Genomic DNA, 127,216 nt, shown 5'->3' with positions numbered 1-127,216 from the left:
CATATCCACATAGGAGCCATGAAACATCAATTGTATAATTTCAGGGATCCTACATATGAGTTAATACTCTTATTATTCCATTGAAAAGTGACACTGCAGGGCACTTGGGTGGCTCAGTCAGTTAATTAAGCGTCCTACTTTTGATCTTGACTCGGGTCGTGATCTCAGGGTCTGTGAGATCAAGTCCTGAGTTGGGGTCTGTGCTGACAGCACGGACACTGCTTGGGATTCTCTCTCCCTCTCTCTCTCTCCCTCCCCTGCTTGCACCTGTGCTCTCTCTCTCAAAATAAATAAACTTAAAAAAAAAATGTTTAAGGGGAGCCTGGGTGGCTCAGTCAGTTAAGCATCCGACTTGGCTCAGGTCGTGATCTCATGATTTGTGAGTTCAAGCCCCACATCTGGTGAGCTCTAGCCCCACTTCAGGCTCCACACTGCAGAGCCTGGTTGGGGTTCTTTCTCTCTCCCTCTCTCTCACTCTTTCTCTCTGCCCCTCATGGAATTCTCTATCCCTCCCTATCTCTCTGCCCCTTGCTCACTCGTGCTCTCTTTCTCTCAAAAAAAGAAAAAATTGTGTTTTAAAAAAAGAAAAGTGACATCGCACAATATAAAGATGAACAGTAAAACTCATGTTAATATTTAAAATATTTATTTATTTAGAAAATTAAATAGCAACTAAGAAAACCCATGACAAGTTGAGAGATGGACAAAGAAAAGAAAAGCCTTTATATTTTACCGCTTTTAACAGCACATTTCTCTGCTTTTTGAACAGGGGACCCCCCATTTTCATTTTGCATGGGGCCCTGCAAATTGTATAGCTGACCCAGTTCCCACCTCTGTCCCCTCTGAAGTCGAACTCAGAGGAAACCTACTACTATGGTCTGAATGTTTGTGTCTCCCTCAAATTCGTATGTTGAAACCCTAACACCCAACAGTGATGGCATCAGGAGGTGAGGGGTTTTTGGGGGTGATTAGGTCATGTTGGTGGAGCCCCATGAGTGGGATTTGTGCTTTATGAGAGAGACCCAAGGGAGATCCCTAGCCCCTTCCACGGTGTGAAGACACAGCGAGAAGGAGCTGGCCATGACCCAGGAAGAGGGCCCCCAACAGAACGTGACCACGCTGATGCCATCTTTATCTTTGGGTTCCCAGCCTCCAGAACTTGTGAGAAATGTACTCCTGTTGCTTATCAGTGGCTCAGTCTGTGGTATTTTGTTAGAGCACCCCAAATGGACTAAGACACCCATTCATGTTTCCTCCCCGAGATATTCTGTGCCATATCACTCTTAATCTGAACTCATCCCTCTCCCTCCACGGGCAACACGTGGGGGAAAGTTTTCCCTCTTTCTCCCCAACATTACTATTTGCCCTCACACAGTGTGGGCTTCTTGAGGACAGCAAGCACAGTGCCTGATTTCAAGGAGGTGCTCAATACAGGTTTGCTGATTTAATTTATAAATGAGGGGCGTATGGATAGCAGCACAAACAGGGCCTGAAGGAATCACCTGACTCAGGCTTCATTTGGTAAGGAGTTACTGTCCCCATTTTTCATACGAGACCGAGAGAGCTGTGTGACCGTGGACATGTATGCTTTTTGAGCCTTATTGTTCCTATTAGTACAAAGGAGGAACTATTCTTTCCCTAAAACTGCTGTGACGTGGGGCGCCTGGTGGCTCAGTCGGTTAAGAGTTCGACTCTTGGTTTTGGCTCAGGTCATGTTCTCACAGTTCGAGATCCAGCCTCGTGTTGTGCTTTGCGCTCACAGCTTGGAGACTGCTTGGGATTCATTCTCTCTCCCTCTCGCTCTCTGCCCCTCCCCCACTGTCTCTCTGTCAAAATAAATAATATAAACTTAAAAAAAAAGATGTTGTGACTGAAAAGAAGAAACATTCAGGGAAGTACAAACTACTCGCTAATGTTTCCCCTTCAGAATAACAACCAACAGGCTAGAACCTTCCTAGAATAACAACCAACAGGCTAGAACATTCCTAGGGTGTTGCTCTTTAGAGCCTGAAGCAAGCACTGTGTAAACTCACTGTGGGGACTTGGCGAGCAGCCTTCTTTCCGTGGGCCTCAGTTTCTTCTATCAAAGGAGGAGATGGAATGAAATCGTGGGGGGCGCACAGACCCAGGGACATAATGAGATCCAGAAGACAACGTTTAAGTGAGACAAGCTTGCTGAGGTGAAGAAAAGCCTCACAGCTCTCCTGGTCTACACCCCCCCCCCCCCAGCCCCAGCCCCACCCCCACTTTGAAAGAGATAGGGATAGGGAAGTATTTCTCTCTTTGAGGGTCAAAGGCCCAGGTGCCAGGGAGGTACAGGGGAGCAGGATAGAGTGGTAGGACAGCCGTGAAGCAACAGCCTGTGGCACATCCAGAACAAGAAGCCCTTTCAACACCCTCTGATGGTCCCAGCTTCAGAATTTGGGCCTATTATTGCTAGACTGTTAGATTTTTCAAAAGAAGGAAGAAATTGAGATACTGCTTAATTTTAAAACACTAGCTTAAAAAAAAATTGCCGCATGGCCACACCCAGCATCAGCCCTAGTTTGTGGACTCTGGGATAGGTGTGTGGTAAGGAGCCTCCCAGACTGACTAGGAGTCTGTGGGGAACAATGGAGCAAGACCCTAAGAACAAGCCAGTCTCCAGGAGGAAATAAAAGCAGCCATCGACTTCAAAGCCCCTGAGACTGCCAGACCCCCCTCCTCCGACAGACAATGAACAGGAAGGAAACTGAGACCGGGACAGTAAAAAGCAGCCAGACAAGCTTGTTGGGGCCTGCAGGTGGGGCCTTCAAGATGGGAAGGTCCTGACTGCCAGCAGCCGGATGCCAGCAGGTCACCTTCTGTGAGGTGCTCCTGAAGCTTCCAGGTGTGCAGAGACCTGAGCTGAAGGGCCAAGAATTAGGGTAGCAGCCGCCGTCTGGGGACCCTGAGGCTAGGGGGTGGGAGAGGGGGCTGGGCCATCTTCTATTTAAAAATGTTTTTGATCACACAAGTATCACTCTCCTCCAAAGCGTGATTAAAATATTATTAAGATCCTGGGGCGCCTGGGTGGCTCAGTTGGCTGAGCGTCCGCCTTCGGCTCAGGTCATGATCTCACAGTCTGTGAGTTTGAGCCCCGCATCGGTCTCTGTGCTGATGGCTCAGAGCCTGGAGCCTGCTTCGGATTCTGTGTCTCCCTCTCTCTCTGCCCCTTCCCTGCTCATGCTCTGTCTCCCTCTGTCTCAAAAATAAATAAAAACATTAAGAAAAAACAAAACAAAACAAAACAAAACAAAACATCCTGAACGCCACCCTCCTACCAGAACCAGGCAGCCATGTGATATCAACGTAGTGACATTCTTCATGTGGTGGGGGGCACATAGACAGTGGGGGTCAAGGAAAACCAGATCAGAGGCTCCAGGTAGCAGTGCTGGAGGAGGTAAGAAGGGGCCAGATTCTGATCATATTTCGAAGTTAAGGCTACTAGGAGGCCCTGCTAAGGGACCCGATGTGGGATGTGAAAGAGGGACATCAGGAAGACCTCCAAGATTTTCGTTCTGAGCCCCTGAAGACCGAAAGTGCTCATTTACTCATACAAAGATCTGAATCTTCTCACCAGGGATGTTTCTGATGTATTGCCCTCCCCCCACCCTAGCTCCACCTCCTGCCGGCTGGGTTAAGGCTGGCTTCTGAGTGACACCGCCTCAGACTTCTCTTGGCCTCGCTTCTTTACAGTTGCTGCTCTCAGCCAGTTAATCCCAATTCCTTATTGGCAAAACGGGGATAATAACAGCACCTCCTTTACAGAGTTATATGAAGATCAAATGATACGATGTCTGGTGAGTACAGGGCACTGAATGGGTGTGAGGCAAAATTCCCATATCGTCATTAAGTTGTAATCATATGTATACATAGTTTTGTGACCTGCTCCTGTGCCCCAGGTTACCTTGTTAGCATTTCTCACGAGATGCCTTAAAAATATCTTTCAGGGGTGCCTGGGTGGCTCAGTTGGTTAAGAGTCCGAATTTGGCTCAGGTCATGATCTCACAGTTTGTGAGTTTGAGCCCTGCATCCGGCTCTCTGCTGTTAGTGCGGGGCTTACTTGGGATCCTCTGTCCCTCTCTCTCTGCCCCTCCTCACTCACACTCTCCCTCTCTCTTTCCCTATCAAAAATAAATAAATATTTAAAAAAGACATCTTTCAAAAATATTTGTATTGGCTACATGATATGTTATCATACAGATAAATATTTATTTAACCAGTTTTTTATTGTTGGATATTTTAGATTATGACTGACAGCTATTGGTAACTTTTGCACTGCTTCTGTTTTTTCTCTGTGTATTATAAACAACACTGAGGTAAAAATCCTAAAAACAGGGGCACCTGGGTGGCTCAGTCAGTGAAGCATCTGACTCTTGATCTCAGCTCAGGTCTTGATCTCAGGGTTGTGAGTTCAAGCCCCACACTGGGTGGGAAGCCTACTTAAAAATTTTTTCTAAAAACATACTTTGTTTATACTTCTCCAATTGTATCTTGAGGATATATTCCTAGAGGTGAAATTGCTGTGATAAAGAGTATGAACAGTTTTATGGCTTCTGAAATAGATAATAAATTAACCTCCAGGAAGAGTCTACCAAAACACATTCCTGTCAATACAACGTTAAAAAGTGACTGCTTCCCTGGCCCTTCCCCAAAACTGAGTCACCATTAATCAAACAAAACAAGGAAAGAAGAATATATTAGATTTTCCCCCAAATTGATTATGAAATGGAATACATTGTTTTAGTTCACATCTCTCTGCTCTCCAATGAGAGTGGAATTTAAAAATGTGATTATCAGTCATTTGTATTTTTTTAAGTTTAAAAAAATTTTTTTTAATGTTTATTTTTATTTTTCAGAGAGACAGAGCACGAGCCAGGGAGGGGCAGACAGAGAGAGGGAGACACAGAATCTGAGCTGCTCAGAGCCCAATGCGGGGCTGGAACCCATGAACTGTGAGATTATGACCTGAGCTGAAGTCAGACATTCAACCAACGGAGCCACCTAAGTGCCTCTGTCATTTGTATTTTTTCTGCAAACTGTCCTTTATCCCTCTTTCTGTTGGCATACTCGAATTTTGCTAAAGGAAGAGCTAGCTGTGTATTAAAACTAACAAGAATTCGTCTATTGAATTTGTTGCAAATATTCTTCCTGCTGTCTTTAAATTTTATACTGGGTTTTTATAACTTACAGGACATATACAGTCAGACCTCTTTTCCCTTCCTGAGAGATACGCTTCCAAAACGTTTTGGCATACCTGCTCAAATGCACCTGGGTTCCCAGCTTGATGGCCAACCTCTGCCCTAGCTTGATTCATGACCATCAGCAGGTGACATCTCTCAGGTCATAGCTTCCCTGACTGTCAATGGGGGATAGACGTGGTTAGACCTCTGAGCTCCCTTCCAGCTCTGGCATTCTATGATTCTAGGTTTAGAGCTAGAAATTTGGTTGTGAGCTCAGAGCTCATTGCAAGAAACCTTTACTGCTTATTACGACACTCTCTGTCTTAGCTTGGGCTGCTCTAACACCATTACCATAGGCTTGGTGACTCAGACAGCAGACATTTATTTTTCACAGTTCTGGAGGCTGGAAGTCTGAGGCCAAGGTACCAGCATGGTTGGGTTCTTGAGGAGGGTCCTCTTCCTGGTTTTTAGACAGCCGTTTTCTTTTTATATCCTCACCTGGCAGAAAGAGAAAGCTCTGGTTCTTTCATCCTCTTATAAGAGCACCAGTTCCACCATGGGGCTCTATCTCTATGACATCATTCATAGACCCAGTTACTTCCCCAAGGCCCCACATCCAAAAGGCATCACGTTGGGGACTGGGACTTTAACATATCAATGGGGCGGTGGGGGGGGGGGCAGGGGAAGCAGATACAAACATTCAGCCTACAGCAGTGTCTTAATTGGTCTTCCATTTTTGATCCTTTCAGGTTCCAATCTTTTTTTTTTAATTAATTAATTTAATTTACATCCAAGTTAGTTAGCTTATAGTGCAACAATGATTTCGGGAGTAGATTCCTTAATGCTCCTTACCCATTTAGCCCATCCCCCCTTCCACAACCCCTCCAGTAGCCCTCTGTTCATTCTCCATATTTAAGAGTCTCTTGTGTTTTGTTCCCCTCCCTGTTTTTATATTATTTTTGCTTCCCTTCCCTTATTTCATCTGTTTTGTATCTTAAAGCCCTCATGTGAGTGAACTCATATGATATTTGTCTTTCTCTGACTGACTAATTTCGCTTAGCATGATGCCCTCTAGTTCCATCCACGTAGTTGCAAATGGCAAGATCTCATTCTTTTTGATTGCCGAGTAATACTCCACTGTGTATATACCACATCTTCTTTATCCATTCATCCATCGATGGACATTTGGGCTCTTTCCATACTTTGGCTATTGTTTATAGTGCTGCTATAAACATGGGGGTGCATGTGCCCCTTCGAAACAGCAAGCCTGTAGCCCTTGGATAAATACCTAGTAGTGCAATTGCTGGGTAGTAGGGTAGTTCTATTTTTAATTTTTTGAGGAACCTCCTTACTGTTTTCCAGACTGGCTGCACCAGTTTGCATTCTCACCAGCAGTGCAAAAGAGATCCTCTCTCTCTGCATCCTCGTCACCATCTGTTGTTGCCTGAGTTGTTCATGTTAGCCATTCTGACAGGTGTGAGGTGGTATCTCATTGTGGTTTTGATTTGTATTTCCCTGATGATGAGTGATATTGAGCATTTTTTCATGTTTCGGTTGGCCATCTGGATGTCTTCTTTGGAGAAGTGTCTATTCATGTCTTTTGCCCATTTCTTCACTGGACTATTTGTCTTATGGGTGTTGATTTTGATAAGTTATTTATAGATTTTGGATACTAACCATTTATCTGATATGTCGTTTGCAGATATCTTCTCCTATTCTGTTGGTTGCCTTTTAGTTTTGCTGATTATTTCCTTTGCTGTGCAGAAGCTTTTTTATTTTGGAGAGGTCCCAATAGTTCATTTTTGCTTTTGTTTCCCTTGCCTCTGGAGACGTGTTGAGTAAGAAGTTGCTGTAGCCAAGGTCAAAGAGGTTTTTGCCTGCTTTCTCCTCGAGGATTTTGATGGCTTCCTGTCTTACATTTAGGTCTTTCATCCATTTTGGGTTTATTTTTGTGTGTGGTGTAAGAAAGTGGTCCAGGTTCATTCTTCTGCATGTCACTGTCCAATTTTCCCAGCAACACTTGCTGAAGAGACTGTCTTTATTCCATTGGATATTCTTTCCTGCTTTGTCAAAGATTAGTTGGCCATACATTTGTGGGTCCATTTCTGGGTTCCTTGTTCTGTTTCATTGATCTGAGTGTCTGTTTTTATGTTCAGTCTCCAATCTTAAATGGGCACTGGTGACGTCAACCTTCCCAGAAGACAGTTGTGAACGCTACTCAAGGTCTATAGACTGGACCCCCACCTCCTTGGCAGTCATTGATCTCTCCCCTGCTCTCCAGCCTTGTTGCCTACTGCTCTCTGTCAAAACAAATATTTGTGGTGCTCCAAATATTTTTTGCTCATACCACTGCCTTTGCTGGGAATGCTCCCACAGTATAAATTTTACATGGAAAAATATTACCTAACTTTTAAACCCTGGTTAAGCACCACCTCCTCCTTCAAGTCTTAGCAACCATTTCCCGGCCCAAAGGAAATTTTCTCTCTTTTGAGTCACAGTATTTTTCACGTGCCACATGCGTTATGATTGTTGATATTAGGTCTTATTTCCTGAACAGAAGTACACAAACTTCTGAGGCAATATGGCAAGCCACTAAATTAGTGAGTGCAAATTGGCAGTCTATATGATATTTTTAGAATTGGGAAATGTCACGTAAGTTCCCAATTCCATTTCTCTTGAAAAATCAGAAGATTTGAATTACAGTCCTACAAGGCAGGGTTCAGGAAACTATGGCCCAAGGGCCAAATCTGGCCTGTTGCTTGTTTTTGTAAATAAAGTTTTATTGGAACACAGCCACACCCATTTGTTTATATATTCCCTGCGGCTATTTTTGTGCCACAATGGCAGAGGTAGGTAGTTGCCACAGAGATTATATGGCTCACAAAGCCTATTTACTATTGGATCTTTTACACAAAAGGTTTGCTGAGCCCTACTGTAAAGCACCAAATGTGGGCCACCATAGAGGCTCCCTTTAAATGGAGCACGCCATCTCCAGTTCCTGCCAGGAAACCCCCCCACCCACTCGTAGATCAAACGTGGCCAGTTGCAAGTATTTCTCTTACCCTCCAAGGCCTTTGAATCATTTGCATTTTTCATTCTTATTAATCCTCTAAATCACACCCTCACACACCATGAAAGCCATTATGCCACCATATAAGCAAGGCAATCTGTAAAACGTACCTAATAACATTATACTGCCAATATGAAATTTGATGATCAAGACTAAGAATAATCTTCAGTAACTGGAGAGGAAGTAACTACTGATGAAGTAAGTTCTTGCAGTTCAAACCTTAGGGTCTAAAGTCAGATTTGCCTGGGTTGAGATTCCAGCTGTAACACAGGTAAACTGAGTGACCCCAGTATGCAAGACTTCCCTTTACTTTTCTCACCTAAAAATGCAGATAATGGGGTACATGGCTGGGTCCTAGAACTTACTTTAAATATACACATACAGGGGCACCTGGGTGGCTTAGTTGGTTAAGCATTCAATTTCAGCTCAGGTCATGATCTTACAGTTGGTGAGTTCAAGCCCCGCGTCAGGCTCTGTGCTGACAGCTCAGAGCCTGGAGCCTACTTCAGATTCTGTGTCTCCCTCTCTCTCTCTGCCCCTCCCCAACTTGTGCTCTGTCTCTCTCTCTCTCTCTCTCTCTCTCTCTCTCTCTCTCAAAAATAAATACACATTAAAAAAAAATACATACATACATAAGAATCCTGTCTTAAAAAAAAAAAAAAGGGATGGGCGCCTGGCTGGCTCAGTCTGTAGAGCATGTGACTGTTGATATCAGGGTTGTGAGTTCAAGCCCCATGTTGGGCATAGAGCTTACTTAAAAAAAAAAAAATTAAAAACATGCAGATAACAATAGTAACTACCCCTGGATTGAAGAAAGGATGAATTAAATTCCTTCAACTAGTACTTACAAATACCGACTGTCTGGCACTGTGCTGGGCTCTTGGGATACAAGAGTGAACAGAAAGGATAGTCTCCCCTCACTAAGAGCTTACCCTCTAGAAGGTGACATGGGTCAGGCAGCAGATACCAGAGCTCGTGATACCTCCCACCTCTGCATTTAGCCACAGCTGTGTTGGGAAGTGCTGACTGGCCTCTGGCTGCCAGACCTTTCCCCAAAGCAGCCAGGCAGCCAGAATTAGCTTGGCCCTTAGGTATACCCAACCTGGAAGTCAGGGAATTAATGCCCCAAATGCAGCCCTCAGCCAATGAGGAATGGGAGCCAGTGGATAAAGGTTTCCACCTCCCACGTTCGTGTTTCAGCAGAACAACTCTGTGAGGTGTTCTACAAGCTTCCCAGAGGTGCCTCCCCCACAGTAGTAAGGCTAACACTCTTAGCTGCTTTTGCACCTTCCTGTCTCTTCCCACATCCCGTGCTCGCTTCAGCAGCATATACACTCAACCTGCACCCTCACCCCCACTCTGGCAATGTCTTCCAAATAACCAATCCACAGTCAAATCCTTGTCTCACTCTGCTTTAAGGGAAACTCAAAGTAGAATGGACATTAAAAAAGAAGAAGAAAGAAAAAATACAAGAAGGTAGTGAGAGCCACGCAGAGAATTAAAATAGACATGAACAAAGTAAGTAATCAGAGGCATGGAAAGCCTCAGCTAAGACCTGGGGACAAGAAGAATTCAGCCATGCATGGTCTAGGGGAAAGAATAATCTGGAATGGAGGGAACAGCTGGTGAGAGGCCTGAAGCAGGAGTGTGGCTGGCATGATAAAGAAGAGAAAGGACAGTGAACTAGGAATTTAGCGGGTGAGGAAATGAGTGGAGAGGAGGCCAGATGGTGAGGGACATCATAATCCAGGAACATCATTCTAAATGCCATGGAGAAGAGGTCATGGGAAGGTTTTAAGCAAAGGAGTGACGTGGATTGATCTGCAGTTTTGGAGAGAGTAGGTTGGTGGGGAGGGAGTAAAAATGGGACGCCCAGCCATGACGGTGGCTCGGACTAGTGTAGTAATGATGGGGATAGAGAGAAATAGAAGATTTGGGATACGTTTTACAAAGAACAATGGCAAACACAAATAGGGTCTACTGTTTGTCCCACGTTCTTCTAGCAACCCTCTATATATTAACTAAACGTTCACAAAATCCTAGGAAGATGGGTGTTGTTCTTAGTCCCATTTTATAGATAGGAAAACTGAGGCACAGAAAGATTGAGTGATTTGCCTAAGGTCACCCGGGCAGGAGATCTGAACTGAGACCATCTGGCTCCACAGGCATACTCTGCCTCACTAGTGCCTACTGAGGGATCGGATGTGGGGAAGAGGAAGCCTGAAGGGAAGCAGGCCCCCAGAGCTGCAGACGTTCTGTTAGAACTGCCGGTCCCCCCAGCCCCCAGGCCTCCACTGCTGGTGAAGAAGGGGCCACTGACATCGCTGGGCTCCAGGCAAGAGCCCATCCGTACCTGTCCCTACCACTCACAGCCTCACCACTGCCATCACAATCTGCCTCACGACCATGTTGGGGATTTGAGTCCTCTTCAGCCCAGGCCTTTCCTCCCTCCCCCAGACTCAGATCCTCCTGCCAGTGCCCCCTCATTTTCTCCCCATCGCCCACAGGGACCCCACCCAGCCATGGGCAAAGCCCCCCATATCATCAGACTCCTTAGTGTCCCCTTCACCTTCTGGCTGTCATTCCTGGGCTGGACATTCAAATCACTTCCAGTGCTTGGAAACACACCAGAGTCCAGGCACCCCACCAGACTAATTAAATTAAAATCTCTGACGGTGGGGTGCAGGCAGTAGTATGGTATCCTGGTTCCCCAGTTACTTATTTGTTATTATTACTTCTATTATTTTATAAAAAAAATTTAATGTTTATTTGTTTTTGAAAGAGAAAGACAGAGCACAAGCAGGGAAGGGGAAGGGAGAGGGAGACACAGAATCCGAAATAGGCTCCAGGCTCTGATCTGTCAGCAGAGCCGGACATGGGGCTGAACCCACAAACCGTGAGATCATGACCTGAGTCAAAGTCAGACGCTTAACCGACTGAGCCACCCAGGCGCCCCTCCAGTTTTTTAGTTTGAATGTTTATTTATTTTTGAGACAAAGAGGGCTGCTGGGGCAGAGAGGGAGGGACAGAGGATCTGAAGCTGGCTCTGCACTGTCAGTGCGGAGCCCAATGCGGGGCTCGAACCAAGGAACTGTGAGATCATGACCTGAGCCAAAGTTGGGTGCTTCACTGACTGAACATCCCAGGCGCCCTTCCCCAGCTGTTTCTAATTTGTGCCTCCAGAACCAGGACCCAGACCCCGGTTCTGCCAAGCGCTCAGCTTCCCCAGCCGCTGTCTCTCTCAAGTGGTGGTGCTGCCATTCCTGCCTCTGCTCCATGGGCCTGGAGGTGGGGGGCTCCTCCTTGCTCCCCTTTGTCACTGCCAGACCTTTCTCCACCGTCGTTCCTGTAAAACCTTCTGGCTTTGAACCTCCTGTCATGGGAGCGCAGCTCTTGTCACCTCTCCCATTCAGTCACCTCCTGGCCAGCAGGTCACCACCTCATTGCTTGACGATTTTAGCTCCTGGCTCCCCGTCATGCTCTCTGACCAGGTCCTGTTTTAAGTCTTGCTGTTTTCAATTCCCAACAGACACATGTACTTTCCAACACTCTCATTCCATGGCCTTCTGTCTTCCAATCACCTTGCCTTGGCCACCCCATGCTAGGGTCTGGCTCCATCTATAACCTCAGCTTCTAGTTCACTCCCTCTAGGACTCAGCCCCCAGTGATCCTTGAAGGCCAGGATCCTGACCCCTCTCCACTGACTCATGTCCTCTCTTCCCACATTGTCCACCTTCGGCCCCAAGCTCAATCTGTCAAACCACTCCATTGGATCTACCCTTAACCCCATTGCCTTTCTTATGATTCGTAACATCCGCTTGGCTAAACTTCAACCCCGGTTAAACCCACCTGTCTGTTCTGTGCCGGCTCCAGTGCAGCTGAGCGTGACTGGACAAGAAAACAGCCATGCTCGTGGTCTTCAGTGAAGCCACCATCATTAAGCACAAGTGAGCGCTCCATTCTGCCAGGTTAGCCCACTGTACTATCGGCTGGTGGTTCTCAAAGTGGTTCCTAGACAGACAGCGTCAGAAATGCAGTTGTCAGGCCCCACCCCCCACCTACTGAATCAGAAACCTGGGGAGGGAGGGGGGCATGGCAGCAGTCTGCATTAGCAATTGTCCAGCCTGATGTGCGTGCTCAGATTTAAGAGCCAATGCTCTAGTCTGTCTCCTCTCCCACCCTCCTCTTGTGCCTGCAAAGGCGTGATATGTTCTCTCCCACCTCACGTGCAGTTTGCTTCCTTACTCAGTAAGAACCGGAAGAAATCAGAGGAACTTCCACAACATACCTGTGCCCCTCTTACTGCACGCAGGTCCTCACACCCTGCCTGCTCTCTCTTAGGAAGGATGTACTGGCTGTCGGGGCTCCTGAGGCCATGGCCCAATGACTGCCCTGGTTCAAGCCACCATCAAATCTTGGCTGGATTTTGGCAAAACTTTCTTAATGAGTCTCCTTATATCAGTCCTTGCCCCACCACTTTGTCCTCCATACAGCAGCCAGAATCTTCTCATCGAAATGCAATTCACATCTCTCCTTTGTCCCAAACCCTTCAGTGGCTCCCCATCTCTCTCAGAGTAGAGGCCAAGCTCTACCTATACCTACAGGGCTCTACATGATCTGCCCACCCCTCTGTTTCCCCCTTTGACCTCATCTCCTGCCATGATGCCCCCTCCCTCCACCTGCTACCACCACACTGGACTCCCTGTTTTCCTCAGATATTCTGCATATCCTCCCACCTCAGGGCCTTTGTACTTGCTGTTCTTTTTGCTACCAGATATCTGGTCAGCTTTCCATATCCTTCAAGTCAATACCCAATGTCACCCTCTCAGGGAGCCTTTCTTGGCCATCTATTATAGTTTTAATTCCCAGTTACTGACACTTCCATCTCTCTCCAGTGCTTTATTTTTTCTTCTAATATTTAGCACTAATAGAGTATATATTTGACTTTTCAATCTTGTTTACTCTGTCTCTGAGGACAGGACATTTTACTCTTTTGTGCCCAGCTGAATGTTTGGCATAGAAAGAGACTAACACCACCAGTCTTTTTGACTATTTGCTTCCTGTTTTCTCTTTACCTAAAATTTGGCTCTTTTCTGAGAATGTTCTCCCATTATAGCTTCCTTAGGTTGGGTTTGTTTTCTGTTCCATTCCCCTTGTACCAAGGGGCCTGAAGGGGAAGTGGTGGGTGACCTCCTGCGCCTCATTGCCACACCCAAACCATTCTCTCTCCTTCCTCCATAAATCCCCACTGCTTAGAAATTCATATCCTCAGACTAGGCCATCTGGTCACAATGTCCTGTGGCCCCAGGGCATTTCCCCTCATTCCTTGAGAACTTGAGGCCTTGTCTCACTGTCACTATCCCTACCACTGCCTCATCATAATTGTTGCTGATTTTTATTATCCTAAGTCATTTTCCAAGACCCAGGACTCTCAGGTCCTGAGGTCTTCTTCAATGATGTTGCCCTCCATACTAACTCAGCCCAGACACAGACTTTGTTATTACTAATAGCTTTAACCCATCCATTTCAGGCATTACATGCTGTAACCATCCACCAATCTTTCCAACTCACCCCTCTGGCCCCTCAAGTCCAACAACCATTCCACCTCACTATACCCTCCATCCATTGATCTCCACCTTTTCACTGTCCCAAGCACCTGCTATCAGGCCCATCCTTGCTTCTGCCCACAGCAGATTCCACAGCTTACCAGTAAACTTTTAAGCTTAACTTAAAAGTTAACTCCTCAGCTACCTTTTCTCATTTTACGACTTCTACATGGCAAAATTCCAGCCTTCTGGAGAATGTAACAGTCATTTGCTCTACTCCTAGGCAACTAGGTGCTGCAATAAAAAACACAGAACCATGCTGGAGACCTCACTTTATTTTTTTATTTTTACTTTTATTTTTTTGAGGGGAAGAGGCAAAGGGAGAAGAAGAGAGAATCTTAAGCAGGCTCCACGCACAGCGCAGGGCCCAACCTGGGGCTTGATCTTATGGCCGCGAGATCATGACCTGAGCCCAAATCAAGAGTCAGATGTTTAATTGATTGAGTCACCCAGGTGCCCCTGAAGGCCTCATTTTGAATTATTAATAATAGCTACATGCATTTTGTTCCCTATGGGAAGGTACCATTATAAGTGCTCTCCGCAAAAGAAGTCATTTGATCCTCATGAGGATTATTATCATCATCTGCATTTTCAGGATGAGAAAACCGAGGCACGGAGAGGTCCAGGGACTGGCCCAGGATCACACAGCTAAGTGGGAGCATTCTAATGGAACGCTGGGCAGTTCAGCTCCAGACTCCACATCAGAACCTCTACGCCAGCGCTCAGGGCTGCTAACGCCCAGCAGGTACAGCACATTTCCCCGTAGGCCTGGCCTTCTCAGGCCAGACAGGGCATCAGATCGACCTCAGACAAACCAGGAGGGCTTGTTAAACACAGATGGCTGGCCCCATTCCCCGGGGTTCTGAATCCCTGATAAGAAGGGGTGGGCCTGGTCATTTGCATTTCTAACAGTGCCCAGGTCAGGCTGCTGTGCTGGTGTGAAGGCCCCGGTGAGGACCCTGGCCACCGTTTCACACCTTTGCTCAACCTCCAACACCTTGTCCCCATCTTCACTCTTGACTGATACCCTGGCCTCCAACCTCCCTGAGAAGACAGAAGACTTCAGAAGAGGATTTGCACAAGTCCCCCATCATTCTTCCTCACCTTCCTGCTGCCTTCCCTCCTGTTGTCACAGACCAACTGTCTCTCTGCCAGGTTGCCCCCATCAGTATAGAAACATGCTACAACATTCCCTTAGGCAAAAATGACTTCAAATCTCCCTCTTTGCTACCTCACTGCTTTCAACAAACATTCAACAGAACTTCTCTAAACAGTTTTTCACCAGCATCTCTTCTCATTTTTTAATACTTTATTGTGATAAAATATATATAACAGAGAAATTGCCCCTTTTAAACATTTATGTATGTATGTATGTATGTGTGTATGTATGTATGTATGTATGTATGTATATATGTATGTATGTATTTTTGAGAAAGAGAGAGAGAGTGTGTGTGCAAATCCCACACAGCAGGTGGAGCCTGACTCAGGGCTCAATCTCATGAACCGTGAGATCATGACCTGAGCTGAAATCAAGAGTCGGCCACTTAAATTAGTTGGACAAAGCCACCCAGAATATGCCCTTTAAAAGACTGTTAGTGTATGATCCAGGGGTGTTAATCACATCCACACTGCTGGGCAACCATCATCACTGTTTCCAATTTTTTTCCTATGTATAGGAAATCCCAAAGTCACAAGAAAGCTACTGGAGCTAATGAACAGATTCAGAAAAGGTCCAGCCTCCTGTTGTCTCTTGAATCTTCCCCAACCACGTTTTACCTCTATTTCTCCTCCTAAATGGCTCTTTCCAAAATTTCCTCTGAGCTCCATTTTGCTAAAGCCAACAGTCAACACTTGGTCCTCATCCTACCTTTCCTGCTGTATCATGACATGGTTGATCATTTCTTCCTTTTTGCAACAGTGTCTTCACTTGGTGCTGTGGACTGAATATTTGTATTCATGTGTTGAAACCTAATCCCCAATGTGATGGTATTTGGAGGTGGGGCCTTTGGAATGTGATTAGGTCATGAGCATGGGGCCCTCATGAACTTTAGACTGTTGCCCTTCTGAAAGAGACCGCAGGGAGCTCCTTGTCCCTTCTACCATGTGAGGACACAGCAGAAAGATGTCTGTCTATGAACCAAGAAGTGGGCTCTCACCAGATACCAAGTCTTCTGGCACCTTGATCTTGGAGTTTCCAGCTTCCAGAACTATGAGATATGCATTTCTATTGTTTATGACACAATCAATGTATGATACTTGGCCATAGTTGTCCAAATGGACTAAGACACTTGGCTTCCCACACCACAGTCCCTTGGTTCTCTCCTGCCTCTGTGGGAGACAGGCAATATGGCCACAAGCCAAAGAATGCCACCAGCCACAGAGGCTAGAAGAGGCAAAGAGCAGGTCCTCCCAGAGCCTTCAGAGAGAACATGGTTCTGTTGACACTTAGCATTCAGACTTCTGAGTTCCAGAACTGTGAGAGAACCAATTTCTGTTCTTTTGAGTCACCAAGATTGTGGTAATTTGTACAGCAGCCCTAGGAAACTAATAGGACATCTAACAGACAACTCCAAACTGATGTGTCCAGAACAAGGTCTTCGGTTACTTCCTTCCCTGAGCCCTTACCCTCTGAACCTGCTCCTCCCACTGCCATTTCAGGAAAGGACAATTCCCAGCCTCATAGTTGCTCAGGCCAAACTCCTTACTTTCTGTCACACCCCATGTCCAAATCATCAGCAAACCCTGTTGCTGTTGGCTCTACCTTCAAAGATAGCACCAATCAGGTCACTTCTGACCTCCTTCCTTGCAACCACCTGGGGCAAAGCCAAGATCATCTCTTGCTCAGGTTTTTGCAACCATCTTCCGTCTCCCTGATTTTGTCCTTGCTCCTTACAATCTATTCTCAAAACAGTAGCTGGAGTGATGCTGTAAAAATCTAAGTTGGACTTTGCCACTCCTTTGCTCAGAACTGTCCAAATGTCCTCCAGCTCACTCAACATAAAAGCCAAGTCCTTACAAGGTCTTACAAGGGCCTACATGATCTGGGTTCCTGTAACCTCTCTGTCACTCCCCCCCGCTACTCTCCCCCTACCTCATCACTCAGCTCCTTGGACAAACCATTTGCTTGCCACTTCAGGAACTTTTCACCGAGAATGCTGGGAGTCTAGGAGGGAAGCTGATAGAATTTCCAGGGTACATTTTGTGCCGTTAGAGATTTGAAGACATGAATTTAAGGTGAGACCAAATTGGGGTGCCTGGGTGACTCAGTAGATTAAGCGTCTGACTTCAGCCTAGGTCATGATCTCATGCTTTGTGAGTTCGAGCCCCGCATCAGGCTCTGCCCTGGTGGTGTGGAGCCTGCCTGGGATTCTCTCTATTTATCCCTCTCTCTCTGCCCCTTCCTCACTTGCACTTCCTCTCTCTCAAAATAAATAAATAAATACACTTTAAAAAATATTAAAAAAAATAAAGTGAGACCAATTAAAAAAATAATAATAATAAAGTGAGGCCAATTGGTACAGTTTGTTCTCTTCAACATTCAATTGGCAATAAGTGAATGGAGAAAGAAGAAGTTTGGGTGTGGCCAGATCAAAGTTTTTCTAGGGAAGAATAATAGGAAGAGAAGATAAGGACATTAAGGTCGTTTGTGTAAGGGAGTGATTATAATGTTGGACCATGAAATCTACACTGGATAGGAAGGAATTACATTAGATAATGCAGAGGAAACACTTACTAGGGGTCCTGGCACATTGTAAGGGCTCAGTAAGCAAGAGCTAGTTTTTTGTTTTTTGTTTTTTTTTTTTAAAGTAGGCTTCATAACCAGCATGAAGCCCAACACAGGGCTTGAACCCTGAGCTCAAGACCCGAGATCAAAAGTCAGACACTTAATTGACTGAGCCACTCAGGCATCCCAGCAAGAGCTAGTATTAGCACAAGCATTCATCCTAAGTATACTAAAACCTGAAAAATACCTGGCAAAATTAACTACAGTACTATACTCTGCCCAAGTACTTGTGATTAAGCCTCAATCCCACAAATAAGAGATGGCTTTGAAGATAGAACAATAAAATCCAAGACAAAGATAATAATTAACAAATATATATGTATTTTAGGTATAAACAAATAAAACGCATATTTTTGAGTTCACCACTGCCAGAGCGAAAAGTCGTAATTGCTTTCAACACTAAGAATTTATAAGAAGCAGCATGCCAAAAGCACATCCAAACAAACACATCCTTCACTTTAAATACATAAAGCCTTGCTTACCCTGAAACGGTTCAGCCTGATGCTATGGTGGTTTTCTCTTTGATGTATGCCTCATCTTACAAATCGTTACTGACTTGCTTTCAGCGAGACATTAATGCTGACACAGAGAGTGCTTTTCATCTGTTACCCATATCTGCCAAGTGCAAGCTGTGGTTGACTAATTGGAAACACACAACTAAATGGAATAATGTTATCAATGTGCTCTGGGTGCCCAAGGCCACAGCCCATTTTCCTTCAAGTTTCACTATTATTCAAAAATTTGGCTAAGAATACATTTTATTTCTATGTTCACAATAGACAGAGATGTTAATAAGTAGAATGTCAAAGTCACATATATTTTAAAGGTTAAAGCATATCAGCAAAATTCAGGAGCTGGGCCACAGAGCAAAAAAATCAACAGATGGTAGTTGTGGTAGGAGGCTCCATCTGCCAAACCAAGGTCCTGCTAATTTAGGATTAAGATGAACTCTCTTTGTCAACACTGTGATAGAGGGAATGGTCTCAACCTTTTTTTTTTTAAGATTTTATTTTTAAATAATCTCTACACCCAATGTGGGGCTCGAACTTACTACCCCGAGATCAAGAGTCTCATGCTCTACTAACTGAGCCAGCCAGGTGCCTCTGATCCCAAGATTTTTGAGCTAAGCACGCAGGTGGATGGGGTTGCCAGTTACTAAAATAAGGGAGTTGGGCCAGAAACAATAGTTATGTGTTCAAGTCTTTGATTTTATACTTCTAAATGTAGGAGCCTCAACTTTATTATCTGCAGAATGGGTGTGATAACTCAATTTTTCTCAATTCTATCATTCATTTCATTTTTTAATGTTCATTTATTTATTTAGAAAGAGAGAGTGTGTGTGGGCATGAACACAGGGATGGGTGGTAGGGAGGGGCACAGAAAGAGGGAGAGAGAGAATCGCAAGCAGGCTCCACACTGTCAGCACAGAGCCAGATGCAGGGCTGGATCCCACAAACCATGAGATCATGACCTGAGCGGAGATCAAGAGTGGCTCGCTCAACTGACTGAGCCACCCAGGCATCCCTGTCCCCCAAATAAAAGCTTTAAATAAAGTAAGTGGAAACAAGAAGTTGTATACAAGGCATTAAGGAGTGACTGGACCCTGGGGTCAAGATGGGGTGGGGAGGAGGGGCAGCTGCAGCCTGCCAATGTCCCACTGCTCAGGCCAATGTCCCACTCCCAGACCAATGTTCCACTGCCCAGGCCAATGTGCTGCTAGGATTTCATGTAGCCTTCCACAGAATCAAAACCTGGCAGAGCACAGCTAGAAAAAGGAGAGGGAAAACATCTCTTCCCTCCTCCGTGGGGTTATTTATCTATAATTTGGTGTAACTAGGTTCAAGGATGGCATTTCTCTGGAGCTGGTTCCTACCCCACTCCCTTTCTTTTGTGGATCGCTAGGAAACCTACTTGAGAACACTGCCAGATTTGGCTCGCCCAATCAGCACTCTGCTGGAGGACCTGGGACCTGCATTTATTTGTTTACATGTCCATCATTTATATAACACCTTTGTTAAAAATGTTGCAGGTGGCTCTCCATCACTGTGTGAAAGCCAGTGTCAGGTCAGTGGTCCATGATGTCATACGTGATCTGCTGCACCGTTATTTCCCTGACCCTCTGCTCCTGTCACAGTGGCTTCTTGGCCATCATACCGTGAACACTGCTGTCTCAGGTCTTTGTATTTATTGTTCCCTCCTCCTTAACTGTTCCCCTCCCCCCTCACAACACCCTTAGATATTCGCATATCATCTTCTAAAAGGTCATTACTCAAGTGTCACCTTTGCAATAACACCTTTTCTGAACACCTTGCCAATATCGCAACCCACCCCCAACCAGCTTCCTATTTCCTCCTCCACTTTACTTTCTCTCCATAGTAGATAGGGACAACCAGCATACTATTTTACCTATTTACCTGATTTATTGCCTATCTCTCTATTAGAACATAAATTCCATAAAGGCAGCAATCTTTATTATGTTTGTTGCTTTACCTGCTGTGCCTACAACAGAGCCTGGAACATACAGGTGCTTAGTAAGTATTTATTTAAATAACTAATCTTTCCATGTTTAGCATCTCCCTCTTCTTCAAGGTGGGACTACTGGGCCAAAGGGATGAATTTTTTTCTTTATAGTTCTTCACCTCAGTTGTTGTGTGTATCAATGGTGTGTTTCTTTTTATCATTGAGTAGTATTCCATGGTATGGGTATATCATGATTTGTTCAACCATTCACTCATTGAAGGACATCTGGGCTGTTTCCATTTGGGGGCTATTATGAATGAAGTTGCCATAAATAATTGTGTATGTGTTTTTGTGTGAACACAAGTCTTCATTTCTCTGGGACAAATGCCTATGAGCACAATTGCTGGCTTGTATGGTAGTTGTATATTTACTTTTTTTTTTTTTTTTTAAGAAAGAGAACATGAGCAGGGGACAGGGGCAGAGACAGAGAGGGAGAGAGAATCTTCAGCAGGCTCCACACACTCAGCACAGAGCCTGACATCGGGCTTGATCCCACCACCATGGGATCATGACCTGAGTCAAAATCAAGAGTTGGATGCTTAACCCACTGAGCCACCCAGGCACTCCTAGACAAGATACTTCTAAAGCATCCAACATACTACTTGTCACAGTGTTATGCACAGTTCCAGACTCAAGCTGTCTGGGTTTTTGTGTTGGCTCCAGCACCTATCAGCAGTTCCTTGTGACTTCGTTTTGTATCATTTCTTCATCTTTAAGAATGAGTCCAAAGATAGTACAGTCAGCAATATATAGTGTTGTGAGGATTGAGGGAGACAGCCATAAAAAGTACCCAACAAAGTATTTGTCTGGCTCAGAGTAAACTTCAGCAAAATGCTCTAGATTGTTTTCTGCTGTGATCTCATGGTTTTGAGATTGAGCCCTGAAATGGGCTCTGCGTTGGGTGTGGAGCCTGCTTGAGAGTTTCTGTCTCCCTCTGCCCCACCACTGTGAGTGTGTGTTTGCTCTCTTTCTCTCTCTCAGAACAAAACAAAAAAAAGTATTGGATGCTTAACCGACTGAGCCCCCCAGGAGCCCCATATATTTACTTTTCAAAAGACACTGCCAAGCTGTTTTCTAGAGGGACTGCCATTTTACGTTTCTACCAACAATGTAAGGGTGATCCAGTGTTTCCGCATCTTTGCCAGAATTTGGTTATCAACACTATTTTTAATTTTAGCCATTTTGATGCCTAGTGATACTGTAGGTTTAATTTGTACCTTCTCTAATAGCTAATGATCTTGAACATCTTGTTTTTGTATGTTTAGTTGCCATTTCTTTATCTTTGCTGAAATGTCTCTTAATGTCCTCTGCCCATGGTCTAATTGGATTGCTTGCTTTTTGGTATTGAGTTTTAAGAGTTTCTTCAATATAGTCAGAGTACTAGTCCTTTGTCGTAATTGTGCTTTGCAATACTGTCTCCCACTCTATAGGTTGTTTTCCCATCCTCTTAATGGGGTATTTCACAGAGTAAAAGTTTTTAGTGTTTAGTTTTCAATTTTTCCTTATATAGGTCAGTTTGGAGTCAAGTCTAAGGATTCTCTGACCAGCCATATCCTAAAGATTTTCTCCTAAGCTTTTCTCTAAAAGTTTTAAAGTTTAAAGTTTTACACTTAAATCTGTGATCAGGTTTGTGTTAATTTTTGTATAATGTAGAGTCTGCATTTTAACAAGCTCCTCATTGAGAACTGCTGGGGAGAAATTTGTAGGATTTCAATAGTGATGTGAAGGTAAATGTTGCACAACAGGCTCCAGATGGGGAGGAGAAATTTCTGTGGTACAAATACAGCCTTCATAGCTGACTTCAAGCTACCAGTACTATGCCACTGAACACAGAGTCAGGAAGAGCTGCTCAGAAGCACACTAATATGTAGTATTTCCAAACTTACAACAGATACAGGTAATAATAAAATGTAGTAGGAAGTATTTATTACCTTTGTTTTGTTTTGTTTGTTTTAGTGTAATTTATTTAATTTTATATCAAGACTTTGGAAAGTTCTAAGAGTTTATCCTACTTGTAAGCTAACAAATTGTCAGTTTCATGGATGCCAGCAAAATACATGAGACTCCCAGGTCAGAAACAAAGGCCTTTATTACTCACAGCAGCTGCAGTAATCAGTAATCAGCATTATCTTGCACTAGTTCCCTGAGCCCCGATTCCCATGGGGGGATGCAAAGTGGGCCAGCTGCTGCTTATGCTTGCTGTGGGTTGAACATGGGAGAGGAAGCCTGAGCTTAGGGACTTGAATCTTTTATGATAACTTATCATCTTTTGTAATGCTCAGAGGTAAACATCATTTTTATTATTCTGAATGATAAGCAAACCTGCCCTTTCTTCTGGAGGTAAATACTAAACAACTCTGAAAAGACCACCCGGAATGAAGAGTCAATGCCTCCACTTGCGATACCAGCTAAAATGAGAGAGAACCATGAAGAATTGGCTCCCAATGGTTTACATAATTTAATTTTAATAATGGCTGGGTTTACCAGCTCACAAAATTCCTGAAAATTTAACAATAGGCCCTCAGAAGCCAGTACTATATTTGGCCCCAGCACACAAATGTGTTTTGAGGAAGAAAAAAGGAAAGGGAAGAAAGGACAGATTCCCTCTGGGTTGATTTTACCAGCTAGGAGCCCAGAAGGCTGGACATGAGGCCCCATCACTGGAGGAAGCTGTTTTCATATTTTGTTTCGTTTTGTTTTCCAGAATGGTTATGATTATCATGGAAATTATAATAATGGTAATTAAAGTAAAAATAACAACTATTCTTTATTGGCTGTTAAGTTTAGGTCATACATTTTGGGGTTTTATCTCATTTAATCTTCATGATGGCCCTATGGAGTAAGAATGGTCACTTATTGTCATTTACTAAACAAAAAAAACAAAACTCCCAGGGGTGAAGGAAAAATACTGGGCTGGGACTGACCTTTTCTGGCAAACTCTAGTTCTGAGGAGTTGCAAATTCACAGTCCTAAAAGCAGCTTTTCCACTCAGAACTCACTTCAACTGGCATTATTTGCATTGCCCCTGCCTTCTCGCTGCCCTTCATAGAAGCAGCGCTCTGGGGTGTAATGGTGGCAGGGCCAAGAGTGCAGATTTCTGGTGTTTATTTGCCAGTGAGGTCCGGTGTAACCTTGGGCAGACTGATTCGTCTCTGCACCTCTGTTTCCTGATCTGTCAAATGGGCTATTGATACTGTTCTGCCAATCTTGCACAATTATCCTGAAAATCAAAGATGCATCCAAATTGGCTGGGCTTGGAGCTTAGGCTTCATGACTTTGTACCAGCCATAAAATCTCTGGTCCCCTAAATTTCTTATTTATATTGTGAGGGGGGCACATGTGGCTGCTATGAGGCTGTCAGATTCTAAGTCTATAAATGAGATAATAGTTCCAGGAGGGCCTGGAAAAGCCAGAAAGCAGCTCTCAAATGTGAGGTAGTGGTTTTATTTTCCACTGCCCCACTGCTTTTATTTTTAAGTTCATTTATTTATTATGAGGAGGGGTAGGAGCAGAGAGAGAGGCAGGGAGAGTACCCCAATCCCAAGTAGGCTCCATGTCGCCACGGGCTCAATCTCATGACCATGAGATCACGACCTGAGACCACGACCTGAGATCGTGACCATGAGATCACAAAGAGTTGGATGCTTAACTGACCAAGCCACCTGGGTGCCCCATGTCTTACCTGTTTTCAGCTTCCTGTGGTTGTGCAGCCTCTGAGCTCAGAGAGGGTCATGTGAGCATTTGTGATTTGAATCTTCAGACTGCCAGTGATGTAGTTCATGTGGGGCTGGCCTCCTTAGGGGCAGATGAAAGCTTACCCCAGATGTTAGGGAGGAGGCATCTGGGAGGAGCATGGATGGGGGAGGTGAGGGGGGTGGGAGTGGGGAGTGTGTGGGGGCTCAGGCATGAGCTGCCTCTGGGCCCCTCAACTCAGGGTCTGCTCAGAGCTCTGCCAAGCGGTCAGGCCTGGGTGCTGGGCCCAGAGTTGCCAAGGGAATAGCTGGAGGAGGGCATTTAAGCCCAAGGACCAGCAAATGCAGGGCCTAGATGGGGGAATAAATTTGGCAGGTTCAAGTGGTAGCAAACCAGCCTGGCTGGAGAGACAAAGGGGAAGAGGTCATAACCTGCTCTAGGCAGCCACACTTACAAGAAGCCAAGGAGCCTCCAGGGGGCCAGGTGAGGGATGTTCTCCAGTTCTTTTCACCACCCAGCTCTCAGGCATGGTCTGGGAGGCATTGGCCTTGGGAGGGATCCTCCTATCTTCCAAGGTCCCAGATACTCTCAAAGGAGTGGATCAGTCCCCCATAATGGGGCCAATAGCCAGCAACATCCAGCTCTGGCTGTGCTCCGAGAGCTCTTCCTCCTCTCCAGTTGTCTGCAGGATGGGGCTGGGCCAGAGGGAAGGTGGCTGGCAGGACTCAAGATGCAGCCTTTAGGACTTGGCTCTTGATGCCTACCCATTAGAGCCAATGCTGCGTTACCTAGGTCCCTTGGCCTCTATTTGTCAGTTCCAGAAACCCATTCACCTTGGGAGAAAGGCTTCTGGCAGCACAACTGGTATATCATAAAATCGCAGAATATTGAAACTGGAAGGGAACTCGGAGGTCACTGAGTAGAGCCGGAGAAATGGCTGTAAGTTACAACAGACTCCCAAGTGTCTTCCCAGGCTTAGGCAGTGGGGCTCAACCAAGCCGCACAATCTGTAAACCCATCTGGGGAGTTCACAAGAATTCCCAATTCCCAGGGCTGCACTCCAGATTGATTGTAACAGAATCTCTCTGGGAAGAGGATTCACATTTTTAACGCCCCACCCGGGTGATTCCAATGTGCAACCAAGGTTGGGGACCAGGGCTCTGGTCACTTGATGCCTTCTGGTGCTGCAGTCATCATAAGTGGGGTCTCTGTGGTCAGACAGACTTGGATTTGAGCTCCTGCTCTGCAACTTGTTCCACTGAGTGACCACAACCAACTTTCTGTGCCTCTATTTCCTCATCTGTAAAAAGTGCATCATAGTAACACACCTATCTGATGTGCTGTTCTCAAGGCCAAATGTATTAATCCATGAAAAGCACATGGCACAGTGCTTCATTCCTTGTAAAAGGCCAACAAATGTGTTCATTGTCATTACTTTCCCAAAGTCAAGCATTCCATTAGAAAACTCTTCTTTAGGTTAACTTCAAATGTTATTCTTATGGCTGCAAGAGTGATCTCAAGCAAGTTCTCAAACCCAAGTTTGCTTCTATCACCCGCCCACTTAAAATCATTCTGTGGTTTTCCGTTATTCTCGGGGTCAAGACAGAAGTCTTCAGTTTGACCCACCAGTCTTCAAGATCTGGGCTCTTCTAGTCATCTCCTCCTCTTACACCTTTCCCCCGCCCCGTGGCCTGAGGGAGGGGACTTTTTTGATTGCCTCCAGCTGCCAGGCTTTGTCACACCAAGTGCCTTTGCATGTGATCCTCTGCCCTGGAATGCCTTCTCCTCTTGGCTGCCCACGGCTAATTCACCCTGTAGCTCTCATCTCTGTCTTCTTTCTACCAGTTCAAGTTCTCCCTGACCTCTCTTATCAAAACAAATCCTCACTGCCATTCTCATGGGACCATGTCACAACTGACATTTCACATTTATTTGGTGGTCATTTGTCCAACATCTATCATCTGTGCTAGACTCTAAGCTCCAAGAAGACAGAGACCATATCTGTGTTTTGCTCATCCTAGTATTCCCAATGCCTAACTCAGTGCTTGGCACATAGCTGAGGGTCAATAATTATATGTTGAATAAATAAACTGGCCAAAAACAGTCACAAGATGAAGTGCAATAGTTGTTTAAGTCTGCCTTCTAGAGCTTCTCAAAGCACCCTTGACCCCAGGCCCCTTTGCAGAGGTGGGCAGACACTGTCAGGACTCCTGTTCCCCTCTCCTCTCTATTCCTCATAGAAGGTGGCTATTCCAGACACTCCACACCCTGCCCTGGGCAAGTTCTGGTTGTACGGTGCCTGAATGGGACAACAACTAGGGGATGGGGAGCCTTTCAAGAGTGATTCGCCCATACAGTTCTACCAAGTGATGAGGCAGTGAGAAGTGGTTCCAGATTTAATGCCCTCCTTAGCCTTTCACCTCCAGGGCCCTTGGTCTCCATGTAATTAAGCTCATACATTAAATGAGTTTTATTTGATAGGAGAGCCCCAAGTGGAATATGGACTTTTTATACAAGGGGGCCATTTTGGATAACTGTCAGCCTCAACTTGAAGATCAAAGACCACATGGGATAGGGCATGAATAGGTAAAATAGCCTTGCTAATTTACAAGGGCATCAGTGAAAATAAATCCCAGAGATAATTCTTCCTTCTTGTTTTTAATCAGGGCCAATCTGAGGGAAAAAATTATGAAGTAGATGAAGAATGGCTTTAAAAAAGCGATTTGGCCAGAGCCATCTTTGTGTTTTTTCTGAGAAATTTTTTTCTAAGCTCTGTCTCTGAAGCCAGGAGAGTGGGAGGGGCCAGGCCAGAAATTTCTCCAAGGTTCTTAGGAACCAGGGAGCATAGCATTGCCCTCAGGCACTGTGGTTGAAGAGTTAGACCTTCCAACTCATCCTCAGAGCTTTATATTCTTTGTCCATCTGGGCCTAAGGACAGCTGTGGGAGTGGCACCAAGAAAGGGGATAATGAAAAACGAACACCCCCCATTAAAGAGCAGAATTGGAGCCTTCCTGTTTTAGTTTTTCCCTCAGCCAGGGGTCAGGGATTGGCAAAACTGGCTGTGCCATAGGGCCAGCTAACCGGCCTGTTAACAGGCCAGACAACTCCTCCCCTCCCTGGGCTCTGCAGGCCCCACCAAGGAAACTGAAAGGAGGCTGGAGGAGGTGCAGCTGTTCTCAGCCCCTCCCATGCCCCCACCTGCCCTGGTGGGTTCTGACTCCCCAGGTCTGACTCCCTGCCTGACCAGGGGACCACTGGTGCCTTGACCTGGCAAGTCCTCAGGAGATGTCTGCTGAATCCATCATAGACTCGATCCTGCTTTGTAGGAGGGCAGTGTCTGGGGCCCAGCCCCCTCACCACTCACCAGATCAGGGCACTTCTCATTCCCTGGCTCTCCTTCTCCCAGGGGACACACAGGTGGCAGGGAGGGCCCACACATGAGTCTGCTGGCAGCCAGTATCGCTGAAAGCACACCCTCTGGATTCAGATGCCCTTGTAGTCCTGGCCTTGCATTTACCAGCTAGGCGACCTTGGCACTGACCTAACCTTTCTAAGGGCTCAAAATTCTCCATCTGTAAAGTGGGGATGATGATCCTCATAGCTGCTCACTGGGGTGTTGAGAAGCTGAAAAAATACAATACATGGAAAAAGCCAGCCTAAGGCTAATGTGAGAGAAAGTGACTTGTCTTCCAGCTCAGGAAACCTAGTACCAGCAGTTGGTTGAAACTCTTCAGTGGAAGAAGACTGAATATGGAAGTTCAGCCTTTCAGAACATGCTGGCCTGATTCATCCAGCTGTTTTAATTTATGTTTCATGAACTCTTCTCCTAGCTCTGCTTCAGAGACAGAAACATAGATGTTCAGTGCCAAAATGGATTCTGAGACCATCTGATCCAACCCTTCCTTGTACAGATGGTAAAACTGAGGCCACCAGATGGGAAATGACTTGGCCAAAGCCACTCAAGAAATCAAGGTGGAGCTAGGACTGGAACCCAGATTTCTTGTTTCCCAGACAACTGCTGTATTCCTGCACTATCCCTGCTATCTCTGCAATTTTGAGTGTATGTGAAATCCTTTAACTGAAAGTGTTAGGAAGGCACGCGGCTCTTGTGTTTTATTCCTTTTCTTTTCCCCAGTGGAAGGTCATGGCTGCATAATACCAATGGCCAGAATCTCTCTTTTTTCCCTTTGGCTCTGAATCTAGAAAACAGCCTAGAGAAAGACGAGAGACGCTCTTCAAGCCTCTAAGCCTCAGGACTGGAGGTTTGTGTGGTAGACATTCTCCCCCTAGTGGAATGAGCGAAGATGACAGGCCGGAAGTGGAAGAAAAGAGTTTCCCCTTCCAGGGCCTGGCTGCCAGGCGTCTGATGCTGCCAGGGTCTGTGGCCTCCCTCACCTCACTGTAATCACAGCACCGTCAGATCCCAGCTTTACTTAAAATTCTGATATTTTGTTCATTGTAGAGTTTTTTTTTTTGCATAAATTTTGATTTATTAAAATATTACCTTAAAATACTATTCGTATTTGTTACTGAGGTTTTTGGCACCCCCTTAAATTTTGTGTCTGAGGTAAGTGTCTCATTTGCTACCCGCCCCTAGCCATAGTCCTAATTCGGATGTCAGCCCTGGGAGACCCCACAGACACATGACATGCAACCACCCTCACTTGTCAGAGGAGCCGTGAGGTCCAGCCAGGGCCAAGGCTGGCTCGTCAGGGCGGCGTGGGCCTGGTGCTCTTTGCACCATGATAATCGGAGCTGCAGATCGTCCAGGCTTTCTCCAAAGGAGATGGTGACAAAGACTCTTTCTTGGCCCAAACACCACTCACACTACTCGGAGCCTTCTTCTTGACTAGGCCTGTCAAGTTCAGCCTATAAAGACTTGAACGAACATTAACACAGTTTCTAATAGCTCAGGGTCAGGTCCCTAGGATGACCCTAAGCCTCCCTTAAAGTGGCTGATTGAGAAAACTCTAGGAAGCCAAAGGAATGTGCTATTTATTCCAGCCAACATGTGAAGATGGCACCCTGTGTCTCCCAGTCTCTGTGGGAGGGTAGGAACCCAATTTCAATAAACATCACTTAGCAGACCCAGGTGGGTGTCACATGGACCAGCTCCCTTCCTCTATTTTGTAGTTTTCCACTTCCCTGACCCCACAGAGCCCCCCATCCCTATTCCCTCCATCCCCCTTTAAAACACTTAGTCACCTCTGTACAAATGCAAGTTGGGTTCAGTTCACGTGGGACACTTTTCCCTATTGTAAGATTATATTACTGATTAAAATCTGTCTTTACCACTTTAACTAGGGTCAGCTTTCTTTATCTTTAACAGTGGATGCCTTTCAAAATGTGCCTATTATGAGAAAAGAACTGGGGTTCAAGGGCAATTTTATTGCATTAAGATGCACCGGGTTCTGGGTCTTCATCAATGCCTACAAACGTGAAGGCGTAAAGACAGGTCCTGTTTGCTGAGGCAGGAGGAGGGGCTGCTACCCCAGCGTGCCTGGGAAGGCCACCTACTTGGAACGCCTTCCTCACTTGGGCCTCCATCCTGCCTCATCTGCCTAAGGACTTCAAGCGGCCCCCCACAGAGGCAGCCACCTCAGAAGTGGGAGTAGATAAGCCAGCCCTCACCCTCACCATCAGCAGGCTGCCAGCAACTCTCTCAACCGTGTCACCTGCTCCTGTCCCACATGCCACAAACCTGGTGCTCCTATCACACCATCTCCAGCAGCCCCTGGACCACATCTAAGGAAGGTCTCTGCCTCTATCTGCCCCAACCCCCACAAAGAATGCTAAGATCCCCCCTCACCGTCCCCCCTCCCCATCTCCATGGCCCTCCCTGGGGATTTCCCTGGCAGGGTGCCAATGGGACATGGGTTAGGTCAGGCCCAGAAGGGGCAACCACAGGGCTTTGGGATCCTGCCCATCTTGCTCAGGCTGGATTTATTACTTAGACTATAAAGGGTTAAGTCAACTGCCTTCAAATGACTAAATCCCTGGGGGAAGGAAGAGGAAGTGGCTAAAGATGCTCCTAAAAAGTTTTTTTTTTTTTTTTTTAATAAAGGAAAGGAAAAAAGAACTCTTCACAGACAAAGATAACCTTCCACCTTCCTTCCTACGGGGGTGATGGGCAGGACCACAACCCATACACTAATCCACTCGGGCCCCAAATCCCTTCCTGGGTTTCTTAAACCCATCCCAATCCCCTACTTTTTGTGGCCCAGAGAGAATGGAGTTATTTTAAGTAATCCTCATTTTATTTAAGGAGGAGCCATCCATTTCCAGGACCACCCCAGGCAGCCCTGCTGGTCCCACCTTTCCAGCTAGAGGTCAGTCAGAGCAACCTGCCAGCTCCATCAGAAACTTCTCTTCAGCAATTGACCTGTGGGGCTCTCTCAGCACCAGCCACTTCATATTGTAGCTTTTTCTGTCCCTCAGATCCCTGTACTTTGGAAACCCCTGAGGAGGGGGCAAGATTCACTTACACGTTACTCCTTCCTCCCATCTTCTTAGGCACACTTGCATATCCTGGTGTATCCGCCTGATTGAGAAGTGAGCCTGTAGGTGATTTGTAACTAACAATAAAGTGCTTAAGTGTGAGACTGGCTTACTCATGCATTGAGCAGATTCAAGGTTATCCCCATATTAATGTCAGCTCACTCTTGCATTTCCATGAGATTTCCTGAGCAGAGTGAACTCTTTGCCATGGCCTGTGAGATTCTGTATCATATCCAGCCTCACACCTCATGCCTCCTGTCTCCTTTCTCACTTCACTCATCTCTCTGGCCTTCAGTCAGTCCCTGAGATATTTTCAACTCTTTCCTGATGCAAGGTCCTTGCACCACAGCTCCTTCTTCCAGGAGGCCCCTTCCCCCAGACCTTTGTCTTGCTCTGTCTTCTGCTTCTGGACTCAGCTTAAAAATAACTTCTTCCTGGGGTGCCTGGGTGGCTCAGTCAGTTAAGCATCTGACTTTTGGTTTTGGCTCAGGTCATGGTCTCACGGTTCGTGAGATTAAGCCCCGCGTTGGGCTCTGCACTAACAGTGTGGAGACTGCTTGGGATTCTCTCTCTCTTCTTATTCTTCTCTCTCTCTCTCTCAAACTAAATAAGTAAACTTGAAAACAAATAACTTCTTCCTGGTGCTGACTGGGAGGGCACTTAAGAGAGCCTTGGGGAGTGGAAGAGGGGGAAATATTCTCTTCGTGACCTACATGGAAGTTACAAGCTGTGTGCATGTGTAAAAACTCATTGAGCTGTCCACTTAAGATTTATAGACCTTATGTAAGTAAATCTAAAAAAGTAAAATCTAAAAACAGTTTCAACTTCTTCCTTGTCTCATTACTATAGTAGTAATTCCTGTTACTCTTGACCATGGCATGTGTGTCTCCATCCTGGAACAATAATTATATTCTTTGATTGTTTATTTGTAAGTTGTATCTCCTACTAGAATGTAAGCCTCACAACGACAGAGCCTCTGTCTATTTTGTTCACAGAGGCACCTTCCAGAGCATATCATAGTGCCTGTCACACAGTGGACACTAAAAAAATTTAGTGAATGGAGAGGTGGGAGGATGAATAAAAAAGCTTGGATTTAATGATGGAAGAAACAATGGGCAGAGGAGGAATGTCCGAGGCTGGGAGGTCCCACTCCCACTCAGAAGAGAGTTGAGGGGTCTTATTCTGGAAGTCCACGATCTGGTTACCTCCCTGGAGACCCAACACCTGCCTGTCTATACCTCATTGGGGTTGTCCTGGTCGGCATAGATGAGGAAGCCTGTGAAGAGGCTATCGGTCCAGTAAGGGTCGTAGAAAAGCCCATTCTGCTCTGAGTAGAAGATCTGCAGCCAGACCTCATCACCCTGCTTCAGAGCCAGGATGGTGGAGCCCGAGGCCACATCATGGTTGCCCGTGTTGGCATCGAAGGTCCGGATGCGGTACTGGCCATTGTGCACCAGGCCGATGGCCAGGTGCTTGTTGGCCAGGGTGATATCATAGGTGAAGTAGTAGATCCCCGGCACGCCACAGACGAACTTGCCACTGGATGCGTTGTAGTGGCCGCCCTCGTTCATCAGGATCTTGTCAAACTTGATGGGCAGCCTCTCCCTTGGGTAGCTCTTGGTCACTGCCACTGAGAAGGCAGACTTGGCGTGGCCACTGCCGCAGCTGCAGGGGCCTGGGAGGCCCGGCTCCCCCTTCCTGCCCTTAGGCCCCTTCTTTCCTGGTGTGCCGTGCTTCCCCGGGGCACCACTGACCCCCTTGGGGCCGCGAGGACCGGCCCGCCCAATGGCCCCGGCTTTGCCCTTTGGTCCTGGCTTTCCCCGGTTACCTGTCCGGCCAGGTGGACCTGGAAGACAGAGCAGCTGGTGTTATGGAGGGGCCTTCACAGAACTAGGCAGAGGCTGTGGGCCTTGGCTTTCCATCCTTGGAGCAGGAGCCTTTGGGTAATGGAAAGAGCAAGAAGGCTTTGGAGTCACATAGAAATGGATGCAAATCCTGCTGGTATAACCTGGGGCACTTCTCCCAGTCTTATCTGGAAAATGGGAATGGTGATACTTACCCTCCAGAACCACTGGATCAGGGCAAAAAAGAATAACTTATAACAGTTCACCCCTTTCCTTCTCCCTGCCTTCTAGGGAAGAGTCTGGTTTGCCTGCCAGACCAGTCCTTCAATGGGCTGTGCTGGTAATGGGTTGACAAAAGAATTGGAAGAAGCCTCTTGACTTCAACATATCAATCTTAGTAAGAGCCCTGCCTAGTACACAAGGTCCCTGTCCATAGTGCAAGAGTTTAAGTGCAGCACTGTTTATAATAGCAAAACTAGGGACAACTAAATGCCTGTCCAAAGAGAAATGATTCATGGGGCACCTGGTGGCTCAGTTGGTTGAGCATCCAACTTCGGTTCAGGTCATGATCTCACAGTTCGTGAGTTTGAGCCCCACATCAGGTTCTCTGCTGTCAGCACAGAGCTTGCTTCAGATCTTCAGTCCCTGTCTCTCTGCCCTTCCCCGGCTTGTAAGTGCTCTCTCTCTTCCCCCAAAATAAATAAACATTCAAAGAGAAATGATTCCAAAATTATGGTCTACCCATAATGTGCAATTCTATACAGGAGTTTTAAAAAAGTGAGGTGATTTATGTGTACTATTTGAAAACTTCTCTAAAGTACACTGTTGAGAGGAAAAAGCAGGTGACTGAAACTTTTTTGTTGAAAGGAAACCACAACACGAACTAGTTCTACAACCATTTAAGTGCATAGGAGAGTTGCTGGCCCATAGTAAACACTCACAGAATATAGTTGGCATATCCTGAAGAACATTCCCCAAGTAATGTTTCCCTGTAGAATGACCCTTGGTTTTTTATACCCAGATTTCATAACAGGTGCATTTCTCTCAATACAGTATTTTTGGCTAATGATTATACAGGAAACATGTCTATTTATGTCCCCCAAATTCAATACATCATTTTAAACAAAAGTGGGTAAAGATTTGAGTCATATCTAAATACAATTGTATAATTGGTACAATTGGTAGACTGGCAGAATTGGGTGTAGGTGTTTGAAAAGTTTGCTGAATGTTAATCGAGGGCCTGCTTCTGAAGTTTGCTGGTGCCAGAAGTCATTCTAGTATTATTGTACGTAGGTGACTGTTTGTAACCACCAAATGAACTGGGTGATCAAAAAGCAATGCTGTAGGCATTTTTCATTCTAAAAAGGTACTTTGCTTCTTATATGCATATATGTAGGCATTTTACTGTGTCTTAAACTTTTGAGTTAACATGTAATGCATTTAAATTCTTCCTATTTTTTTTTATTTTTATTTTTTTTTAATTTTTTTTTCGACGTTTATTTATTTTTGGGACAGAGAGAGACAGAGCATGAACGGGGGAGGGGCAGAGAGAGAGGGAGACACAGAATCGGAAACAGGCTCCAGGCTCTGAGCCATCAGCCCAGAGCCCGATGCGGGGCTCGAACTCACGGACCGCGAGATCGTGACCTGGCTGAAGTCGGACGCTTAACCAACTGCGCCACCCAGGCGCCCCTAAATTCTTCCTATTTTAAGTAATTGGGAAATAGATTCCCAAAGAGCATTTTCTCACTGAAATTTCTCATTTAATTTTCAGGAGCAGATTGCTTATGTTAAGGGCCTGGCAATGAATGCCTGGTATTACTATGCACATATATAAATTATGTAGAAAAAGGCCAGGAAGGATATACATCTATCCAATTAATAGTAATTACCTCTGGAAAGTGAGAAGAAGATGAGAAGGGTAGGAATTAAGGAGCTCTCTTGCTTTATTTGTATTGTTTGAATATATTACAATAAGAATTTATTTGTGTATTACTTGTAATTTAAAAAATTTTACATGGGGAAAAAGTCAGATTATAAAACTGTCCCATGAAAAAATAAAAATAAGCAAAACTTATTGCTTTAATAGAGGGAGAAAGGTGAGGAGGAATAAAGACTGAGTCATTTTGGAGATTTTGGGGTAAGACAAACAGATAAGAAAGCTTATCAGGAAGTTCTACAGTGTGTTATGTGGTGTACCTCCTTCTTGATACCCTTTCAAGAAACTTCAAGAAAAGCTGGTTTTAGTTTTTAAGACCTTTTTGGAGATGGATTTCTATGTGTATGTCAGGGAGAGGTGGTTTGATGATATCCTGTACTTGTCCCAGAGTGGCCCAGCTTTGCAGGTCAGGACTCTCTGTCTCTTAACACCACCTTCCTTGGTGTGTTGCCTTAATTCTCAGCAGAGACTCTCTGCATGGGCAGGAGAGATGGCCAAGCCTATATCCTCATGGCTCTTGATCAAGGAGAAAAAGTCAATAGCAGAGATACCCTCTCACCTCTGGGACCTGTAAGATGAATGTCAGGGAAAACTCAGTCTGGCCCTGCTTGGAGCACTAGTCCAGACTGAAGCTACCACTGGGGTATCCCATGGAATGGGATACCATGACATGAGTGCTTGACACACTGTGATACCTCCCCAAGTCAAAGCCATTACCATTATTTATATAGTTATTCTGTGGGGAAGGAGGTGCTTTGGAGGAGTTAATTTAGTATGGTAGGAGAAGGTCTAGATTTGGAGTCAGGTACCAGCCTATTACATGATCTCAGCAATCAATTAGGGGGAGATGACCATTTATTGTACATCTACTTGAGGCTGATGCCTCACACATCATATTTTATCATCATCAGACCCCTGTGGGGTAGGTGCTGTTATCATCTCTATTTTAGAGATGAAGCAGCTGAGGAATGAAGAAAGGTTAACTAATTCACCAAAACAGGTCCCCAAGTTTGTTTCCAGAGTTCAGGTCTCGCAGCCATGACGTGCTGTTCTCAACTTAATCACCCTTGACCCTCAGTTTCCTCATCTGTAACGTGGGGATAGTAAGAATACCTCCTTCATAGCATGGTATGGACAATCAGTGGAGCAGCATACTCAAAAGTGCTTTGTCAACATTAAAATGCCATACAAATAAAAGTTATTATGATTCCCCTACTGCTTAAAACATACATTTAGGGATGTTGCTGACATTAAAAGTTCTGAGACAAAGAATGTCAAGGCTGAAAGGGCCTGTAGAGACTGTCCAGTCTGCTGGCTGCCTGGCATCTCCTCCTTCATGACTTCGTGTGATCCCAGCAAGGCTGTCAACCACAATGACCAACTCACCACCCACTCACACACACCAGGGGTGGGCACATGACCCAGTCCTGGAAGATCGTAGTACCTCATCTCCATGGCCAAAAGGATTGGTGGTCCGGGATACCTATATGATTTAGAAGGATTAGTCATGCTGAGATTTGCTCTGTGGATCAAACCATGAAGAGTTAGACTCGAGCCCATTGGCAGCCATTTCAAAACTTCCAGCCTTTGTGAAAACAAAACCCACACACACAGATAAGCAGAGCCTTGACAACAGCTTTGAGCTCCCAGACCCAGCCATTGCTGAAGCTTGGCTCCTGAACTTCCTGGTTGCATGAGCCAATAAATTCCATTCAAGGCTATGAATTGAGTTCTGTCACTTGCAGCCAAAGGTGTTCTGAATCATATATCAGGAGACTTGCTTAAAGCAACTCAGCAAGTCAATGGTGCAGCTGGCGAAGGAACACAAGATCTGATACCTACTGTTCCTTTCAGGAGAATACACTGCTCTGTTTTTTAAAAAGACATTAATTTGGTTTATAATGAAATGGGATTCATACCGGTTTTCATAACTAAACTCCCTCTGTGCCAGAGGATGTCAACCCCAGGCAGGAATAGGAGAGACAGGCACTGGGCCTCTTACCTTCCTCTCCGCTGTCCCCCCGGTCCCCATCCTGGCCATCCTGGCCATCTTTTCCAGGAAAGCCCATTCTTCCCACCATTCCTGAGGGCCCTGGGGCTCCCGGGGGGCCAGGCGGGCCTTGGGGGCCAGGCAGGCTGCAGACAAGTTGAGGGGAGCCCTTTTGGAAGTCCCTGCGGGCGAAGGCACCAAGCAGCGGGTCAGCTGCACAAGGGAGGGCACAGGCCAAGAATACCCAAGGGATCATGGTGGTCACCTGTGGAAGGCAAAAGAGCTGTGAGCTGATTGGTGGTCAGTCAGAAAGGAAACCAGAGGAGGAGGGGAGGCGGCCGGAAGAGACTCTCTCCTCCATCATATACAAGTGGCTGGACAGTGTTCTCATGTCTTGAGGACATATTTGGATGAACCGAGTCACGGACACTTTGGAGAAGTCTTGGGGGTGAGGCACTCATCATCGCACTGCTGTCCTTCAGTGTAGCTGAAACAGAGGTAGGACCTAATGGCCCAGTCAGGCCGATTGGGAGGAGCAGTGGGCGGAAAGAAACAAGCTAGGATTTCATTCGAATCCGTGGCACAAGTAGAAATACTTTGAATTGTAGGTGATGATTTGCAACTATGCTGCTTCTCCAGGGGGACTCAGGGTAGCACATGGCCGGGTAAGCACTGAGGCTCTGGTTCTGAGTCAAGGTGCCCCAGACTCGAGCAGCACAGCAGGTCATGGTAGCAGCCTCTCTTCTAAGTGCTTCCTGTGCACCAGGCATGGGCTAAGTGCTTTCTGTACGTTACTTACCTCAGAGCATCCTTGCCAGAGAGACACAGGTGAGGCAGTGGATGCCCAGAAATTTTAACAACAAGCCTGACTCCTGCAATTAGCAGGTGACAGGGCTGGGGTTTGAGCCAGACGGGCTAGATTCACAGTGTGTGCCCCTCTGCTGCAGGCTATAATGCATACTTTTTTTTTTTTTTTTTAAGAATTAAATGAAGGGACACCTGGGTGGCTCAGTCAGTTAAACGTCCAACTTTGACTCAGGTCATGATCTCGTGGTTTGTGAGTTCGAGCTCCACCTCGGGCTCTGTGCTGACAGCTCAGAGCCTGGAGCCTGCTTCGGATTCTGTGTCTCCCTCTTTCTCTACCCCTCCCCAGCCTGTGCTCTGTCTGTCTCTCTCTCAAAAATAAACATTAAAAAAATTTAAAAAAGAAGTAAGTGAAATAATACACTTACATTGTTTGTGAAGTCAAATAATATTATAAGTCACACACAGCATAAAACTGTGATCTCCAGTCCTACCTATCCTTAACCTCACACCCTACCTCAAATCCTTTCAGCTATTTCTTCTTGTGTATATGGTTTTTTATTTATCAAAAAAGTTTTTATTTTTATTTAAAGACTATTTTAAATTTTTAAATGTTTATTTATTTTGAGAGAGCGAGCAAGCGAGCACAAGCAGGGGAGAGGCAGAGAGAGGAGGGAGAGAGAGAGATTCCAAGCAGGCTCTGTGCTGCCAGCCCCCAATGTGGGGCTCGAAATCACGAACCTGAGCCAAAATTAAGAATCGGTTGCTTAAGTGACTGAGCCATCCAGGCACCCCCCGCAAAAGTTTTTAATTAAGTAGGCAGCACGCCCAACATGGGGCTTGAACTCACAACCCTGAGATCAAGAATTGCATGCTCTATCGACTGAGCCAGTCAGGTGCCCCTTATCAATTTTAGACATTATCTTTTGAATTTCATTTCTGACAGATGAAGAATATGCCCCCTTCCAACACCCTAGCCCCTATTTCTTCTCCCACATGTAGTTAAAATATAATTTGTGATAAAGTCAAAATTTACACTCTGGATTATTATGAGTATTGTTTATTGCTAAGCTAAGCACTATACTATAATTATATGTCCTTTCTTGTACATTTTTTCCTTACTGGAGATATTAACTTAATTTTTTCTTTGGCTTAGTTCCCTAAGTCACTATTTTCCACACTACCAAATATATCAGATAATTTGTTCCATTTATTTTCCTGATGATAGAAGTCCCGGAGCCCCCCATCCTCCTGTTTGGATCCCCACACATGCTAACCAGTTGCCATCCTAGCTTCTTCTTTATGATCATTGTGGCGATCGTCTTTGCCTCTCTCCTGGGTTATATCTCCTGTTTTAGGAATCCTAGGTCTTTCTCTCTTTGTTTAATTAAAAACAATTTTTAAAAAATCCCTCAGTTTGGTGGCACCCATCCTGTAAGGGCTTCCTGGAAAAGTGGTATGGGAAGTCATTTTTAAAGAAATGTTGCAAGTCTCAATGTATTTTGATTTTGCACTGTGTCCTCAAGGCTGGTGGCTGCAGTAGCACGATCACCAGAAGCCAGAATGTTATATGCTCGGAAATGATGCACTCCCAGCCCCACACGTAAAGACGCAGATGCTTTGGTCCAGAGCAGGAATAAGCAACTTGACCAAGATCTCTCAATAAATTGGCTCGGTCACTTTGCAATCGACAGCCTCTCTCTCAAGAACCAACTTTCCAGGCATGATTTCTTCCCGTGGGGATGAGCTCCAAAGTGTAGCTTGCTTTGTCACCTTAGGCAAGACCTCTTCCCTCTCTGGGTCTGTTTTCCCACCTGAGCAATAAGGGGTTTGAGCTAGGTCAGTGGTTCCCACACTTCTGCGTGGGTCAGACTCACCTGGAGGGCTTGTTTAAACCTGGCTTGCTGGGCCTCGCCCCCAGGGTTTATGATTCAGTAGGTCTGGGCTGGGGCTGGAGGATTTGCATTATAAATGAGTATCTGAGTGATGCTGCTGCTGGTAGTTCAGGGACCCACTTTGAGAATCACTAGACTAGATGGTCTCTCAGGTCTCTTCACCTCTGGTGCTGAGCCTTTCAGACTTCAACCTGCCTTCTCGCAGATATGTAACCCTTGCTGGCTCCACTGTGACTGCACTGCTTTGGGCTAACTAACCAGAGCCTTCAAACCACAGGTGCTGTGGTGCTGGCAGGCCCCCTCTCCTCCTGGGCCCTCAACCTCCCTTTCCTTCCAACCTTGCTTTGCCCTGGTCCTAGGAGCCTGTCCAGACTTCAGGCTGCCTCTGGAAACAGGCTGACTCTACCTGTCCTCCTGGCCCCTCCAGAATCCTTAACCCTGGGGACAGATGAAGGGGAGAGAAAACCAGGCCTCTTCTGCCAGGGAGAGGAGGGGAGACCACAGTGCTGTACTGCCCCAGATGCAGGGGCTGTTCTAGTTCCAGCCAAGGCTCACCTTGTTTGGACCTCAGATGGTTTCTCTAGATAGGTGTCATAATGGTGCCCTGGCCAGGTAGAGGTGATTTAGTACTAGATGCTGTTTTCAATAACATTATGTCATATAATAACAAAGTTATTGTCTTTAAAATTTCTTTAATCCTGATTAAGTCAAGAAAATTATTTCAGTCTGGTAAATTATTTCAGTATCTTTAATGCCTCCCTAGCCCTTTCTAGTAACCCTTTTTAATCAAGAGCACTGTTATCTGTGGCATTGCGCACCCGTTCTTAAAGACTCTCGGGCAGGCCCCCCCCCCCAAATATGCACAGAGACCTTGGAAAGCCCCAGACAGGAGCACAGCACCAAGGACCCTGGGGAAGGGCATCTGCTGGAATGGAGGGAAGGCCTGAGGCCCCACATGGAGAAGAAGAACTGGACTGGGGCACAGGTGAGCTCTGGGCAACTTGTCTCCAAGAAGGGGGAAAAGCAAGACTTAGAGAGCGAGTGTAAGAGAGTGTTACAATCGAAACTTCCACCTGGGCACCAGGATTCATCAGAGGCTGTATGCTAAATGGAGTGGTCAGGCCAAAGCAAAGAATCGACAAAGGAACAGTGTGAGCCCACTGCATGACTCCTGGCGCTCTTGGCAGATCAAGGATTTTAAAATATGACCTGTGTCCCTGGGAGGGGGAGGGACAGTGGCCGTGCCTCTGAGGCCTGTGTGAGAAAGCTGGAAGGTGAGAGACTGGCTGGGCAAAAGGGGAAAGAGCACATGGGAAGGGGGCCAATTGCCTTCTCGCCTCCCCAGGAGATGGAAGGCAGTAGACATTCCCCAGTGGGAGCCAGCCTGGGCCAGAAGGGTCTGGACAGAAAGTGAGGGGCCCCAGCAGTGATAACCATGCAGGGCAGACACCAGAAAGCTGGAGGCCAAGGGCGAGGCCTGGACTTGCCAACAAACAGAGAATGTGTGTGCCTGCTTCAGGGCTGTTATGGTCAGAGTCCAATATGGCAACCCCAGGGTGCCAGCAAAAGGCACCCCCGAAAGAGGCAGCTTCAATGTCTGCCAGGCCCAGAGAGGCAGAGCAGTTCAGTCCCTATCCCTGCCAAGAAGCATGAAGAGCCCTCCTGCTTCCTGACCCCTTATCTCTCCTTCCTTCAGCCTGGAAAGGGGTGAGCTGAGAAAGGGAGCGGATGGCCCTGCCAGCTTCACATCTTTGCTGAGGAAGTGTCACCTTTGAATAAAGATCGAAGATTGGATTTGATGGGAGTGGATTGCCAGGGCTTCCTTGGCTTCATCACAAAGGGGCAGAGGAGACAAAAATCAAGTTATAGTTTGATGTGCCTCTGGTGTCACATGTACTCAACATGGTTGGCCTAAATGACAGTAGAGGAGGTTGGCAGACCCGGTGAACACGGTGGAAGTGTCATATGCATGATGTACTTTCAGAGAACCGTGTCCCCAACGCTCCCAGGCCCCAGCTATCTCCATCTCCTCTCCTGGTCTGCTTGATGAGAGTCTTGGAAAACTGTCATTGTTACTTGTGAGCTGTGACACATCTGGGCGCCCACAAGAGAAACTCAATTCTCAAAGCAGGTTTGTAATGGTTTGGAAAAGTTGCAACTGCAAACATTTTGGACCAGGGAGAGGGAGGAAGGAAGTGGGTGGGAGTGAGTCTCCCAGGCAGATGAGAGTCGTGCAAACAGCTAGATGAAGAAAGGCAGGAAGGAGAGACAGCTAGATGAGAGAGGAAGGAGAGAGAGGATGCATCTGTTTCAGTTTGCAGCCCCCTTCTCTCTTCTGATGATCACTCTCAGCCATACAAGCCCAGAAAGAGGGAGCAGGGTCTGCTGTCCTGCCTACCTCTGCCTCTTTGGACAACAGGGGATCTCGCTCGATGACAGCTGGCCCAGAGCAGGCCCCAGTGGCTGGGTGGAGCAGCAGGGCTCTGGAACAGGCAGGGAGGAAGGGATTTCTCAGAGCTGGAGGCTGGTGGTTCCCGCAGTCTGAGCCAGGAACTGTTTTGGAAATGAAGGCGGGGAGACTAGATTCTGGAGGGAGAGGAGAGACTCTGCCTCTAGCGCACCTCCAAGAAAAACAAGGCTCCGAAAAGTCCTGCTCCCAGACAGTGCCCTCACCCTCCTGAGTCTGGCCCCCATGGCTACTCTCCACACTATGGTGGTAAGCAAACCTGGGGGCTAGATGCTTGGAGGGGAGCCAGAGCCCCCCAAAAAATCCAGATAGGTTACCTCTTCCAAGCTATTTTAAATAAATTTAGAAACTTGAGGAGGACCCCAACGGACCAACCCCTTTAGTTACAGACAGGGAAACTGAGGCAGAGGTAAACTGACTTTATTAGACACCTACAATGTTCCAGGCACTGTGTGAGGCTCTTTGCATGAATTATTTTATTTGGCATTTATAATAAATTCTATGAGGGTGATAAACTTATTGTCCCATTTTTCAGAGGAAGAAACAGAGGCTTCGAGAAGTGAAATGATTTACCCAAAGTCGCACAATTGGAGCGATGGGGACTACGTTCAAACCGATGTCTGAAGGATTCTGAAGACTACACTTCATCTATTACACCTCTCTCCCTTCCCCCTGCTATTTTTGTGTTTTATATAAGAGGAAACTGAAACTCAGAGAGGCTAATTTGCTCATATTTACACAACTAGTTCATGGCAGAAGTTATATTTGAACTTGGGTTTGGCTGACCCTAATGCCCAAATGCTTTCCATTATGTCAGCATTTCTTAGATTTTCCTCCTAAATATTCCGAATCACAGAGGAGACCTTGAAGCATTTGCCAAAGCCACACATAGCAATGGAGAGATTTCTTTCATATCAGTTTACACACACACACACACACACACACACACACACACACACACACACACACAACTGTAAACACACACATACACACATACACCTGTGTATATATAATACATGACTGAAAACGTAGAAGTGATGCTTTTTCTCCTCAGAATACTTGAGGAAATCGATGCTTGGGAAAAACCTCCTGTCCTTTGAGAGGCCCACACGTGGCTTAGTCAAGGTGATGGGGTGGGGGTTGGGGGTCCTTGGCCCTGACATCAACAAGTCCCTTTGGAGTGTTAATAGGGTGTTCCCATGAGCTGAACCAAAAAACCAGCACAAAGCACAGCCCCAGCGCTCACTCCTTGCTTAATCCCAGCAGGAGCCTCCTCACTGGTCTCTTGCTTCCCTCCACCCTCCCCCCCAAAACGTACTCACCATGTGAAGCCAGAAGGACTGTTCAAAACCATAACTCAGCCACATCACTTCCTGGAGGGTCTTACTCCAGTTGTTGCCGGCTGCAAATAGCAAACATTGGAAACCCTGACGTGGCCCACAAGGCCCTAAATGACCTGGCCCTTGCTGTCACCGCCCCAGTCCCAGCTCCCCCTGCCTCTCCTGCTCCCCCATGCCTAGCCACCCCACCTCCTTTAGGCCAAGCTCTGTTCTGCCAGCCTAGGAGCCGCACCCTGTTGGCTCCCTGGCTCTTTATTCCTCATGTTTCAGCTTAAATGTCACTTCCTCCAAGGCCTTCCCTGACATGCCCTCTCAGACAGCTCTCCCTCTGGACTTCAGCTCGTCTGTGTCTTTTCTAGCCCTTACAACAACGCATGTGTATTCGTTGTGTTTGCTTGTTAACCTGCTTACTGGGCCTGTTTTCTCTCTTAGTAAAGTGGAAACCCCATGGGAGCAGGGACCCCAGCTGGTCCTGCTATATCCCCAGGTCTTCCAACTTCCTTGCACACAGGGAGTGTTGGAGAAATCTTTTCCTGATTAATGAGTGAGATCCACACTCTACCCTCAAGAAAATCCACAGCAAGGAGAAGACAAGGCGATGGACTAAATCCAAAAGGAGTCCTTGGATTCAAAAACGTTTTCTCCCTTTCTCAGTTTTTCCAACCCAAACCAGATCTAATTCTAATCCCTTGTTCCTCCTGACCTCCTAGAGCACAGGGGGCCCCCACCCTCACTCTGGGGAGAGAGCTTGCAGAACATTTTACACACAGCAGGTGTTCCATAAGTATCTGTTCAATTGATCAGAGAGAAAAAAAGTATTGGTTCTTCCTCACCTTTTTAAAAGCTATCTTAGTTCCTAAATTCTCCTTTCTGGTGGGAGCTGAGTAAGAAGGCTGCATGACAGTCTTCCTGTCGTAGAAAAAAAGATACATTAGGAGGTCAACCTCCCAGAATGAAATCATGAGGTACTAAACTTGGATGAAGTTCTTCAGTCTGGTTTTAATTTGCTCAGTCCCTGGGCTTCTCATCTCTCAGTTAAGTCGCCAAAGATTCAGATACACATGTTCTAGGAAAACACTAGGAGCTAATGTAGGGTGATGAGCCTTCCTCCTTTTTTCTGCCCTTGGCCCCCAGGACATCAGCCCTTGGTTCACTCCTAAGGGCCCTCAGCCCAGACTGCTGAGAAAAGGGCCACAAGTGGGGACATCGGTGTCCTGCTGACCACACTGGAGTGGGACACTGTCCTGAGCGTTTAGCGAGGCTGCTGAATTCACCTTGCCTGGGAGACAGAAAGATACATATTATGCTTAAATAAATCTGGCCTGTTGGTTGTCAGGTTTTGACACACTGACAGGTAGTGGTAGTAATACACTCTGCAATTAAGAGCAACGGGAAACCAGGGGCCACTGGGTGGCTCAGTCGGTCAAGTTTCCAAGTTTGGCTCAGGTCATTATTTCACGGTTCATAGGTTCCAGCCCCGTATCAGACTCTCTGTTCTCAGCAAAGAGCGAGCTGTGGATCATCTCTCTCTGTCTTTGTCTCTGTCTGTCTCTCTCTCTCTCTGAATAAATAGACATTAAAAAACAAGCCATGGGAAACCCACCCACTTAGTTTTTCAACTATCTAATGGAAGTAATAATATATCCAACTCCTGGAGTTTTATAGGAACAATGAGGTGTTGTACTCAAATCTTTGAGCCCAGTGTGCAGACCCTAACTGTTCAGCAGTTGGAGAGAACTTTGCCCCAACCTTAACTTCCTTTCTGTGAGCTCTGCCCCAACCTTAACCTCCTCCCTGTGAGCTCTGCCCCAACCCTAACCTTCTCCCTGTGAAGTCCACAGACAGTTGCCTGCCTCATCCTTCAAGGTTCAGTTGTACTACTGTCTCCTCAGAGAGACCTGCCTGGTCACAGAACGAAAATATCTCACCCACCTCTGGTTTGCTTTTCCTTCAAAAGCACGTGGATCAAGTTGTAATTATATTGGCTTCTTGACCCACTAACTGTGTCTTCCCGCTGGTGTGGAAGGTCCAGGAAAGCAAGGCCCTGCTTGTCTTGCTCTTTATTATGTTACCAGAGCCCAGCACTGTGCCTGCCCTGCACATAGGACGTGCTCAGCCCAGAGTTGGTCCACAGCCTGAACAAAACACTCCTAATCAAGGGCAACAGGATCACAACTGTCATTTGCTTTGTGCAGATGACAAAGCCACACTTGGCCAGTGAAGGAAATAGGGAGAGATGACCGGTTTTGGATTGGAAGATGTGGGTCCCAGCCCTAGTCTTGTAACTTACTGGTTATGTGATCACAGGAAGTCATGTCCTTGTATTTGAGCTTCCATTTCCTCACCTATAAAATGGAGGCAGTAACACTCACACTGTCTACCTTACAGCGCTGTTCTGAGAATCAAACAATATAGCAAATGTTGAAAGCAAACATGATACCAAAGTTAGAGCCCGAAGTTGTAATTGCCACCGCCTGTCTCTGAACTAAGAGCAAGCAGTTCCGACCTCCCACTAGGAGCCCCTGGAGTGTTTGGGGGAGTTCTGGGCGGGGGAGGGTATGTGAATCCCACCCAGCTAGCAATTCTCCTAGACTCTGGGGCTAAAAGGGAAGGGCTGGTGGCTGCAATGGGGTGGGGCTTGCTTGAGGCAGAAGCTCCCTGAAACTTCCCTTTGATGGGAGTGAGAATTCTATAATGAAAAACACCCCATGCCCTCCCTGAATTCCAGGAAGCAAATTGCAAACAGCCCTCTCCATCTTCTCCGAAAAGCTGACAGACAGCCTGGAGGAGAGGGGCTGGCGTCAGCTCTGCACACAGTGCTCACGGAAAAGGCCCCTTTCCTGGGATTTGGAAGCACTCCAGCAGCCAGAGCCTAACGCAGAAGGTTAAAAGGTATGGGGTCCACTTGCCAAGAAGCCCCAGAAACTATTTTATCTGCTGTTTTCTTCCTCCTCCACTCCCCGCTTCTGGCTCAGTGTAGAAAAAGAGATCCGAGGACAAAGCACGACCTAATGAGATCCCAGGAGCCAGGATCTCACAGGGCTTGCCCTGCCAAAGGCACACGGAAGTCAGCCTGGCGACCACTGTGCTCACACCAGAGGTAGACCTTCTGCTATATACACCCAAACCCTTGCAAACCAACCAACATGGCATGTGATGTGACGTGGTGGGCAAGGGGCCCGTCCGTGACCCCGGGCCCCCGGCTGCTTCACATTGGGCCTCAGCTGCCTGTGTGATGAGGGCACAAAGCCATCAACTTTGGAGCTGCCCACAGTTGTTTTCTGCCATGGAGACCAAGGACTCCAGTGAGCTAGAAGAATGCAGCTGATGTGCCAGATGTGAGGGGAGGGAAGGAGGCCTGAGGGTGTTCCGAGCCCTGTATCCAGCTTGTCCTGAGGGCCAGCCTTCAAGTGGCAGGCCGTAGTGCCGGGGAGCGTGTTTGAGCAGCGCTATCCAGTAGGAATATGATGTGCGGCCACCGTTCAGAATGGGTCTCATAGCCATGTTCAAAAGGTAAAAAGCACCAGTGAAATTAATTTTAATATTTTATGTAGCCTAATAGATCTCAAATATAATCTCAACATGTAATCAGTGTAAAAATTATTAATGAGGCATTTCATATTTGTAAACTAGCACACAGTGTTGGAGTCCTGGTGTGTATTTTACACTTGCAGCACATCTGAATTCAGACTGGCCACATTTCAAGTGCTCACCTGCCACGTGGTGGCTACTGTATCAGCTCAATACACAGCCGCTTGAGTTGAGATTCCATGAACCAGCTGTGGGACCTGTTACAAATTACTTCTTCTATCTCTCTCAGCCTCCTCCTCTCCAAAATGGGGACAATAATAATAGTACCTACCTTAGAAGGTTGTTATGAGGTTAGAATGTTCCTAGAACAACGTTTGGCATGTGATAAGGGAGACAAGAGCATTAGCTATTATTGTTATTTCTTCTCCTTCTGAAGATCAAACAAGATAGTGGATATTGAAAATAAAGCATGACTCAAAAATTAAGACCTTGTTTAAAATTGTAATTGTCACCAACTGCAACTGAACTCATGAAGAAAAACAGTCCTGACCTCTGAGTCCTGTGGCATTTCAGGCGGAGCCCCTGCCTTCTTCTATTTCTCCATTTTCATTTAAGGTGGTTTGTGTTGTGTTTCTGTCAGTTGCCACCAAAAGAGAGGAGGCTTGACCTTTGCTCCCGCCCTGGCATTGCATCCTGAGGGAGGGATGGGGCTGTCTGCCTTGGCCCCATGTCACTGAGCTACCTGGTGTGTTCATGCTCCGTAATACAAAGAGGCGAATCGATGGGATAGTGCTCAGCTCATCAGGTGACAGGAGGCCAAATGGGGTGTCATGTGCTTGGTACCATGGCTTGGCACATGAATGATCAGTAAATGGTGTCACTTACTCTTATCGCCTATGAGGCCAGACACTGAGGTTCCGGAGATGAAAAGATGTGACTGTCACTCTCATAGGGCACATGGTCTGGTTATACTGAGGGTCCAGCCTGGCACACCTGTGTGATCATTTGGAAATCAAGCCTTGAACCTCCTTTGTCTTTAAAACAAGCTATCTCGGGGCGCCTGGGTGGCGCAGTCGGTTAAGCGTCCGACTTCAGCCAGGTCACGATCTCGCGGTCCGGGAGTTCAAGCCCCGCGTCAGGCTCTGGGCTGATGGCTCAGAGCCTGGAGCCTGTTTCTGATTCTGTGTCTCCCTCTCTCTCTGCCCCTCCCCCGTTCATGCTCTGTCTCTCTCTGTCCCAAAAATAAATAAATGTTGAAAAAAATTTAAAATAAAATAAAATAAAATAAAATAAAATAAGCTATCTCTCCAAAGGGCATCCAGAACCATGCAGAAGGCAAGGGAAGGAAATTTGGGGGCTAGATGATCCCTTGGAATAGTATAGAAGGCACCACACTTGAAGACCCAGGAGCTGAGGGAGAGAAACAAATTCTGAACTCTGAAGGGCTAGGGAGGAAAGGCCAAGTTGTCCTTGACTTCTCTGGGCTTTCTGTCTCCATGGAGTTAGTCCCAGTCAGGCCCTGACAGGTATTCACAGTAACTCTAAAGACCTGACACGGGGCTGGCCTTCAAGAAGCACAGAGCTGGTCTGGTGCTTAGGAGTCATGTTATAGATGTTTGACTTTTGTTTTTTAACCCCTCTGGGCCTCAGTTTCCTTATGTGTAAAATGGAAAAAAACATACTGCATGGTCTTGTTTAAACCATTTGAATTTGAAAAAGCATGATAGAAAAATATTTATTGTTTCATTTTATGTGTAAAATCTGAAATAATTCAAAATCCCCAAATTAAAAGTTTGTCAAGAACCCTGGAAGGCAGTGTGAATTGTAAATTGTAAATTGTAAACCGTGTTTCTGCCAGAGCCACATGACAGCATTATTCTAATAGGTAAACAGAAATATCTGCATTTTGAGTTACGTAAGTTTGAATTGTTTGAGGTCTTTAGGCATGTCTCCCTGAGCTATTAGATCTCTCATACCTCTCTGGTAGAATAATTGTGAACATCAAATGAGATAATGCAGTAACCAGGCGACAGTAAGCACTCCTTAATGGTAGCATTATTCTGATACAATGATAATAAGTGAAAACAATGTGAGATACGATATAACGATATTATGGGAGGCTAACTGAGCAGACCTGGGTCTTCTGCTTCCTCCTCTGTAAAGTGTGAGAATAGGGAGTTGAACGATTGGGAACTTTGGAGTAAACAGCTGGAAGGCAGTCATAATAGCTGATATGATTTTACAACAAAGCACAAATGCAAAGGTCCAGGATTTCTGTATGTGTGACCTACTTTAAAGTTTATTTATTTATTTTAAGAGGGAGAGAGAGCAAGAGTGAGAGCGAGAGAGCACAGGCACACAAGTGAAGGAGGGGCAGAGAGAGACACACACAGAATCCGAAGGAGGCTCCAGGGTCTGAGCTGTCAGCATAGAGCTCGACACAGGGCTCAAACCCACGAACCATGAGATCATGACCTGAGCTGAAGTCGGACACTTAACCCACTGAGCCACCCAGCTGCCCCTGTGTGTAACCTACTTTAAACAGGATTATAAACTTCGAATTTACTCATTCAGCAAACAGCTCTTTATTAACACTGCAGTGTGCACTGACCTCTGGTTGGAAGGCATTAAAAAGCTAGGGAGGAATGTGGCACCTGGGTGGCTCAGTCTGTTGAGTGGCTCAGGTTATGGTTTCGGCTCAGGTCATGATCCCAGAGCCTGCTTGGGTTTCTCTCTCTTTCTCTCTCTGCCCCTCCCCACCCACTTTCAAAATGGATACATAAACTTAAAAAAGTAAAAATAAAAAAGCTAGGGAGGATGGCCCTGCCACTGAGGGAATGATAATCTAGACCTGAGGCTTATCGGTGGCCTTAGGTAAACCACTGACTGATGATTTTTTGGTTTTGTTTTTCATTTGAAATTGTTGTCAGTGTAAACCGTGGGAGGTCTTATCTTAAAATCAAGATTTCTGGGCAAGGGCATCAGAGTCTGGCTGGAGCCTGGTGCCTGCAAGGGAATGCTCTCTCACTGGCATGAGCTGCCCTGCCTTCTGCCTGAGCACCAGATCTACACCTGTGGCAAGAAATACAGGCAGCTGGCCTGCACCTCCCCGAACTGCATATCGTGCCCAGCACTAAGAACCCACCCCAGCTGTTCTGCAAACTCACCCTGCAGCACATCAACAAGTCCCTGGAGCACCCGTTCAGGCCTACCCAGTGCCAGCGGTACCAGAGAGCTGTGCGAAGACTGCCAGGAGCAGCGCATGGAATGTGTGCCCATCTGCCTGCCTCTTGCACAAAAGGAAAAGGAGGGAGACCAGATGCATAGCTCCAGGCCACCCCGTCCGAGAGAAGCCTTCTGGGAACCCATGTCCAGCGATCACGGAGCAGCTGTGAGCGACAGCGAGGACAGCACGACACACCTGCACCTGCCTGAGTTGTTCACCAGAAAGGACCTGGGAAGGACTGAGCATGGGGACAGCACCGACGACTTTTTGCCAGAGAAGGAGGGTGAGAAGCCAAGGAATCCAGGGGAGAAGAGCCCTGGGGCCAGAGAAGAGATGGAAGTAGACAGGGACAGGGTTCTCAAGCACTGGGAGAAGAGCTCAATGGAAGCTCAATGGGCTCACGGAAGTTCAAAAGTCATCACCATAAACTTGGGGCACCTGGGGTGGCTTGGTTGGTTGAGCCTCCCCAACATTGGCTCAGGTCACGATCTCACAGTTCATGAGTTTGAGCCCCACATGAGGCTCTGTGCTGTCAGCGTGGAGCCTGCTTCGGATCTTCTGTCCCCCTCTCTCTCTGCCCCCCCACTTGTTCTCTCTCTCTCTCTCTCTCTCTGTCTCTCTGTCTCTCTGTGTCTCTCAAAAATAATTAAACATTAAAAATATTTAAAAAGCCATGACCATAAACCTAAGAGCTTCAGCACTTTTAAACAGGTTAAAGAAAGGTTGTTGGAGAAAGCAAAAAATAAAAAATAAATCAAGATTTCCAGGTGTTCTTGAGAATCTGGATTATTTCCTTGAAAAACATTTGGCAGGGCACCAATTGACTGCCCTTTGAGATAAAGTGTTACGGGCTGAAATGTGTTCCTCCAAATTCATATGTTGAAGTCCTAGCCCCCAGAACCTCAGAATGGGGCTATATATTTGGGGATTGGGCCTTTATTTTTTTTTTTAATTTTTTTTTTCAACGTTTATTTATTTTTGGGACAGAGAGAGACAGAGCATGAACGGGGGAGGGGCAGAAAGAGAGGGAGACACAGAATCGGAAACAGGCTCCAGGCTCTGAGCCATCAGCCCAGAGCCCGACACGGGGCTCGAACTCACGGACCGCGAGATCGTGACCTGGCTGAAGTCGGACGCTTAACCGACTGCGCCACCCAGGCGCCCCGGGATTGGGCCTTTAAAGAGGTAAAGGAAAATAAAGTCCTACGGATGGGCCCTAATCCACTATGACTGGCATCCTTATAAGGAGATTAGGACACAGCACACAGAGGTATGACCATGTGAGGGACAGAGAGAAGGTGGCCATCTGCGAGTCAAGGGGAGAGGCCTCAGAAGGAACCAGACTGGCCCTCACCTTGATCGTGGACTTCTAGCCTCTGGAACTCTGAGAATAACTTTCTGTTAAGTCACCTGTCTGTGGTATTGTGATGGCCGCCCTAGCAGACCACTACATAGGACCTACATTCTGTGCCCACAGTCCTTGCCACTCCCAAACGACATGCATTCTGCTTACTTCGGTGTCACACGCGGCCCCTGCTGGCATCTGAGCTGGCAACCTGTGGCCTAGAGGAAAAGGGTGTTCTCCAAGTATGTTATGTGTTCTGATTTCAAAGCTTTGATGTTCCTTTTTTCCTTTTACTGTCTTTACACTTCAGTAAGGCTAATACTATCATCCTCACTTGGCAGAAGAGAAAACAGGGCTCAGAAAAGTGAAGTCATTTTTTCCCAGTTAAAGCTGGGAGGGGACCCAAGCCTGCTGACTCAGGGACCAGGGCTCATGTCCCTCTACCATGCGCTGGGCATGGGACCCATGAGCATAAAGCCTTAACTAACAGGGCAGCTATGTGTGTGTATGTGTGTGTGTGTGCGCACGTGCACGTGTGTGTTAATAGACGTAAGCCATTCACAGCAATGCACAAATCCAAGGAGGATTATTTCCTTGGAAAAAGACTTGGCATAGAATTCCTTTCAAAAGTAAACCTAGAATAGAATTTGAGCCGAAATCTGCTTTATGCAGGAGTTCATCTCACAGAGGCAAACCCGGCTGGCAAGCCTCTGATGGGGGGAAGGGTGAGGGAAGCCGTGAGCACGTACATGGACTATCAGCCTATGCTGAACATTCGGGAGCAGACAGCACTAGAGCCTGGTACTGTAGGAAGGAAGGTTCAGTCCCCTATGTCCAATCAACGGATGAGGAGGAGCAAGATAGGGAAGAAGAGGGATTTGCCAGAAAGCAGTCACTTCCTGGGGGAACCTGCTGACTATTTGATGGAGGCAGAATAGCTTCAGAGATGACCCCAGACTTGTGGAAGAGACCTCAATTTACTCGTACAATGACACACTGTGATGCCTTTATGAGGACAAAGTAAGTCCAGACGTGCAGATGGAAAGACGGCCAACATACACAAAGTGAAAAAGGCAAGTTGCAGCATGGATTGTAAAGGATGATTCTCCTTGAGCTAAAAAAAAAAAAAAAAAAAAAAAAAAGGGACACACACACACACACACACACACACAGAATTTGTGAAAGGACACAGCTTCTTGATAAACAGGTTACCTCTCAGAATTAGGAGCAGGTGTGTGGGCTTTTACTTTTCACTCCCCCCCCTTTGTTGTACTGTCTGAATTGTGATGAGCGTTGTTAGTTTTATGTCATTTAAAACAAAATGTAACCCTAACATTTAAGGATCAGAAGGTAGGCAAGTTTGGTGTCCCTGCTAGGAGATGGGGAGAAGTCAGACATTTGGGAAGAAGCAAACTCAGTGGCACACTTGATGCATCAGAATGAAGGGTAGTAGTGATGTTCTGAGAGGTGTGGGGGGTCTGAGGAGTTAGCAGTTGAAAGTGGACTTAATGGATACAATTACCAGATGACAGAGTAAATCAGGAAAGAACTGTGCAGACGGGGGAGGGGGCAGAAGGGGGTGGGGAGAGGAGAGGACAGACTTTGAACAATGCTAACTGAGCATCAGCCATGGGCTGACATATGCAGGATTTGTTGCTATTGCTGCTGGTTGGGTGGGGGTAGGAACAGGTCTGGGTAGGATCAGCAAGGTCTCTGGGAGATGGTGGGTCTAAGATGGGGAAATTTTGAAGGGTTCAGGTAGGAGAGTCTTGTGGCCAAAGAGTAGAGGACGCTGAAATTGTGCAAAGGCTTTGTGGTGCTGGGGGAGAGAAGCGGACTGAGAGACCACTGGGGCCATTGCAGTCCTTCAGCTGAGAGATACAGTCCTGGAACAGGACCGCGTCAGTGGGTTGGAGAAATAAGAACACAGTAAGACAAGGCTTGGAGACAAGTAGTTTGAGGGAAGAGGGAGGGTGAAAAGAGTTGTAAAGAATTGGGTGCAAACCTCAGCTTGCCATTTAGTACCTTTTGAACTCAGTTTGCCCATCTACATACATATTTAATTAATATAAATGAGATCACGCACTCCATAAATAACAACTATGATGGTTAGCTTGGGGCATTGGACTCAGACTTACCAGGGTTCAATCCCCTTTACCACCAGTTACTAGCTGTGCAGTCTTGAGTAAGTCATTAACGTCCCTGAGCCTGGTTCCTCTTTTGCAGCTGGGGATAACCTGTCGTCATGGAAATGAAACAGCACACCAGAGGGCTGGCAGAGCCTGGCACAAAATAGGCGCTCAATCAATGGTAGAGGTATTACTATCAACAGGTAAGCCATTGAGCACAGAGCCTGGCATACAGTAAGCGCTCAGCACATGTTAATTCATGTTATAATTCATAAGGCAGAGGTCAGGAGCTGGGAATCCCGGGGCTGCCCGGCCTGCAAAGAGGGGACGTTTGCAGCTCTCCACCTCCCTCCCGCGGACACACCCATGTCCCCTCTCCAGCACCGGATCCTTCCCCTCCCACCAGCGCTTGCCGACCCCGCGGGAGGGCGCCGGAGGTGCGGGCGCGGGTAGCTCGGGTAGTTCGCCGATACTCACCCTAGCAGTCTCGGCCACGTCCAGGGGCTTCCGGAGCCACGAAGCTATCGGCGCTGCTCCGCGTCCCCGCCTCCAGCCGCAGCAGCTCGGCCAGCGCCCGCCCCAGGCATACTTTTCCCATCCCGTCATGGGCGGGAGTAGTTGGTTCCCGGTCACGTGGGCCAGCCCGCAGCTCGGAGCTCTCCTGGCAGCCGCATCGGTTTGGAAAAAATTTCAGCGCTGGTGACAACTTGAGTGTGTCAATGCATGTCTGTGTGTAGAGCTTGTCAGTGTATTTGAAGGTTTACGTGCACGAGAGTGATTGCTACTCAGGCGATTGCAAGGGTGTGGGTACTTGTGCCTGTGTCTCAAGAGATTATCTGTATTGCTTTCACGTGAGCATTCATCTGGCTGTGGATCAGAGGATGCTTGTGGGTGTGACAGCTTATAGCAGCGTAAATTCCTCGGTGTACCGAGTAGAGTGTACCGAGTTGAGAGTGATTATGAATCGTGTGTGCATGTTTAGTTGTATGTGTGTGCATTCATAAGCGCATGTGTCCAAACGTGCATCAAGGCTCCTGTATGTGCGTTTATAAGCACATGTCCAAGATTGCAGCTCCGTGTATAATTGGTGTACTTCATTTGCTGGGTGTACACATCAGTGGCTGGATATCTGTGTGTTGGGTACATGTTTAAATGTGTGTATGAGTGTGCACAACCACATATCAGTGTGTATGTGCATGATTTTCTGTGTGGCACCTGCTTGTGCAGTGGCTCACTTTGTATATGTACACATGCCTTGGTGTAGATTTGTCCAGATGTGAGTGTGCATGTACATAATAGTGCCCCTGTGTTCCAGCCCTCATCTCCCTCCTCTTAGAAGCAAAGGCTCACTGGCTCCACAAACTCTCTGGCCTGGAGTCAAATTGCTGAGTGTCTCAGAATAGACAGAGTGATCTGTTTAGGTTGCAAGCAGATACCGGAGGAAAGAAAAATCATAGAGGTCTGGCTTTAACTTTTTCCTGTTCTTTCCACTGTTCTTTTCTACAAGCTACCACTATTTCACTCAGCTGTCAGAGCATCTGGTTAGCAGATGATACATGACCCACATTCAGAATTTTAATGCAGGTATGCATTTGACCTCTGCGGATTCCACCACCTAAGTCAAGTCAGTACTTGATGGATGGTGTTTTATTTTCTGAAAAGTAGAGAGTAATGATTGTATTATTGTATTCTCTTTCCCCCCAAAGTTGGGACACTCACCCATAAAGGTGTTTGATAAGCCACTGAACTATGTAGAGAATTATTACTAACATTACATAAATATTGTCTGAGGATGAAAGTTAGTGGGCTCAACAGATATTCATTCAACAAACAGTTGATAATATCGGTTACGTGTTATGAGTTAGGTGCTGGAGATGTGGAGATAAACCAAATAGGTTTGGTGCCTGTCCTCATGGAGCTTAGAGTCTAGTAGGGGTGACACAAGTGGCTACAAGTGAAATGAGTGTTACAGAGAAGGAAAACACTGAATATAAACCTGGGTGTTCAGAGGAAGGCCTGGGTTGAGCCCTGAGGGAGAACTGAGACTTGTCTGGGAGTAGGGGAAGTATGAGGTCTAAACAAAGGAAAGATGACCTATGAAATAGGGTTTAGTGTGTTGATTCATAGATGGCTGGAAAGGGGACCTCTGTCCACCACTCCCTCTGGGTACCTTGGTTTGTTTCTACATATTTCAGGAATCAGAAAAGGTAAGGAAACCCTCCTTTGAATGATGCATGGATGCCATTCTCAACCTAAAAGACTCTAGGGTAGAGTAGGAATTTCCATGTGTTACCCATGGGGCTCCACTGCCACAGAGGTTGAAATTCCTGACACGCTCTTGTCGGTAAGGAAATGGTTAGAGAGAAGCACAGGAAGAGGCAGTGGTGCCACACTCAGTACCAGGGAAGCACTTAATGGATGTTTCCTGGCTGAGTGAATGGGAGCAGATGTTCTTCCAACTTATGGAGGAGACCTGAAACCTAGGAGCCTAGTGGTGATGACCTCATGTGGCAGGAAATCCAAAAAGTTCATGAAGTGGTTGTTCCAGGAGCTGCAGGAGCTGCCTGAAGCTGAAATGGCGCTCAGAACTTCCTCCTCTAGCCTGTTTCTGCCTTCAATTCAGTCGGCAAACATTTGTTACCTATTATGAGTATGGGGACAAAGAAGTGAACTTCTGGTCTATAGGGAAAATGAATCAACACAAATTGGTCTAAGAGACATAATGGAACAAGCGCTGCAGGAAACATACAGTGTACAAAATGAGGATTCTCCTGTTTGTTTGGTTCAGTTCAATTCATTCCATAACACTATTCATGTTTGGAGAACATGCTCAGCATATTGAGAAGATGGGTGACATTGTGACATTTATGGCCATAGAGTGCTAACAAACCAGCAGGGGCAGCCATGTGCCAGGTGGGAGATTGGCTTGTTTCACATCTGTCCAAACCTTTCTTGGTGTGTCTTCCTATACTACAGAGGCTGGAAAGCTAAAAACTCACTTCCCAATGTTTCTACTGCTGGGGTTCCCATTGTAATTTATGTTTAGCCAGTCCTGTGCACTTGTGTAAACCTGAATTCAAAATTGAGTTAAGAAAAACAATTGAGTCTGGGGGAAAGGAGGCATCAGTCTGAGAGGGATCCATTGTGCTGGTGGTGAGCTAGCATATGTATTATGGCCCTGGAGTGTGGGAAGTAACTCCTGGTCCCAGATTATACCCCAAACTGTGTATTCCTGTAGCTAGAGACTGGGCCGGCGACTCCCTGAATGCCAGCTTCCAGATTGTGGTAGGAATAGTAGCTTCCTTGGGGGGGTCAGTACTGTGTAGTGTTCTGGGAATCATTCTCGGAGCACCAGGCCAGAACTTGCTCTGCAAGGATTCTGAATTTACTTGATTCTCTTTATTAATGTGTGTTTTCTTAAAATAGCTACAGTTGTGTGCCTTCACAAGAGCCCTGATACGTCATGCTGTGAACCACAGGTGCTGAGAGTGTCAGAGAAGGCACATGAGTGCCCCCTCTCCCCCTTCTCTCTCTGCCCCTCCTCCACTTTTTCTCTCCTCTCAAAATAAATAAATAAACATTAAAAAAAAAGAGTTATGAAGGAAAAGAAGAGGGAACCATGAACCATGGGAGAGAACAGTGGCGTAGAGTCCCGTGAGAGAATTTACTTCACTGGGGGGTCTGGGAAGATCTCATGAATAGGCGACATCTAAGCTGAGTTATGAAGGATGAAAACGAGCCAGCCATGCAAACAAAGGTGGCAAAAGAGGAGTGAGAGAGGCACAGGGCAGAAGGACCTGTATGTAAGAGCTACACTAGCTGTTCCCAACACCTTTATAATACTTCCCTGTGCAATGGTCATAGGATAAATCCTCAACCCGTCAGCCTTTCTGTAGCCTCACTAACTGGAAGCCTCTGTGGTTTGACATCTTCCTAGACACTTCTATTTTTCCTGTGTCAGGATCTGTCAATCTCTGCACTACTTACATCTGAGGCTCAGTAAGTCTTCACTGGGGGGACTATACTGTGCATTGTAGGATGTTTAGCAGGATCTTTGTCTTCTACTCTACAGATGATAGCAGCAATCCTTCCACCTCCAGTTGTGACAGCCAAAAATATCTCCAGACATTGCCAAATATCCCAAAGTGGGTAAAATCGCCCTCCATTGAGAACTACTGCCCTATGGGTAGCTCTGCTTTGGTCAGAGTCCTCTTTTTGCAGACTCCCAACTACTCCTTCAAGTTTTATGTGTCTGTACCTCCATTTATGCAATTCCCTCTAACTAGCACCCCTCTTCTGCCTCTCCACAACCTTACCCATATGTCTACTAGAGATTCATGGCTTTTACCTGCCCATTATTCCTCTGTCCATTGGGGAATTCTATTTGGGTGATTCTCATGTGTATTGGGCAGTAGAGAAAAAGTGGTCCATCTTAGTACTCTCCCTGCCCTCTAGCTGCAGGGGCAGGGTCATATGGACCAGGTACCCCTTCCTCTTGTGCCCAGTTAAAAGTCCAAATGGTGGGCATGAGACTCAAGCAGAGATAATCAGTCTTTCCATGTGATTTCTATAAAGGAGTACTGCTTTTCTTTTTAATTGTTAATTGTAAGGATACAGCCCTGGGCTGCACTAGCCATTTTTTTCTGCCATTTGGAGGGAGCCTGCTTGAAGGAGGAGTCAATGACATCAATATACAAATAGAGGCAGATGTAAGAACTGAAAGATGGGAGGAGTGCTCTGACTACATTATTGAAAACCTTTGTGCAGATATTGTGCTACAACATTCACATTCTCACATTCTCTTTCTTTAAGCTGGTGTGAATTGTTCCTGTCACTTACCATGGGAAGACTCCTAAAGCACTATCCTTCAGTGCCTACTTCAAATCTCTTCTCTTTCTTAATTTTTTAAAAGTTATTTTTGAGAGAGACAGAACACAAGTGGGGGAGGTGCAGAGAGAGAGGGAGACACAGAAGCTGAAGCAGGCTCCAGGATCTGAGCTGTCAGCACAGAGCCCAACACGGGGCTCAAACTCACAAACCCCAAGATCATGACCTGAGCCGAAGTTGGATGCCCAACCAACTGAGCCACCCAGGCATCCCCAAATCTCTTCTCTTTCATGAAGGGCCTCTCAACACAGAACAGTCTGAAGAAAATGCTTTCTTTGAATTCCTAACTAGTGGTTAGCTGGAGACAGCAGCCAATTCTGTGCTTCCCTTTCCAATTCTGAGTTAAGTGACGTATCTTAAGTTTGTAATTGTCATAATGGGAATAATTACAAGACAGAAATCAGCAAAGGCTAGAAATCAAGACTCTCTTCCTTCAACCCAGCCTGCAGCCTGATTACCAGCACTCCACTGTCTAAATGCCTTCTCAACTGTACCACCCATTTGGACATTAATCACATACAGATTTGTGAAATCTCTTGCCTTTTCAATATGGCGAACTTGGGAGAACAAGTGCCCTGAGCTACACTGCATCTGAATCTTCAAAGGAGGGAAGGTCCTGAGGAATAATTTGGTCTTTGGTTTTCATTTCATTTCATGTCTTCATGCAGACAAAGAGGGCAGAGTCCTTCAGTGACTTGTGGTAGTGAGTTGTGGAATCAAGACAAAGAAAGTCCACAATCTTTTGACTTCCATCCATGATTAAAATGTAGGCATTCCTGGCCTTTCTTTTTACCTTTTTTTCCACCCTTTCCTTTCTCCAATTTTGGTACAAAAGAGGGTTATGGGCGCCTGGGTGGCTCAGTCGGTTGAGTGGCCGGCTTCGGCTCAGGTCATGATCTCATGGTCCGTGAGTTTGAGCCCCGCGTCGGGCTCTGTGCTGACAGCTTAGAGCCTGGAGCCTGTTTCAGATTCTGTGTCTCCCTCTCTCTGACCCTCCCCTGTTCATGCTCTGTCTCTCTCTGTCTCAAAAATAAATAAATGTTAAAAAAAATTAAAAAACAAAAAACAAAAGAGGGTTAAAAATGATTAATGAATCATTCCAAATAGCTAATGGCCAAGACCCAGATTGTCAATGTTTACTTTCAACAAGGGGCTTTGGGGCTGTGGAGTTCTCCAGGATGAGATAATTCCAGATGGGGTCTTGCTAATGTGGCAGCACAGGGGAGACAGCTGCTGAAAGAGAGAACTTGCTGCCATTCCACAGAAAGATCATGACGTTGGAGTGAGTGTTGGCTGCCCTGGGTACTATGTCACTTAGAATCAGACAAGATGATAGCTGAACTGCAAGGAAAGTTTGTAGATCTGTCAAAATTGAAAATACAGTTTATTTTTGACACAGCTCTTTTATTTCCACAACTCATCCTGGAAGTGTGCATGAAGTTGTTCATTGCAACTGTGTTTGAACTAATAAAAGGCTTAAACAATCTAAATGGCTAGCCATAAGGAACTAATTAAATAAGCTAATTAAATAATTAATCATTATGCATACGTACCTAGAGGCAGAGCTCTATGTACTACTATGGAATTATCTGCAAGGTACATTGTTTAGGGGGAAAAACAAGGAGCAGAACAGTGTGTATAGTTTGCTATCATCCAAGTTAAAAGAAAAAAAGGTGAGGAAAATGCACACAAACACACAAGGATGTATAAGCATAATCTGTCTCAAGAAAGATAGACAAAACATTGTGACCCAAGAAGTTGTCTCTGGGGAGGGGAACTGGAAAACACTGTTAAGAGGAAGAGTTATTTTTCACAGTATGGGAAAATTTGGCTTTTTTTTTTTTTAAATAAATGTAAGGTGGGTCCCAATCTTTTTTTCCCCCCCCAAAGTTTATTTATTTATTTGGGGAGAGAGACAGAGTGGGGGAGGGGCAGAGAGAGAGGGCAAGAGAGAGTCCCAAGCAGATTCTGCACTGTCAGCGTGGAGCCAGATGCAGGGCTCAAACTCATGAACCGTGAGATCATGACCTGAGCTGAAACCAAGAGTTGGACACTTAGCCGAATGAGCCACTCAGGCACTCCTCAAATAATTTGACTTAAAAAAAATTTTTTTTAATGTTTATTTATGGAGAGAGACAGAGTGTGAGCAAGGGAGAGGCAGAGAGAGAGGGAGACACAGAATCCAAAGCAGGCTCCAGGCTCTGAGCTCTCAGCACAGAGCCCAATGTGGGGCTCGAACCCATGAACCATGAGATCATGACCTGAGCCAAAGTCGGACGCTTAACCAACTGAGCCACCCAGGCGCCGGGAATAATTTGACTTTTAAACCATGGGAATCTAGTATTTATTGTATACCCTTCCCCTCAATAAAATTTAAAAAAAAAAATACAGAATACACTGTGTTGCAGTTCTTGGAAATTCTTCCTTTGCTCTGATAGATGAGCTGGATCTGGGGATGTGGCAGAGAGCTGAGAGAGTTAATAATAGTGACCCCCCCACACAATTATATAATTTCTGTTAATAAAAAACATTTCACAGAGTGTTCTGTTCTATTCTTCCAAGTTTGGGACTAGTATTTCTCCCATCATACAGCTGAAGGAATGGAGGCACAGAAGCAGCCCATCTTCCCAAGGTTACACAGTGAGCGGGGGCCAGAGGTGCGATGAGAGCGCAGCCCTTGTCCAGCCCTAAGTTCTTCTACTGGGGCCACAGTCAGCGGGACAAGGGCTTCCACAGTCTTCGCAGGAAGACTTCAATCAGTCTTTGCAGGAAGGAAAAATACGAGAATTCAGAGAGGCTCCTTTGGCCTAAGGTTTCAGGAGAGTTAAAGCCCCGGGCCTGCAAGAGTCCCAGTACAAATGAAGTCAGACCAAAATAGATACCACTTATGTTCAACAGGAAATGACCCAGAAAAGATCCAACCACTTTCCAGATGTAACTCGAAGGACTTCAGTTGGAGAGACATTTTGGAGTCTAATGCAAAAAGCTCTTGATGACGTTTTTCAAGTCAGTGTGGGGACCAGAAATGAACAGACATTTGATTTCAGGGACATGCCCTGCTAGGAAAGTCTAAGGATTTGCAGAATCAAGCTCTGAGAGAGAGCAGCATGGGAATGAGTAAAGAAACCAAGGCCTTGCCACGTTTTGCCTGCATAATTTAAGGGGGGATTATGAGAAATAATGGAAAGAAAAGCAGAACTCCCAGACTGAGGAAACAAGGCATAATTTAACTGCATAGGTGAGATTTAGCTAGTGGATAGGAAGTTCTTTTTTAATCTATCTGCTATTGTGCAGTGAAAGGAGACTAATTTCTCTAAATCTTGTATTTCAAAAGACTTCTACAGATTGCTTTGAAATAACACTCAGAAGACACTTAGCTCTACATGTCTTATTCACTTAATAAAAATAAAAAATAATAAATTTTTAATAAAATAAAAAATCCTTATGTGTGCTATTGCTTATGAGGAATAAAGCTTCTCTCTCTCTCTCTCTCTCTCTCTCTCTCACACACACACACACACACACACACACACACACAGTTTATGTGTAACTATCTCTTTAAAGATAGTCTGGTAACAGCAGCTGCCTCTGGAGAGGATATGTGGGGCTGAGAAATGAGGTGGGGGCACGGCCTTCACTGTGCTTTTTCCATTTCCCACATGCCTGTATTCTATATTAGAAATAAAACACACTCTTAAGAAATGGAGACATTTGGGGAATGCTCTGTTAACATGTAAGGAAATTCAATATTACCAAGGATATAACAGTCTGACATTATATGATGCATTAAGGATTTTAACTTGAATATAATCAAGCCTTCATAGCTAAATTCTGATTAGCAGAAAATAGAGAACAGAGGAACTGGTTAAATGATATAAGAGAAAACAATTCAGAGAATGGAACATTCTTTGAAACGTCAATGTCATTAAAAAAACTAAAAGGTGTTTCAAAAAATTAAAAAGATATTTGGGGGGCAATTGGAGGAACTTTGAATATGACCTGAGTATTAGTATTAGGGAGTTATCGTCCAGAGATGCATGCTGAAGTATGACACACACACACACACACACACACACACACACACACACACAGCTATTAAGCTATAGTTTCTTAGCTTCAAATGCTGCTGCTCTATGATGCCCAGGCTGGGACTCCACAAATGGTTTCTTCTTTGCCAGCTGGCCTCTGTTGTCTGCCAACAGGAGGCACTAGAGGGAGACTGGAACTCTAGAGGAGTGGCAAGGATCTTGCTCTTTTCTCTTTTGCTTCCTGTTACAGTCAGTGTCACCCAAACAACAGTTCCTCACTCTGGCAATGACAGAATTATTTCCTATGGGAGCAGCTGGTTCAAGTTTACATTTTTCCTCACAATTTCAGAACCAGCCTCATTATGCTTCTTCAGACATACTGGTAACAGCCTGCAGATGCCTTTCCTGTCCCAGCTTCATGTCCCAGCTCCAAGCTACCAAATTTTATTAATCCCAAGCTCTTCTTTCTTCCGGCCGTCAGGTTGGTAACTGCTTTCTATGTTTTTACTACAGTATTACTTTTGCTTTTCCAGTTTTCTAATACCTGGGTAACAATTCTTTATATTAAATTCTCTCTGTGAGAGTAATCAGTAGAGTTTGTGTCTCCTGACTGATGCAGAAATTGGTACCAGAATTCTCAGGAAACAGATGCCCAAAGATGCAATTTTTGCAGGTGTTTGGATACGTCTTTAGACTTGAATGTGATATTGAGCTTCTTGTCATGGCAATGGGATGCTGGTAACCCATGGCACAGAGCGGTACTGATTAATCAAATTATTGGCTGCAGATTATTGTGACGAACAACTTCCTGAAGCAGGTGCCTTGGGAGATCAAGTGGCTGCTGGGAATAATGAGGACTTCAAGCTCTGTGGGGTGGGATGCTTTCTTCTAAGAATGCAGGAGTGCTTACACAAAGAAAACGACATACTCGGGTCTTCAAAGTCTCAGCTCAAGTCCTGGTTAGGGAGAGTCCATGGTAGCCCTAGAAGTACCTCAAATCTTTTGTAGCTGCAAACTCAGACACAATATTTAATTGTGAGGGTTGCAGAATTTAAATGTAAATTGAATTCACAGTCTATGTCTTCCACTGAAAGCTTGGATGAGAATTGGGACAGTGTCTGATTCCATGACTTGGGATGAGGACATCTGCACAGGCTTAGAGGAAGTTGAAAATCTTAACCCCTAAGTCACTCTGAACCTTCCTTGTCTTCACCTTCCGTGTCTGAGATTAGGCTTCCTTTGCTTAAAGTCTGTGTAACAACCTCACCTGAGGCAGGTGCTTTTCAAGGAGTCGCTTTTGCTCTTCAAGATCTATGCCACTGCTCCTTGTTGCCACTAGGCCCATAACTAGGGTCAGATCCAGCGTATTACAAGGAAACAAGTTCAGAGTCTGATCCTGAAGGAAAGATTTTATCATCCAAGATAACGGCAAGATTTTTCTAACTTATATAGGCAGAAACCCAGTGAATATGTGTGGAATGGGAGTCTAAGAGCATTAGACCCAAGAAAGCAGAATATAACAGCCAAATGACTGATATGGGTGTACTTATCAGGGGTTCTCTAATGTGCTAACTTGTACTAAGAGTTTGCTTATTTGGACTCAACAGTGACCTGAATATCAGGAGTTTCAAATCCCAGAACTTCCTTGGCATAATGTAGAGAAAGAAATTAAAAGATTTAGGGAGAGAGAAATGTTGGGGTAAATACACTGTGTGTGACCTTCAAATTCCCTCACCCACTACTGCCCCCTACGGTATGGTTCGAGAGGACCCAGCGGACACTCCTTCACTAAGGTATTGAGCAATACGTTAAAGAGATCATCCATATTCTTGAAAATCTCTGTGGTGGTTGTTCTCTGTTAGTGGGTATAATGGTAGAAGACGCTGTCATTGATTCAATGCTGTTCATTAATTTCATTGGGTTTGAAGGGATGTAGAGTAGCAGAGGCCAAATGGCAGTGTTCAGTTGCTAGAAATAAGGCGGATGCACTTAACATAATACACAGCAGGGACAAAACAGCCCTCAGAATGTTTTGACCACCAGGGATCATTGATAGTAGCTGTTGATGGTTACTTTTATGTGTCAATTTGGCTGAGCAAATGTTATTCTGGGTGTGTCTGCAAGGGTATATTTGGATGAGATTAACATTTAAATTGGTGGACTTGGAGTAAAGCAGATTGCCCTCCAAAAGATGAGTGTGCCTCACCCAATTAGTTGAAGTCCTGAATAGAATAAAAAGACCAACTTTCCCAATCAAGAATGCAATCTCTAGCAGACTGTCTTCAGACTGGATCCCTTTCCTGCCTGTCTGGCCTATTAGCCCGCCCTGCCAATTTTGGACTTGCCAGCTTCTATAATTATGTGAGTCAGTTTTTTTATAATAAATCTCTTCCTATGTATATATACACACATGCTATTCTTTCTGTTTCTCTGGAGAACTCTAATGCAGTAGGTAGTTGGTGTAGGGACCTAGGAACGAAATAGATGGGAAGTCTACTAAATATTACTTGATTCATACAATAGGAAAAACTTTAGGTCTGGTGCTCAGAAGTCTGACTAAAGTCACTAGACAGAGAGTCATAGCCTCTTCTCCAGCTTGCAGACATAAACCAGCTGTCAGACACAGAGCCCCTTGACTGAAGGACATGCTGAGTTCTCTTAAGAACTCAAAACTGCCACAATAGATACTATAAACCTTCTTTCAATACTTCCTCAGAGAGTTGCAGTCTTGAATGGGGTGACTGTATACAGCAAAAAAAAAAAAAAAAAAAAAAAAAAAAAAATCCTCAGATCTGTTGGGGATTAATAAGCACTAGTCCTGAAATGGCACTAATTTCTGGGACCTCAAAACACTACGATGGTCCACCAGCCAACATGGGGGCTAATGGTGGTCAGGTAATGAGTGGAATATTGGCCCAACTTAAAATTAAAGAAAGCCTAGTAGGTCTGTGAACCCAGTGGTTGTATCTCCAGTTCTTGAACATGTTAATTACATTACACATACATCATAACTGGCAGAATCCCCAAATTTCCTCTCTGATCCATGTACTGAAGGTTATTGTTGTAAAAACGGTCCAGTAGAAGACCCTAGAAAGTCCTCTCCTTACCAAGGCAGCAAGCCAAAAGCAACAGCACATCCTTATAGGAAATTGAAGAGATTCATGCACCACAGGCTTGGTATCTATCATGTCTCCACTTAAATTCATCTGTTTGTCCTGTGCCAAAGGTTGATGGATCTGAGACTTACTATGGATTACTGTAAACTTAAACAGGTGAGGACTCCAATTACAGCTGCTGTTTCAGGTGTGCTATCTTTATGAGAGAAAATCAACATAACCCTTATGGTCCTTCATATACCATTAGTGATCTGGCAAATGTCCTCCCCCCCCATATCAATTTGCAATGATGACCAGAAGCAGCTTGTTTTTACCTTGCAGAACCAAGAGACCACCTCTACCGTCTTCCCTTAGGGCTACCTTAACCTACTGTCTGTTACAATATAATCTGCAGAGACTGGGGTCATCCTGACATTTCAGTATATCACAGTGGTCCACTTCACTGATGAAATGCAGACTGGATCTGACACGAAGGTAGTAAACAGTACTTGAGATGCCTTAGTAAAATGCATGTGAGGTTGGAGAGTGAGAGGTAAACCCCGTAAAAATCCAGGGACTCATGTGGCTTGGTGAAGTTTCTGATGTGCTAATGGTCTGGAGCATGTTGCAATAGATCTTTCGAGCTGAAACCCAAGCGGCTGTATCCTCTATTACCTACTACTGCAACAGAGGCATGATGCTTGGTGGGCCTTTTGGCTTTTATAGGCAATATACCATATTTGAGTCTATCACTCTGACCCATTTACCGTAACACTGACCGTTTTGGGTGGATTGGAAAAGGCTCTGTAGAAAGTCCATGTGGTAGCGCTAGCTACTCTGTCACTTGAAACTTAAGATCAGCAGATCCAACGACACATAATGCGGCAAATCAGGATTCTGTGTGGAGCCTTGGGCAAATGCCAACAGGAGAATCAAAGCATATACCTCTAGGGTTTGGGAGCAACTCCACACCCTCTTTTGAAGATAGCTGATTTCCCTTTTGAGAACCAGCTCCATGGGAGCTGTGTGATCCAGCAAGCCATTAACTGGACTGTGCACAGAAGCCATCAATCATCAAGGAGAAATGGCATACAAGGCAGAGAGATCAAGCAGGTCTAGAAAGCACAAGCAAGTGCACAAAGCAAGGGTCAACTCCTTGGACACTTACTCCTGTTACAAGGTTTCCTTTTCCTCAGTCTTTAACTTTGGCTACATGACCAGTTACTTATGACCAGCTGACTAACAAGAATTTTAGGTCTGGTTTATAGTTTATTTTTGCCCAATAGGCTGGTGCATTACCACCTCAATCGGGTACGTTTCTGAAATACCCTAAGGAGAATTCTGAGCAGTACAATTGGTTGTCTACTATTTCTGAACCGAGCACTGTCCATAAGTATGATCTAAACTCTAGTATCCCAGGGCAGTTACTAAGGGTTTGATGACTGTTCAGGACTTGGAAAGAACAGATTTATAAGACAAGTGACAAGATCTGGGGTTGAAGTATATGGATGGACCTCTTAGAATAAGCAGAGAATTGAAGATTATTGTGCTCCAGTGAATGTTCACCAAAGGACACTGTACATCCATAAGAATGTACTTTCTAGACACACAACTACAGGAGGACATAATTAACCATGAGCCCCAGCTGTTGTACTCTGAAATTCATCACCACACCTGGGCTGGTTCACACTTCCCTGGGCTGCTTCCAGCAAATGACTGAGAGTAGCAGGAATACTAAAGTATATATGGGTCTCTTATGACAGCTGACCTTGGCTTGAGGGCTTCTCAATGGCCTAGCTGAACCTATATAAAGACAGAGGAGGCTCTCAATAATTAGGACAAGATGTATCTATTAGCCTCTTTTTCCAGTCATCCTAATGACAGCTCAATGGGCCCAAGTACAAGAGTGGCCATGTTGGCAAGGTTGTTGGCTTATACACAGGATCAGCAACATGGATGTCCCCTCACCAAGATTGACCTACTGAGTGCCTGACCTGCCAACAGTAGAGACCAGAGACCAACAATGAGCCCTGATATGGGCACTTAGTGGCAGGTGTATTACATTAGATCTCTTCTATCATGGAAGTGATAGCAATTTACTCTCACTGGAAAAGACACATTAATTATCTGGGTATGGCTTTGCCTTTGGTACTTCTGTTAGCCTTATTAACTGTCATGGAATAGCAAAGGAGTACGTGCTGACCTATCCACCCACTTCAGGTAGCTTTTGATGGCTTAGAAAAGTAGCTAAGATGTCAAAAGATTCATATGCTCAAGTCAGTTTTAGAGAAAAAGCCATTTATATGTTCTTTTTCCTACCAGTTTCTCAATGCCCCACCATTGTTCTGTCTGCCAATTTTGAGCCAGGAGAGGCACAGGGGGACATTTTTAATTTGAGCTACTAATCCTTTTTCTAGAGATGTTTAAGATCAGATATTTGGCAAAATCTATGATGCAGTTACATTTACTCTCAACCCATAATGTACAGAGAGTGACATCTGCTGGTCATAAAGATTACGTCTTCATCCTGATTCCTTTTGCAATTTTCCAACGACTTTAATTGTATAGTAAAAATAAAATTATCTCTTTCTTGGGAGAAAAAGAAACCAACACATGACTTATAAGTGCCAACACATGTATCTTTGTGGGAGATTTTTTTTTTAATTAAAAAAAAATCCAAGTTTCTTCTCCATTTAGCAGACACTAGTTTCTTTAATTTGATCAGGAGGAAATAAAACTGTTGAATTCAAAAATGAATTAAAAGCTCAGCTATTCCCTTTAAAATATCCTTTTAGTTGGAGCACGTGGGTGGTTCAGTCAGTTAAGTGTCCGACTCTTGATTTTGGTGCAGCTCACGATCTCGTGGTTCATGGTTTTGAGTCCTGCATCGGGCTCTGAGCTAATGGTGCAGAGCCTGCTTGAAATTCTCTCTGTACCGCTCACTCTTCTCTCTCTCAAAATAGATAAATAAACTTTAAAAAAAATCCTTTGGGTTTTTGTTTCAGAGCAGAAATTAATGAATTTAGTTGAAGACAGAATTATAGTGGACTTAATGAAATACTGGCCACCAAAGGTCACTTGCTTCTGGCTTTGTGTTCTAGTCCTGCTTTTTTGTATTGCTAGTTTCCATGCTTCATTACATGCACTTGCTCCCATCCTTCTTCCTTCCTATCCTTAGATACACATACGTATGAAACTTTATACATTCTCTTCCAGATTTATTCCTATATTAGCTTTGGAAATTCTTCCCACTGCTCTTGATGTTAGATTATACTAGAAAAAAAATAGGATTGATATTATGCAACTACGTTTTTAGATGAAAAGCATATATGTATGTTTATTGATAAAAGTATTTTGATGGATAGCGATGAAGTCGAGTTTTGTGTAGAAAATACAAACTTCAATTTGCAGGTGGCACCTAAGTCAGATTCCATTCCCCTTCAGGACCTTTTCTCCCTATTTTTCACTATTACAAAAATGTTGTAACTACCTGCCTTATAAATAAAACTTTGCGAATATCCCCAATTCTTTCTAGGAGGTAAATTCCCAGAGGGAAAAAAATCCCCAGAGGGCAATGAATAATCAAGAAGGGAACTAAAATTAATACTACAATAATAAAACATTGGGAATAGGAGAGATGAACATTTTATAAATTCAATAATTACCTATTATCTAGAGGAGCTGATAAATTGGGGCGCCTGTATGGCTCAGTTGGTTAAGTGTCTGACTCTTGATTTGGGCTCAGGTCATGATCTCAGGGTTTGTGAGATGGATCCCTGAGCACAGAGCCTGCTTGGGATTCTCTCTCTTCCTCTCTCTCTGCCCCTCTCCATTTGTGCTCTCTCTCTCTCTCTCAAAATAAATAAACTTAAAAAAGTTAAAGCTGATAAATCAAAACTGGCATATGTTGGGGCACCTGGCTGGCTCAGTTAGTGGAGCACACAACTCTTGGTCTCGGCGTTGTGAGTTTGAGCCTCATGTTAGAGTTTACTTAATAAAAAACAAAACAAAACAAAACACAAAACTGGCATATGTGTTTGTTATAAAAACGTTACTAACACAGAAGGGTGGAACCACAAAAAATTAAAGCAGAGACAGTTACAGTAATTGGGCAGGCAAGGAACTGTGGCTTTTCATTATAAGACCCATTTTTAGCATGCTACTTTGATAAGATAATAAAGTTTTGAAATAAAAATGTAAGTTTATTAAAATTAAAAAGCATATTTTACCAAATTATTATCCAGAAGTGTATTAACTTAAATTCCCATAGGGATTTTGTTGATGGCTCTGAATTACTACAGTGATTTCATGCCAATTTATTTATTATTTATATTCTGGTCTATTCAGAAGTTTTGAACTATGTTAGAACAATACACATAGCATGAGATGTAAAATAAGTGAGAAAACTGGGGTAAAGGAAAAATAAGATGAGGCCAGAGGTCCAAAGAATCCATCAGAACCATCTAGAAAGCTGGTTAAGAATGAAGGCCCTGAGCTTATCCCAGGCCTGCTAAATCAGAATCTCTAGGGTGAGGCTCTGGTATCTTCTTTTTAACAGCCTCAATGACTTGGGGTCCTGATACAATTTAAAAGAAGACAAAGAGTGACTAATAGGATATTAGGATATTTATTAATGTCATGATATTTAGAGCACGGGAGCTAGAGGAATGGACATTGTAAGACTAACTCCAAAGAAGACATTTAAAAGTAAATCTTATGTAAACTAGAATCATCCGTTCTCCCACTATAACATTTCATAATCCTCTTCTGATCCCATTAACCTCCCCATAACAACACTCACAGAGATGCAAGGCCTCAGTCTGTCATTTGGTCCTTCAACTTTTACTCTTAAGATGAAGAGGCATGTTCTGGGAAATCTTCTCTTTTCTCTGGCTCCATTCCTAGCCTAGTGTACCATTTAGCTGGATAGTCTAGTGCTTGTGAGTCTTTATGTATCACATCATCAGGTTAAACACACACTTAGAAGAATTCTATGTATCAACTAGGTGGTGGTACTTAGTCTTTACTGCTGCTTGTGTTTTTATTCTCAGAACAGTTTCACATGCCTCACGTGAAAGTGAAAAGTTAAACAAGCCGAACTTTTCCATGGGATTTGGTATACCATAAATAGAAAAGAATCAGCATTGCAGTTTAATTTTACAATGAAATTAAGAATATATTAAAAAGTATACATTAAAAAATGTATCAGCTTATAGTGACTTCTGTTGTAGCTGTAGCTTTTGTTCAATGATGTCTGAGAAACGAGGAACTTTTTTTGAAATAGCCACACGGATGTCATCATTCATATTAAAGCAGCTTCTGGACTTTGTTTTAAAATGTAAAAGTGATGAAAATCCCAACTCACAAAGGTATGTGGTTGCAAATGGTACAAGGATTTGTAGAGCTGTCTTTGCCAGGCTTGGAAACACTGTGAATTGAGCACACCAGAAATCCTCAAGCTTCATGGTCTCAAATTCCATGAGGATTTGGCCACTAGCTCGTAATTCAGCAAGATCATTTTTCATCAGATAACCATCATCAACAAAATCCAGATTAAAAAGAAATGGATCCAGTATCCATTTACTTGCCTCATCAAGATCTCCAACAGAAAAATATCCATGGAAGAAGCTGTTCAACTGTTGCAGATGCAGGGTTATTTCTGCTCCAATGCTGGCTGCTTCATTATCTGAAACAATTATTTCTTCAAGAAAAGGAAAGTTGGTAAAATTTCTTTTCTCAATTCGCTTTAGCCAAAATGGAAACTTCCTAACAAAAGCAGATAACTTTTCTCTAGCTGATACTGTGTTCATCCCAGTCCTTTGCATAGATGCACTAAGTTCATTTAGGTGTTTGAATAAATCTGCAAGGTATGCTAAGTGAACTTTAAACTCTTTATTTTCAAAGCCATCAACTAAATTACTACTTTGGTGGTGAAGGAACTGATTTATTTCTTCATACATTTCAAAAATATGAGTAAGTATTTGACCTCGGGAAAGCCACCTCATTTCAGTATGGAAAAGGAGGACACTATACTCTATTCCAATTTCTTCAAAAAAAGCCTGAAAGAGGCGATGATTTGGAGCTCGTCCTTTGATGAAATTTATTACCCTCACCACAGTAAACAGAGCATCTCTCAGTTTTGTAGGCAAGGTCTTTGTGACAAGTTCATGGGGATTCAACAAGCAATGTGTGATCACGATATGAGGTACCTCTTTTTTCACACAAGCAACAAATTCTGAATTTTCTCCAAGCATAGAAGAGGCACCATCAGTACAAACAGAGCCGCATACATCAAGTGCTATCTTATGCTTCAGAAAGAAGTCTCTGAAGAGATTGAACGCATCTTTTCCTTTCATTGTTAACTGCAATGGTTCACAGAAGAGAAATTCTTCTACGATCTCTCTTTCTTTTATGTATCGTACAAACGCCATTAGTTGACTGCAGTCATCCATGTCAGTTGTCTCAGCAAGTTGAACACCCACTTTGAGAGGACTGGCTTTGATGTCTTCTAGAACTTGCTGTAAGATATCCTGGCTCATTTCATCAATTCTAGAATGGATCACATCGTCTGATAAAGGTACCTGCTGAAGCTTCTTTTGTGCATCTGGTCCCAAAACTATTTGTGCTATTTCCAATGCACATGGTTTCACTAATTTTTCAGCTATTGTATGAGGATTCTTCTCCTTGGCACATAAATACGCAAACTGATATGATGCTTGTAATAAGGCATCCTCATGAGATGCAACTCCAAATGCTTTCAAGGTTTCTCTCTGATCCGATGGTGCTGGCATATGCTTCAGGCTATTGAGATCATGCCCACCTACACCACCATGCTGTCTGTTAAAATGGTCAGACAATTTCGATGGTCTGAGGTCAGCATTTGAAAATATCGAGTTACACAATACACATTGTGGGCGTTGAGTTCCATCAACCTCCGTTGTACAGGTGAACCAGTAACGAACATAGTCATCATCCCATTTTCGCTTCTTCGACATGGCACCCCAAAATTCTCAGGTAGTATTCCAGAGATGCTGCAGAATTTTGCTTTGGGAGTAAAATATAACCCACACATTAAAAATCAGTGGCTAACTGAATTAAAACAAAGCCACATCACATGCCATCCTGTCATGTGTACAATGTCAAGAAATATCCTATAACATGTCCATTCAAAGTGAACCATGACAGCATGGCAGTCCAACTTAAAGCTATCAACTCACAGCTAATACCCTGGAATAAATGACTTGCCAGCAAGCTACATATGGGAGATGTGGACTCACATAATTTGTCAATACTCATAAATCCTCTATTGGTGAACTGCAGTTATGGCTTAATTTGTTCTCAATGATGTATGTTCCAAATAAAGTTGCTACATTTTGTATTCCCTGAAATGGCATTTCACTACCACCCCCTCTTTTCATTCTACACCAAGGACATACGACACCAGCAGTTATGAATAAGGATATAGAGAAGGGAATCATTCACTAAGCGCTGTAAGGGCGTATTTTGACACAGTGACTAGTTCTTTTTCGTAGTTAAGGATTAGACAAGTCTGTAAAACTATTTGATGCTTGAGTGGCTTTGACTCCAACTTAAGCAGAGAATTTCAAATGGGTCTGATTAAGCAGCCTTTGACACAGATTTGGCTCAGAGCTTCCTTGCTTCCAAAGTGTAACACACTACCAGTCCATGATTCATATTGTCCATGCACAAAAGGAAAACAAGTTGCTCAAGAGAAACACAACTATTCTTGTTACTGAGACTTCAGAAAAATGTCTCATAGAAGGCCACCCTTTTTACAGTAGGAATTTCATGATGCTTTTCCATAGAACTACCCATCAGTAAAAGCAGTCAAGAAAGAAGCTGCAACAATGGAATGAAAATAAGCAGTATTCCCAAGATTAAGATTTGTTTCAATCTGAGGACAAGAACCAGAAAGTAGTGGTTCCTCCTTAGTAAATGGAGGAATCAGCAAAGTTTTTTGTTAACATGCAAATTCGTGGCCCCACCCCCAGAGATTCTGATTTCCTAGCTCTACAGTAGGGGCCCAAAATCTGTATTCTACATAAACATTTTAGATAATTTTACAAATAGTAACTAGAACAGTAATCTTTAATAAGAGATACTCATCATAATCACTGGGAACTCCTTTGAAATTATGTATCTCCCTGCATATTTTAGAACTAATAAATCAGCTTCTTCAGAAGGACAAAAGACTCTAAATCTTGGGGCACCTAGCTGGCTCAGTTGGTACAGTATGTGATTCTTGATCTCAGGGTTGTGAGTTTGAGCCCCATGTTGGCCATAAAGATTACTTAAAAAAGAAAAGACTGTAAATCTTGTCCTGGTGATGCGAATACATATCATAGTAAATAGTCATATTTAGAGGAATAAAGACATATCCTTTGGGCCAACCCCTACCTTGCAGATATTCTAGGTTGCTAAGTAAAGTCTAAATGCTTTAATAGGCATTTAAGTTTCTGAGTTGATGACAGCCTCCTAAGAAAGTCAAAGGACCTAAAAAGAAAGAAAGCCAGGCCTTTTCTCTTTTTCTCCCTCCTTAGCAATGAGCAAAGGTATAATCCACAGATAGGCTCAAATATACCTTAGAAAAATAGTTCTGGGACATATGGGTGGCTCAGTGGGTTGAGCATCCAACTCTTGATTTCAGCTCAGGTCATGATCCTAGGGGTGTGCAATCAAGCCCTGCATTGGACTCTGAACTGAGCATGGAGCCTGCTTAGGATTTTCTCTCTCTCTCTCTCTCTCTCTCCCCCTCTGCCTCTGCCCCCACTTGTGGGTTCTATCAATAAAGTAATAAAATAAATATATAAAAAAGAAAATAGTTTTATCTCCCAGATAAACAAGTGACCCTCTAAGTGTCCAAAGTCCTACACTACAGAATGTCGCTGAAATAACTTAACAGGGACACATTTAAATCCAAATGCCCATTTTGGCCATAAAAAAACCTCATAATAAGTAAGCCAAGAATATTAACTTAAAACACTTTCTAGTGGCTGTGCCACAATTACCTAGCTTTAAAATGTACTTCTATGTAAACTAATAAGTTGACATGCCATATAGCTGTCTGTTGAGTCAATTAGAAATCAGAAGATGTCTGCCACTCAATACAGACGATTTGAAGTTTAAAGGTTGATCTTAAGCTTTCTTTTGTCAAGTGATGAAGACTAGAGGGACAACTCTGTTTAGAAACTCTCCTAATTGATAATAAAATTATGACATCAGCATAAAAATGCTTATCTTTCTATATTCTCTTATGTATATTTGCTATGTGTGTTTTGGGGAACAGAGGAAGTGAACGGAAAAGCTTTGCTTCAGTCTCATTAGAAATTATTACAGGACCAGTTAAGGGTCTATTCCAATCCACCCTGACTATGCTACCAAGTATGTTTTGACTGACAATGTACCTGTTTTGAACAAAAGAATTTTTAGAGAAATTCATTTGCAGCATGCCTCCTATCCCCCTCAAAAAGGGAGAATGGGTAGCAGGAATTTTCAAGATCCTTAAAGATTAATTTACTGCCCAAGAGGCTTTCTTGCATTTTAGAACCTCACAATTTTCATTTGCTCCTCTGTGGTATTTAGTAATCACAATATCCTAAAATATGTAAACGTTAAAAAGGCATCATCATGGTAAGAAATTATTGCTCATTTAAATAGATGTGATAATGGTATGCTTGTGTGAAAAAAAAAACTCATTTATTGGAGATACAGACTTACTGGTTTACAAATGAAAAGACATCTGGGATCTCCTTTGAAATACCCTACTTCAGCGAGCGCACGCGCGCGCACACACACACACACACACACACACACACACACACACAGTGGGGTGGAGACAGAAGGCATAAGATTGGCCTTGAGTTGGTAACTGTTGGAGTTGAATGATGGGTTCGTATCACTACACTATTCTATTTTTATGTTATGTGGGGAATTTTCCATAACAGTAAACAAAAAGAGCATTATCTTATTCAAATAGACATACTTTGTTTTTAGAATGATTCTTTTGAGAGTTTGGGAGTTATCTCAAGATGCAGAGTGAAAGATGTGATATAACAAAAATGTTTTTGCAAGTTCATGAGGCACAAGGGTATATATGAAAAGGTTATCACAACAGTTAAAAGTGAACATTCATATAACAGACATCTTTGGGAAATGCTAAAATATATATTTCAGCAGTGACAACAACCCAAGTGCAACGGTAAACCTGTAACTCCAAACCAAACGTGACTCAACTTCTCTCTAGCCATCGCCCATGCCAGTCCAAGGGAGGTGGGGGTGTCCGGGGGACGGGATTCATCAGTACACTTTGCAGTTAAAGGCAACAGCCCGGAGAAAGGGGGCGGAAATATAGTAGCTGAGCAAACACGCTCCAGAGGCAAAAGCCTAGGATCCTGGCTTTGTCACCTGGAGGCTGGGTCCCTTCCAAGCCTCGATTCCTCACGTGGGGATGACAATAGTACCTACCTTACAGGGTTGTTGGGAGCTTTAATGATTAAGCGTGCATGTAAAGCACACGCAGCTCGTAACTGGTAGGACCTGTTGGTGCATTATTAAGGACGGCGCGCTTGGGAAGCGGCCCGGGCGAGCTACGGACGCCGGCGGCGAGAAAAGAAGACTCCGCTCGGTCTTCACCCGCCCGTCTCCGAGCCTGGGCGCAGGCCCAAGGGATGCTCGGGCTTCTTTTAGGCGCCCGTCTCCGGCTCCAGGTCGCTCTCCGCTAGGGCTGGGATCCAGCCTGTGGGCGCCGGAACCCGGCAGGGCGGCGACTCCTCTGGTCAGGTCCCCGAGCAGGAAGCTACGAGGCGCGATGAGACAGAAGCGTCCGCAGCGACCTCCACCCCAGCCGCGCCAGGGTTCCATCCGGGTTCTCCTTGTGGGTTCCCGCCTGCAGACAGAGCGAGGTGTCTCTCTGCACGCAGGCGCGTTGAGCCACCGGCGGAGGGCTCGGCTGACCTGAGTAGGGAGCATGCGCGTGGCCCTGTCTCTTTTTTTTTTTTTTTTTTTAAATTTTTTTTTTTTTTTTTTTTTTAAATTTTTTTTTTTCCAACGTTTATTTATTTTTGGGACAGAGAGAGACAGAGCATGAACGGGGGAGGGGCAGGGAGAGAGGGAGACACAGAATCGGAAACAGGCTCCAGGCTCTGAGCCATCAGCCCAGAGCCCGACGCGGGGCTCGAACTCACGGACCGCGAGATCGTGACCTGGCTGAAGTCGGACGCTTAACCGACTGCGCCACCCAGGCGCCCCGGTCTCTTTTTTTTTAAATTGTGTACGGGGCGGGGGGGAGGCCGGGGGGGGTGGTGGGATTTTTTGTGTCTGCCAGAGAGGATGAATGTAGAATCTAAGGAATGGAAAGTATGGTAAAGTCCACATAGTTCTTCAGAGCATTAAAATAAGATTTTGTGTGCGTCAAGCTTTGGGTTTGGATTGTAACATTCAATAAATTAGCATTTTCTATGTGTGAGCAAGGGGGAAAGGGAAGGAAACTCCTTGTACCCCATGTTAAACATTCGGACAAATGCGAGGCTGTAAATTCCATTAAGATACTCACAGTGAAGATGAACTTCTAGAGCTTGCGTCTTGTTTGCCCATGAAGGTCACCCCTTCCCATAAATTAGAGCATGTGGATGAATTTCCTCAGAAAAATTCATTTTGGAGAAAAGATCTTCAATTTTATTTAAAATTCGTTTTAACATGATATTAAAGTTATGAACCCATATTAGATTTTTAGAGGAAAAATTCCAAAGTAGAAACTAGAAAACTGCAGAAAGAAAGACCTCCTTCCTATTTGGGGGATATTTCCTTCCAGAATTGTGACAAACTTAAAGAACAATTTAATAATCTTTCTATAGTCAGTCTTGTTAGAAGCATCCCATTAAGACTGGGGAAAGGGATAGTATCAGAGAATGTGGGATAGATGCATCATTTTCAGGTGTTCAGGGTGAACCTGGTAGACTGAAGCCTGCTTGAGGTTTCTGTCAACAGAAGAAATTGCAAAAGACCAGTCTTTCTGGTCCAGAAAGCAGGGCTTTAAGTACTAGAGAAAGGAGTAGGCTTTAGAGTCAATAGATACTTGGCTTTATGTCCTGGCCCTAACACTTTTACTTATCAGGACCTGAGCAAGCTACCTGGACTAATTAAGCCCTTGTGCTTATTATAAAATGGATTATCCATTAGTCCATGAAGTTCTTTTGCAGAGATAATGTACAAAAATTATAGTACATAGTTCCAACACTCAACAGGCAGCTATTAGGGAAATAAAATCAAAGTTCACATAATGAATCATGTTCCAGGTGTTATCTTTTTTCCAAAATGAAGAAATAAGACGTGAGCTCAGATATTATAGAATTCTTCCTAAAATCAGTAAATTAGGTTTCATGGAAGAGGGAACAGAGACCCAGAAAAGTCAGGTGACACATTTTTTGACTTAAAAAGATCCTGAAATTTTTTAATTCAAAATTAAGCTATGGGGCGCCTGGGTGGCGCAGTCGGTTAAGCATCCGACTTCAGCCGTCATGATCTCGCGGTCCGTGAGTTCGAGCCCCGCGTCAGGCTCTGGGCTGATGGCTCAGAGCCTGGAGCCTGTTTCCGATTCTGTGTCTCCCTCTCTCTCTGCCCCTCCCCCGTTCATGCTCTGTCTCTCTCTGTCCCAAAAATAAATAAATGTTAAAAAAAAAAAATTAACTCAAAATTAAAGAAGCTAAGCCCCGACAGTCCCATAAACTGCTTTTCTGTTAAATATTTGAAATAATGCTACAAACCACTCAGTTTTCTAATTATGTATCTTTATTACCAAAAGATAAATAAAATACAAAATAGACATTGTCACTTTATGGAGCTACCCCATGGTAAGGTAGGAATATGAACACATGTCATTGACTTTCTTGAAATAGGTTAAGAATTACCTCCATTTGCATTGCTTTTTTAATTGCACAGTAGTCTGAATCTACACATTATATTCATAGTACTTGACAATTCGATTGTTACTATTTCTGAGATGGTAACTTAAAGCTGTATCCTAATCAGTTTTGGTGAGCTGTTAAAAAGCCAATGTACTTCTATCAGGGGTTTGAAACAGGCTGTTTTCATTGAGCCCACTCTGTCAGTATTATTTTCATGATGGTCTTAGAAGAGGCCTGAGGATCATGGCGGTCTCAGTTATTAATAGCCCTATAAGCTATCCTTCTAATTCTTTGAAGAAACTTTCAACTTCAGGTTTTGCTTTTTGCAAATTTTACAGACACCTGCTTACTATAGATATTAGGTATAATGGATATTCTACAATCTTTTAAAATTTAATATTCATTATTTTTACATAAAGGCAATCACAATTAAAGCAAAAAATAGTATCACAAACTGTATTTTCTATGATAGAGGAAAGGATTTCTGTGTTTAAAGGCTCAAGTCCAGAATGATAAAAGACCATCACAACACTGGCTCAAAGATGACAAAATATTATTTTTCTGTTATTCTGGATGTAAGATACAAGGAAATATTTTAAAAATAAAAATTTTATAACCAAGTAGAAAACAGAATTATTACTATACAGATTGACATGGGAGATAAAGTTACTCATATGTTCTACAGGTTTCCTTTCAGTAACCCAAAACCCAAGATAGAATAATTTTTTTAGTTTCAGACCAGGGAAACCTTAGAAAGCAAAAACAAAGGATTCTCAAATAACTATAATTATAGTTACTAATAATTTGAAAAAATGAAACCCTGATTTTGAGAAAGAGTAACTAATCTGCCTTCAAAATGCGTGTTAACTAGATAAAGGGCCATATGAATTGTGGAGATACAGTTTAAGCCTTAATAATGTTGAGTAGAAGACATTCTTGCTAGGTAAAGAGTCAAGGCCCCTTTCCACATCACCTAATATAAAATTGGAAAAAAAAATCTTAACATACACTTAATGAATTGCTCTTTGTTTTTCTTGTTTCTTCGGTGTACAAAGAAATGGAATTTACAAAAGGACTTCTGGAAGCTTTATTAAAGTCAGGCAGCAAAAAGAGTAGTCAAGGGGTTTTCCACCTACAATTATCAGCAAGAAGCTGAAAAGAATGTATCTATGTGTCTATCTTGGGTGACTGTCTATAACTAGCTACTACTGTCCAAGGAAGGAGGCCATGGGGTCATCCGGCCTCTGACGTTTCATTCTATAGGCCTCCATTTCCTCTTCAGTGGGTTCCCGAGTTTCATATATGCTATTGTAAGGCCGCTTCCTCTCATCAATCTGCATAATCTCCTTGACGTGAAGAAGGCGGGCTTCCTCTGCATTCAGGGCCTACAGTGAAAGAAAAAACATGAGTACCACCAAGAGTAGCAGAGTACCAAAAGACCCCACTGAATGTAAACTGCTATATGAAAAACCTAGATTATCTGAAAGAGCTTGAGAGTCAGCCAGACTACCTTCAAGCTACAACGAATCACTGTTTGGCTGATACAATATTTTCATACAGCAGGAAATAGTCTACCACATTTTCAATGTTAAAAAATTTTTACTTAATAACAAAGATTCAATGAGATTCACTTTACTAACATTAAGTCCAAAACTGATACTTCTGGTGGAAACTACAACTCTGACTTTTCCCAAGGACTTGCTGACACAAATTTTAGAGCTAGAAGGCAATTCTTTCTGGACATATGTCAATAACTCTTAAAGAACAGCTTTACAAAGAACATTTCTTCTGTACATTAGTGATTTTTATCAAACATTCTGAGAAGCAAGCAATACTAAGACAAAAAAATCTCCATTTGCATTCTAGGCCTGATACAAGGTGACCTGAGCAAATCACCCAGACTTGGGATTTTTAAAATGAGCTTGGAGACAGGACTAGATAATTTATTAAGGTCCGTACAAATAAAGAATACCGTCATTGCTCTGACTTCATAAAGTACCTTTTTCAATTTTTCATGTTTCTTTTCTTCATCATCACTATCTGAACTGCTCTTTCGATGCTTCTTCTTCTTCTTCTTTTTCTTCTTTTTATCTTCTTTTAGTTTTTCCTGATGCATCTGATAGGGAGGATTGAAATATAGGGTTATTAATGCAAAAACAAAGTTCTGGTGCAAATTTTGAAGTCTGCCCTCCAGCACTTAAAATTTTTGGACACATGGGGTGCTGGGTGGCTCAGTCAGTTAAGTGTCTGACTTCAGCTCAGATCATGATCTCACGGTTCATGAGTTTGAGCGCTGCATTGGCATCTCTGCTGATAGCACAAAGCCCGTTTCGGATCCTCTGTTCCCCTCTCTCCCTCTCCCCATGCATGCGCACATTCTCTCAAAAATAAATAAACATTAAAAAAAAATTCAGGACAAATGATTATAGACTTACCTCCATGAGCGTTTGAGGTTTTTTTACAGATTCTTCTCCAGTTATATCATTTATAATACATTCCTCTGAATTCTGTGGGAAAATATAGTCATTTGACTTGAGTAATCATAGTTACCGATCATTGAAGAAAAAGTTAAAATTTGAAACATGAGAAATATGTTTCATACAGATTCTGACTTAAGAACTTTTGTTGTTTTACACTTGCAAGAACTAGAGCACAATTACTTACAGCAATCTCCTTCCCAGCTTCTCCAGTGCAATAGGAATACTTGAAAAAGGAGTGACAGCATTTGTATCCCCATCGGCCTTCTTTCCAGTAAGATCCCCAGATATGCTGCAGAGAGAGAGTTGTTACTTAAAAAGGAACCTGAAACTAGTGACTCTCATACACTGTTGATATGAGCATAAAATAATACAGTCCTTTAAAAGGTTAACTTGGGAGGAAACTTATGGGGATTCCAGGGCTAGCTAATAGGGACAAGGTGGCCTGCTCTCAAGTGTGACAAGCAGGCATTAAATTATAATGGTCTTACATTTTATTCCTAAAACTTAAAAAAAAAATTAGGATATCTGACTTCTCTTTAAAAATTAAGAAGGACTGGGAAATTCTGGGCCCACATTCCTACTTGGCAAGAACTGGCTGTTGCTGACCAGTGGATGCTCCTTTCAGACAGGGTTTGTGTTCTCTAGTTTGTATAATTTGCCTGAGTCACTTCACTCATATGATTTAGCAGCCTGGCTCCTATAGGTAGTTCTGTTTTTGATCCAACTTAGACAATTGTAGTTTGGGTACACGTGTTTTATAATGTGATGCAGTATGGATTACACTGTATCACTTATGTTCTTGTTAAAATATTTAACTTTAGTCAAGTCTTTAGATCTGAATTTGTTTATAGGAAATACAGTGGATAGAGGAATAACTCCTATGATACCATACAAGTAATTGAACCAGTCAAAGTAGAATGTGAGTTTACAAAATAACTGTCCTGATCTGTTTAGGAGTCACTGTCCTGAAAAAGGGGAGTTTCGATAGAGGGAGATAGAGAAAAAGAGACATAACAACCAAAATAAACTTTGATTGGATTCTGACTCAAAACAAAAACAAAAGCAAAAACAAACCACCTATTTAAAGGCATTTTTGTGTATATTTTGGTAATGTGATTAAGAATTACAGATTAGAGGATATTAAGGAGTCCATGATAATTTTCTAAAGTGTGATAATGTAGGGGAATATCCTTAATTTTAGGAAATACATGATATAGTGTCTATCAGTGAAATATCATAATATCTGTAATTTTCAAGTATTTTAGTAAAAAAAAAAAGATACCAATATATATATGTGGGTATATGTATATACCAGCATGCATATACCCCTCCCTCTGTCCAGACAAAACATATATGGCAACATGCAAAATATTTCTGAATCTAGGTGGTGGGTATGTGGGTGAACATAATAGTATTCTAAAGTTTTTGTATTTTTAGAAAAATTTCATAAAATAAAATTAAAATGTAAAAAAAAAAAAAAAAGGAAAACAAGCCCAACAATGATTCGCTATGAAGCTGTAAAAAGAAAATATAACTCAGAGAAAAATGCTAACAAGGACACCAGATGGTTCTAGTTTAACACATACTGTGTGATTATGGATCTTCACATCCTCCTCATACTTAGAGCAGGCGACAGCCCTCTCCTGTCCTTTGATGACTGTCCCATGTCTTGAGTACTCCACATAGTCTTCAGTCTGAGCTAAAAGCAATTCAGCTGGAGGGGCATCCAAATGTTCTTGGCCACCATACTAAAAGAACATTGAATATTATTAAATACATTTTACAGCAAAGGTTTTCATTCAAATCTCTATTGATCAGTTTGTTTCTAATCAGAAACATGAAAGCAATATTTTTTATGGGCTCTGTTATACAAAGTACAGTGAAAAAGAAAAAGCCACATGATTTTTATAGGCAAATAAAAGATGTCTCAGTTGTTATCTATGTGTTGAGCGTGGCAAATTACCAAATGGCCATCAATTCCTCTTAACCTTGTATGCGTGCCCATTTGCCACATGACTTTGCTACTCTTCCCCTCAAGAGATAGACAGTCTGTTTCTCCATCTTTGAATCTGGGCCTGGCCATGTTACTTGTTCAGGCCTGTGGGAAACTGGGCAAATGTGATGCAAGCAAAGGCCCGGAAAGCACTTGTGCAGCGGGGCATATTTTTGTTGCTAGTCTCTGGTACCCCAAGAATGCCATATGAGGCTGGACTAGCCTACCAAAGGAGGAGAGCCCACCATGGGCAGACATGAGCTGTTCCAGATGAGGTCTCTTAGGACAATCAGCCTGCTAACTGCTAGAGACCAGAATGAGGCCATTCTAGATCATCCAGCTTCAGATGGGCAGGCCCAGACCAGGAGACCCAGCTGACATACAAAATCCTCGGAAATAACCAATGTTTCTTTTAAACTGCTATGTTTTTGTTGTTGTTGTTGTTTTCCCGCAAAAGCTTCCTGATACAGCTAAACTGATAATGTATACACTTGATTTCAAGTCAATATGAGGGTAGGACTGTTCCTAACAAACTAAAAGGGACTTTATGTGCATTGAATTCCAAATGTAAATTGAATGATCATTAACTAGTCATTTCTCTTTAACGAACATTCTTTTTTTAAGCATTTTGGTCAAAATTACCTTTTCCAGGATGCTTTCTTTCTGCTGTTCCTTGAAGTCTTCTTTTTTGACTTTGAAGGACTTGTACAACAGCTCTAGTTTTGTAGGATCGGCCTGCAGATGCACTTCAGATCCCTTGTCATAGGCTTCCCAAGCAAACACTACAAAAATCAAAGACATTTTAATGACTTGTCAGCTACGTTTATTGCATGCTTGTTAAAAACAAACTTTTAAAAATGCCCCCAAATTTCTTTTGAGCTTATAAAAATACCTTGACTTAGAGCAAACACTTACACTGTGTCTGAGCCATTGAAATGGTATCTCCTGTGTATCTAACGAAGTTATCCCCTGCATAGCTCACTCTGTAAATGCAAATTTAAAAAACAAGTTGTTTCAGAAATTGCTTTCTTTAAGGAAAGTTCATTCTTTTCTGACCCAACCATAGATGATGTTTATTTTAACTCAGATTCAGTTTTATGATTAAAAACTCTCCCCCCACCCCCGCCCTACCTTGAAATCTCTCTATTTTTTAATGTTTACTTATTTTTGAGAGAGACAGAGAGAGAGAGAGAGAGAGAGAGAGAGAGAGAGAGAGCGCGCAAGCATGGGAGGAACAGAGAGAGGGAGACACAGAATATGAAGCAGACTCCAGGCTCTGAGCTGAGCTGTCAGCACAGAGCCTGATGCCGGGCTCAAACCCACAGACCGTGAGGTCATGACCCGAGCTAAAGTTGGATGCTTAACTGACTGAGCCACCCAGGCGCCCCAAAATCTATACATTTAACTTGATACTTACTCATCTGGATTCTTTCCTGCATTGGCATAGGGATTCTCTCTCATCGCTCTAGTTTTGGGATCATAGTAAGCAGAATTTGGATCTAAATTCCGCAAATACTAGAAGGGAAAATGGTTTAAGACTGCATTAATGTTTACTTCTGTCAAAAAAGATTTCAGCACACTAGGCAGATGAGTCAATCACGATCAATTGTGTGTATACATTTCCGGGTACAGAAGATAAAATACAGAATGATACCTAATCTTGGAATGACTATATTACCTATATACTATCCAGATACCAGATGAGTAGACAAAATTTGGGGTGGGAAGACAAATATTTTTTGAGTGTGTATGTTAAGTTGACAAGGCTTACTTTTGCAATATCTTCTCGAATCCTGAGATTCCGGACAGTAATTCGCCTCTTAGAGTCAAAGTTCTGTCCAGGCATGTCAATGTCATCTGCGTATTTATCTTCATCCTCATCTTCACTATTATGATCTTTTTCCTGAAGGAAGTGGAAAGAGGGAAAAACAAATTATAAGAAAAAAGAACAGCATCTAGTTCTTACTTTCCTTTAATCCAACTCTTATTCAGTTATATTCCTTAAAGCTATTATTATTAGTTATTGTTATTAGCCATTAGCCATCAGAAATTGAAAAATTTGCCAGACAAGGCAAATATTTATTACCGTTTGAGAATTTGGTTCCTCTTCTCCCCACTGGTGTTTTGGAGAATTCTGCATTATGCAAGAAGAAAAAGAATTTGTTATTTTATTCCACTGAATCTACTGATTCACACTTTATTTTTTTATTATCATTTTTTTAATGTTTAGTTTTCAGAGAGAGAGAGTTAGAGCAAGCACAAGCAGGGGAGGGGCAGAGAGGGAGACAGAGAATCCAAAGCAGGCTCCAGGCTCCAAGCTGTCAGCACAGAGTCTGATGCAGGGCTCACACTCATGAAGTGTGAGATCATGACCTGAGCTGAAGTTGGATGCTTAACCGACTGAGCCACCCAGAAGCCCTTATTGATTCACATGTTAAATACTTAGGTAAAATAATATAACTTAAATCTAACTGAACAAATCCTCCTATTTCTCATTGTAATGAACACATAAGTTCTGAATACAAGTATGTACTTATGAATAATTTTATCAGACTGTCTACAAAGCCAGTAAATTTCTAGAGAATTTTCAATGATATAGGATTATAATCACACAAGGGTAGGAGGAACATCAAGATGACCAATGTAATCAATATATATTCATTTCTTATATGTTAACCTTTAGACACCATTTTTGCTAAACCTTACTAGTTTTCTATCAAGTCCAAAAAGAAAATGTTACAGGATCATGTAATAAGTATCTTTAGAACCAGAACAGCTTATGTAAAATTTAGGCAATGAAGGAATCTACTCAGATGACACCATACTGTAATTTAAGAAGGGTGAGATCCTTGGCACAAAGATACTCTTTCTTCATTAGCAACTGGTCAGGATTTTCTCTAATTCTACAAAATGCCTATACCAAAGTAATCAGTATTTTATAATGTCCCTTTAAAAACCTTCAAAGGTTAAAAAGAGTACCTTATAGTATAGTGGGGGAATATGAAAATATATGTGTGTGTGAATCTATCTATCTATCTATCTATCTATCTATCTATCTATCTATCTATCCATTCTCCCTATATAAATAGAATGATAGATATAGATACATATACAATATATTGGTGAGAGCATAAATTTGAGCAGCTCTCCTGAATGGTATCTAAGTGATATGACACCAAAATATTAAATAAAATACTCACTGTGTCAACAACTACACATTAAGGAATTTACTCTAAGGGAATAATACATCAATTATATAAAGAGATATGTACAAGAATGTGATTTATAGTATCATATATAGTATCAAAAATTTGGGAAAAAAATCAACTTAATAATAGATAATTGGTTATATACATTACTATACTTGATGAACACTGAACATCCATTAAGGTGATTCTATCTGGGGCACCTGGGTGACTCAGTCAGTTAGGTGTCCAACTCTTGGTTTCAGCTGAGGTCATAATCTCACGGTCATGAGATGAGCCCGTTCCTGGCTCCACACTGGGCATGGAGCCTGCTTAGGATTCTCTCTCTCTCTCTTTTCCTCTGCCCTTCCCCTGCTCATGCTTGAACTCTCCCCCCTCCCCCAAAAAACCGTGAAAGTGATTCTATTCAATCTGCAGGAAAAAAACATATAATTTGCTACCCCCTTTCTTTTTTGCTGTTATTTTTTTTGCTGTTAAAAAGGGAGAAAGAGATGGGAATAACATTATATATTTGTTTTTGTTTGTATTTATGTAAGAAACTCTGAAAGTATCCACAAGAAAAACAGATTATGGGGGGGTGGTGAGGTTTTGAGATAGGATGAATGGAGGCAAGGATGGGAGACTTTTTACTGCATATCTTCTTTTTTTTTTATTTTTTTTATTTTTATTTTTTTTTAAATTTTTTTTTTTCAACGTTTATTTATTTTTGGGACAGAGAGAGACAGAGCATGAACGGGGGAGGGGCAGAGAGAGAGGGAGACACAGAATCGGAAACAGGCTCCAGGCTCTGAGCCATCAGCCCAGAGCCTGACGCGGGGCTCGAACTCACGGAGTGCGAGATCGTGACCTGGCTGAAGTCGGACGCTTAACCGACTGCGCCACCCAGGCGCCCCACTGCATATCTTCTTAAATTACTCTGAGTTTTATATAATACCATGTGAATTTATATAAAAATAAATAGGTCTATATTTATTTAATTACACAGAAAACATGATCTCATTGCCTCTATCGTTTAACTGAAAGAGGTGATAAGTATGCAAAGATGAAATCCACATAAAAAACAAGTTGTATTATCATTACACACATATATAGATATATAGGGGTAGGTGGAGTGGGACCTAGAAAGGCCTACCTCAAAATGTTAATAGTTAAAATAGGAGATACTTTCATCCTTATAATTTTTCTAAAATTTCTTTCACTGCATATGTGTTACTTTCAGAATCATTTTTTTAAATAAAGATTTCATTTTTTAAGTAATTTCTACACCCAACATGGGGTTTGAACTCACAAGCCTGAGATAAAGAGTCACAAGCCTTACTGACTGAGGCAGCCAGGCCTCCCAGAATTACGTGTTCTTTTAAATGTTCTTCAGTTATTTTTATTTTTGGTTTAGAGAATAAGAAAGGAGAGGGGCAGAGAGACAGAGAGAATCTTAAGCAGGCTCTACACTCAGCGTGGAGTGTGGAGCCTGGTGTCGGGCTCGATCCCACGACCCTGGGATTATGACCTCAGCTGAAATCAAGAGTCAGACACTTAACCAACTGAGCGGCCTAGGTGCCCGTTTTTTCTTTTATTTTTTAAGTTTATTTATTTATTTTGAGAGAGAGAGAGAGAGAAGAGAGTGTACGTGAGCAGGGATGGGGCAGAGAGAGAGAGAGAGAGAGAGAGAGAGAAAGAAAGAATACCAAGTAGGCTCTGTGTTATTAGCACAGAGCCTGACACAGGACTTGATCTCATAATCTGTGAGATCATGACCTGAGCCAAAGTCAAGAGTTGGATGCTTAACCAACTAAGACATCCAGGCACCTCTGTTTTTTAAAAAAAATAATTGTTTTTTGGAGTTCCCACAAGTTGCGAGTTCAACCACAAAAAAATTTATGATGCTGTACAGAAAGTTCAATCTCTACAGTAGACTTTTCTCCTATGTATGTAGTTAATATCCAAGTACTGAAGTGGTCAAAAATACAGTCCCCTGTATACATTTAAGTATGCTTACTGGGCAACTAAATTATACTATGTTTACAATAAACAACAGAGAATATATTAGAACAAAAGAAATAGGCCATTTTCCTTTTTCCAGAATTGGTGGTAACAACAGTTATGAATTACCAAATGTTTACTTACTATGTGATATGAATGCTAAACCTCCTGAAGGGTACATGTTATCTCTGTTTGAGAGATGACAAACTGAGGCTCAGAGAAGCAAATTAATTTTTCTACGATCACCTAGCTAGCCAAGGACAGAGCTGGATTTTAGCATCTATCTGTTAACCTGTGCTGTGAGCCTCAGGGACTGTTCGCTAAGTGGCCTCAGGGACTGTTCGCTTGGTGCTTACTTAGGTCTGTTTCTAATTCATACTTGGCAAGAATTCCTTTTAGAAATTTAAACTCCAAATGTTTTTTATATGTGCCATAAATTTGTTAAAAAAAAACTTTTAATAAGCATAATATACATTAACTATTAAGTTGTCATGAATAAAAAATTGGCTGCAATACATCTTTTTACTATAAAATTTTTTTAGTCAAAAATTGTTTTATTCACCTATAAAATTATTATAGTCATTATGGAAAATGTAGGAAGCAATAGTAAAAATACAAAGAAAAATTTACTAATTCTACACTGGATGAGATGAGAATTAGTATTCTTATCTTTTTTCCTATGTGATATTACAATATTTTTTCATGTGTTATTTAAATGTAAGTGTTACCCACTGTTGTTATAAAGATTTTAAGAGCTATGCCCCAGGGGCGCCTGGGTGGCTCAGTCGGTTGAGCATCTGACTTCGACTCAGGTCATGATCCCGTGGTTCATGAGTTCAAGCCTCATGTTGGGCTCTGTGCCGACAGCTCAGAGCCCAGAGCCTGTTTCAGATTCTGTGTGTGTCTCTCTCTCTGCCCCTTGCCTGCTCACGCTTTGTCTCTCTCAAAAATAAACATTAAAATTTAAAAAAAAGAGCCATGCCCCATTCTATCATGCAGATGCAGGACAGTTTACTTCACCAATTCCCCATTCCTATTTAAGCTATTTCAATTTCTTGCTATCTTAAAAAGTGCTACAATGAACATCTTTGCATATATGACTTTCTCCTGATTACTAGAAAATTCTTTAGGATTGAAAGATCTACTAATTTAATTCCAGAAAACGTATATAAATATTTTATGGCAACATTCTTTACAAAATGATTGTGTCAAGGTATATTCTCATGAATGGTATGAGTGCCAGTTTTACTCTTTCCTCTCAATAGCACTTCTCTGTCCCTAAAATCTTGTTTTTTTTTTTTAATGTTTATTTTGTTTTTGCAAGAGACAGAGAGAGAAGAGAGAAGAGAGAGGAGAGAAGAGAGAGGAGAGAAGAGAGGAGAGAAGAGAGAGAGAGAGAGAGAGAGAGAGAGAGAGAGAGAGCGCATGTGCACACAGGGGAGAGGGAGCCAGAGTATCTGAAGCGGGCTTTGTGCTGACAGCAGATAGTTGAATGTGGGGCTCGAAATCATGAACCGTGAGAGATCATGACCTGAGCTGAAGTTGGATGCTTAACTGACTGAGCCACTCTGGTGCCCCTGCTAAAATCTTTTCTAACTGGAGAGATAAAATGAATTCTTGTTTCAATTTTCATTTTTGTTTGCTAAGAGTTTGAATTTTTTTATTGATCATTTTTATTACTTACAGCTTGTTCCACTAATTTCCCTGAGGCTAATTCTTCTTGGAGTTTCTGGGCTTTCAGTGTTCGTTTTGCCTAATAAAAAAGGAAACATTTGAAATTAACTTTACAACATTCAAATGAACATTTAGTTTTTTTATATTTAAAATCAACAAATTTATTGCGTTCAGAAAGTTCACTAAACAAGGTCGTCTCTTTGGGATTTCTTGTAGCTCCAGATCTATGGTTTCGAAACAGGAGTTACAAACTCCTGTTTGAACCAAGCATTAATATAAACTGAGCCAAACAGCAGCAGTGATTAAACTGCAGAGAACAAGCTAAGTTCAGAAGGAGCAGCTGTCACCTGACTCCAGATGACTGACTCTTGCCAGTCAGACCCAGGATTACCATATCATTGTTCAAGAAGAGATGAAACTTACATTATACGAAATCCCATGATTTTTAAATGTAAACTCTACTTAAAAAAAAGAAAACGGCAGCGTGACTATGGATTTTAAGGAATGGGGATGAGTAGGTAAAATCATAACAGAAAAAAACTGAAATTGAATTAAAATAAAATTCGATTTTCTGAAATGAGTTATCCTATTCCCCTCTCACCTCTCTCAAATGCTATGTGAGACAACGGTAAAAATAGGTCTATGGGCAAGATGCAGTGTGTGTGTATACGGGGGGGCAAGAGTTTATAACCTTAAAAAGCCAAAAGCTTTAGATACTAAATCTGTTCTCATGCTTCCAATATCTTCTGCAACCTCAGGAATCAAAAAACAATATAAGAATCAAATAAGACACTGCTGCCAATAGGGCTAGCCCATTTCATCTTCACTATTCCGTTAGGCCTACTACTACTATTATAAAAATGCTACCATTTTTATATTGCTTGAAGACAAAAAAATAGAGTTGCTAAACCAGTGGTACAGCAAAATGTACATTTTTTAAGGAGTGTGGGAAAGCAGGGAACTTTGCTCACCAGATCAACTTTGGCGTATTCTTCTACAATTTTCATGTGTTCCTCTGGATTGTAGCCATTCCACCGGTCCCTCTTCCCATCATAGTCAAACATCAGCTGGGGCTGGACATGCTCATCTGGAGCTATATTAGTACCTGTAAATTTTGCTCCAACTCGCCTAGGTCTCTGGGAAATAAAATAAAATAAAATAAAATAAAATAAAATAAAATAAAATAAAATAAAATAAAGTCTTTCCCTAAGTTCCTGTAGCCCAGAGGAAAATTTCAGATGACCTTTACAAAGCAAGCATAAACACACCATGGGAGTTTATGGTCTGTTCAGTTATCAGTTACTCTCCCAGCAGTAAATTCTGATGGTGCTAATCTAATTTCACTCAAATTAATTTTTTTTTAACTTGTACCAAAATTTAGGTAATTTTAGAAAAATAGAATTAATCTGACAAGGAAGAATAAAAGAGACTCTGACAAGTTTCTAAAATTCTCAAAGGTGAGCTTACCTCAAAGCAGTCTTTCTTTTTGTGTGTCATGGCCCCACAATTTTCACATGCTCCCTTGCGGTACTTAGTAGTTATGGAATTCTATAAATGGATATAAAGAAAAACAAAATATTCTAATTATCTGAATAAATTAGAAATAATTTTGGCTCTCACTACTATATTATCTAATGAAGTGACTGACTCATTAAGAGAAAAACGAGTTAGAGTCTCCATACTTTACAAATGAGAAAATTACGTACTTTAGCAACATAAAATTTATAAAAGAAAACACAAACTAAAATAGTATGTATTGTGAATTTTAATCTCAGGTAAAAGATTATATAATCTGTTTCAATTTAACATAGTATCGAAGGTTCTTATATTAAGTTCTTAAAATAAAATCTCCATTTCCAAAAGGATATATATAAAAGTTGCCCACATACCTCTTTTACACCCCTCTTGTACCATTCTCCAGATGAGCTGTATTGCTTCTGCTTCTCTGGTTGTGGTCTCTGGTGCTTTAAAGTAGGTCTTTTTGATGGATCAATATACCATGGCACTGAAGAAATATACTGAGGTATATGAGGGTTGATGTCTCTGTAATTAAAAAAATATATATATGTTTTTAAAGAATAAAGTTTGGGGGCGCCTGGGTGGCTCAGTCGGTTGGGCGTCCAACTTCGGCTCAGGTCATGATTTCGCGGTCTGTGAGTTCGAGCCCCACATTGGGGTCTGGGCTGACAGCTCAGAGCCTGGAGCCTGTTTTGGATTCTGTGTCTCCCTCTCTCTCTGACCCTCCCCTGCTCATGCTCTGTCTCTATCTGTCTCAAAAATAAATAAATGTTAAAAAGAAAAAAAAAAAAGAATAAAGTTTGAGGGGTGCTTGGGTGGCTCAGTTGATCAAGCATCTGACTCTTGATTTTGGCTCAGGTCATGATCTCACGGTTCATGAGATCGAGCTTTGCATAGGGCTCTGTGCTGACAATGTGGAGCTTGCTTGGGATTCTCTCCTTCTCTCTCCGCCTCTTCCCACTTGTGCTTACTCATGCTGTCTCCCTCTCTCTCTCAAAAATAAATAAACATGTAAAAAAGAAAAAAAGTTTGAAAATAGTTGATATTACAATTACAAAGGTAGCCTTTATAGACTCTAAGGCCTGAGATAATGCAGTGGGAGGGAGAGGGAAGAGAATATGCTTGGTATCTCTATAATATAGAAAAAAAAAAAAAAGAAAAATAAGCAAAGTAATTTATACTTTATTTTAGATTGAAAAAATTCCAATATAGAAACTAAGAATAGTGATAGAACTGAAGTGAGGAGATAGATATGGAAGACACAGATGTATGTTAGTAAATAATGTCTCATAAAAGAGTAAGAAGCTAGCTAATAATGTCTAGAGTTGATTAAAACAATGATGTAGGTACATTATTTAGAGATGTGGAAGTATCAACCAGAAAAACTCAAAACAGAAAGATTTAGAAGATTTGCAGAGGTGGAACAAGGAGTGGGAGGGGTTGAAAGGGATGGCTGCTATACATTGTAAGTCCTTCAGTATTTTTTTATTAAACCTTACATATATGAATTTGATAAAATAATAAAAACAAAAAGAAGGTAAATGGTAAAGATAGCTTCCTGTGAAAGCAAAGGATGAAAAACTACTCAACTACGTGGACATAAATTTGAATTTTTAAAAAATGTTTATTTATTTACTTTGAGAGAGAGAGCACGTGCACATGTGCATGAGGGAAAGGCAGAAACAGAAAGGGAGAGAGAGAATCCCAAGCAGGCTCTATGTGGGGTCAGCGCAGAGCCAGACACGGGGCTCAATCTCACAAACCTTAAGACCGTAACCTGAATGGAAACCAGGAGTTAGACGCTTAACCGACTGAGTCACCCAGGCGCCCCATAAATCTGAATTCTGAATGAACAGATCATGCAGATAATGAAATAACTTACTTTCCTTCTTCATCAACTTCTGCAGGAGCATTACCCAGTTTCCGCTGCTCTTCTAACTCCTTCTTCTTTCTCCAGTCCTCTCTGGTCATCTTCTTTGGTTCCTCCAGACTCATTTCTTTGGACCCCGACAGGGGGGCCGCATTAACTGCATCTACAGCTGCAGCTGACATGGTTATCTGGACCCCTCTATGAAAAGAATGAAATACATATTAGTATAAAGTAGGCCTTCATGAATTCATCAGTAAAACTATTAAAAGTACATCCTAATAACATATACTACAGTCTGGCTTATATATTTCATAAGTTCTTATAGTATCTGTAAGGGAAGGGTCTCGTTCCCCTCCACAAAGTCTCTATTTACCATCTGTAGTTCCTCCCTCAACTCTAATTTATAAATGCAGAGAAATATATAGACATGTACTCAAAATTTCATAAGACTCTTTCATTAACATTCCTGAATTTCTCTATGTGTGTCTCAGACTTTACCAACACATTACCTTACATGAGTAAACAATGTCCTGTTTTCCTTAAAGACGAAATGCCTTAAGAATTATCTATATCCGCTGACTCTATTTCCTCATCTTCTACTTCCCTCCTCAATCACTCTAATTTAGCTTCCATCCTCTACCTCTCTAAAGAATTACCACTAAGGTATCAATGATCAATGTACTAAATCCTGAAGGAACCAGCCGAATGAAGTCTCATTCAGCACTGCCATGAGGATAAAGATCCTCTTTTGGAAACCACTGCAAGGCAGTGGACCATCGTCAAACCACATGCTGCTATTGCTCTTACTGTCCTCTTTAGTTCTGACTCTTGGGGAAGCCTGGAAATGGGAGACATATGTAAAATATAGACAAGATCCCATGGGTAATATGTGTATGTGGAGTGATTGGGGCCCTTATACTAATCATGGGATGAGGGGACTTTACCAGAGGAAATTGAAAGGGGGTTTTCAATCACCTTGTATTGGGTTCATTTATAATCAGAAATATTATTCTGTAAGTCATCCTACTAGTACTAGATATACTGCATGGAAAGTTCCTTGGAAATTAGTCAAAGATATGTTTGGATGTTGCCCCTGGCAATGTATTATGTTCTAAGTTTATAACTAATCCTAAAGGTTGCCACTGTGAAGTGTACAATGGATTAGAAGACAACCTGTACCCTAATGTGTATAAATAAATTGTAAAACTCTGACTGCGTCAATATGAACACAACAACATTGTAAAGCTTCTTAGAAAAGTTATCATGACCCTGAAAACCTGGTGAACTTTACACGAGAATTGTAATAAGATAAATGACCCTGTTTGTGACATTGTTAAAGATTTCTTTTCATTGTATCTACCTTATGTAAACTGAGGAAATAACCTTTGAGGAACTTTCTGTGAACTTTGTACCTTCCCCTTTCCCTGGAAATAATCATGTTAGACTATATATGTCGGTGCACTCATGTCTGCCTCATGCCTATCATGTAGAATTAGTCATCCCCCACCTGTTAAGACTCCGGTCCCCAAGTGATAAATAACTCCTTCGCTACCTGCAATAAAGGCTGATGTGCAGAAACTGAAGTGTGACTTCCTTCGCCGACGTCCACCCATCCCAACAGGACCCTGACTGCTGGAGCAGGTCTCCGGCAAAATCCACTATACATTTTTCAGTTCTGTTCCTTCCCTCTTGAAATATTCTTATCCCTTGGCGTAAGTAACACTATACTCTCCTGTTTTTTCTTGACTCTCTCTTGCTGCTCCTGTCTCCTTTGCAGGTTCATCTAGGTCTGCCTAGTTATTTGATTTTGCATTCTACAGGGCTCAATGCTAGAGTCTCTTTCATTACTCAGGACTCCATCAGTCATCTATTTCTAAGGCTTCATAGCCACAATACATCACTGTTGGCTCTCCAACTTACATCTCCTCTCCAGATCTTTTATCTGAGTTTCATATACATATATTCCAATTGCTTACTTCATAGCATCTTCACTTAGAGGTCTTAGTGATACCTAAACTCAACAAATCTTAATTGAAACTCATGATCTCCTCCATGAAATCTCATCTCCATTCACTGTTTCCTCTCTTTTTTTAATTTTTTTTTAACGTTTATTTATTTTTGAGACAGAGAGAGAGCATGAACGGGGGAGGGACAGACAGAGAAGGAGACATAGAATCGGAAGCAGGCTCCAGGCTCTGAGCCATCAGCCCAGAGCCCGACGCGGGGCTCTACTCACGGACTGGAGATCATGACCAGAGCTGAGGTCGGACGCTTAACCGACTGAGCCACCCAGGCGCCCCTGTTTCCTCTCTTAATGAAAAATACCATTCATTCGTTTACATATGTGTCCCAGCTAATCTCCACATCTATTTCATCACTAAGTATTGTTATTTTCACCTTCTGAATAGCACTCAAATTTATCTACTTCTCTCTATTCTCAATGCTACCATTTCAGTGTAAGTTATTACTTTCCTTTCTTATGGGTCTTCTGTCAGTCTCTCCAATCAGTTCTCCACACTGCAGTGTTATTTTTTCAAAACACGTATTTAATCATACCATGTCCTACTACTGCACAAGCTTAAAATCCTTCAATGTGGCACTGTCCAAGAGAAATATAATGCCAGCCTCATACATCATTTTAAGCATTCCAGTAGTCATATTAAGATAGTAAAAAAAAAAAAAAAAAAAAAAAAAAGCAGTTTCTCTTAATATAAGAGAAACTACGGTAAGTCTTTAAAATCTGACAGATTTTTTGGGGGCGCCTGGGTGGCTCAGTCGGTTGAGCGTCCGACTTCAGCTCAGGTCACGATCTCACGGTTTGTGAGTTTGAGCCCCGCGTGGGGCTCTGGGCTGATGGCTCAGAGCCTGGAGCCTGCTTCCGATTCTGTGTCTCCCTCTCTCTCTCTGCCCCTCCCCCATTCATGCTCTCTCTCTGTCTCAAAAATAAATAAACATTAAAAAAAATTAAAATCTGACAGATTTTATAGGTATTCAGACTAATCCCCAACAACACTGTCCCCCTAACATAGCTGGACAGTGCACCTCCAACATCTGATAATTCATACTCTAAAAACCACTGAAGACGCACTCCTGGTCTGGCTGGGCACAAGTAAAGTGTCTGAGGCCTAGGACGGCGGCTTCTTTCTCGGTCCCCAATCCCCGTTTCCCCCTCGACCTGGCGTTCATCACTTCCGTAAGGATATATCTAAGAATTAGGAGCCTTCAGCCTATTTTCCAGAGTTTTCTAGCTTCACTTCTTCTCGATCCCCAAATTCCCACATTTCCTCACCCAGTCCGCCACAGCCGACCCCAAAGGCTTCCGACAGAGACGAGCTCAGTCCGTCAATGTTTACTTCCTGTTGTCCCGCCCTCTCCCGGCAGCCACTTCGGTAGTTTCCGGACGAGCGGCAACATGCGCATTAACATCTTGTGGAGGGGAGGAACTCAGGCTCCCACGCGACGTTGAAATCGCGAGATCTCGAGGTTCCCCGCCCCCCTCCCCCCCCCCCCCCCCCCGCGCCCCAGGACTGTGAAGGGAGTTAGTTTCAGCAGTTGTTTTCCTGTTGCCTGCTTTTGAATTATTGTTTCTTTTAGAATCGCAGAATCTTAGGAAGTTAAAAAAAAAAAGTCCGTAGGAAAGGCAACAGCTTAAGTTTTTCTACAAGAACTGTAAAATGAATGGGGAAGTTCGTGACGTATTACGGGGAAAAAAAAGGCAGTTACAATTAATATTAGTAGCCGCGTATTGTGTAACAAGTTGGGGACGTGGTGAAGAAAAAGTGACTTTATGTCCTCGAATTTAGTCATGCAGAGTGAAAAAGACACTTAAAATAATTTCATATAATTTACAGTTGTAAAAAGTCTCTGAAAGGAATACCAGGTGCTATGAGAACATAAGGGACTAATAATAGGTAATTGTGACTTTCTGCACCCAAGTGATCCTGTGTTTTACCATTAGAAAAAAATACTATAAAACAATTTCTATTTCAGGAAACCAATAGTATCTGATATCCCAACCCTCCTTTTAAAGTGCACATATGAAGTAAGATAAAATACTGGAAAATAAGCATTTTGGTAGTAGAATTTCTTGGGTTTTCTTTGTGCTATTATCTTTTCTTCCTCCAAGTAACATGTATTGCTTTTATTTTTTTAATTTTTTTTAAATGCCTATTTATTTTTGAGAGAGAGCACCAGTACAGGAGGGGCAGAGAGAGAGAGAGAGAGAGAGAGAGAGAGAGAATGAGAGAATCTAAAAGAGGCTCCAGGCTCTGAGCTGTCAGTACAGAGCTCCATGGGGGCTGGAACCCATCAACAGGGAGATCATGACCTGAGCTGCAGTGGGAAGCATAACCCACTGAGCCACCCAGGCGCCTCAACATGTATTGCTTTTAACAGTAAAAGTGAAAATAGTTAACATCCTTGCCTCAATAGGAGCCAATCGTAATCTATTTTTGTCTTATTAAAACTTTGCAGTGCCTAGAGTTGAAGAACGTAAACACTAATTTTGATTTTACAGGGCAGTAGGTGAAGGGATAGAAAAGATCAGAGAATGGCCTGAAAGCGAGTAGTCTCTGAATCACCTATGTTTTATTTTTATCTTTTAAAACAATTATTGCAATTTGCTTGGAAGGTTTGAGGCCTGTTTAAAACCACCAGGCACAAGGCATGAGGCTGGCTCAGTAGGTGGAGCATGCAACTCTTGATCTTGGGGTTGTGATTTTGAGCCCCATGTTGGGTGTAGAGGTTACTTAAAAATGAAATCTTAAAAAAAACCCAAAAAACAAAAACAAACAAACAAAAAAAACAGGCACAATCCAGGAAGCATATCTCCTAGAGGAATCATAAAATATGCTGGACAAGAAGGAAGAGTATTTTGTAAGGTTTGGGTTCCTCCTGGAGGATTTTGAGGAGGGTTGTAGGGAAGCAAGGGTCAGTACTAGATGGGTTGCTGTTTGTAAATCTCAATTAGAATTAACTGGGATTGATTAGGATCTAGGTGCTGTTATAAGGTGAGGGTGATTTACTAATTGGGTAATTCCAATAATAGTAGGGAGTCTGGGGCATCACTGGTGAGAAAGCAGTGATCACACAGAGAGTGGTTTATAGCATTTTACATTTACTGCATGACCTTTGGAGACCATGCTTCCTGTTGTAGGGGAAGACTGACCCTGGGGATATAAATATCTTGCACCCAAAGACCTAAGGAGATAGAGAATCTCCACTTTGAAGCTTTAGTACTGTACAGATTGGTTTCGAAATGAACACTTTTGTGTGCTGATGATGTAATATGGAGCTGAAACATTTAGGAGGAGATGCAGGGTGAAAATAAGGGAAGGAGTAGGAATCAAAGAAAAAGGACAGGGAAGGGGCAATAAAGGTATAAATGTTTTTTGTCCTCTTTACCTTCTTGAGTTAGGATCTTTTTTCCTTGATGCCTAGCTCAGTGTCTAGCATTTAGTAACATTCAATAAATATTTATTGAACGAATTAATCCTTCAATTCTGGTCCTGAAATGCTGGTCCTGAAATTCTGGTCCTGAAAAAGGGCCAATGAACTGACATATATTGAGAACTGCATCTATGCCAGGTGTAGTGTGAAACCTTTTGTGAAATAATGTAGGCTCAACTGCTCTCTCCCAACTTACCTCCAAGTTAGAATGTATCTGGTGACCTGTGGGGAGTAGGGATTGGATGACACTGCTCAACTTTGGTCTTTTGAATTTATTCCTTTACCTTGTATTTGTTCAATCTGTTTCCATTTACTATAGAAATAGGAAAAGGTCATTAATTTTTCCAAGCATAATTTCTCTCCTTAACTTGGAAATTAGAATTCCTTTTCTGTATTTTTATTATTCCCCAGATCTTTTTCTCATCTTTCTGCCCTCTCCCACCAGGCCCTTCTAGGCAGCTTTGATGACTGTATTGTTGAGATGTCAGAAGTTTAAAATAATCCTATTAAAAATAGAATTTGAAAGGAAACCTGAATTATGTATTCATGAGGATCATCATTTTGTTCATGAGCCAGATTCCTGACGCGGCATCCTAGCCTGAAATGTTAAGGGTTATTCTGCAATTAGGGAATAATCAGTCTATTCTTAATCACAAACCTAAAGGAATGACACAAACATTGCTGTTTGATTTATCTGTATTTACACTGCTTCTTAATTTTTAATTCTGCTCTTCTGGGGTTCCTTAGAGGGAATAAGTTGTTTTCCCCCTCGACTATATGTTTGTTTTTTTCTTTTTTCATACATCTGTTGAAATACAACTGTATGTATCCATAGTTCCTCAGTTATTTTTCTAATGACTGCAATGCTTTTCCTCCAGTACTGCCTCTTCTTTTTTATTTGATCTGGTCAATTTACTCTTTGGACAAATAGTTAATTGAAGACTTTAGGAAAATACTTCTGTTGCCACTTTGCCTTGACTTTTTGAACCTCACAATCATTTAAGAACTTCCTGGCTGTCCTAGAGTCTCAGGAAAAAAACCCCAAATCTCTGTATCTTGATATCATGATAATCATTTACTTATTGGAATAGAAGACCATATTCACTCCCTTTCTATCTCTGTGAGGAGCATGTTAAAAACACCTACAAGTAAAGGTGTCAGCAGGTTTGATTTTTTTTCTTCCCAGGAAGCAAGCTACTAACTTCCCGGAAAAAGCTTTCCAGGCGGTGAGCTAGGAGCTTAGATTCCTCCCATTGGTTCTTCCTGGAGCCCCACCCACGGTTCCGCCTCCTGGGCGGATGAACCAATAGGGGCGTGAGTTGTGGTTTAAACGCCGGGTCTGGCGCGACCGCGGCAGGCTGTCTTGGAAGAGTTTGGCTGTTGGCTCTTACGTGGGCGAACCGAGTGGTCGTGAGTGTTGGGCGCGCGGGGCCCGCGAGGAAGGAGGTGGGAGCTGGAGGTGGGAGGACCTGGGGCTTCCCGGGATCGTCACTAGCGCCGAGCTAGGTTGAGCCGCGGACTGGGACCGCGGACGCAGCCCTCGGCCGTTCGATTCTGATGAGTACTAGGACCTGTGCCAGCCCTAAACCGCCGACTTTTCTGGAACTTAGAGCCTCTGACCCAGGCTTCAGGAGTTAAGAGCTGGATTAAATGCCTGTTGCCTGAAGAACGGGCTTCGCTGTCTCCTTAGTTCTAGTTTTTGAGTGGCGTGCCCAGGGTAGAAAGTTTGGTTTTTGCTACCTACATCATCGCTTCTCTCATCTTCCTAACCCCCAGGGTCTAATATGTATTTCGCACCCGCAGCTGATCCATAATGGCTACCCTGATCTTTGTTGATAAGGAAAATGGAGAACCGGGCACCCGTGTGGCTCCCAAGGATGGGCAGAAGCTGCGGTCTAAGCCTCGTAAGTAAACGGGCTGCAGTCGGAGTCACAGTTGAGTCCGGAGTCACCGGAATCAATTGTGGGCGTGGCTTGGAGTTGGGAGCAGAGGGGAGGCATCAAGTATTGGGGAATGCTCCTATTGCGATTTGCTTATGTTGGGTTTCTTTTATTTATTTATTTTTAACTCTTTACATGAAAGAGTATCTTAATTAAGTATCTTAAGCGATTATTTAAGAGCGTACAAAACTGAAGTACTGTTAGGCATATGGCCAAGCCACTGTCAAAAATTGGGATTGAGTCTGGGGATGAGAATTAGGCCAAGTTTATACACACAATCAGTCTTCAAGTTGGGCAGGTTTTACTGCCTGAATAATCTTATGGTAAGACTTTTTCTTCAGCAGTCAAAACTTTAGATGGGAGATCTCAGGTTTCAACACCACGTGTAGGCAAAATGTTTGATGCTCAAGCAACCTTGCCTAAAGTTACCAGAAAGGCTTTGGGAACTGTCAACAGAGCCACTGAAAATTCAGTAAAGAACAATGGACCTCTCAAACAGAAGCAGCCAAACTTCTCTGCCAAAAAGGTAAGTGTTGGCTGCAAACTGGTTGTCTAAACACTTTAGCACTTTTGACTCTTAAAATGACTATAGGCACCCTACCTTTCTTGTGAGTAGAAGGAAATATAGGCTACCAAACACCGATTAGCAGGAGGGAATCCTGTTCTCTTTGTGGACTTCCTCTGTGCCTCAAGATTAGAAGTCTCACAAGCAGCTGGTGAATGTTGTTGCCTCACCTGCTCTTAACTAGCGTTGAAGCAGATTGGTTGGTGGTATCTACTTACAGATACAGAAAGTACTGAGAGGGAGGGTACTTTGCAAGAGGTCACATAGCTAATATAATAGCTCATGTGCTGCCACCCTCCTCCCAGTCTCCTAGAGTGAGCACCAGGTACTCTACTCTGCAAACATGTTGACCTTTGTGTGTGTGCATGAGTAGCAGGTCAGTGCATCCCAGACTAAGAAGACTTTGCTGTGAAAGATGACTTCAGCGTGTAGATTAACACTTTATTTGAATAATTGTCTTAATGTATATTAGGAGGAACACTAATAATTTAGATCAAAATAAAACTTGTAATGTGGTTTAGGACAAGATATGTTTTTTATTTTTTTTTAATGTTTATTTTTGAGAGAGAGAGAAGGGGAGGGGCACATAGTGAGAGGGAAACAGAGAATCCCAAGCAGGCTCTGTGCTGCCAAGACAGCCTGATGTGGCTTGCACCCACGAATCATGAGATCATGACCTGAGCCGAAATCAAGAGTCAGATGATGCTTAACCGACTGAGCCACCCAGGTGCCGCCAAGATGTCTTTTTTAAAAACTAAGTTGAGTAAGAAATGTTAAATTCAAGTATTGCAAGGCTATGACAAAAATAATGAGAATGTGACGTAGCACTGAAGTGTGGGAAACCCTACTTTAGAGATTTCCTCTAGGGGTGCCTGGGTGGCTCAGTCGGTTAAGCATCTGACTCTTGGTTTTGGCTCCAGTCATGATCTCGGGGCTTCTTGGGTTCAAGCCCCTCATTGGGCTCTACGCTGGCAGCATGGTTCTCTCTACCCCTCCTTCCCCCCCGTCTCTCTCTAAATAAATTAAAGAAAATATTTAGTATACACATATGATATAAGATTAAATCAATAATACATAGGTTTCTGCTTTGGCCTATTGTAGACTGCCTACCTGCCCAATTTAGGCTAGAGAATTATCCAGGCTACTAAAGTCCTTGACTGTCTTTTGTTGGCTCTTACTCAGTGTGTATTTCAACTTAATATTAACTAAGCAAATAAATCAGGTGACACTGATGGAAACACAAATGGAAAGCACACTTCCAAAAGCCAAAAATGGCTTCTAGGATTAGTTTCTATTTGGGTGACTCCTGCCCATTTTCTGTGTCAGGTTGAGTGATTGAGTTGATTAGCTCTGAATTAACTCTGTATTCTTGGTAACTTAGGCTGAGAGTTGCTGATACTTAAATAATAGACTAAACTCTTTAGCCGTGCTACTAGAATTGCTTGCTGAATTGTATTTGTATGTAATTAATGAGAACTAAGGATTACAGTTGCTTAGAAGTCCGTGTGAAAGTGGTGAAGCAGTCACATGTCTGGAAGACTTATGATCTCTTGTACTAATCTATAGATAAGGTTTCCACTCTCATTCATATTTTCTTGGGTGGTTTTAGGTAACTGAGAAGACTGTCAAAGCAAAAAGCACTGTTCCAGCCTCGGATGACACCTATCCTGAAATAGAAAAATTCATTCCCTTCAACCCTTTAGGTAGTATTTTTTTTTTTTTTTTTTTTTGTATTACAAAAATGCTTTAGTCTTGAGTTTCTCTTAGAATCCTATTCAGCTCTAATTTGATATGAATAGACCTCTGACCCCAAATTGTAATAAGACTCTCTGAATCTGGTCTTTGCACAAATGTATTTGGTGGATTTCTTTGTAAGGAACCTCTGACGTCTGAAGGGGAATTGGTGCGAAGGTGTGGAGAACATTGTTCCCGACCTCAAAAACTTCCCACATAAGGGAGATAAGATGTGTTCACTAATAGTGAACAACTGTAAAGTGGACATTATTCCTGGCAAGGGTTTTTGAAAGTGGGTTTTATGTCGAGTTGAACAATGTCTGAAAAAATCCACATAGTCTGTGAAAACGTGTTTCTACTCCTTCAACCTGCTATGTGAATCAAGTATTTTCTGTTACAGAACCACCTTTTCAAGCTTTTCCCATTTGAGGAGAGGCTACTGTATCCAGGCTTTGGGTGCAGTGGTTAACAAAGACAGGTCCCACCCTGAGGGAGCCCATGATTGGGAGGGAAACCCCAAACGAATCCTCTCACTGTAAGTGAGCAAGGAGAAAAACTGGTCCCTTAGGGGGAACTGAACCTCACCTGGAAGAGTGGGGAAGGTTTCTTTTAGGAAGTGACAGAAGTTGAGTTTTAAAGGCTATCTGGGGATAGCCAGGTGAAGAAGGGGAGGGGCAGGGCAAGAACACAGCACAGAAGTGTGTGCAGAGATCCTGAGGTAGAGCGAGGACTGGAGGGGTTCTGGGAAATGAAGGCAGAGAGAAGGACAATACGGATGAAACTCGGGAAGGTTACACAGAGCCTTCTGCATTTCTGAACTGGAACTTTTGGCCTTTCATCCAAAGGCATTTAGTCATCCTGTACACATCCAGCTTGTCCCTGGCTTTTATATAATACAGTTCTGCAGTTAGTGTCCTCGAAATTGTACTGTGAGTTTGTGAGGATAGCTGGAGAGTGGACTTGAAGGATTGCTGAGTCATCTCAAAGGGGAGGTGATTAAGTTTTGATACAATGTAGTGCTTCCATGCTAATGATTACAATTCAGCCATTAAGGAAAATGGTGAGGTAGATTTATGCATATTGATCAAGAAGGATGACTACAATATGCTGTGTTTGAGGAAAGAGCGACTAAGTTGCCCCCCAAAATAGCATAAATTACTGAACCCACCTGCAGTGGATGAGGATGCCTGCTTCCCCTACAGTCTCTAACAGCAAATGTTTAAAAACTCTTAACCTTATCAAAAAGGCAGTGCGTATCTCATGGTTTTAAATTAGGGTGCATGTCCATGTAGTGAGCATATTTGATCATTGGCCTTCTATAGTTTTTTTTTTAACTTCCTGTTTGTATCTTTGTTTTCCTTTGATAATGACTTTTTCAGCAGCTTTTGTGGATAAAGGAGATTAGCTTTATTAGGTTGCAGACTTTTTCTTCTGGAGTCTTTTGTCTGTTTATGGTTTCCTTTATAATTCATTGGTTTCAGATTAAGTAGTCACCATCCCGCAGTTCCTTTTTAACTTCTGGGTTTTAGCAGTCTTGGAAAGAGTAGGGTAATTCCTAGTATTTAGGTTTTAGAGAAGTTTCAGACTAGAGAAAATAATGGTTCTCCCCCATCTTTGTTCTTTTGAGGAAATGCTAACCCCCTTGAAAAAAGGAAAGACTCAATATTTAAATTCTAGTTTAGTTACTGTCAAGAAAAATCTATTGTATTTTTTTAATTAAAATTTTTTAGGGGCACCTGGGTGGCTCAGTTGGTTAAGCATCTGACTCTTGATTTTTGCCTTGGGTTATGATCTCATGGTCTGTCCGGGGATTGAGCCTCCATGGTCAGTCCAGCATGGAATTGGCTTGGGATTCTGTCCCTCCCTCTCCCTCTGGCCCTCCCTCACTCGTGTGTGCTTTCTCTCTCTCTCTCCCCTCTTTCAAAATTACTTTAAAATTTTTAATTTTTTTGATCTCCATGCCCAACGTAGGGGTCGTACTCATGACCCTGAGATCAAGAATTGCATGCTCTACCAACTGAGCCAGCCAGGTGCCCTAAGAAAAATCTTTTTGAAATAATTCTAAGAAGTAAGACACTTGGATTATAAAGAGTGTTACTTAACACAATGGTTCTCGATTTTTTTTTTTTTTTTTTTTTTTTTACGTCTGTGACCACTCTTAAAAGTTAGTGAAGACCCCAAAGACCTTTTGTGTGTTGTTTAAATATCCTGTATTGGGAATTAACACTGATTAAAAAAAAACCAAACCCTCAAAAAAAAAAAACCCCATTATGTAACTTTTTTTTTAAACATTTCTAAAACATCTAGAAGAATGACATGGTTTTATATATATGTATATGTGTGTGTGTGTATACATATATTTTTTTTGGTTTTATATTTTTGAAAACTTGGTTAATTTAGCTTAACATAAAACACCTGTATTGTAAGTCTGCATTCAATCCATTGCATCTCTTGTTTTGGTTGAAGTACATGGAAAAAAATTTGGCTTCCTGAAGATATGTAGTTAGGACAGGGAGGAGCATTTTAATAGTCTTTTTAGATAAGTGTGGAGAGTTCTTTCCTATAACACTAACACCTAACAACTGGCAATTTCTGAATGTATGGTTGAAATGTGTAATCTGAAACCCTGTCAGTGAACATTTTGTACTCCGAAAATAAAATCCATTGGGCTGTTCTGCATTTAAATGCAAAAATAAAAGATACATTTAATCACGCATTGATCATGTAGAAATGATGATTCACGGGGAAATATAGATCATCCAAATGTTGAAGTGTTTCATTATGCAGTGTCAAATATGCACTCATTAATGTCACCACTTATCTCATTGGAAAAGTGTAATATTAGGAAGTTGTCAAGCTAATGATTACAGATAAGTTTTTCAAAATTCTAGTGTTTTTTTTTTTTTTCCTTGAAATTGTGTATTTTGTCGTTGGCAACAGATACTGTTTTCCTTGAGGTGATGGACTTCTTTATTCCTCTAAGGAAATGTGCTACAAATACCCAAGTCTAAGCACCTACAGTTTGTCTTTCCATTGTTATTTCAACTAAACAGTGTTTCAGGATAAAGGCCTCTAGTTTAGCTTGAAAACCAAATAATGGCACAAATCTTTTTTCTTTGAGCTCACCGTGGTACTTGAGTATGCAGCAGAAGTGCTTTATGGAGTACTTCTCATTTCATCATACAGAATACTAAAAAGACATGTTCTTAAGGGTCGAGAGCTGACAAAATTAATACTTTTTACTGCATGTGGTAAAGTGATATGTGAAGCTGGCATTTTTTACTGCAAGCCAGTGGTATTGAGGAATATAAGGACTACAAAATACAGTTTATTGCCACTGCCTTGATTTGTGCTAAGGCACAGCAAGCAATTCCATCCATTACTGCTTTTGTACCATCATTGCAAATGTCAGCACAGTGGAAGAATGTGTTAATGTTATTAACAACATATTTTGACCTCATGGACCCACTGAAAGGGTCTCAGATCCCCAGGGGTCCACTGACCACCCTGAGAACCACTGCTCTGATAAAGTGCTTTGTCTTTGTGGCAGATTTTGAGAGTTTTGACCTGCCTGAAGAGCACCAGATTGCACACCTCCCCTTGAATGGAGTGCCTCTCATGATCCTTGATGAGGAGAGGGAACTTGAAAAGCTGTTACACCTGGGCCCCCCTTCACCTCTGAAGATGCCCTCTCAACCATGGGAGTCTAGTAAGTGAACAAGTGTCCTTCTAGAAGAGCTGCAAATTACTTGTGTCATAATACTTTCATTATTGTGGGGGGCAGAGTTGTATGGAAGGTTAACCTACAGGTAATTTCTGTCTTTCAAACTTCAGGGATAGGGTTTCAGAGTAATGAAAACTCTCAATTGGTACTGTTTTCAGTCTCAAATGCCCAGCCAAAATTAAGTCATTCTGGAATGTAGACAGTCTTAGATACAGAAAACAAGATTAAGTTTAGCCTATGGCTTCTTAGGTTATAGCTTGAAGTATAACAAACTTGCTTGGAATGAGAATTCCAAGTTATATCTAAAGCTAATCTAGAACCAAGACCCCTGAGCACAGTAGCATAGAATGACAAAACCTTACGGCCAAGGTTTGAGGCCTTGGTTCAAACTGGTGATTAAAAACCATCAGTATGTTTTCTATTTGTTCTGATGGGATAGTGTATTCCATTTTAGAAGTTAGTGATATTGTTGGCTCTTGTGTGGGTCCTTAAAAACAATAGTTTCAGGCATGTCTAAGATTCATTTCCTAATGAAGATTAATTCTGGGATCTTAGCCACATTCAAAGCAGTGTGTGGGTGTGAGAGTATGTGTATGTATGCATGCGTGCAATGTCTAACTGGGGTGGGGTAGGGATTCAATATGCAAAGGGGAAAATAAGAAGATAAAATTGACAACTAATGTCTATGTTGAGATGGACGATGACCTAAAGGTTTGCAGATATTGAATAAGAAATTCCTGTTTTCTAGATCTGTTGCAGTCTCCAAGCGTTCTGTCGACCCTGGATGTTGAATTGCCACCTGTTTGCTATGACTTAGATATTTAAATTTCTTAGCACTTAATAGTTTGTATGTTTTGTATTAATAAAGAAATTCTTTAATAGACTCTTCCTAATATTGTAGTTGGTTTTCTGTGGAATTTACTTAAAACAGTATGAAAATTAGTGGAAGTATTTGATAAGGGTCTGTCATCGGACAACGGAAGTGTATCTGACTTGAAAAGCTTACCTTAAAACCTTTTGGTTTGTTTTAATCGTGAATTTAGCAGCTGCTTCCCTTCAGAAGCTGTTTTCCTTGAAACATACATCCCTAAATGTGTACTTTATTGCCTTTCTGTGGCTATTAACTAGTGACAGTTATTAGATCTCTTAATTAGAAGAGCCACTTCCAGCTCGTTAAATATCTATTGCTAAGCATTCTTTATTGCTGGTTCTGTTTGGTTTCTAATGACTTTAAATCTCAGTATTCAGTAATCAGAATTTGAAAGGCTCTAAATCTTCTGAGATCTTCAATTAGGTGCTTTAAAGATTGCAGCAGATAATTTACGGATGGTAATATCCACTCTTCACCTGTAGGAAACTCCGTTTAGTTGTTTACACTATATTGTGACCTGGTTGAAGTGTTTATAATAAGCATTATTGTGTTTATGACCCTATTTTTCAGTTGAGGACAGTGAAGCTCAGAAGTTCATTGATAGGCTAGAGACATGAAGAGTTATTACTTTGATTCCAAATCTGTGATTGGAATCAAAATATTAGATTACAAACAGTTGCTCATGGATTTTCTTTTTGGGGGGGATGAGAGGGATGATCCCCCCTCCCCCCCCCCAAAAAAAAACAAATGTTGCCCCCATTTAAAATTCCAAAATTTCACATACCTTCTGGTTTTGGAGCTTCTCTTGGAAAAGCGGATTTGGTAATAGTTGGCCCTTGTTTCCAATACTGAGACTGGCAGCGGAGTGTAGGCTACCTTGCAGGTGGAGTGTGGGCGTTCTGTCCTACAGACCCTTTGCGAGATGGCCTGAAAGGAGAACTCAAGTGTTGCTTCTGTCTCTTCTCTGATCACTTTACTTGCTTGGTCCATGTGTAGGCAATTAAATTGATCCTTGCTTAATACCAACCTATATAGGAAGTCTTCTCCTGAGAGGTCTGTAACATACATAGTCAAGTTAAAATTTGAGCCTTTCTTTTCCATCATTGCTGGTATCCTATGCAATTTGCTTGAAACTGAAAACTAGTGGGAGTGTTTAACAAAGGTCTGTAATCTGATAATAGTTTATTTGATTGAAAAAGTTACCTTAAAACCCTTCGGTTTGTTTTAACAATTTATTTTAGAAGCTGCCACTTTTCCCTGAAACATACACCTCTCAGCATGTACTTTATTGTCTTCATTATTAGGAAGCAAACCAGGAAGTGGCAAGATAGGCATGAAATACCAGGAACACATATAGACACTGATGCTGAATTTAAAACTTTTACCTTTTGGGGCGCCTGGGTGGCTCAGTCAGTTAAGCATCTGGCTTTGGCTCAGGTTGTGATCTCACAGCCTTTGGGTTTGAGCCCTGTGTTGGGCTCCGTGCTGACAGCTCAGAACCTGGAGCCTGCTTTGTATTCTGCTTTTCTCTCTCTCTCTCTCGCTCTCTCTGATCCTCCCCCTGCTCAAGCTCTGTCTGTCTCAAATATAAACAAATATTAAAAAAAAAAAATTAAACCTATGATTAAAACTTTTATCTTTTAAATATAATTGAATAAGTCTGACTCGAATTAGAGACATTTTTTTAAATTTAATTTTTTAATTTTTTTTCTTAATTTTTAAAATGTTTGTTTTTGAGAAAGCACAAGTTGGGGAGGGGCAGAGAGAGAGGAAGACACAGAATCTGAAGCAGCCTCCAGACTGTGAACTGTCAGCACAGAGGCCGATGATGAGCTCAAACCCATGAACTGCGAGATCTTGACCTGAGCCGAAGTTGGACACTTAACCAACTGAGCCCCCCAGGTGCTCCTAAAAAGACTTTTAAAAGAACATAAAATAGGGCTACTAGGACACATGGCTTTAAGGAAGAGTACTGGATCTAGCATCCTCAGATATAGCAGGGCCTTGTGAAAAGCAGAGCATGATTGAGTGGTTTTCATACTCCACAATAAACTCAGAAACTTTGGGAAAGGATCTCTTGTGGTGGAGTGAGCAAAGGACTGAGAGCGTGGCAGCTAGTCAGTCCTTTACCAGCTAGTTAACTGTCCTTGGTCAGACTGAACATGGAGTAATCTGTCTTCATCTGCTGTCCATCAGAATACAAAGCACTTAATGTTGGTTGAAACTTGAACTTTAAACAGATGCTTCTTTGTTTATAATTTTTATTTTGTGGGGATTGTTGCTGTTTTGTATACAGTTTCCTAAATATAAGGTGTTTGGCTTTATTACTTGAAAAGGCTTGGTGTGCCTAGGTGGCTCAGTTCCTTTAGTGTCCCTCTTCTGCTCAGGTCATGATGTCATTGTTTGTGGGTTTGAGCCCTGTGTTGGGCTCGGTGCTGACAGCTCAGAGCCTGGAGCCTGCTTTGGATTCTGTGTCTCCCGCTCTCTGCCCCTCCCCCACTCATGCTCTGTCTCTGTCTCTCAAAAATGAATAAATGTTAAAAAAATAAAAAAAAAGGCTTATGAGAAGCCCTGTTTGCAATTCCAGTCTGTCTAACCGATGATGCTCTAAGATTAAAGTTCATTATTGTCAAGTTGGACAGTTGGACCACACTGGATCTTAAAGGTGCTCTGATCTACATAAGGTTCATCCATACCTAGCATACTCTTCTACTGGCATTTTTCAGGTTTCAAGTTCCAATTAACCTTCAATAGGAACACAAAGCTTTTTAAATATATTAATGTTAATATTGTCTATCATACTAATTCTGAGCAACATTATCAAGTCACAAAAGGGTTGGTACAACCATGGAAATTCCCAAGTTGACTTTGTTCTTGCCATTACTTTAACCAATCATTTACTCAGGCCCTTTTGTGCTAGGGACCAACACTGTGATGGTTAAGTAACATGTTGCCCTTGCCCTCAGGGGCTTGTTGTCCAGTGGGGGAGAATGGCATGAAATGCCATCATGATATAGGAAGATGAATGTAAGGGCAGGAAGAACCAGTTGCTGGTGAGTGCTTGCCAGCCCAGTTTAGGGAAGGGCAGGGAAGGCTTCCTGAGGAGGAACATATGGATGAACCCTTGATGGAAGAGAAGTGTTCTGGGCTGAGGGAACAGCTTTTGCAAGTGCCAGGAGGCAAGAGAACACAGCCTATTAGATGAACCCCCCCCCCCCCTTTTTTTTCCCCTTTTTCTACTTGAGATTTGGGCAAGGAGCATAGCTGGTAACAAAAGAGTCTGGAGAGTTAAGCTAGGGCCATGTGGCTTTGTAAACTATGGAAGGGGGTTTAGCGTCTGTCCTAGGGGTGTTGGGTGCCATGAAAAAGTTTTAAAGAGGGAAGGGACAGGGCCAGCTTTGTGTTTCAGAACTTCACTCTGGAGGCGGGGAGACCAATTTTGGAGTCTGCCGTAGATGATGAAATGGCCTTGAAGAAGTGATGGCAAAGAACAGTAAGGCTTCAAGAGGAATTGGCATTGACAGGGTGGCAAATGGTGGAGAGAAGGCACAGGAAAGCATCAACAATGCATGGGGATACCCCTCACATGAGGGTGCTCAGATGTGTTCACAAAGATGTTTATTGCTGCTTAGTTTATAATGGGTAAATATGATACAGATGGTACATTGGGATGACATGTATTCATTAAAAAGGAACTATGTATGTGGACGTGGAGAGATAACCATGGAACTTTTTCAGTATCCCAAGTGGGTTATATTTAGGATGACTTTTTTTTTTTTTTTTTTTTTTTTTTTTTTTAGTTTATTTTGAGAGAGAGAGAGTGTGCTTATGCATAGCGGGGAAGGGGCAGAGAGAGACACACACACAGAATCCCAAGCTGTGCTTTCAGCACAGAGCCTGATGCAGGGCTTGATCCCACAAATCATGAGTTCATGACCTGGACTGAAATCAAGAGCTGGATGTCTGACCCACTGAGCTACTCTGATGCCTGGGATCCCTTTTATTTAAATATGTTTGAGACAGAAAAGCATAGTGATAAGGAGTAAAAAGTGAGATCCTGGCTCAGCAACTTTGTTTGCGACCTTGAGCATGTCCTTTAATCTCCCTGAACTTCTGTGTTTTCTTCATTCATGAGACCCATGATAGAATTTATCTTGAAAGGTTGTTAGGAGTACATGAGCTAATGTACGAACACTCAAAATGTGCTTGACCTCTTAGTTATTATTCTGGTTAGGTTTATTTGTGAGTGTAAAAATATCCATAAAGCTATCCATTCATTCCTTACCAGAGTTAATCTTGCATGTGTCTATGGAAGACTAGCATTGTTTAAACTTATAAAAATTTATATATTAATAGGATTATACCACCTAAAGAGAAAATGTGGGGTGCCTGGGTGGCTCAGTTGCTTGGGCATCTGACTGGCTCAGGTCATGATCTCACTGTTCATTTGAGCCCCACATTGGGCTCATGCTGTCAGTGTAGAGCCTGCTTAGGGTCCTATGTCCCCCACTCTGCCCTTCATTGACTCACGGTTTCTTGCTCTCAAAAATAAATACTTAAAAAAAAGAAAAAAAGAAAAAGCGCTATTTTCTCTGGAGGCTGGAGAGGTTGAGGTAATATTTTTTTTTTTTTTAAAGAAAAATATCTATTGTTCCATTTGTCTTTATAATGGTCAAATGAATCCCTATCTTCTTCCCCACAGGCTTCCTTGTGGGGTTGGGTGCATCAGGTTTGAGCCTTACCTAGAGCCCCTAAGGTTCTGGGAAGCCTGAGCACCCAGTTTGCGACTTGGGTTGGGCTGGTGGAGCTGATTTTGAAACAGCCTGAAAGGAGGCTGGGGTGGGATATGATGCTTTGGCATGGGAGCCTTTAGAGAGCTGAAGATCATTCCTGGGGAAAATGACCCAGTGGGGTCAGTGGGCATCTGTACGGGTTCAGGATCAACCAACTTTGTGTGTTGACCTGGGCATGCAGCGTTGCCTGGCAGGTTTACATAATCTCCATTCTTCCTTTGTGAGTCTGCTGTATTCCTACTGCTCTGCTCTTTAAACTTGTTTCTGCTTCCACCCCTGTCTCTCAAGTGCTGAACCTCCCCCCTCTTAGAGCATGTTGGAGCCCACAGTCAGGAATGTCCTCTTCTTGCTGCTGTTTGTTTTACAAGCCACCTGCATCTTGCAACAGAGGTGTTCGCCCTGTCATCCCTTGACATCTGCCCTGGGTCACCTCCCCTCTTTGGTTATCTCCCCCCGCCTTTTCTCGCATGTGTTTGCTTTTTGGTGGGGCCTCCAGACTCTATAGTCTTCCTTCTGTACCTAAAGACCCTTCTTCGTTGCCACATCTTTCTTCAATGTCCGACCCTAAGGGCTCAGTTCTTGGCCTCTCTTCTTCACAAACTCTGTATGATCTTCTGTATTCCCGTGGTTTGAAATCCCACCTCTGTGCTGCATTGGTATCTCTAACCCAGGTCTCTCCCCTGAACTCTCTCTAGTTGCTTACTAGATCTCAAATCTAATATGTCTAAACTGGAGCTCTAGTTTTCTCCCTCTGCGATCTGTCCCTTGCTGGCCTTCTCTACCTCAGTAAATGGCGTGTTTACTCCTGTTGCAAACCCGGGAGCGGTCTTTGTTACTTCTTTCTCTTCCCACATCCATCCCCACAGCCAGCCTGAGGTTTCTGCTTCTAGTTTATATTACTAGTTAGTTCATTTCTTTCCACCCCTTAAATGCAAACTATGATTTCTTTTTTTTTTCAATATATGAAATTTATTGTCAAATTGGTTTCCATACAACACCCAGTGCTCATCCCAAAAGGTGCCCTCCTCAATACCCATCACCCACCCTCCCCCCCTCCCACCCCCCATCAACCCAAACTATGATTTCTTGTGATGACCACAGCCCTCTAACTGGCCATTCTGCTTCTGCTCACGCCCCTTCTTACCTGTTCTCCACCATTGCCAGAGTGATGTTTTAATTTTTTTTTTTTTAATGTTTATTTATTTTTGAGACAGAGAGAGACAGAGCGTGAACAGGGGAGGGGCAGAGAGAGAGGGAGACACAGAATCTGAAACAGGCTCCAGGCTCTGAGCTGTCAGCACAGAGCCCGACGCGGGGCTCGAACTCACAGACCGTGAGATCATGACCTGAGCCGAAGTCGGACGCTTTAACCGACCGAGCCACCCAGGCGCCCCCAGAGTGATGTTTTAAATGCAACTATAATCGTCCCTCACTTAAAGCCTTTTAGTAGGTTCTCACTGTACGTTGGGGGACATGTGAACTTACCTCCTTGGCCTGTGAGGCTTTGCATGATCTGGTCCCCTCCCGGTGCTTGTTCCCTGTTCAGGCTCCCTCCCCTGCCCTTCAGCTCCTCAGGAACCATTCCTGCCCCTGGCATGGCCCCTGCAGGTAGCATGAGTCCTTGTTGCCTCCTGAATTGCATCTGCTCTGACCATTGCTGATCCCACCTGAGGCACAGTTGGTGCTCTGGAGTTGAGAAACTGCTTGCTGTGTCCCATGGTCCTCCTGACTTCCTCACCCCGACTGATCACCTGAGCAGTCACCCAGTCCTGCCACTTCCACGGCCTAAATATTCCAGAAAGGCTCAGGTCTTTCCAATGCTGGTGTTCTTCCTTTTCAGGCCATCATTTCTCCCCTGGGATGTTCTAACAGCTTTTTATACCCATTTTAATATGATTTCCCCAAAGCCATTCTCCAGGCGGTAGCCAGGGTGAGTTTTCCCATTCAGCAAATGTGATGGTATCGTTTCCTTTTAATTTCAGATGTAGTTTTCAACTCTAGAAGCTTGATTTTGTGTGTGTGTGTGTGTGTGTGTGTGTGTGTGTGTGTGTGTGTGTGTTTTAAATCTTCCATGTTTCTGCCTAACTTGTTGGACATATGGAATACAGTTATCTCTGTTTTAATGTCCTTGTCTGCTCATTCTCACATCTGTGTCAGTTTGGGTCAGTTTCAGTTTCAGTTATTTTGGTCCCTGCCCTGCACCCCCACCCCATTACAGGTTGTGTTTTCCTATGGCTTACTATGCCTGGCAATTTTTGAAAAATATTTTTAGTTGCTACTATGAATGGGTTTTTAATTAATTATTTGTTATAAAAATTTTTTTTTCACGTTTATTTATGATTGAGAGACAGAGACAGACCGTGAGCAGGGGAGGGGCAGAGAGAGAGGGAGACACAGAACCTGAAGCAGGCTCCAGGCTCTGAGCTGTCAGCACAGAGCCTGACGTGGGGCTTGAACTCATGAACCGTGAGATCATGACCTGATCTCAGACGCTTAACCGACTGAGCCACCCAGGCGCCCCATGAATGGGCTTTTTAAATTTAATTTTTGTTTATTTTTTAAATGTTTATTTTTGAGAGAGAGCACATGTGTGCAAGCAAGCAGGGGAGGGGCAGAGAGGGAGACAGAGGATCCAAAGCAGGCTCTGCACTGACAGCAGACAACTTGATGTGGGGCTCAGACTCATGAACCATGAGATCATGACCTGAGCTGAAGTCCAACGTTTCACTGACTTGAGCCTCCCAGGCACCCCTATGCTTGGAAATTTTTCTTGGATGCCAGACATGAATTTTACCTTTGTGTGTGTGTGTGTGTGTGTGTGTGTGTGTGTGTGTGTGTGTGTGCGCGCGCGCGCGCGCTGGGTATTTTTTTTTTTGTGTAAACTTATTTTATTTTATTTTATTTTATTTTATTTTATTTTATTTTATTTTATTTTATTTTATTTTTAAAAATGTTTTTAACATTTATTTATTATTGAGAGACAGAGTGTGAACAGGGGAGGGGCAGAGAGAGAGGGAGACAGGAATCGGAAGCAGGCTCCAGGCTCTGAGCTGTCGGCACAGAGCCCAACGCGGGGTCCGAACTCAGAGACAGTGAGATCATGCGTGACCTGAGCCAAAGTCAGACACTCAACCAACTGACCCACCCAGGCGCCCCTCTTCTTTTTTTTTTTTTAAACAGTTTGTTTACTATTGGGGCGCCTGGGTGGCGCAGTTGGTTAAGCGTCCGACTTCAGCCAGGTCACGATCTCGCGGTCCGTGAGTTCGAGCTCTGCGTCAGGCTCTGGGCTGATGGCTCAGAGCCTGGAGCCTGTTTCTGATTCTGTGTCTCCCTCTCTCTCTGCCCCTCCCCGGTTCATGCTCTGTCTCTCTCTGTCCCAAAAATAAATAAACGTTGAAAAAAGAAAAGAAATAAACATCAAAAAATTAAAAAAAAAAGTTTGTTTACTATTTAAAATTTTTTAAAATTTTTTTTATTTTAGAGAACATGTGCGAATGGTGGAGAGGAGCAGAGGGAGAGAGAGAGAGAGTCTTAAGCAGGCTTAACTTGCTTTTAAGTTTGTTAGGCAACACTAGGGCTAATTTCCCCCCACTACTGAGATAATACTTTTTTTTTTTTAAAAAAGCAGACAAACATATATTCTTCCATTTATCTTTACAACTGTTAAATGAATCCCTATCTTTTTTTCTTTTTTTTTAAGTGTTTATTTTCGAGAGAGACAGAGAGAGACAGAGACAGAGCACAAGCTGGGGAGAGGTAGAGAGAGGAGGAGATAGAGAATCCGAAGCAGGCTCCAGGCTCTGTGCTGTCAGCATAGAGCTTGATGCAGGGCTCAAACCCACGAATCATGAGATCATGACCTGAGCCAAAGTCAGATGCTTAACTGACTGAGCCACCCAGGCGCACCAAATGAATCCCTATCTTAGAGACGAGGAATCTGAGGCTCTCAAAATTTAAGTGACACAGCTGATAGGTTGTTGGAGTCTGGAATCAAACTCATGTCTGTCTAGTCCCAATATCCATGCTTTTTCCTCCCCCCCAGCTTTGAGATACAATTGACATACACCCTTGTGTAAGGTGCTGATTTGATACATGTACATATGTAGCTAACACTTTCATTATATCATACGATTACCATTTTTTGTGGTAAGATCCAAGCAACTTACAATTATATAATACAATATTATTAACCATAATCACCATGCTATACATTAGATCCCCAGAACTTATTCATCTTCTAATTGGGAGTTTGTCCCCTTTGACCAGCAGTTCCCTGTTTCCTTCATCCCACAGTCCCTCACAACTACCACTCTATTCTCTGTTTCTGTGAATTCGGCTTTTTTTAGATTCCATATGTAATGGAGATTATATTTGTTTTTCTCTGTCTGATTTGTTTCACTTAGCCTAATGCCCTCAAGCTTTGTCTGTGTTGATGCACATGGTAGGATTTCCTTCTTTCTCATGCCTTCATAGTGTTACATTGTGTGTGTGTGTGTGTGTGTGTGTGTGTGTGTGTGTATAGGTATATGTATACATATATGTATATATACGTGTGTGTGTGTGCGTATATATATGCACACACACATACTGTACCATATTTTCTTTGTCCATTTGTCTGTAGATGAGCACCTAAATTGTTTCCACATCTTGGCTGTTGTGAATAGTGTTGCAATAAACACAGGAGTGCAGGTATCTCTTCCAGATGCTGTGTTCATGTTCCTTGGGTGTTATATACTCAAAAGTGGGATTGCTAGATCATATGGTAGTTCTATTTTAAATGTTTTGAGGAATGAGGTAAGACTCTTAAAACTCTGTCCACAGTTCCTGGATTGTGAGATTTTCCAGCCTGGCTGTTGGGAACGGACATGCTTCCCAGCTCTGTGTGAGCTCTGGTGCTTTTCCCTCTAACCCTTGGGAGGTTTTCTCACGAACAAGCACAGAAGTCCTAGAGAGAACTCAGTTCCAGGGTTCTCTCTGAGCAGTGCTCTCCTCTCTAGTGCTCTGGCCCGCTGACTAGCTGCCGTGGTCTTCCCTCACTTGCTGTGTCTCCAGCTCAAGGGGTTGGCTTGGCTCTTTTTCTTCCCCACTCTGGCCTAGAAACTCTCAAACCAGTGACCTGCGCAATCAGGGGTGGGGCTCACTTCATTTATTTCCCATTCCTCAGGGACTGCTGTCCTTTGTTGCCTGATATGTATTCTCTTGGAAACCATCTCCCATGTATTGTTTTCAGTGGCTGGCAGGAAGGTAAATTGGTTCTTGTTACTCCATTTTGGTTGGAATTGAAAATTCCCTGCAGGCATCATTTACGTTTTGTTTTTAGTTGAGGTAAAATTCATATGACACAATTCACCATTTAAAAATTTCAACCATTTTGGGGCGCCTGGGTGGCGCAGTCGGTTAAGCGTCCGACTTCAGCCAGGTCACGATCTCGCGGTCCGTGAGTTCGAGCCCCGCGTCAGGCTCTGGGCTGATGGCTCGGAGCCTGGAGCCTGTTTCCGATTCTGTGTCTCCCTCTCTCTCTGCCCCTCCCCCGTTCATGCTCTGTCTCTCTCTGTCCCAAAAATAAATAAAAGTTGAAAAAAAAAAAAAAAAAAAATTTCAACCATTTTGAAGTGTACAATTCAGTGGCTTCTAATACATTCACAGTGTTATACAACCATGGCCACTACCTATTTTCAGAACATTTCCATCCTTCCCCAAAAGAAGCCTGTACTCATTGGGGCGCCTGGGTGGCTCAGTCGGTTAAGCGTCCGACTTTGGCTCAGGTCACGATCTCGCGGTCCATGAGTTCAAGCCCCGAATTGGGCTCTGTGCTGACAGCTCAGAGCTTGGACCCTGCTTCAGATTCTGTGTCTCCCTCTCTCTGCCCCCGCCCCCACTCATGCTCTGCCTCTCTCTCTCTCAAAAATAAATAAACTTAAAAAAAAAAAAAAAAAAAAGAAGCCTGTACCCATTAAGCAGTCATTCCTCATTGCATTCTTAAATGATGCCCAACTGCCCTCCAGATAAAGCCCGCATGACTCCCAAGGCTGCATGGTGGTTCTGAGGGAGACAAGTATGAGTCTTCTTCTGATTTGCTGGCTCACACTTACCCATCTTTTTGCTCGCTACTGAGCTACTTTTCTGACGGGAAGCCTTTCCTGACACCCCCAGATTAGGCTAGGTTCCCTCTTGTTTGCTCAGTTAAGCTGCAGACACATAAACTGCTCCTCATACTTCACATGCTAGGCTGTGTCTGTCCATTTGTCTGGCTTGCCTTCTACACTGGGAGCTGGCTCGGGTCTGCCCTGTTTGCTCTTACATTCTTGTGCCTGGCGTATGCTGGGTGCTCAGGTATTTGCTGAAATTAATGAATATGTCATCCGTACCTGGAGACCCAGGTTCTAGAAGCCCAATGATGACACTACGCCCACTGTTAGCATCTTGCAGAGTCAGGGCCAGGGAGTTTGCCTTTATTCCAGGTTTCCCTGGGGGGGAGGGGCGGGTGGGAGTAGAGCACAAGCCCAGGGGACCAGCTTCCTGCCCCCTGACCTGATAGGCAGCTCCAGTCCTATTTGTGTTCTTCTGAAGGTCTGTGTAGACAGGGTGGGCTCGAGAACTGGTTTTCCTTTTTTACTGCTACTGACTGTATTTTGGTTTCTCCTCCCTGCTGGGTGGTGGGTGATGCTTAACAGCATCTTACTGGATTCCATAGCTTTCTTCTTGTTAGAAGGTTACCTCTTGTTAAAATTAGGTTATTTCTTGTTAAAATTAATTTTTGACTTTGAATGTAAGCCTCAGTCCTGATCATTTTAAAACTTCAGTCTCGGGGCGTCTGATTGGCTTAGTCAGTTAAGTGTCCAGCTCTTGATTTCAGCCCAGGTTGTGATCTCACGGTTTGTGAGTTTGAGCCCCGCATTGGGTTGTGCGCTGACTGCACAGAGCCTGCTAGGGATTCTCTGTACCCCCTTCTCTCTGCTCCAGCCCCGCTCACTATCTCTCTCTCAAAAAATAAATAAACATTAAAACAAAACAAAATAAAACTTCAGTCTCAAACTCACTGCAGGCTCTTCCCTCCTCCTGCACAGGCTAGAGCTGGGACTGAAACATGGGTGGTGAACACTCCTCCCCTCTTCCCTGCACATGTTGGGCACATGTGGGCCTCCTGCAGCCCAGTGCCAGGGAGGCCATCTGGGGGGAGAAGAGATTCTGTTCATGCGACAGGTTGCATGTTGGTTATGGTCAGTGTCCTGGCTTCGGTCTAGGCGTGGAGCTCTGTGCAATGTTGGTGGCATCCACTCTATGTACAGCCGTGTGTGACCACATGTTTCCATATGGCGGGGAGCTTCTGGCCCTCTGAGAAGATTGGCAGCCCTGCCTCCTCCATGGCTTTCCTGGGTGGGGCCTCCTATTGCTTTGTCCAGGGCTCCCTCCCTTAATAACCACCAGAGTTCTTTCCATACCCTTTGAGGGCCACAGAGGACAGGATGGGGTGGTTTCCTGGACATACTACATCTGAGGATCTTCAGGCCCTACAGTCCTGGACTATTCTAGCAGGTGAGAAATCTCTGTACCAGGAGCAGGCAACAGTGTTTAAGATCAAGTCCCCACATGCCAGTGATCCCCCCTTTCCATTTTTTTTTTTTTTTTTTTTTTTGTGGTAAGAGCGCTGAAAAGGAACCAGATTCTCAGGCTCCCAGAATGCTCCCCTAAGAGCCCTGCTTGTCTCTGTGGATGGCACCAGGTTGGCCTACAATAGGCACACTTCTGGGGGACAAAATGCCATTCTCCCTGTCTTGGAGGTCCCAGTCCTCAGGTGTGGTTCATTTGGAGCTACTCTTGGCTGTAGGAGGGGGAGGAACCCCTCTCTCCCATGGTGGACATGGCTTTTCCCTGCACACACAAAGCTGACCACCTCCTCTCTTAGGCCTCATTTGTCTCCTGATGGCTGGTTCTGCATCTCTCAGCAAGCACAGAACTACCTTTAGGACATGCTGTGTCTGGTGACTTTTGGAGACCTTAGCCACAAGCGCTCAAGCAACAGATCTTCCATTCCTTTGCTCCAGAGAGAATAAGCGTTGGCCAAGGGGATGTTTATCTTTGCAGTCTTCAAGTCCACAGCCTTGCCTGGGACAGACAGTTCATGGGATTGAATTACAACAGGAAGTATGGCAGCAAAGTGGCTGCTTGTTTCCCTGTATGCGCAGGCTCCCAGGAGGATCTGTGACTACACTCCTTATGAAGAGGCCTCTTTTCCTGTAAGAAGAGGCCAGATTGATGAACCACTTCTCTGAGCACACAGTGGAACAGACTGCAGGCCCAGCCTTCCTCTGGTGCCTGAGGAGTGGGAGGGGTTTCTATGGTGATGGCACGTGTCATCCCTCCCCTCCATCTTGCAGGGCCACTGAGGAGGTGGGAGCTTCCTGCCATTGGTATGCAGTTCAGAGCCCAGGCCACAGCTGGCGTTTGGTTTCCTGCACACTTGCACTGACACTGGAAGGGACAGCCTGTCGGAGGCTCTATGGGAGACCAACCTGGAGGTATCCAGCAGAGATGTGCTTAAAAGGCAGCTTCATCTTCCTAGAAAGATCAAAAGCTAGTTGAGCACAGTGTTTCGCATTCCTAGGTTGAAAACTGGGCATGTAACTAGTAAAACAAGTCGTCCTTCAGTCCGGCATTGTAGGTGGAGGCAGAGGGCTGAAAATGGTGTGGAGAGATGCTGAAGGGGACAGTTGGGTAAAGAGGGAGAGTGGGTACTTTGTTTAAAATTTTGTGTATAAGATGACTTAATAAGCTCTTATTTTTGTTGTTTCAAATCTGCACAGCCCAATTCCCTTCATTTGTGCAGAAAATATTGAGCGGTCACTATGTGCCAGGCATGTTCTAGGTACCAAGGATATAGCACTGAACGAAACAGATAAAAATCTCTGCCCTCATCCTAGCTGGAAGAAACCAACTATCTGCAAAATAATAGTAAGCTATACCATATGCTGGATAGTGATAGGTGCCATGGAAAAGATAAAGTAGGGAAGAGGGAATGTCCTGTAGGTGAGTGGATGGATGGATGGGCTGAAGTTTTAAATAGGTTATGGAGGTCCTCAATGAGAAGTTACTTTTGAAAAAGATTTGAAGGAGGTGAGAAAGGAGGGCAAAGAACATCCAGGGCTAGGACTCTCCAGGTGGAGGAGAGAGTTAGTGCAAAGGCCCTGAGGTAGGAATGGATTTGGCATGTTTGAGGAACTGCAGAATGGTCAGTGGGGCTGGAGCATGGTGAGTAGTAGAGAGAGGGTTAGGAGACAATGCCAGAGAGGTAGGCAGGCACCAAATCACGTAGGACATTACAGGCCATAAAAATGAGTTTGGATTTTAAGTGCAGATCCCTGGGGGACCAAAAGGTTGTTGAGAATAGCGTAGTATTGAGCTGGGGAGATGGAGACTGGGGTGCTTGCAGGTCAGGTTACGGAGAATTTGAAGTTACTGGTAGTGATAATGTCTTAACAGATGACCACAGGAATGAGTGACAGGCAGATGGGGAACAAGCTCATAGGAGAATGGTCCAGTAATTTTGAGAGCAGGGTCCTGGAAGGAATAAACAGAGTGGTATTAGAATGGCACTGAGCTGGGAGCCAAAATCTCCAAGAGTGGAAGGAAGTGACCCCAGTCTTTGCAACAAGACAGACAAATGGATTATGTAGCCTGGATGTGAGATTCCGAGCTGGGTTTTAGAACAGAGAAATGGAGTGTAGTCTGGAAGCAGCAGTGAGGATCACTGGAGGCAGTGGAGGTGGAGGGGGGCACCCTCTGCCCTGATGCTGACGGGGGGCTGGGGGAGGGTTGGCAACTGGGAGCCAAGATTCCCTCTAGGTGTGAGGTATGGTTGTCTTCTGCTGCTAAGAACTATTTCTCTTAGTGAAACCTGACTGGAAGTATCACTGCTCAATACTAGGTTTCTTAGTCTGGATGAAATTGAATGAGGATATTTCATAAGTTCTTTTCCCTAGACATGGAATAATAGGAATTAAAAGTTTATACTTGGTCTTTAGAGGCATCTAGGGTTAAAACAAAGCCCCTCTTTACTGCTTGTAGGATGCTGTGTCAAGGTTCATCATCCCCCCGATGGTCTGCATCCAGACCATAGAGGAAGAAAAAGTTGACTTAGAACGTATGCACTTACCAGGAAAAGAACAAGAATGGAGGAAAAAAAGGAAAAAGGAAGAAAAAGCATGTGAGAAGTCGATAGGAGTGTTTCAGGTGGAATGAACTCCCTGCAGAAGTGACTCTCAGGAAGGCAGGGCGCTTCGTTCATTTGCCCTATAGATGGCAGTGGTTCTGCAAGAGCGTCTGGAGATCCCAGGGGTCCCCGGAGCCCTTTCAGGGGTGCATGAGAGGTCAAGAGTATTTCAGTAATAATACTAAGATGTTATTGCCCTTTGTATTCTCTTCTCTCACAAGTGGACAGTGGAGTTTTGCAGAAGCTAATTGAAGTGCGATATCCCAGCAGACTGAACACAGAAGCAGATAGAGAAACTAGCTGTCCTTTTAGGGCCAGATAGTAAAGAAATCCATAAGAATGTAAAACAATGTCAGTCTTCTCACTAAATGGTTTTTTTAAATCTTGGAAAATAGAGTTATTTTTCACAAAAATATATTAACATTAGGAAGGCTATTGCAGTGTTTAAATCAATTAGTAAATATTTTTGAAATTCCCATTTTACTTTCTCAGGCAATAAATATTGATAGGCATAGTCCTTATAAACAAAAGCTCCTTGTGGTCCTTATTACTTTTTAAGCATACAGGAATCCTGAGACCAAACAGTTTGAAAACTAGTGGTTTAGTAGATAAGAGACCAGGCTCTGGAGTTAGTGTGGTTGGGTGTGAGCCCAGGTTTTGTGATCTTAGGCAAGTTACAGAGTTGGTTTTCTTATCTGTAAAGTAGGCTATCTCATACAGTTATTATGAACAACAATCTATTAACAACACTTTGCACAGTGTTGGGCACAGAATGATCATTTCATAAGTGTTTACTATTTCATTATATAACTGACCAACTATCTATTTTATGCATAACTGTGTTAAGTCCTGTGAAGGATGTAAAATGCCTGAGTTTTGGCTCTGACTCTGGAGCGGTTGCCCCTCAATAGGGGAGAGATTTCCAGATTTGTGGTTGGCATCTTTGGTTTAAATTTCCAGCTCTACGCTTGACTAATGACCTGACCTTGAGTGAACCACTTCATGTGGGGTAAAGTCAGATAATAAAGTCATCCATAATGGTCCACTGAGGAGAGAGTAAGTTCCCACTTGTATCTTTCAGGCATTACTGCGTGGTTCAGTTTAACACTTGTCCTTCTTCTTAATAATTATGCTAAATCTCTCTGTTTTCCATTTCCAGAATGCACTTTTCCTCCTATGCCACTAGAGGGCACCCCATGCCTTCTTATTTATTCATTTTCTGCTTTCTCTAATTTGAAAATCTTTTAGCTGAATTGGATGGCAAGAGCAGATACTGTGTCAGCATGGTGAATGTGTAAGTTCTATCTGCAAATCCTGACACTGTTTTTATCAGTCAGTATACATTTACTGACACGTCTTGAAATAAAACTGGGGGAAAGGGGTTGGTGGAAGGGATGCTGTCGGTTATCCCCACCATCCCCTGACATCGCCGAGCATCTACTCCCTGCCAGGATCATGCTAAGTGCTTCATGTGAATTGTCTAGTGGAATCTCAAGAGCAGCACCAAGGGGCATTTTTAATAGCTGGGGAACCAGGCTCTGATTGGTTAGGTAACTTGTACAAAGTCCATTGTGGTGGATCTAGTTCAAGTCCTGGTACTCTGGAAAAGGGAGTGTTTACAGTGATCCTGGATGAAGAGGCTCCAGAGAAGTGTGTGCTGATTGCAGAGGAGGGCGAGAGCTGTGAGCTGGAGGGAGGGAGGCCTGGGCCTCGTGGGAGGCACGATTTGGACAGAAGACCAGAGAGCATTTGGTTAGGCAAGGGAATAACACTTGGTACAATGAAATCTGCCTTAGGGGCTCCTCAGCCTTGGCTGTAAGTAAGCCCTCAAAGTAGGGAGCAAGTCTTAGTTTTCTAGGACAGTAGTTCTCAGTCGTAGCAGACATAAAACCCCTTTTACTGTCCTGAAGTGAAATTCAAAGACAGTTACAGATCTATGTTTACATGTGTGCTTACCCATAATACACAGGAAAGGACCGCATAACAATTGTCAGGCCTGCCTGTGCGCATACACACTAAAGCTGGTGACCCAGCTTTCCAAGCTGTCCACCAGGGGGCGGCACACCTCTTTCGTTGCTGTAAACAGCTCCGTCCCTGTCCTCGAGACTCCTCCCAAGGTGGCCTAATAGTTTCCCTGAGGGCCCGTGAGTGATGAGGGCGGGGTTATAAAGACAGGAAGTCAGAGTATGGAGCTGAAGCCCAACGTAGCATGATTTCTGGTCCCGTGAACACACCATGATTAGAATCCTCCTCTGCTTTAAAATTGTAGTTATTGTCATTTGCTTAAAAAGTGATGATGAAGTAACGTGCACTTTCATTGAAATTTTCGAGGTTACTTTGCATCATAGCAAGCGGCCAATATTCATTTAATGTTTTCCTTAAATTGACTTAATTTTTCTTTAACCTAGATACATATATTTAAATGGAAACTTTAAAGTATAAATGGAAAACTTGTATCACCTAGCATAATTATAGGGTAACCTATAAAAAACCAAATACAACAATGTTGCCACATTCTTGCTGATTCTTATACTGTTTCCCACCAAAGGCCCCTCTCTCTGTAAAAAGGGAGTTTAACAAGTGTTGAAGAACTGTTGCAGACATATTCACACACTGAATGGACAGAGTCTCCTTAATCAGGACTAACAGAGGAGTCTAGGGATATTTTTCTCAGTAAGAGAACCCACTGCATTCATTCATTCATTCATTCATTCATTCATTCATTGATCATTTACTTTGATGGAGAGAGGGCAGTGCAGAGCCTGAGGTGGGGCTCTAACTTATGAACCATGAGATCATGACCTGAGCCAAAGTCAGACATTCAACTGACTGAGCCACCCAGCTGCCCTGAGAATCCACATTAGTTAAAGCTTTGTCTGTGTGCCCCTAAAATCCCCCCCCCCCACACACACACATATAACAGTGGACAAAATGTCTCCCACTCTGGGGCCCTGGTTTGGCAGGTCAAGGGACCACCTGCTAGTTGTGTGTCCCACACATGTCACTTATTCCCTCTGATTCTTTATGTCCTCACCTGTAATATAAGAAGATTAGAAGAAACCTCTGAAGTTCTTCAGGGCCAATAGTTGAAGACTCTCTGAAGCCCTATTTTCACTGGAAGACCTAGGACTTAAGGAAGGCATCCTTCCATTTTGTGTTTAGAACTTTTGATGAAGAGCCCTGGAGAAAGTCAAGGATTCTCACAAACCCCAACCAGCACCCCCTCTCCTGAGAGGCAATTTAGCCTAACATAGCAGAGCAGCTAAGAGCTGAGACTCTGGAGTCCACGAGACCTGGATATAAATCCTTGCTTTGCCTCTTCCTGGTTTTGTGACTTTAGCCAAGTTACCTCTTTGGCTTTACTTCTGTATCTATAAAATAGGGATAGTAATAGTATTTATCTTTAGTGTGAAGATGAAATTATAATATGTATGTCAGGTACTTAGTACAGTATCTGGCCCATATGTTAGCAGTTAGTCGTGTTTGTTGGGGTAATTCCTATGATTTTGTGAAAAAGGAATCGGTAAACTCTAGAAACAAGCCATTGGGGGTTGCTGTTTGGGAGCCCTGTTCCCAATATTTTTAAGCTGATAAATGAATATCATAGGCACCCAAGAAAGGAAGGCCTTGTCTGAGAAAGGTGAATGTGAATGTACGAGGTTGTCCCACCCACACATGGCCTTGATGGTAATATGGGGGCCAAGTATATCTGTGTGGGTTTAAGATTTAAAAAAAAAATTAAAAACATTATTTTTCCTTGCTTTAAAGCACTAGCTGGGTGACTTGTGACTTTCCAGCCGACAGGTTTCCTGTGTCTCTGGCCCCTGGGTGTAGGTACATGCAAGTGTGTGAACAGGAGAGTCGGGGGAACAGTAGTGGGGCACGATTTATCCCTGGTGGCCCTTGATGTGCCCTACCACCAAGGCAGGCCTGTTCTAGGCCAGGTTGGGGTGGGCAAGGTGACTGGGGCACTGGGAGCCTGGTGTCTGGAACACCAGCACTGCTCATGCTTCCTGCCACTTCTGGTACATTCCAGACCAGGTGGAATTCTCTTACTGAAGACACCTCGTTGGCATGACCATGTGAATGCTACCTAAATGCTACCTAAAGAGAGATTTCTGTTATTTAAGCTGTGGACCTGGATTTTCATTCTGACTTGACCACTAATGAGTTCTGTGACCTTTCTGAACATTTCTGTTTCTTCCTTTTTTTATTTGTAAAATGAAAGATCAGGTCATACCAGTGGTTTTAGAGTTATAATTTATGTGTGTGTATGGTAGGTAGGTCACAGAACACTTAGACAAGCTGATAATTAGACTTTCTCTACAAAGAATGTATGTCCCCACACATTTTATATAAAATTCAGGATGTTTTAAGACTCCCCTGGAAACCCACCCTTGGATTCCAGCTTGCAAGCCATTTTGTGCTTCATTCATCTTACAAGCTTCTGTGAAGCCCATGCCTTCCAAGTTGATTTCCCTACTGAGCCCAAACCAAATGGAGAATCTGTCCATTTGTAAACAAGTGCTTAGCGCATTCTCCCCTCCAGTCCAGCCAGCCGCAGCTCAGCAGGGCTGTGAAGAGATGTGCCACCAGGGCCTTTGCACATGCTATGCAGGTTATCCCCTGCACAAGGTGTCCCCAGCTGATGGCCAAGCCTTTTCCTAATTCACACAAAAGTGGGACATGGGCCAGCAGCAGATTATGCAACGTGTAATTGTGCACCAAAATATAAGATGCAGCAGGAGACTTTCCACCTCAGGGCTCGCTCTCCCTTTGTGGGCACAGTAGACAGTATTAATTAGCGGCTGGAGAGAAGGCTAGCCCAATATACACTTAAAGAAAACTCAGGCAAGACTGAGCTCCTTGAATTATGACTCTTGTGGAAAGTAACTGGATTCATTGGAATTCTCAGTTGCAGGTAATGGAAACCAATTCGCTGACTTGAGCAGAAAAGGAATTTATTGAAAGCATGTCAGGTGGGTCACAGAAATGTCAGCAAAGCTACAGCCCAGGCACAAGATAAAGGGCAGTGACAAGGGAGGTCAGGTGTCTGTCACAACAGCAGTCTGTGTGATGACACAGCCCCAGTCTGGCATAGATACCAGGCTTATGCTGCTGCCACAGGGATGATGGAGTGAAAGGTGTCACCACTCCAGCTAAAATGGATTCTCTAGGGCCTTGTTTCACTGCATATGCACATATAATTGGTGAACCTGGGTCACGTGTTTAACCCTCCCAGCTGCAAGGTACACTGGAAAAGTGAATGACTGACATTTCCCAGTCTGTAGAGGGTGTGCTCTCTGCCTCCCACCAAGACCCTGAAGGGGGAGAGGTCCCCTCCAAGTAATTGAAGGCAGCTCTCTGAAATCAACAGACATTCTGCAGAAA

The 127,216-nt window shown here is 43.4% G+C and overlaps 4 protein-coding genes, 1 long non-coding RNA gene and 1 pseudogene across 20 annotated transcripts in view; 3 read left to right on the top strand and 3 right to left on the bottom strand.

Annotated features, from left to right (window-relative positions):
• Window positions 1–31,450: 31,450 nt before the first annotated feature.
• On the bottom strand, window positions 31,451–53,505 carry C1QTNF2 (C1q and TNF related 2). 8 transcript variants are annotated; one of them, XM_019839471.3, is made up of 6 exons: window positions 53,364–53,505; window positions 52,896–53,039; window positions 43,489–43,564; window positions 42,638–42,717; window positions 36,162–36,414; window positions 31,451–32,222 (listed from the first exon to the last, which is right to left on the bottom strand). In XM_019839471.3, exons 4-6 carry the CDS (start codon window positions 42,680–42,682, stop codon window positions 31,609–31,611), a joined length of 912 nt encoding a protein of 303 aa, XP_019695030.1. In that variant the 5' UTR covers window positions 42,683–42,717; window positions 43,489–43,564; window positions 52,896–53,039; window positions 53,364–53,505; the 3' UTR covers window positions 31,451–31,608. The 8 variants fall into 8 exon arrangements, with proteins under 8 accessions (XP_019695030.1, XP_019695037.1, XP_019695042.1 ...); XM_019839478.3 differs by having other exon boundaries at window positions 52,896–52,994; window positions 53,364–53,460; XM_019839483.3 differs by lacking the exon at window positions 52,896–53,039 and having other exon boundaries at window positions 53,364–53,487.
• Window positions 49,185–53,339, top strand: LOC109497370 (annotated as a pseudogene).
• Window positions 53,506–69,507: 16,002 nt separating the features above from the next.
• ZBED8 (zinc finger BED-type containing 8) lies at window positions 69,508–75,843 on the bottom strand. The gene is made up of 2 exons (XM_003981321.6): window positions 75,382–75,843; window positions 69,508–71,940 (listed from the first exon to the last, which is right to left on the bottom strand). Exon 2 carries the CDS (start codon window positions 71,889–71,891, stop codon window positions 70,107–70,109), a length of 1,785 nt encoding a protein of 594 aa, XP_003981370.1. The 5' UTR covers window positions 71,892–71,940; window positions 75,382–75,843; the 3' UTR covers window positions 69,508–70,106.
• Window positions 75,844–77,681: 1,838 nt separating this feature from the next.
• Window positions 77,682–95,983, bottom strand: SLU7 (SLU7 homolog, splicing factor). Its single transcript, XM_023260055.2, has 16 exons — window positions 95,830–95,983; window positions 92,553–92,738; window positions 91,042–91,195; window positions 90,620–90,700; window positions 90,124–90,288; window positions 89,163–89,231; window positions 84,379–84,426; window positions 84,064–84,195; window positions 83,710–83,807; window positions 83,208–83,275; window positions 82,935–83,074; window positions 81,886–82,047; window positions 80,484–80,588; window positions 80,255–80,326; window positions 79,819–79,935; window positions 77,682–79,204 (listed from the first exon to the last, which is right to left on the bottom strand). The coding sequence occupies exons 2-16, from the start codon at window positions 92,720–92,722 to the stop codon at window positions 79,025–79,027; spliced, it is 1,761 nt and encodes a 586-aa protein (XP_023115823.1). The 5' UTR covers window positions 92,723–92,738; window positions 95,830–95,983; the 3' UTR covers window positions 77,682–79,024.
• Window positions 95,984–99,242: 3,259 nt separating this feature from the next.
• PTTG1 (PTTG1 regulator of sister chromatid separation, securin) lies at window positions 99,243–106,844 on the top strand. 9 transcript variants are annotated; one of them, XM_006927956.4, is made up of 6 exons: window positions 99,243–99,398; window positions 99,792–99,892; window positions 100,273–100,454; window positions 102,103–102,196; window positions 105,778–105,936; window positions 106,700–106,844. In XM_006927956.4, exons 2-6 carry the CDS (start codon window positions 99,802–99,804, stop codon window positions 106,774–106,776), a joined length of 603 nt encoding a protein of 200 aa, XP_006928018.1. In that variant the 5' UTR covers window positions 99,243–99,398; window positions 99,792–99,801; the 3' UTR covers window positions 106,777–106,844. The 9 variants fall into 9 exon arrangements, with proteins under 9 accessions (XP_006928018.1, XP_006928016.1, XP_044891967.1 ...); XM_006927954.4 differs by having other exon boundaries at window positions 99,244–99,398; window positions 100,270–100,454; XM_045036032.1 differs by having other exon boundaries at window positions 99,277–99,398; window positions 99,765–99,892.
• Window positions 106,845–118,615: 11,771 nt separating this feature from the next.
• The window catches only part of LOC109492990, a 10,232-nt gene continuing 1,631 nt past the window's right edge, over window positions 118,616–127,216 (top strand). Inside the window, exon 1 of the long non-coding RNA XR_002147028.3 lies at window positions 118,616–127,216. This exon is cut by the window's right edge and continues 111 nt beyond it. This is a non-coding gene — a long non-coding RNA (uncharacterized LOC109492990).

The sequence above is a fragment of the Felis catus genome, chromosome A1 (assembly GCF_018350175.1).
Source record: "Felis catus isolate Fca126 chromosome A1, F.catus_Fca126_mat1.0, whole genome shotgun sequence".
NCBI lineage: Eukaryota > Metazoa > Chordata > Mammalia > Carnivora > Felidae > Felis > Felis catus.
The sequence above is the reverse complement of the archived record's forward strand: the minus strand, read 5'-3'. Positions and strand labels throughout refer to the sequence as shown.

Excerpts from the sequence above, each read along its gene's own strand:
- C1QTNF2 (XM_003981320.5), bottom strand. The coding sequence starts at position 53,492 with ATGACGGGATGGGAAAAGTATGCCTGGGGCGGGCGCTGGCCGAGCTGC. Across the intron at positions 36,415-53,363 it reads ACGTGGCCGAGACTGCTAGG|GTGACCACCATGATCCCTTG; the intron begins GTGAGTATCGGC and ends TGCCTTCCACAG. Across the intron at positions 32,223-36,161 it reads GGGGGACAGCGGAGAGGAAG|GTCCACCTGGCCGGACAGGT; the intron begins GTAAGAGGCCCA and ends TCTGTCTTCCAG.
- ZBED8 (XM_003981321.6), bottom strand. The coding sequence starts at position 71,891 with ATGTCGAAGAAGCGAAAATGGGATGATGACTATGTTCGTTACTGGTTC.
- SLU7 (XM_023260055.2), bottom strand. The coding sequence starts at position 92,722 with ATGTCAGCTGCAGCTGTAGATGCAGTTAATGCGGCCCCCCTGTCGGGG. Across the intron at positions 84,196-84,378 it reads AGGAACCAAATTCTCAAACG|GAAAAAGATCATAATAGTGA; the intron begins GTAATAAATATT and ends CACTTCCTTCAG. Across the intron at positions 80,589-81,885 it reads TGAAGATCCATAATCACACA|CATATCTGGGGATCTTACTG; the intron begins GTATGTGTTAAA and ends CTCTCTCTGCAG.
- PTTG1 (XM_006927954.4), top strand. The coding sequence starts at position 99,802 with ATGGCTACCCTGATCTTTGTTGATAAGGAAAATGGAGAACCGGGCACC. Across the intron at positions 100,455-102,102 it reads CAAACTTCTCTGCCAAAAAG|GTAACTGAGAAGACTGTCAA; the intron begins GTAAGTGTTGGC and ends GGGTGGTTTTAG. Across the intron at positions 102,197-105,777 it reads CATTCCCTTCAACCCTTTAG|ATTTTGAGAGTTTTGACCTG; the intron begins GTAGTATTTTTT and ends TCTTTGTGGCAG.